Raw genomic sequence first — 144,179 nt, 5'->3', positions numbered from 1 at the left:
ATTCGGCGTGCGGTATGAACTTCCATTAAAACAACACTTCCAGCAGTTCATAGTTGCATCCAATATCTCGTTTGTCACGGAGGGCTAACATGAAATTTTCGTGAATGAAAGTGAAAGTGCCAAACCGCAGTTAAACTCGACAAATTAAAAATGAAACACCCGAAATTACATGAAACTCCGGAGGAAATGCGGATAGCGCGGTGACGCAATGACGTCAATTATGTGCTGTAACATGTAAAACGGGATCATGAAAAGAACATTCAAAAAGCAACTCATGTAAACACCTTAGTCTTAATATTCTCTTAATTAAAGCAAATAATTCAATTTCTGATGTCCATGTAAATGTAGTAGACTTTTAATCAGAGTATTGTCTTAATCGTATTAAAATCAGATTATTGGTGTAAACGTAATCCACAAAATAAAACTTTACAAATCACTGGAACACAAGGGTGATTCCATGATAGCATTATATTCATTTTTGAGTGAAATTTCCCTTTATGAATATTTCAAGTTCTGTGTTACAGTAACCGTCCCACAAAGCTGCATGTTTACACAGGAGATTTGCTTATGTAACACATAAAAACACGCTGACATTTACCGAGGACCAGGACTTGCCTTCATTTTGATGAGACTAGAGATAGTGGTTAGGAACATTTGCCTGTTGTGTTAATGCATGCATGCAAAACACGCGAGAGGCAGGAGGCCGTGATGTCTGCACTGGAAAACCAGAGGACTTTCATTGATGTGTCTAATGAAGCCACAGGTCCTGTTGGAAAGAGGCTGCTCTTTAAATCCACAAACCCCCTGTGATTGACCCTGTGATGTGACAGTGAACCAGATGTTCCTGTTCATGTATTTATCACATGAGAAGCTGTGACCCTTTAATCAGACCTTATAAATAGCAGAAATGTTTTTCCACTGTCTTTGTCCAAGTTGTCTCCTCGCCAGGCTCAAAATATCACACGGTCAGATCAAAAGAGCCGAGCATGAATAGTAGAGTTATGATGTATTATTTGCTTGGTATTTCAGAACCCCAGTGATGCTATATGAGTAAAGGTCTTTTATGAACTTCAATCTCTTTTAGAGGTAAGATTTATGTACAGGGTGTAGATAACACAGCTATCTGAACTTGACAATCTATTGTCTAAATCTATATGAACTCAATCTGTTTACTTTTAAAGACATTTTTAACCCAAAAATATAAATGACCTCTCATTTACTATGCCTCATTTGGTTTGAAACCTTTGAGTTTCGTTCGTCTTACTAAAGAAGATATTTTGAAGAATGCTTGTTGCTGAATTCTTTATTGAGATATGTTAGTTGTTTTGCAGTCAAACAGCATCTTTATATGAGTCCATATGACTCTGACGCAAGTCTAGATGAGTCTATCAAGTCAAAAACAAGTCTAATTTGAGAGTTGTTCTGTCATTAATATGTTTAAGGAGGGGGCAGTGGCTAAAGGTGAGACAAATCCAGACAAAACATGTAAAAGTGGTAGATAGGAGAAAGAACCTGTCCAGCCACTGACCACACACATTTATCAAAAAAAGAGTTTCCTTGGCCTGAAAGTGTCATTCAAAGACCAAGTTTTTTGAGTTATTTGAGTTACTTTTGCCTTTCTTTCAGCTCAAACCAGTCTGGCCATTCTCCTTTGACCTCTGGCATCAACAACCTCTGGCATTTGCACCCACAGAAACGCCGCTCACTGAATATTTCCTCTTTTTCTGACCATTCTCTGTAAAGCCTAGAGATGGTGATGCATGAAAATCCCAGAAGATGAGCAGTTTCTGAAATACTCAGACCTGCCCATCTGGCACTAATAACTATGCCACGTTACTTAAATCACCTTTCTTCCTCATTCTTATGCTCTGTTTGAACTGCAGCAGATCGTCTTGACCATGTCTACATGCCTAAATGCATTAAGTTGATGCCATGTGATTGGCTGTTTCGGAATTTGCGTTAATGAGCAGTTGAACAGGTGTACCTAATAAAGTGTAATATATAATATAAATATTATATATATATATTATCGAATTATATAGATTATCAAATTTTTTATTTTCTTGGTAGTTACCAACCAGCTACCAACATTTTTCTGAAGTTTTACCAACACGGTTTCTTACTTTGTGTTCATTAGAAGGGAGAAACTCAAATAGGGTTTTAAACAAATGAAGGCTCAGTAAATGGTGACAGAATTGTAATTTTTGAGTGAATTATCCCTTTAATGAAGACAGAGTTTTCCTTATCAAGCTTGTGAAATAACTGGCATATCAGCAAACATGCAGTCATGATTGGCTATATTTTGTTATCTAACGTCAGGTTTTAAGTAATCAGAACAATTTCCCATTAATAACATGACGTTTTACCCTTCTGAAAAGCAAAATGAAAGCAAAATAGGCTGTGAATGCAGTACATGTGGAAAAAAGTGTTTATGAACACCATGTTAATAACACACCCTTTGTTGTAATAAAGTATTGTAATAAAAATAAAGTATCATCACTAATTCTATTTGAATAAAATGTACTCAATAAATAGTTCTTAATATCAGTGTTAAATGTTATTATCTTATTGTCAATCTTAATCTCAATGTTCTTTACATGCTGCTTAATAGTTTCTGGAAACACATTATCCATTTTTTTTACAATCATTCAGTCAAAAAAAAAAAAAAACAGCATTTATTTGAAACAGAAAATATTTTATGATTGTCTTACCTGCCTTTGTAGTTCAATTTAAGGTTACCCATGCAAACTAACTAACCAACTAACAAACCAACTAACTAACTAAATAAATAAATGAATGTATGAATAAATGTATGAATGTATTCAAAAATACTGTGGATAAAATTCTCAGTCTCAGTGTTAGACAAAATGTCAAGCATTTTATAACATTTCCAATGTATCTGGAATAGATATAGTTGGCAATAAATAAACAGTTACTCTCTCAATTTTTCATAACTATATTCATTCATTCCACTTATTCATGTATTAGTAAACTGAGGCCATGTTTAACTAATTAGTTTCCCCGGTTGAACTGAACTACACAGACATAATAAATGTGGGAACAAATTGCTCCGTGGCCACTATATACTATATACTATATTTACCTCCAGTTTGCCACATGCAAGGCCCTGTATGGCTGCCACTTCTCACCAGTCCAAGACAGGCTGACGACAGCCCTGTCCAGACTGAGCATCAATGGATTAATAATCTGGATTTACTGAGAGCCAAGGCCAATAGCAATCATTCCACAGCATTCGACAGTACTGCTGCTGCTGTTTACATTTATAAGGTCTGGCTCAATGTTTTTTTATTTTTTATGGCTTGCACATTATATACAGGGTCCTCCATCGGGTATGTCACCTGAGGACATCCTACAATCCTAAAGAGAGAAACTCATTTTGATGCAAAGCAAAAATCTATGGGCAAGCATGACCTTTTAGGGAAGTTGTTGCAATCGGGCGTCTGTGAGATCATTTTCTAAACATGGTCAAAGCAAGTTTTGTCAGCCTTCTGCAAATGTTTGAAAATCCCTCACACCTGCTTTAAAGCGTAAGTGTGGGAGTGTTTGCAGAGCAGGACGGCAGCGAAAGTTCGTCGGGGGTGATTCTGCAGGATCATCCCACCACAACCACGCGAAGATCGCCATGCAAGTTTTATTTAGAGTACTGAGGATTTGTGGGAACAAAGGAAGTTTATTCTGGGAGACCCTCATTGGCAATGTACAACAGGCAGTCTAAGAAAATCCCTAGCAAGCCATGTGACCCATGGCTCCTTGGGTCATTCTGTAATTGCAGGTGCATTATATCTTTGATTTTTTAAAAGTCATTCATTCATTCATTCATTTTCCTTTGGCTTATTATCTATTATATCTATTATCTATTTATCCAATTTCTGTTTCAAGAGTTCCCACTTAGATATGCTTGGCGTATAAAGCAGGTTTGGCATGCTGTCCCGAGAGAGAACCCTGAGCTCGGAGATATTTGAGCCCAGGGCTCCCGCCCGGTCGAAAAGCATATCAGGAGATCCGAGATCAGGTAGGTCTTGAGAGCTCCCCCTTTAGAAAAGGGAGGAAAAGGAGGAGATGGGGTGGAAGGGGGGATTCTTCCAAACGAAGATAGAGCAGTAGGGAGAAAATTATCCATTTATAGTAAACTAGGATCACTCTGATTGGATTATTACTGATTACAGATGAGTGGCCAGACGTGCTCAATCATATCATGTGCTCCTCTCGAAATTAGTTTATGAAACTTCACTTAGCGGAGAGAAGGTTTCTTCAACACATTTCTAAACATAATAGTTTTAATAACTCATTTCTAATAACTGATTTATTTTATCTTTGCCATGATGACAGTAAATATTATTTGACGAGATATTTATCAAAACACTTCTATACAGCTTAAAGTGACATATTTAAAGGCTTAACTAGGTTAATTAGGTTAACTAGGCAGGTTAGAGTAATTATGCAAGTTATTGTATAAGGATGGTTTGTTCTGTAGACTATCGGGGAAAAAAAATCTCAAGGGGCTAATCATTTTGACCTTAAAGTAGCTCATAAAAATTTAAAAACTGCTTTTATTCTAGCCGAAATAAAACAAATAAGATTTTCTCCAGAAGAAAAAAATATTATCAAGCATACTGGGAAAATTTCCTTGCTCTGTTAAACATCATTTGGGAAATATTTACAAAAGGAAAAAAAACAAAAAAAAACAAAGGAGGGCTAATAATTCTGACTTCAACTATATATATATATATATATATATATATATATATATATATATATATATATATATATATATATATATATATATATATATATATATATATATATATATATATATATATATATATATATATATATATATATATATATTCCTACTTCAACAACAATAAATTGCTGAAAAATAACTTATCACATTAGTGTGTCTATAAACCTTGTCAATTCTGTTACCATACCAAACTTTGACTTTAATTTTGATAGCATTATCTCTTGTAACTATATGTAAGATACAGGAAATGATGTCACTGTGTCTCACTGATAAGATCTGAAGCACTGAAAGGTAAGTGTGCTCTTTTCGAGAATTTATTGTTTTAAGAAGCTTTTTTATATTTTGTACAGCAAAGCCAACAGCAATATCAAAAATACCAAAGATTTTATCAGTGATCACAGAGTAAGTTGTTTAATATATTTTAAACACAATTTCATTAGTGCCATGAACTCTTAGCATTAAAGCTAGCAAGTGGACTTACAGGCAAAAAAAAAGTTAAAGTTCTTCTATATTACAGTTTCAGCTCAAAATACCCATCAGATTATTTATTACACAATGCAGAATCTGGGTGATGTAGTGACGCAGTGGTTAGTGCTGTCTCCTCACAGCAAGAAGGTTACTGGTTCGAGCCTTGGCTTGGTCAGTTGGCATTTCTGTGTGGAGTTTGCATGTTCTCCCCGTGTTCACATGGGTTTCTCTGGGTGCTCTTCACTATCATGGGATTTTTAACGACCACAGAGAGTCAGGACTTCGGTTTAACATCTTATCTGAAAGACGGTGCTCACTGACAGTATAGTGTCCCCTTTACTATACTGGGGCATTAGGACCCACACAGACTGCAGGTTGAGCACCCCCTGCTGGCCTCACTAACACCACTTCCGGCAGCAACCTTGCTTTCTCATGTGGTCTCCCATCCAGGTACTGACTGGACGCAGCCATGCTTAGCTTCAGTGGGCGACCATGTGAGAGTTGCAGAGAGGTTGCTGCCGGTGTGGTGCTTCTTGAGGTGTAGTTGATCATAGAGAGATGGAACCCCCTTTTAATCCCAGTTTCTTTGCAAATCCTTTGGATATGCTTATACGCCTTACTATGAAGAAATGTTAAAACGCTTTTGTCAATCAATTCAGTGGGTGGGGAAAACCACACTCCCACATCACGTTGTGGCGGGCCTCAAAATCGCTAGGATTTGGATCCCATTTTAACGTTAAGAAATAAAAAAAAAAGAGACTTGTTGTGTATATATATAACTCCAACATGACTGTAGACACACTATAACTACAGACAGTTCTGTCCTAACAGCTTCCAAAAGTCAATAGTGTCTCCCAAAAGTTGATTTTGCATAATAAGTGTCCAGTAAATTATTTTTTTAATATTGTCATTGTCAAACTTTGTACCAATGCTGGCAGTATATCCACCAGAACTAACAGTAACAGGGTTGACAAATAATACTATAAATATTCATTTTGTAAATTAAGTAAAAAATTAAATTGTCATTTTAAATCAAATATGTTTTCAATAAGATACTGGAAATTATTTCTTTTCTTTTTAAAAATCTAAATGTTTCTCCAGCTACAGAATCATCCACACGTCTCACTCAAACTGATTACATGAACGCAACAAGTGAGTGAAATCTATCTTGTGTCCAGTTGATATTGTGTGTCTCAGTTGCCATATAAGGACAGATGTGAATGTGCATGTGTATAAAAATAGCCCATCTCTCCAAATCCCTCCGCAGAGCTTTTTAATTTACAGAGCTGAGGGAAGCGTCTGTCTTTAGTTGATAGGTGTGTTAATCTGTCGGCTTGTGTGCGAGAAACCTCTGCTAACAGCTCACGTACAGGAAGATATTCACTTCTGCATGTTCATCACACATCGTGCCTTATCTAATTCCTATTTCAGCCTGGATATAATAATTCATTTCTAGAGCCACAACAGGATGAAGAACTCTAAACAGCAGGAAACAACAATCCAACCAAGCATGTAATTATGTGTAGGGCTGCAAATTAAACAGGCCCTTAAAAATTTGAACATCTTTCAATGTTGATAACAAAAACTGTGTCTCTATTTTGGCTAAACTGCGCAGATACCAAAATGGAGTTTCTCTCGTTAAATCCATAAACATAACTAAAAAGATACATAAAACTGAATAGGAGTATATAGCGGCCACTTAATTAGGTACACCTTACTATTACAGATGTTGGACCCACTTTTGCCTTCAGAACTGCCTTAATCCTTCATGGCATAGATTCAACAAGGTACTGGTAAATTCCTCAGAGATTTTTGTTCATACTGACATGATAGCATCACGCAGTTGCTGCAGATTTGTCAGCTGCACATCCATGATGCGAATCTCCTGTTTCACCACATCCCAAAGATGCTCTATTGGATTGAGCTCTGGTGACAGTGGAGGCCATTTTAATACAGTGAACTTATTGTCATGTTCAAGAAACCAGTCTGAGATGATTCCTGCATTATGACATGGTGCGTTATCCTGCTGAAAGTAGCCATCAGTAGATGGATACACTGTGGTCATAAAGGGATGGACATGGTCAGCAAGAATACTCAGGTAGTCTGTGGCGTTTAAACGATGCTCAATTGGTACTAATGGGCACAAAGTGTGCCAAGAAAATATCCCCCACACCATTACACCACCACCAGCATGAACCTTTGATACAGGACGGGATGGATCCATGCATTCATGTTGTTGATGCCAAATTCTGACCCTACCTGAATGTCGCAGCAAAAATTGAGACTCATCAGACCAGGCAACATTTATCCAATCTTCTGATGTCCCAATTTTTGTGAGCCTGTGCGAATTGTAGCCTCAGTTTCCTGTTCCTAGCTGACAGGAGTGGCACCCGGTGTGGTCTTCTGATGCTGTAGCCCATCCGCCTCAAGGACCTCTGGCATCAACAAGGCATTTGCGCCCACAGAACTGCTGCTCACTGGATATTTTCTCTTTTTCAGACCAATCTCTGTAAACCCTAGGGATGGTTTAGCGTCCCAAAATCCCAGTAAATCAGCATTCTGATGCTCGGTTTGAACTGCAGCAGATCGCCTTGACCATGTCTATATGCCTTGAGGTGCTGCCAAGCGATTGGCTGATTAGAAATTTGCGGTAACAAGCAGTTGGACAGGTGTAACTAATAAAGTGGTCAGTGAGTGAGTATACAGTATATGAAATCTAGTTTGTTTTTAATTATAAAGAGTTTTACAAATATTTGAGTTATTACATGCCAGTAGAAATCGTATTTGAAATATTAAAACCCTAATTAAATCCTGTTTGGCCAATGTTATGTTTATAATTAGAATTTTCTAGATCAATGCAATTTCTGGCTGTTTTAATACATTTTAACCCATTAATGGTTTTAAAACTCTTTTGAGTAAAATAATATGGTAGAAAAGTAGGTCCAGAAATAAATGTAGAATGGTACAATAATTGAACAAATGGTAAAATAATTATTAACATAATAATGAACAAAATTATATTATATATTACCATTCAAATATTGAGGATTAGATCATTTATTGTTTTCATACATTTTTAGCAGTGTTCACTTTGCTTTGATTTGATCTAACAACAGTAAACATGGTAATATTCTAAAATATTATTTCAATAAAAATGACCTGTTTTCTGTTTTAAAAATATTATCTACTCCTGTGAAAAAAAGCTACAATTTCATCATTATTACTCCTGTTTTCAGTGTCACATGATCTGTCAGAAATTATTCTAATATTATGACTTGATGCTCAAAAAAACAGGCGACATGGTGGCTCAGTGGTTAGCCTGTTGCCTCACAGCAAGAAGGTCACTGTTTAAAGACATTTCTGTGTGGAGTGTGCCTGTTTGCATGGGTTTCCTTCATGTGCTCTGGTTTCCCCCACAGTCCAAATACAAATGCTATAAGTGAATTGAATAAGCTAAATTGGCCATAGTGTATGTGTGAGCATGTGAAAGTGCATGGATGTTTCCCAGCACTGGGTTTCAGCTAGAAGGGCATCCGCTGTGTAAAACATATGATGGATAAGTTGGCGGTTCATTCCACTGTGGCGACCCCTGACGAATAAAGGAACTAAGCCAAAGGAAAGTTATTGAATGAATGATCAAGAAACAATATTATTATTATTCTCACTAATGTTATTATTAAAATGATAAGAAATTAATTATGACGCAGCAATATTTATAATATTTTTGTTATAACCATTAAAGGGCTATTTTATTTTCCAATATGGCACCTTATTTCTTTTATTAGAATTTTAAAAGATGAATCCAGACCAAAGCTGTGAATCCCTGTTCAAACAGCCTGACTAAATACACAGAACTTAATCATTTGGCCTCTACTTTTCACCTTTACAGAATGCCATTGCTACGTGTCAGCCACACAGGCCCCATTTCTTATCCTGTGGAAAAGCTGCACCTTTGCTGACCTGACATTTCATCTCAGAGCCATTCATCTATCCATCCATCCGCCCTAACCATGAGCTGCTGACAGCGCTGGATGATTGGTCTTCTCTCCTCTGCATCTTCACTGTCACCTGGCATAATCTTCCTCTCTGCAAAAAAGCTAAAACAAACAACAAATGAACTAACAACTGATCTCTCGTGCATCCTCAGCTGTATTTGCTTCTCATACAGTGTTTAGTCTTTCCTAAATCAAGTATAATTCCAAAAATGCTGCTCATTGCATTGTTTTACCTTGAAATTGTTGTCATTTTGTGCTTGGTAACAGGTTTAGCATTGGTAAGCATATGCATATGGTGGCATATGGTTTTGCCCGTCCACTGTTGTCAACAGTGCTTGTTTGTTCAATAAGTATTTATTCTCAATCTTTCCAAAAAGTCTACTCCCACTACTCCCACATAAGCACTGCAAATGACGTGATCAAGTCTGTCTCCCTATGCTTTTAATATAAATATGTGTAATGCAATACATATGTCACGATCACCAGCGATCGTAACTTCCTAGATCGCTGGATCTCACTCACATTCACTTCATTCACATTCACTACATTTTCATACATGCACTCCGTTCCACAAACACACATGCTTCCTCATTTTCACTGATTACACTTGCACCAGCTGAGGATTGTCAGAGACTGATTACACACACTATTTAAACCACACACACTCTCACTTCCATTGCCGAGTCTTGTTAGCTGTATAGTGACATTACAGCGCGTTTTTCCAGGTCTTGTTTCTCCGTGTTTTGATCTTTGCTTTGTTTTCTTTTCTCATTGTCTGCCGCCTGCCTTCTGACCTCTCGCCTGTTACATTTGACCACGATTCTGGATTGCCTTTATACATCTGTTTGCACCTGTGTTGACCATTGATTCCCTGACTTCGAATAAACCTGCACGTGGATCCTAAACTTCAGTTGTCTCTGTCACTCCCCGTGTTACAACATAAAGCAGTTATATTGTTTTACAACACTCAAATACAGTCCTGTGCCTTTGTCTTTCTGTCAGATTTTTTAACTTCTTTGCTTGAGATAAAAATTTGTAATGCTAATTTCCTTGTAGCTCTTTGGTTTGGTAAATAATAGTTTTTAATACTTTTATGATGACTTTTTAAAAATCCCTATGAGAAAATATGAATCAGTGTTGCTGCAAAGGTGTTTGATTTAAGCTTTTTTCCTTGTTTATTCCTGTTTGATGACTTGTTTACTTATCAGGCAAGATTTATTCTGCCATATTGTGTGATGTAATTTCTCCCATTTAAAGAAATGCAAGTGGACCACCTTTATAATTATAAAGTATTTGGTTCTGTTATAGCTAAATGCTTAGCAACATCAAGCCAATTACATGCCAAATATTCACATACTGTACTTTGGACAGCCGCATATGGTTTCATTCTACATGGTTTTAGCATTTGAGATTAAAATATTATAATAATGATGTTCAATGATGAATGAAAAATCACAGTTAGACAGAAGAGACAGCATTTTCATAGGCTCATTCTGAAAACGTATTCCAATATACATATATTCAGATCGTGAATTATGTAGCCAGAGGAATGTATGGCTGCATTTTGTGTTTAAAACAAATTCTATGGGGCGGTATGGCTGTGAGACCATTCTTTTTCACACTTACCAGCTGACCGCTTACCTCCATGTAGATTACCTTTATGCTGTTACCAGTTTGTCCAATGGCTCGCTGCAAGTCAGAGGATTTGAGACACAGAGCAGAGTTGACCATGTTGATGAGGTTTGAGTCCAGCGAAGAACGATTCCAGAAAGCGGGTAAGACAAAAGGCAAAAAATAAAACCAACAAGTAAATAACAGGGTGAGAATGGGGTCAAATCTGAAAACGTGGTAAAAATCAGGCTGCCGCGAGGGCTTTTCTTTTTCTGGATTGCTTTTCAAAACACTGTCGGTTGGGTTAAGGGAAGGAGGAGGGAAGGGATCGGTCGGTCGGTCAGTCAGTCGCCAGCGGCCTCTAGTGGATTTATGTGAGAAGAGCAGGCGCGAATGGCACTCACGAGAGAAATTTGAGATCTTAAAAAGCATACACAGCAGCCTCTAATGAATTCAGGAAAACAAAAACAGCAAAAAACATAGCTCCAGGGACGTATTTGTCGCTCTCCAGAAATCTATATAGGGGTACGTAATCAGAATGAGCCTGGGTTGGCTTTTTCAATCTTACCTTTATAGTCCATGCAGGAGAAACACTTTAAAGCAGTCTGTGATATATTGTTTGAGGATAAGCCATATGTAAACAGGTCACATGTGGCATTCATCCAAACAATGACCCTGAAACTACAAACAAGCTATTCTGTAAAATGTAAAACAGTCATTGTGGTTTTGATGTGACAAAAAGTAATTCAATCTCAGGCCCTTACAAAGGTCATTCATTATAGAGCACCTTTTGAAATGGATGATTTTATATATAAATGTGTGTGATGTGAAAAATGATTTTGTTGTCTACAGATTTTGAGCCAGTAGGGTAATAATTGTGCTTCTGTTTAAAATGGTTTAAGTTAAAATATTTTACCATGTTCACAACTTGACTTAAGATGTCTAATAGCCAAGTTAACTTGAGCAATTTTATTACAGGGACTTTTAAAAGAAAAGGTAATTCAACAAGAGATATTTTGTCAAGACAACAACAATAGAAAATAATATTAATTAGGCAGTAACAAAAGACTTTTAAGTTGACTCGACAAACAAATTTTTACAGTGTAGGGTGACTGAATAAAGGTTTTTATAGTGCATCACGCAGGACAGGATAAAAGCAATCCTCATCCAGAGATGAATTCATCCCTCAGTGATGACATATTGCTCTGTCACCTTCTCCCTTATTGCTGTACTTTCATTGTGAAGCGGTGGTGTGCTACCAGGGCTTATGCTGTGGAATTGCACACTTGTGTCCGGCAGTTCTGTGGGACAGCAGGACACATGGAGGAATGCCAAAGCCAGCAAAGTCAAATCCAGGGAAAACACAAGCAGCAAGCATTCCTGTATGCATCGTTGGCTGTATGATAAGAGCAGTGCGCTTTACCAGAGTTTATCCCGTGCTTGATTTAGGTTTTCTAAAGCCTGCAAAGCTCTTTTAACACTAAGAAGTCTCCGCAGGGTCTTTTTCTTAGCATCAACACGACTGTTTGCTTCAGATCTGAAACAACAACACTGTGCAACAATGAAAGTTGTAAATAAAAAAGATTAGAGCATGTTCTACAAGAAAATACAATTTTAGTGTTAGCTCTTTAAAAAACATTTTAAAACGTTTTATTTCAGATTGTTACTTGTTGCTTTTATATAATTATTTGTAAAAATAACTACACTTTTCAGATGTAATGAATTTATCTGAATATAAACTACACTGTAAAAAATTTAAGTTTCCACACAGTTCATTTGTTGTCCCAACCCAAATCGATAATTTTAACTTGATTGTTTTTACAAATTTAAGTTGAGTGCACGTAAAAAAAATTACGTTTTCCCAATACAAAATCTCAAGAATGTTCCCCGCTGGTGGAATGATCTTTCCATTCAAACACAGACTGCGGATTCACTGCTGTCCTTCAAACAACAACTAAAAACCCATCTCTTCCGCAAACACCTGAACCCTCAATGAATAATACCAAAGCCAGCTATAGAAGCCCTTTCTCTCCCTCTCCCTCTCTCTTAAAAAAACTCTTACTCTAGCACTAAATTCTCTTAGCACAAAATTACTTAATAATTACTTAATTAACAAAATTACTTAATAAATAGCACTTCTTGAGTGTATTGCCTCTTGTTGTTGAACCGCTGAATGAATCCTCCTCAATTGTAAGTCGCTTTGGACAAAAAGCATCTGCTAAATGACTAAATGTAAATATACACTGTAAAAAATAAATCCGTTAAATTTACGGTAAAAAACTGGCAGCTGTGGTTGCCAGTACTTTACCGTTAAAATATGGTACAAACCGTAAAATTAATTTCTCATTTTTACAGTAAACTACTGTATTTTATTAAGTTATAGAGGTAATATGTCTGTATTTTGAATTACCAACATCTACACATCTTTTGTTACACAATTAGACACGTTAGCACACCCATATGCAGGTGGTGATGAGGAATACTCCATATGCAGATGGTGATGACCAATGACCACTGTTCATCTCAATCAACTTTTCCCACAAGCAGAAAAGTGCATCAGTGTATGGAAGGTGCTCAGTGTCATTCACAAAGCTACTAAACACCAGTATGGTTACACGCATAAAATTAAAGTCATGAAATAAACATTGTTTATCAACATTAGATGTAACATAAACCTATAATTTACATAACTGATGGGGAAACAACTAAAAAGATCCATAGTAATGTCAACAAAAAGCATAAAAAGTGATGTGTCATGCAGGGAATTATGGGAAAGTCAATTTACGGTTATTCGCCGTACATATTAAGGAGACCGTTAACAAAGTTACGGATTTGTACTGTAACATTTTTACAGTTTTTTTACCGTTGAAATCACAGCCATTTTTTACAGTGTAATGTAAATGTAAGAACTGTGTTGTTTTAGCTCATTTTAAATAAGCAGCAAAAGAAAATTTCTTGAGTGTAATAAACTGAATGACATTTATAAACTAAACAAGGTTGTTGATTTGTATAATTAATTACTGACAATTTTGGGATGTTTGGTTTTTATTAGTAGTAATATTTGACTTTTTTTAAGGTTTGATTAATTTGTTAGTTTAAAATGTATTCTTTACTTAAATCATTTACAATTTATATTATCTATTATTTTAAAATCCCAAATAATTGAATAAATAAACGTAAAATGGCTTATTAAATTAATACAATAATTAAAACAACTTGTGTTTGTTACTTTGGCTGGATAAACAAACAAATAAACAATATGACTATGCTCTTGACAATACATTTGTCACAATCACCAGCAATCCAGTCCTGGCAGATCGTTGGTGACCTACACAGGTCATCTTTACAAACTACAAATCCCATCATGCCATTTCACACACACCAGTTGGCGATCACCACTGATGATCGCTGATCATTTGGACTATTTATACACCACACACACACTAGTTCTCTATTGGGTCTTTGCTTGCTGAGTGTTTCTAGTTCTTTTCCATCACCTGTACTGACCTTACGCCTGTTTTATGACTACGATATGGATGACCTGTATGTTCCTGTATTGACCATTGCCTGCCTGTACGACTAATCCTATTAAACTGCACTTGGATCCTTACTTTTGTTGTCCACAACTCGTTCCCTCACGTGGCAACATTAGACAGACATAGTTGTACACTTAAAAATAACTATTCAAACTACTTATTAAATGAGCTGAAACAACACAGTTTATTTAGGACACCTTAATTGTTTTATGTTCAGTCCACTTAAATAAGTCAAGACCAATAAAATTAATCGATTAATGTTGGGCACTGTCGCCTCACAGCAAGAAGGTCGCTGGTTCGAGTCCCAGCTGGGTCAGTTGGCATTTCTGTGTGGAGTCTGCATGTTCTCCCCGTGTTTGTGTGGGTTTCCTCCGGGTGCTCCGGTTTCCCCCACAGTCCAAAGACATGCGCTATAGGTGAATTGAATAAACTAAATTGGCTGTAGTGTACGTGTGTGAATGACTGTGTATGGGTGTTTCCCAGTACTGGGTTGCAGCTGGAAGGGCATCCGCTGTGTAAAACGTATGCTGGATAAGTCGGGGGTTCATTCCGCTGTGGCGACCCCTGATAAATAAGCTGAAGGAAAATGAATGAATGAATGATTTATGTTGGAACAACATTTGTGTGCAACCCTGCATTTTTGTTACAGCGTAACTTCAATGACAGCCTAAACATGACTTTTGTTTTCAGTCTGAAAACTCTATTATCTAAAGTCTATTATATTACATATTTTTTCACTGCAAACTCTAACAATCCTGCTCCGTCAGTCTTCTCTGTTTACTATAAATGAAAGTTTGGATCAATAATGACCACGCGTTGACTTCCTTCATCAGTTGTGTGTCATCACAACAAACACTGCCCAGAGGAGCGGATAAAAAACAGCCCCGTCCTGTGCTCTCCTCACATCCACCGCCCTCCTGTGTGTTTTCCACACCCCTTTCAATCCCTCCTATAAACTTTGCAGCATGTCCCGAGAGCCCGTGTGTCTACAATTCCTGCTGCTTCACGATCATCCTAACATTTGAGAGGACTGTTTCTTTCTTTGGCTGACATTCGACGGGTAAGAAAAAGACTTTCGGTTAACTAAATCCTCATTTAACAGCCTTTGAACTGAACGACAGCTACTTTACTAAAACAATGTTAAAGTGTGAGCTTTAATATCACATTTCTGCTATTGCATGTAGTTTACATCAGAAAATAGAGATTTGAGAAACAAACTGAGGCTGAAGGGCTGAGGCTGAAGGGCATTTGGACATTTGCATGCTGTACTGAAATGCCACTTTCATCAAATTTGTTTCCATGCAAATTAGTGAACAGAAAAGAGTCGGTCAAAGTCCAAACATTAACATAGGTTTATAAAAATATAATAGGAGCACTGATGATTTGTTTGTTATACTGCACAGCCACACAGTAACATCTTTTAAAACAGAATGAAAGACAAATCTAGTTTCCGTTTCGTTCAGAGCACCCTGATCACAGATGCTAGTGTTTACTTTACAGTATAACAGCCACTGGATTACAGGACTGGAATGCAGTGCTCCCCAGATAAACACTGGCTTTTGGAGCATTTAAAATAACATGTGTTGACGTACGACCCATTATCCTTTATTTTTGTCATCAAGTTGTTGTGCTTATCCAAAGCAGCAGCCCACATAGAGAAAAGTATAGGTCAAATGTTGAGCTTTAGGGCATTAAAAAAATCCAGGATTTCTTACAACTATATGCTTCACTGAAATTCCCCATCTGAAAAGCTCGGTAACTGAGGCTGGATAAGCATGGCAGAGAGGCAGATAGAGAGAAGCCAATTAAATTTAATGGTCAATTAACTTTGTTAATAGGGACATTGTTCCTTGAAGATAATTCAGATAGATACTTGGAATTCATGGCGTATGTTGTCGAAATACTCCATTCTGATTGGCTGGAAGGTGTGCATTCTAGTTCAAGTCAGTGTTATTCAATGCAATCTTATAGAAGTTCATAACTACTTCACATGTTAATGGATTTGTTGCTTATATTACTTTTTACAATCTCATGATACATTTTTGTGCGATCTGCCCATCCACTTGTCACGGTTATATTTTCATTCATTTTTGTATGATGAATGAGATATTTGAGAGCATAGACATTTGTTCTTAATGAAGATGTTTACATGAACACCAATAATCCGATTTTATACGATTAAGACAATACTCTGATTAAGAGTCTAACATGTAAACAGTGATTTTTGATTATTTAATATGAATAAAGTCATAATCAAACTAAACGATGATGATTTTAGTCACATTATTATTATTATGTAAACACCGCAATCAAACTATTACCGTCATGCAGGATTTTGCGACAGGGTAATCTATACACACACAGCTGTTTGACATTATTCTCTGAACCTACCAAGTCAGCGAATGACCACAGACACCTGCATCACCAAATGTAGTTTTTTTTCTCCCATTCGGCGTGCGGTATCAAATTGCATTAAAACAACACTCTTCCAGCAGTTCATACTCACATCCAATATCTCAGTTTATCACAGTAATAATTCGATTACTGATGTCCATGTAAACGTAGTCAATGACATAATGTGATGTTTATTAGTGAAATAATGTTGCTACTGAATCTATATTACAATAAAAAAGTACATTATTTATCCATTTCATAGCATCTCACCTCTTGGACAGCTATTTCATTTAAATGTTTCGCATCTCTAAAAAGCGAAACATTCAAATCTACAAAGCTTTCCACTAGGCCTGCATGATATTGGAAAAAACTGACCTTGTGACATTTTGTACCGTGATATGATTATAATTTCTAACTTCTAAAAACTGTTTGGTAAGAATTCATAATTTTACTTTGATTTTGTAGGAGAGTGCATCTAATATCAAATGTAGCATAAAGCATAAAATATCCTGTACAAAAATTTGGGTGTTGGTTTGCAGCTGAATAGGCATCTGCTGCGTAAAACATATGCTGGAATAGTTCATTCCGCTGTGGCGACCCATGATATATAAGGAACTAAGCCGGGGAAAATGAATGAATAAATAATCTTTGTTAAAGCGCCAAACTTTAGAATTTCGTGTTCCTAAACAGTTTCAATTTGCTTTCAAGAGTTCACACTTAGATATGCTTGCGTTAATAGCAGGTTTGGCATGCTGTCCCGGGAGAAAACCCTGAGCTCGGAGACAATTGAGCCCAAGGCTCCCGCCTGGTCACTAAGCATATAAAGGGGGTCCGAGATCAGGTAGGTCTCAAGAGCTCCCCTAAGAAAAGGGAGGAATAGGAGGAGATGGGGTGGAAGGAGGGATTTTTCCAAAATGAAGATAAGGCATCGGGTAAAGATAAGAAATCGGGTAAAATCGGTCCTAGATCAGCTTGAATCAATCTGATTGGATTATTACTGATTACAGATGAGAAACCAGCCGTGCTTAACCATATCACATGCTCCACTCGAAATTAGTTTGTGAAACTTCACTTAAATTATAGTTGCAAGCCTTAAAAACAGATCCAAGTAAAAATCTTACACACTATTAGATTATGGTTAAAATTCACAATAACTCCGCAATTCATGGGTACTGAACTGTGTTTTTTGGTTAATTATAATCCAAACACCCATAAAAAACCCATAAAAAACCCTGGGTTCCACACAATCGATTTGTTTTGGGACAACAAGGAATCAAATTTAAGTGGATTGAACATAAAACAATTAAGTTGTCCAAAAACTTCCAAATTTGTGTTGTTTAAGCTCATATTAAATAAGTTTGAACAAATAGCAAAGATAATTTTTTGACATTGCAGATCCAGCAATGTGACTATAGCAGATGCACACATTGCGATATCGATGCTGAAATGATATATTGTGCAGCCCTACTTTCCACTAAGCAATATTTATTTTCATATTCGAAAGTACAAATAAAATCTGACAACAACAGTGTTATAAATGATGTTTTTTAACATGATAACTACTGACCTGATAAGCTATAACTGACAAATAGTAACATCATAATTAACTTTTATAGTCAAATATTGCTCTGACATCACAAATTAGAGTTTCAGATTATCACTGCTGAGCTGACAACTGACCGCGGTATAACCAGGATAATCCATGGCTCTATGTGCATTACATGATTTTCATAACTTTCGTAGAGGAAACTGTCTTGTCTAGTAAAGTGGAATGAAACACTGACAAAAATGTACCAATGATTGACTGTGATGTAATTTACAGAAGTGTTGACGTTTAGAGTGACTCAGTTGACTGTGTGGGAACTTTTGGCACAGTCTGTGCACTCATCTGGAGACAGTGATAAGAGTAAAATGTTTGCTGCTAGACAAGTGTCTGTCTCTCTCAAATGCATGTCATTCACAGATTTCAACAAGTGCCCTGAAGAGGGTAAGAGTGTGACAGTAAATACTCTTTGAACTTTGAGAACTGCTACAGACTGTTCATGCTAATCAGATCACTTTAGCAAACGGTGAAAATGCAAGACAAATGCATGCTGGGAATACATAAAAATCACACAATCTGATTGAGGAATTCTTGCTTTTATTATTTTTAACCATATATTGAAACTACATTTGTATTTTGTCTGTCGTATTAAAATATGCTTTTATTTATTTATTATATTTTATGCAGATGCATTGCATAGAAAAAGACTTGATCTCAGTGAATCTAAATGAATGAAATATTTCCAAATAGAGCTTTTTAAATCATCAGGTGAAATTATAGTCATATCGCAATATATTTCACAGCAAAACAAAATATCGCAATGTCAGATTTTTTCCACTATCACGCAGCCCTAACCACCAGTAACACTGCAGGTTTTTTCCAGTGATCGACCTATAAAGGGTTAAAGCTAACTACGTGACTAGGCATAGGTCGGTATAAGTTTCTGACGGTATGATAACCTTGTAAAAAAATAACAAATTTTCACGCTATTACAGTATTGTGTTTACTGCTGTAAAATATATATTTTTAAACGTCTTAGTAAAAAACAAGAACCTTTTCCCCATTTAACACAATATATTACATTTTAGAAAACATTTATAATATTTTGGAACAGTAAACATGTCAGGCTACATAATTAAGACAAATCGTTGACTTCAACTATCTTCATTGGCTTCAAAAACACTGATTTCCTCACAACATACTACAAAAACACATACTACATATACCTTAGGAACTGTATAACAAAACATTTTTGCGGTTTTAATGCCTTGACTTTTCCAAACTGTAGTAAACCTTGAAACCGGTTATCGCCTATATGGGATATATTTCCATGTTCCAGCGTTTTTAAAAATTTGTCCTTCATACACTACATAATTACAATAACTTATGATACATTAAAAATTATATAAGGAGGGAAAAGAAAATGTAAAAAATGTATTTATGTTTCAATTTTGAATGCATTCTATCAAATTAATATATAACTTTTAAATAAATAGATCAGTAATCATTTCAATAGTTTTTAAGATACAGTGCTCAGCATAATTGAGTACACCCTATTTTGAAAATGAGTATTTTTATCCATTTCTCAGTGAATATAGGCAATGTATTTTGGTGCATTTAAACAAAACAGATTTAATAAACAGATATATTTATTTAAATAATATTTTAGTCACAGAACATCTTTAAAAACTGAAATAAAGTACATTTAAACTCAAGCGGAATATTGCAAAAAATAATTACAAACTACAACTTTTCAACAATTTTTTTGTTTCTCTTGATTTTTCCTCTTTTAAATTTTTTTATTTAATACTGTATATTTCCATAAATCAGGGGCAAAGCCGTAGAAAAATGATAAATGAATGAATATTTCCATAACTTATCAAATTTGGACCGTTTTTATAAGTTATTTTGTTAGATTAGCTCCAGATTTGGCTTCAATACTGATTAAACTAATTTATATGCACAAATATACTACAGTAAAGCATCCAATAGAAACGATTAATTAAAAAAAGATTTTTCAGGGGTGTACTTATATATGCTAAGCATAAAAAAATCTATTTTATATATAATATATAAGTATATAATGTTTAGGTTAACGAAATAGAAATGAAATAAATATAGTATACTTTTAAATCTACAATACTAAATATAAATATATATGTTCTCTTCCCAGTATTTTCTTCTTTTCTAAATTAACAGCATACACAACTTTTATAATTCTTATGCAACTATCCGCTTTATCTCCCTCAATGATGTATTTCTAAATTTAAATGACACATATCTCTATAGTACAACAAAAACCATGCACAAAAGGGTTAAATAAAGCTTAATCCGCCCTCATCATAACACAGCCCTATAATACTCATCACCTGTTATATCTTTATTTCTAAAGCTTATTATCATCCTAAAATAGACTGATGTCTCTGTTTCCCCATAAAGCATCACTGGACCAGCACCAGCACCATCATCTCCACTGCTCTCACTGCCGCTAGTCTGCAGTTTTAGCTGTCAGGATGGAGCGGGTGCAGCACATGACGCGCTCGGCGATCCGGAGAGCATCCAATATCGAGGTGAACCCGCAGACTAAACGCAACCTACAGGATCTCATCATCAACTTCTCCCTCATCCTCATCTGCCTGCTGCTCATCTACATCATCGTCTTGCTCATGTGACACCGAAAACAAGGCCACAAACCACGAGACGCGCTCAAGATCCTGGACGATTTTTGGGGGAATTGAAAACGATGCGACACATTTCAGTTTGCTGAAATGATTTGATTTTTTTTTTTTGCTCCATTTGTGTTTGTTTTGCATTATTCTTACTGTGATAAGTTTATGTTTGAACCATAGAATGGCACTGAGTACAAGTCTGCTTTTGTTCTCTGAATCATGTGTTTTTTATTTGTAATGATTCATAGGAATATTGTCACTTTGGAATTAAGGTTTTATCCAAGAGGATTAGGGATAATGATATTTAAAAGCATAGGTCACAATAAAATAACCTAAAAAATCTAATCTTGAGTTTTTTCCCCCTCTTGAACACAAAACAAGTTGTTTTGAACAATGTTTGAATCCGGCAACCTTTTGTGTGCTAACAGCCCCCCCCCCCCACCCCCACCCCCACAAAAAAAACTTAAACAGGTTTTTGCAACCCAGGCTCATTATTGATACGTACCCCTGTATACACTTCTGGAGAGCACGACATATCCATCAGAGGCCGCTGTCTATGTTTTTTCAGATCTCAAATTTTTCTTGCGAGTGCCATTCGCGCCTGCTGTTCTCACGTAAAGCCGCTGTTGACTGACTGACAACCCCCACCCTCCCCCTTCCTTAAAGTCAAGTGTTTTCAAAAGCACCGATTGACCTGCACACAGACTCCCCTAAACCCAACCAATAGTGTTTTCAAAACCAATCCAGAAAAAGCCCTCGCGACCACCTGATTTTTACGTTTTCAGCTCTTACCTCATTCTCACCCTGTTATTTACTTGTTTATTTTATTTTTTGCCTTCTGTTTTTGTTTTACCTGCTTTCTGGAATCGTTCTTCACCAGACTCGAACCCCGTTGTCACGGTCAACTCCTCTCTGCATCTCAAGTCTGCCGACATAAGCGGCGAGCCACTGGGCAAACTGATAACAGTGGAAAAGCCATCCACACTGAGGTAAGCGGTCTGCTGGTAGTGCAAAAAGAAACAAAAGTTGTTGGCGGCATCATACCAAACTATATTGTTCGTTTTAGAAACAAAATGCAGGCATACATTTCTCTGGCTACATAATTCGCACTCTCCAGAAATGTATACGGGGTATGTTTTCACAATGTGCCTGTTGGGTTTTTGAAAAGTAGAGGACAGTAATGATGACAGAAATGTCCGTTTAGTGGATCTCTTTAGTTGATCTCTTTAAGTTTTGTCCATTCCATTTACCAAAAACAGCATAGGGAACAAGTAATATTCGTTGATGAAAATAAAAGAAATTTTAAATGTAAATGTTAAAAAAATGTTTAATACTCTCCAATTTATAAATGGGGATTTTTGTAACAGGTCGAATGCAGATAGAACCGTCTAATTCTAATCAAATAAAATCACTTTCCATTTGAAATAAGCTTCTATCAGTGTATTTATATCAAAGAGCACCTATTTTGCATTAAAAAAGGTCATGTTTTGGTTTTAGGGGTCTCCAACAACAGGCTAGTATGCGTGCAAGGTCTTTCATTGTATTATAATATGCATTTATTTTTTTACCTAATTATCCCAGCGACTCCCATTTGAATCGTTCAGTGATTTATTTGTTCCCAAACCGCTCCTTAGCGCTAAACTAATCTGCGGTGGTTGGTCCGTTGACCCAGTCTGTTGTGATTGGTCGACTGCGTTCAGCACAAGACAGAGAGAAAAGCCCACCACGGCTATGAAATAGCAGCCATAGAGTGTATGAGAGCCCAATGCAGGAATGCATTAAATACAGACCAGCATATTGCTCGACTCTTAAATCTAACCCCAAATAACTACAACGACACACATTCAGAATTAATCCACACAGTGGCAAAAGTTCAACTATTTTGAAAATTGACCGTGCCGCATGTGTGAGGAACAGCTGATGGAGGCCATAACAAAGGCAAACAGCAGAGGATCGCCAGTTCAGAAACGCATTTAAATCAGTAAAGGAAGAAGAGCGAGTCACGTTTTTAACGTAGTTTTGGACACGATATGTGAACAGCCCCATACAGATTTAACCAGAAAGATATAGCACAAGCACTACAATAGAAAAGCTGTCCAGGGCGATTACAATTAATAACACACAATTAAACACATATTTTACAAACTACACAAAACAAGGCAACAATTTTAATGACACTTACATGTTATAATCGGGATGAAGAAGAAACGGGTCCATATGAACTGTAAAAGTTACTGACAAAGTCCCATAGTCTCTGCTGCTCCTTCAATAGCAAAAGGAAAGCGAATCCCGCGTTGCATCGTAGGTTATTGTACCAAAAATCTGAAAAATGACAGGAACAAACACAGCACTAGGTTGGCTATACTGTGGTGTTGTTGTGAAAATTAACTTTAACCCTTTATTCCCCGCAGCCGAATCTCCATCTGTCAGTGATTGTCATCTTCGCATCATGATCAGTCCTGCGATCCCCCGCTTCTCCTCTAGTGTGTGGAGGGAAAACGTGTGCGCATTTTACGGGAACTGGAAATACAGAACATATTTGGTGATGTACCGTATCGACGTCGATGCGATCAAACAAAAGATCCGAACCCAACTCGATTAGTTTACTCCACTCTGAGTCAACTATTTTGCTAAGGTATCAATAGTTTTAAACATGCTGCACTTTTAGATTTAAACCTCAGCTGGATGTTTTCATTCAGTTAGAGCTGTGTTACACACTGCATGGAAGGTCATTTTAAAAAACCCATAATAGGGGCTCTTAAAAATACTGTAAACACTACATATATTTGGTTTAAAACATAAACTTAGAATTGTAACACTTTATTAACATGAACATTTACATGTAATGCTGATTTATTTATATATTTTTAGGACGAACATTATTGCAGGAATTGTTGGTAAATTTTTCTTTGGTTACACAAAGACCCAATCAATTGAAATGTTAGATATTTAACTTTTAAAGTTTAAAGAGATAGTACATCCAAACTTGAACATTTACACACTATTTACTCATTATTTTGTTCTATCCAAAGCTCAATTTCTTTATTATTTTGAACACAAAAGAAGATATTTTGAAGAAAGTTGAAAGCCAGTAACCATTGACTTTCATGGAAAAAATGAATACTATGAAAGTCAATAGTTACAGTTTTCCAACATTCTTCAAAATAGCTTTTTTTGTTGTTCAACAGAAGAGAGAAACTCAGAGATGCTTTGAACAAGTGGAGGATGAAAACATTTTATCCCACTTTACATCATAAAATGCCTCTAAATCATCACTTTGACAGAATCAAATGTGAGATGAGCTCTGGTTCTTTGTCCAAACTCGGTCCTGGAGGGCCAATGTCCTGCTTATTTTAGCTCTAGCCCAAATTAAACACCTGAATCAGCTAATCAAGCTCTTTCAAGGTATACTAGAAACTTCCAGGCAGGTGTGTTGAAGAAGTTGGAGCTAAACTATGCAGGACATCGGGCCTCCGGGACTGCTAGGCCTACATTTAAACTCATCCAAAAAACTGTTAGATAAAATGTAATAAATCTAAGGTGACGATTTATATTGTAAAACAAATACATTTTGTATATAAATGTAGACCTAAAAAAAAGAAACCTTTCATGATATTATTAAAAAACGAAAATAATTTGTTTTATAATAGGTTATATATTATACAGTGAAGGAAATTATAGGTCTACTTTAGTTTGGAAAATTCATATCTACAAATATTATTTTAAAACATGCACACATTCATTCTGTTTGCCTTATGTCGAAACGTTTCTGTCAAGTTAGGAATTGGATGATTCATGTAAATCTTCAGTTTGGATTTTTAAGGAATGAAGCAAAGTTTTTTGTATTAATGAATTATAACAATGGTCATGTAAAACTTGTAAGACAAAACAAATACTAAATATTCATACCTGTCAACATTGAGATGTGAAAATGACTAAATATGTTTATCTGGCTGTTTCGTTGTAAATAAACAGTTGAAATGGTCAGTAATGTTTATAATAATATTATTATTATTATTATTTACAAAGAAAAGAATAAATAGTATACACTACAAAAATCTAATAAATTAACAAACAGTTTAGCCTATTCAAATTAACAGCTATTATAAAGAAATAGAAACAAGTTATCAAATCGCATTAACCTTTTCTTCACTGTATATAATTTAAACATTCTGATTAAAGAGCAGCGAATGAATCTCTCTTTGTGATTTTCGTCTGATTACATTAAATAACAGAGGTGTCACTTTTAAAATGCACACGTCTAAAATGAAAGCGTTCAATTGCTTTCCTAACTTTTTATGCTCACTTAAGACAAAATTTATCCACCAAGACCGACATTTTTAAATGTTATTAATATTATATTATTTTTATGTCTGTTCAAACACGTACCCAACACCCAGTGTCCACTTTCAAACCGCTTCAAATCTTTTAGGAAAAAGCTTCTCTCGTCTCAGTCTTGTTTTGAGGATTGTAGGAGGGGCAACGGTGCCTGTAATGAAAAGGAAGGGAATCCTTCCGTTTTTATATTTCTTTCAAGGGCTGTTTCTTAATATGCGTTCTTCAGTGGTATTGCGTCCTCGTGTAACGCCATCATCAGTTGCCAAAGTTCAGTTCCAATACTCAAGACCACAAGAACGGAGGAAGCGTGAAATTTCCCGGATGTGTTCTTGATAACGAGGACGCACCGAGGCAGACTTGAGCACCGATCTCGCTCTATAAGTCCCAGAAGTCATTGCGACTGGAGGTGGGAAGCGCAGCATTTTATTTAGATTTATTATTAAAGTTCAGAGATATCACTTATTTACCTCAGGAGTTTACCTAAGTGAAACGCTAAAAGTAAATATTACCATGGACATCTTAATAAAGGAATAAACACATCAGATGTGTTTGTTTGCTGAAATTCATATTAAAATCTGTTTTATTTATATTGTGCAACGTACATTTATGTTTTTATCCATAGTGTATATTTTGAAAGGGGATAAACAATAAATCGTTGTAATGTTTAAATAAATTTTTCTTAAAAAAAAACGCGTGAAGGTCACGTGACCATCAGGAAGAACCATAGACTGTAAAATATAGAACACAGCATCTCAATTCTCAAAAGGACTGTTCTCCTGATCTCCCGAGTTCGTTCTTCCGAAGACACTTGGCTAGACCAGTCTCCACAAGAACTTAAGTTCGTTCTCTGCATTCTTGGAATTGAGAAACAGCCAAGGTGTTTTCATGTCTACATAAAACGAAAGCACAAAACAGACACATTTAAGAGCAAGGGGGGACCCCTGGTGGTTCGGTGGTATGGGTTGAGTATAGGGAGGATCAGCTTAACGTTTAATGTTTATTGCCATCCTTCACAGGAAGATTAAAATAGGGGAAACATACGGGAAAACACCTTTACTGGACGATAGATAAACGGGAGGGTTGACAGGTATTAATATTTGAGGCTACTTCATTCTTACCTTGCTCTTTTTCAATGTGGTGAAGCAACCAAGCTTTCTCTTCCTGATGAAATAGGGTGTATGCCGAGCTAGTGTTGTTTCCATACTGATAAACTTCCGGTGAACGGTTAATGTGACTTTTTTCTAGTTTATACAGTTCCTTTTGCAGCATCGATGTTGTAATGTAATTAAAATACAATCAGTAAATAGACTTTGGCATTCATTCAGTTGCTCAAGGGTAAAACGAGAAGCGGCAGGCTAGCGCAGAAGATGCATTGAATATACTGGGGTAAAATAAATGCTCATATTATAAAGACATGGTGGGGGAAAATGTAATTTAATGCAGTGCTTCTTGTACAATCTGAGCCCTACTTTATATCAGATATCACTCAGCCAGTGGAGATTGCTGATTTTTAAAGAAAACTGACCTTAAACGCGCCGATTTTGCATTGGCATACACTTCACCAGAAGTGCTTAACCCAGCTTACTGGCAAATTAAAAGTCCTGTTAGCATGCATATACCCTATTCGCTTGAGTGGTTTCTCCAATAAGATCCGCCCACTTTAATTTGATTGGCCATAATTCGGAAATTGATTGACAAGAGTTAAAATTTCATTTCTGATCATAGCTGTTTATCTTATAGGTCTGTGCCTAAAATCCTATATTATTTACCGCAGAAACCTATGCTATAAACTATAAGGAAAACTATGCTTGTACACTTAATGTCTGTTTACACTTCATTGTGAACATGATATGAGAGAGAAAGCTAAAACCGGTAATTTAAGGATGGTTTTAAATCTGGACAACCAATAAAAGAATGTTTGTTTTAAATGTTCTTACCGACTGAATTATTTAAACAAGGTGCAGAGATATAGGCCATGTGCAGATCCTGTTCAAGTCACTGAAAGTGCAGCGGAAACCATAAAAGCACCGTAGAAAAAAATGCATGTAAAGGGTATAGTTCACCTACAAAAAGTATAACATTTCCGTTTTAAATGACTTTATTTACTCTCTCTTTCGTACCTTTTTTGTGTAATAAACAAAAATATTTGTCTATACCCCATAAGTTTTCTGATTTTAGAAGTGGAATTTATTGCAATTGCCATGTATTTTATCCTTTTGACAGGTTTTAGTCAATGTAAACATGTTTTCATGCATAGCATAAAACAACACAAGGGTGAATAAATAATTTGATTTTGATTTTTGGGGTAAACTATATTTTAAAACTATATTTTACCAGGCTTGCAAAGTAGTTTCCTTAATTAATCCATTTTTCTCCCATAATGAATTATAATTGGTAAGAAGATGGCATCGTACAGATATATATGTAAGTGTCTGTGCAATTTATTTCAAAACTGGCAAGACATTGGTATTTCAACAGGTTTAGTCCATCCAGAAAATACATTTATGAATAGTATATGAAATGAGTGTGCATCTCATTTTAAATCAAGTAAATGCCCATATCAAAAAGAGAAAATAACAAACTCACAGTGAGATATCAAGAACAGACGAATGGACTATTGAAAACTGCAGTTTCACATGCTCTTGAGTTGAGTGTCTTGAAAAATTTAAAAGGAGAAGTACTGTGAAAATAGCTCTTGTGGTTGCTGTTCTTTTTGTGCTACAGTTGGATCCCCAGTCTTACGAGGGCTGCATGAAACACAGAAGTCAAACACAACCAGTTACATCAGAGGAGTGAATTTTAACATCCTAATCAAACATTCACATTGAGATGCTAATTCGCTGCATGGCCATACTATCTAATAATAGCTATACTTTTGTGTAGTGGCCTCAAAAAGTATGTGGACACTTAAGCTGCACTTTGAATGTCATTGCAGTAGATTAAAATTGGCCTTCGAATGAAATAAAGACAATGCAAGTACAAATTTCACAAAATTTTGACAAAGCAGGGTTTAAATAATAAAGCATACTGTTTAAGATTCAGACTTTAGATCACTTTTTTGTGCTCTGTGGGAAGGAGAAGCTTCTTGAAGGCTTATTTCAAATGAAAGTGAACTGAATGGACCTTTCCACAAGAATCTGAAAATATTCTTTACTTATCTACATAAGGCACCACCAAAGATGAATAAAAGATGCAATACTCCAAGAGGTCGTTATTTTGTTTATTGGAGTTTACTAGACAATAATGGTTGAACGTTTTCATGTTCAAAAACACATTTCTTTCTTCAATAGCTATGTTTCCATCCAAAAATGTGAATTAAATTTCTGTGCAAAACAATTATCCGGATTATTGCATAAAAGACGTGCGAATAAAGCCGTGTTTCCATCCAACGAGTCAAAACTAACAAAACTGTCACTTTCTGATTATCTGGCGCCAAATATCAACAGTAAAGACTGAATTTGCTGCGGTAGGAGAAGCTGTGTCAATCTTTTCCTTATTCAATCAATTATTTGCACCTCAGAAGATACTATGCACTCATGCACTATGTACTTACACACTCAATAGCATAGTATATGTGTGTAGTGTCATCCCAAATGGAACACTAATGTTTTTTTACTAAACAGAAATTCAAACCGTTTCCCTGATGACGTTTGACGGTTGCCAAATCAGTGAAATAAATCACCAAACTATCAAATAATACCTGCCATGAGTTTAACCGCATTCACCAACGGGAGGCGCTATAATCACTCTCGTAGGAGAATTTTGCTTTCACCATCCAAAATAAATAAAGTTATCCAACAAGCACGGTCCGATAGCTCCGCAAATTCCGCTACGTGGGCAAAGCTGCGGTCGTTCAGTGTGTGAAGTGTCCATCATTACACACTTCATTTTACTGGCTGAATGAGTGCATCTTCCGGGTAATTAAAGTGCACGTATTATTTTTAGAGTTTTCAGTGTGAACGCACAACTTACACTATTTTTACTACAAAATGGCGTAGAATAGTGCATTAGTATGCGATTTGGGACGCACATATTGTTTTTCGAATTCTATGAATCTGGACACACTACTCAGCTTGCATACTGTGTTCAGCATACTATAGTATGGAAGTATGCGATTTCGGACGCAGCTCAAGTGTTGAAAACTCAACCCTAATTACCTGTTTCACCAAGGCTTTTAATGCAATTGTGAACATCTTTTTTTTAACAAATCAATACTTTGCTTTTTTTTTAAATCACCTTAACATTTTCTGTAAGTATTAGTATACACATACACCTTTTAACATACAAGATATTTTGACATTTACATTTGACATTTTGAATCCCAGACAGAGTTGCACATGCAATTCATATGTGTCTAAATACTTTTTGTGGCCACTGTATGTTATTTCTCTATGCTAGTCATTACTACAGTACATCAAGTCAACAGACATCCTAAAAATTGACATGTGCATCTACTGCAGTGTCTCTTGACCAATAGGCAGCTACTCTCCTTGTTCAAGCACCAAATGAATCCCAGGCCCCATGCGGAACTATTTCCTTTTAAATTATAAATAAAATATGCCGCTCTTCCAGAAAGCGTCTAATATTATCTCCCATCTCAGAACTGTGCATCTTGGAACTTAGAAGAAAGAAATACCAGGAATAGCACTCGTCTTTTGAATAAAGCCACAAAACAATAAATGCATGAAATGTGAAAGGGCGGAGTCTGGTTAATGGGCGGAGCCAAACTCGTGACTGATGACATGTGATGCATGCTCGCGTTGGCATTCCAATGCCATTGTGTAATCACACAGTTTGCGTGAACCTTCAGTCCAATTTGTGATTGTATTCTTGTTAGACTCTACACAATAAAGACACTGGTACAGTACGTACAGTTTGTCATGCATATTAAAGTAGCATGAAATACAAACAGTATTATGTGTGGCGTTCACCTGCAAGATGCATTCAAGTGCGAGACGAGCATACCCACAATTCATTCTGGACACACATGGTCGTGTTCTTGAATAAAACGTCCAATCAACAGACAGACTGACTGCTTTTCAACCAGGACTGAGACGGTGTGATCCGACCAATGGCAAGACAGTTCTGTGGTTTAAGCATGTCTCAGGATGTCTTGGACAATCTCACCTCCGGGTGGAGTCGGCCTGAGGCGGAGGGGTTTGCGGGGACGGAGGTTTGTTAGACCTGAGCTGATGGTGGTGAATGGGGGAGTTGGGGACAGACTCTAGGCAAGCAGGCGGAATGGAGCTGCCCGACATCCCTTCGGCCGCAACAACGCTTAGGTTCGGAGAGCTGGCGAAACTTTTCGCAGGCTTTCTACTCTTATGCTACATTAAAAGGACACACACAGAAAGGGATTGTGGGAAGGGGATGGCGAACTGCAGCTTTAAGCTAAACGATGACAAGGTAATAATGGACATAATGTGGACAGGAAAACAGAAATGGCAGATTGTAGCTCTGTTACAAAATCTAGTGCATGTTTCCATCTGGTATTAAAATGTGTTTGAAGGTCTGTGACGTCTTTTGAAATGAGCAGTTTTATTCGATGTCTGACGTAATCTCAACCAAAATAGGAAGACAGGGTGGGGTGGCTCCTCCCCCTTTTTAATAACAGCCAATAGTGTTTTGTTTATATCACTAGTCTGCCAGTCAGAGCTGTTAAACTAAAGCTACGGTCACACCGGGCTTTGTGTGTGCGAAATTCTGTCGTGCAGGGCTGCGAAAAGGGGCGGGATTAAACAAGATGATTAGACATTATTAAAGCGAGCGATTGCTCAATGTTTTTATTTTCTGTCCAGAGAGGTCCTGTTTTGATCCTCGATTGGTCTCACACAGTCAAGGTGCGGTCACACTTGACTTTTCCTCCCATAGACTTCCATTCATACGCACGCGAATGCGTCAGACCGGAAACGCGGGGTCATGCGTCGAGTTTCGCAGGTTGCTGCCGTGCAAAGTTCAAGCTTGGTGAACTCTGACCTGCGAAATCGCATCACTTGGCTGCGTGAGACCAATTGAGGATTAAAACACGACCTCTCTGGACAGAAATTTTAAATATTGAGCAATCGCTCGCTTTTTTTAAATGTCTAATTATCTTGTTTAATCCCGCCCCTTTTCGCAGCGCCGTACGACAGAATTTCGCACACACAAAGCCCGGTGTGACCGTAGCTTCAAGTGGCGAGATTTCGCAGGTCAGAGTTCACCAAGCTTGAACTTTGCACTGCTGCAACCTGCGAAATTTAACGCATGACCCCGCGTTTCCGGTCTGATGCATTCGCGTGCGTTTGAATGGAAGTCTATGGGAGGAAAAGTCAAGTGTGACCGCACCTTTAAGCATACCAGACTCAGGACAGCCACAGCCAATTGATATTTTTCATGTGTCGTCACACCGTTAGGGGAATGATAGCATAATTGACCTATAACAATCCATGGTACTTGTAAATGTCAGTGAATCTGTATGCTTTTTATACAGTTTCTATTCTAATTTGAAGATCAAGCGCAGTTAAAGTAAAATAAACCGATACCAAATATAAAAGCAGACACTTACATGCTATAACACCGGGCCAACACTAATTATTAAATCGCTGAGGAATATACAAAAGATAAATGTTAGATGTAAGAATTGGAGCTCTGACAGGGACATGACAATTCTAAATAACTGAAAACTGGTTGCGGGTGCAGTATATGGATTGTAAATGTTCACAATTTATAGTTTGTAATCATATCTCGGTTTTGTTCTGTTGATATGTGATCCAAATATTTGTAGCTTGAAACAGATGGAAATATGACCGGTTTGTGCTGCTTTTTTATGGAGATCTCAGTGTAGCTGCCATTAAGACCATAAGACATTATTTTTTTGCCCACCAGGTCTCCGCACAGGTCATGTGACTGAAAACATCAGTAGTAGTGTAATTATGTAACTATAGTATTACAATAGTTTTTAGAATAGTAATGCAGAGTCTGACTCACCAAGTTTCTCTAATTTTAAATACAATATTCTGTTTGTTCAGTCAAGTTCAGTTCAAATGGGTCAGATAAATTTTTTGGTCTGTGCTGTCCAGCGCAGGTGCTGCACAGCAAATCAAAATATAATATTTTAATTTTAAATTAAATATCTTACACATAGTATTTAATCTTACACAATTACTTATTTGGTGAACAGTGCTATATAGAGATAGAGACAATGTAAATATGATTTCCTTTTGGGTGAATAAAGTCCGCTTTGGTGTTAATGTCAGGTGAATTACCACATTGCACAGGTATAGCCTGCTTCAGCCCAGACAGACGCAGTGCAGACATGACTGATTATGGAAACTTCAGAATGCACTTCAACTGTTGGACTTCCACACTAGCAACGCTAAGATCAATTTTGATTAGCTAGAAAACACACAAAATGTGTAAAATTAAATAAAAAATAAATAAAAGATTGTGCATTCAGTGAAAGAAATGTTTAGAAAAAGCACTGATAATAAAAATAGTCCAGTTTATTCATTCCTTCATTTTCTTTTCAGGTTAGTCCTTTTATTAATCTGGGATCGCCACAGTAGAATGAACCGCCAACTTATCCATCATATGTTTTACGCAACTGATACCCTTCCAGCTGCAACCCATCACTGGGAAACATCCATACACACTCATTCACACTCATACACTACGGACAATTTAGCCTACCCAATTCACCATTAGTGCATGTCTTTGGACTTGTGGGGGAAACCGGAGCCCCTGGAGGTGACCCAAGTGAACACGGGGAGAACATGCAAACTCCACACAGAAATGCCAACTGGCCCAGCTGAGGCTCGAACAAGTGACCTTCTTGCTGTGAGGTGATTGTGCTACCCACTATGCCATCGTGACGCATAGTCTAGTTTGTTTAAAAATTTTAAATGACTATCTATATATATTATTAGGCAGCACAACTGATCTCAAATTTGATCATAGCAATAATAATGCATTTCAAGCTGAAATTTGAAGAATTTGAATGAAAGTTTATTCTTGGTTAGGATGGACGCAGCACATTAGGTTTTGCAACAGAACTTATGACTTGGAAAGCAAGGTAGAAATGGATGTTTGAACATGAATATAAGACACAGACAATGAAAACCGCACAAACACAACTTACGCAACACAAAGCAAAACTCAGACCAAATAAAGAACAGTAGAAGACTATAAATAACATCCCATTCCAGTGGTACCTCTGTAAAACACACTTCCCATAAGGCATAACCTTTGAAGTGTTCTTTTATTATATATTCATGGATTCCATGAAACTGTACAGATGAAGCGCTTTTACAAAGGTTTATAGTTTTCACTATCAGATCAATCCAATTTACGTGGACTTCAGAGGTACTCTTTGATCAGTGTGGCTGTGTCTCTCTAACCTTTATAAGGGGGTTTATGACCCCGACATTGGGATTGGTGTTGAACACCTTGTTGAAGCCAGGTTCTCGATTCACCAGCTCCAGTTGATAAAACTTCTTGTCATCCTGGAACAAAGGAGGCACAGTCAGACCGAAAGGCCCTGTGCAGAAAAATCAATGAACTGATATTGACTTTTGTCTAAAAATGTGTAATGCTTTGGGGCAAAATAAAAAAAATATATGTATATGTAGAATTACAATAGTACACGCAAACTTTAAGAGGGTGCTGCACCTCTATGGCCCATTGCTGTGCATACTTACCACAAGCTTCTTGACCAAGGTTTCTCTCTCTGACACCATTTCTCTGAGATCTGCAATCACCTGGAGGTCCTCTGGCCGGCTTTCTCTATTCCTGAACTTCTCCTCCGTACCTTCCAACCTACTCACCACCCACACATAGACATCAACCATTATACTGCAGTAAAAGCAATAGCTCAGTCACAAACCCAAGCAAGCTGCCAACATGTTTAGGTAGTGTGTTATTTACAGCTTTTATCTGACAACACATTATTTTGATGGTCTCCTGTAGACATTGTTAACTATTTGTAGCTGAAACTACATGGCAACTAGCAGTCAATAAAGTCACTGACCGAAAAAGTGATGGTTAATTTGTGCTTTTACAATGGTGCAGTTGAACTTTTACAAAGTTATTTTGTGCACACAATGTGGGTAAACTACAGCAGATTAATGTCAGCTGTGTGTCCGCTAGGGCTTGGTTGACAATGTCAGTGTCTCGATTTTAACTGAAAGGATACTGAATCAAGATTTGCTGTTAATGCATGGACAAAATACAAGTACTATTATAAGCTGAGCTTTTAACATTTAACATTTTTTGTCAATTCACTATGAAATATACACTCACCGGCCATGTTATTAGGTACACCTGTCCAACTACTTGTTAATGCAAATTTCTAATCAGCCAATCACATGGCAGCAACTCAATGCATTTAGACATGTAGACATGGTCAAGACGATCTGCTGCAGTTCAGACCAAGCATCAGAATGGGGAAGAAAGGTGATTTAGGTGACTTTGAAGGTGGCATGGTTGTTGGTGCCAGACGAGCTGGCCTGAGAATTTCAGAACTGCTGATCTACTGGGATTTTCACGCACACCCATCTATAGGATTTACAGAGAATGGTCAGAAAAAGAGAAAATATACAGTGAGCGGCAGTTCTGTGGGCGCAAATGCCTTGTTAATGCCAGAGGTCAGAGGAGAATAGTTCGAGCTGATAGAAAGGCAACAGTAACTCAAATAACCAATCGTTACATCCGAAATATGCAGAAGAGCATGAACGCACAACACGTTCAACCTTGAGGCGGATGGGCTACAGCAGCAGAAGACCACACCGGATGCCACTCCTGTCAGCCAAGAACAGGAAACTGAGGCTACAATTCACACAGGCTCACCAAAATTGGACAACAGAAGATTAGAAAAACGTTGCCTGGTCTGATGAGTCTCGATTTCTGCTGCGACATTCAGGTAGGGTCAGAATTTGGAATCAACAACATAAAAGCATGGATCCATCCTGTCTTGCATCAACAGGTTAGGCTGATGTTGGTGGTGTAATGGTGTGGGGGATATTTTCTTTGCACAATTTAGGCCAGTTAGTACCAATTAAGCATTGTCAATGCCACAGCCTACCTGAGTATTGTTGCTGACCATGTCCTTCCCTTTGACTACAGTGTATCTTCTGATGACTACTTCCACCAGAATAATATCCAATGTCATAAAGTGTAAATCATCTCAGACTGGTTTCTTCAAATGGCCTCCACAGTCACCAGCTCTCAATCCAATAGAGCACCTTTGGGATGTGGTGGAACAGGAAACTCGCATCATGCATAGGCAGCAAACAAGTCTGCAGCAACTGCGTGATGCTATCATGTCAATATGGACCAAAATCTCGGAGGAATATTTCCAGTACCTTGTAGAATCTATGCCACGAAGGATTAAGGCAGTTCTGAAGACAAACCCAGTATTAGTATGGTGTACCTAATAAAGTGGCCGGTAAGCATATATATTTTTATTAAGAAATCGAGTCATCACTTAATAAAACTAACGTCATTTCCCAATTGTAATTTCTGCTCAGAGGATGTCACAGGTAGATACAAACATATGTTTTAGGAATGGCCTGAAGTAAATAACTTGGGAAAATGCGTCACTGACCTTATACTGGAATCAGACATACCATGTTGTCCTAAACTTTTTCTTTCAAATGATGATTCTTCCTTTGACTTTTCTTTACTTCAGAAAAAAACATTACATTCTGCTCTAACAGCAGCTTTACGTTTGCAGCCTCCACACTCCCTGGACCGAAAACGTTGGATGTATATCTCTAGACATTGCAAATATGGAACTGTCTGTGGCAAGGATGCATGGCGCTTCTATAAAAACTATTACCTCATGGATATGTGCAATAACTAAGATAAAAGATGTGCTATTGTGATTTTTTTTTCATTTTATTTAATCTATGTCTCTAATGTATCTACATTTTTATCTACCAATTTATTTACTTTAGTTACTTATTTATATGTATTGTAACTTTTTTCATTCATTATTTTTTTTCTCTCTCTCTCATTGCTTTTGGCTCTGATTTGTTTTCTTTTTTGTTTAATTATTTATCATGTTCGCCAGGGGTGGGTGGGCTGGAGTATTAATAGGAAATGCAGTCGGTTGCTATCCTCATCTATAACAATGTATGCTAGATTATTTCCAACTGTTTAATAAAAAATTTGATCCCAAAAAAAGAAATGTTCATTGAATGTTTCTGGAAATAAATGCTTTAAATTATCTTTCTTTTCAGACATTTTTATAACATACAGTTGTATATAATAATCCAAAAAAGCTGTGTTTTTAGTCTTTATATTTTTGACATGCTAACATTTTGCATTAAACATTTTTTTCTAAATTGTTTGCTGCTAAGATAAGTGGCTCAATAATAAACATCAAAAAATGCTTTGAACTTCATGTATGGAGTGATCTCAGGAGAAGCAATTATGTTTGGTGTACCATTTTAGCCTCCGAAAACCAATGCATACTTATACTGTAGCAGACAGAAAGGCAGCTCACATGGTTTCACAACTGAGCTAATGTGATTAATCAAGCTGATTTTCCTTCTGAAATATTCACAAGGATATTACATTAAAACGATGTGTCTTGATACTCAATTCAATGGGATTTTCAATCTGTAACCGAGATAAAGGCACTCACAGAATCTGCAGAGCTGAGATCTTGTCTTTTAGCAGCTCCTGAGCTTTGTTAAAATCTGACAGCATGATCTGGGTCTCTCTGTTATGTGAAGCGTTCAGCTCGTCAATCTCCCTCTCGAGGCGCTTGGAAAGATCCTGTTCACGAGCCCTATGTGAAAATAAAACCCTTTAGCATGTGCAAAACAGTTTGTTTCTGGATTGACTGCTTATTAGAATCTATGGGGAAAGGTAATTGCTATTATGCTAGTTTAACATCCTTTGAAAGTGCATGAAACATGAATTTGGTTTGTGTTTTGGTTTCTGCTAAACAAGCTTCAGTTAAAGCCAAAGCATTGTGGGCAGTCACTGAAAATCATTTACATTATGCAAATGTTTGAGGCATATGTAGGCCTCTTTTTCTAGCCGTGCATACAACATATAAACAGCTCACACATGTGCTCTGAGTCCTCATTACAGTACTCAATTTGGTGGTAGCGCTGAACTAGGTGGTTATTTCACAGATCACAACTAAATCTATGTATGTTTTTGACAAATGTAAAATTGTAATTACTTGCCTAATTACCATAACTTGCCTAGTTAACCTAATTAACCTAGTTATGCTAGCTAGATTAAAGTTATCAAAATGAATTTACGATGTAGAGATATAACCAGTGGCAAGATTTACAAAGAATGTACAATGGGTTATACACTAAATGACAAAAGCTTTGTTGCCTATACATGTTTTAGGAGCAACAAATAATAACTTGACTTCTAGTTGATCGTTTGGTATCAGAACTGGCTTTTGTGAAAGGCAAAGGCCTCAAGATTACGCTTACAGTATATTACCAAAATAAAATATTATCATTCCTTGATTTTTAATGAGGACCGTAAGGTCTGACTTTGCTTAGACAAAAGTCTTGTCACTTAACAGAAATAATGTTTAGTATAGAATATAAAGTCATGGTGCAGTGGAAAAAGAATAATATTGTGTATGACTCCCATGAGCTTGGAGGACTGCATCCATACATCTCAGCAATGACTCAGATAACTTATTAATAAAGTCATCTGGAATGGCAAAGAAAGCGTTCTTACACGACTCCCAGAGTTCATCAAAATTCTTTGGATTTATCTTGAATACCTCCACCATCCTCCCAATCATGCTCAGTAATGTTTATGTATGGTAACTGGGCTGGCGAATCCTGGAGCACCTTGATATTCTTTGCTTCCAGGAACTTTGATGTGGAGGCTGAAGTATGAGAAGGAGTGCTGTCCTGCTGAAGAATTTGCCCTCTCCTGTGGTTTGTGATGTAATGGGTAGCACAAATGTCTTAATACCTCAGGCTGTTGATGTTGCCACCCACTCTGAATGTAACCTCAAACCATGATTTTTCCTTCACCAAACTTGACTAATTTCTGTGAGAATCTTGGATCCATGCAGGTTCCAATAGGTGTTATGCAGTATCTGTGATGATTAAGAAGCAGTTCAGCAGATGATTCATCGGAAAAATCTACCTTCTGCCACTTTTACAAATGATCAGCTAAAAGTTGTTGCTCTTACTATTGAGATAGATGACAAGACTTTTTTATCATGTAGTGTAACCCAAATGTACTACAAATGCAAGTCATAAACAATAGTAGCAAATAGCTTAACTAAGTATCTACCAAATAAATAAATCCAAGACTTTTTAAGGGCAAAATAATAATGAAATTATTGTAATCCCAATAAATAAAGAAATAAGTAAATAAATCAATAGATAGATGGAGGTAAGGAGAAGAAAAAGAAGGAAAAAAAGTGAAATATCATACCACCTATAACAGGGTGCCCAAACTCAGTCCTGGAGGGTCGGTGACCTGCAAGGTTTAATTCCAACCCCAATCAGACACCTGGGCATGCTAATCAAGCTCTTTTTAGGCTTTCTAAAAACATCCTTGCAGGTGTGTTGAGGCAAGTTGGATTTAAAATCTGCAGGACACCGGCCCTCCAGGACCGAGTTTGGACACCCCTGACCTAAAATAACTAATATTAGTGACTGAATAGTCACAAAGCCTCTGAAAAGGCACATAAAAAAATATATATATATATTTTTCAGATCACGGCACAATCCTAATGCCATTTAAAAAAACTAATTCTTAAAATGTTGCCTTACCTAATGTTGTTTTTTTTATATTGGTTCTGGCACTGTTTGGGCACCAGTATGACTGTAATAGTTTTGAATTAGTATTTTAAAAACAATTCCTAGCCAATTGCCAAATAACTTTGAAGATATTTAACCTTCACAAACAGCAAAAGGTAATATCCAAAACATCTAATGGTGCACTTCTTAAATTCTTTTTAAGAGCAGTCCATTAAAAGATCCCGATAATGTAACTGTGAAAACCACCATTTGTAACTTTTTGTTAAAGACTGTAGTGTCAACAAATAGAGCAAATACTGAGAACAGAAATAAATCCAAGGAACACAAACTCCATTATTTATTAGAACAAATCCCCTCAGTTCCCCAAAGAGCATGATCTATTTTCGTGAGCCAGAAATTAGCTTCTCATTTGAATGAAACCAAAGGAAATTTGTTTGTGCATCTCTGCTAGACACCTCTACTGACCTTGTAGCATTTATATATTGCTGGAACAGAGAAAAATGGCTGAGATGAGCTCTGCCTGTAGGCGATGGGCTCCTGCGTGGGAAACAGCTCTGTCTGCTTTCTTCTCATATTAAATTAGCTTCTAGATCAGCTAGACTGACCTTTAGGAATTTATAATTTAGAAGCTCATAAAAAGACTCTGCACACCCCCAAGATGTCTGTTGCACATTTTTTTGCATAAAATGAGGCTATCAAAAACTTGGATCATAGTAATGTTCACAGTTTATACTCTAACCTTAACATGAAAGCATTACCATGAGCGCTGCAATTTCCTGTTTCTTTATGGCATTTTATTTGAGAGAGATACAAGAGGTGATAGTGAAAAAAAGGGTGATATGAGGTTAGGCCTCGATTAACAATAAGAAAAAAGAAAAAGGAAATTCGAGAACAGTCAAATGTGCTGAATACTGCCTAAAATGATGCCATAAATACAAAAATAATATAATGTAATGTGTATTTATATAGCGCATATACCATACACCCAAACGCTTCACAATCATGAGGGGGGGGTCTCTCTTCACCACCACCAGTGTGCAGCATCCACTTGGATGAAGCGACGGCAGCCACAGGACATTGCACTCACCACACACCAGCTATAGATGGCGATGAGAGACAATAATAGAGCCAACTCTGTGGATGGGGAGGCCATGATGGGTAAGAGCCGATGGAAGGAATTTGGCCAGGACACAGAGGTTACACCCCTACTCTGATGACCACAGAGAGTCAGGACCTCGGTTTATCATCCCATCCAAAAGATGGCGTTCACTGACAGTATAGTGTCCTCTTCACTATATTGGGGCATTAGGACTCACACAGACCACAGGTTGAGCGCCTCCTGCTGGTCTCACTAACAGCGCTTCCAAAAATAGAAAGGTCCCGGTATTACTTGTTTTAATAGAGTTGGTAATGAGTAAAACTTTTAATATTATATTGTAAAATTATTATAGTGTGTATTAATAGTTTGAATTATGTTTTATTTTAACGTACATTTTTCTTTATTTGTTTTTGTCATTTTCAGTAGATGTTTTCGATATATCTATATAGTCACTCTTGTATTTGATCTTAATTATTTTTAATATTTAATCATGAGTAATTTAAGTAGCACATTAAACTGCAGTATACCTTACCAGCTTTTACGAAGTCTGAATTTATAATAAATTCTCACTTTTCATTCAATTAATTTAATAATTTTTTTTTTTACTGTTCATTTTTTAAACATTTTTATGTATCTATATTTACCTGTATCTATATTCTGAAGTTTTGTGAATCTTTGCTGTATACTGCCTAAAATTACGCTGTAATTGTAAAACAAAAAGTCTCAATTTGACTTATTTTATTGAATATTTAATCATAACTTATTTTAGTAACACAGTACGTACATTAATTAATAAACTGCAATATACTAACTTTTATTAATAATCTGAAGTTATTGTAAATTTTTCACTTTTAATTTTAACTTTAGTTATGTTTTTGTCATTTTCAGTAGTTTTCACCATAGTTTTTAAGAATGTTTGCTTTCTAAGGAGTTTGTAAAGATATTCTTAGATTAATATTCTTCATGTAATAATTTGAAAAAGTTAAAACAGCCTCCGAATTGTTAATAGAGATGCACAGATTGACAAGGACAAGAATCAGATGTTTTTTTTACATGATCGGTGTGACCGGTGACTGGCTGGTCCATATTGTTAGCAGCTGGCGCCGCAGGCAATGATGTGATAGAGATGTTTTATGTTTATTCATTCATTCATTCATTTTCTTTTCGGCTTAGTCCCTTTATTCATCAGGGTTTGCCACAGCAAAATGAACCACCAACTTATCTAGCATATGTTTTACACAGCGGATGCCATTCTAGCTGCAACCCATCACTGGGAAACTCCCATACACTCCAATTCACACACATACACTACGGCCAAATTAGCTTATCCAATTCACCTATAGTGCATGGGAAACCGGAGCACACAGAAATACAAACTGACAACACACGGGGACCTACTGTATCTTAAGACTCTAGGGAATTTAGCATTTTACTGTAAGTTTGTAAATTTTCATTTCTAACCTATATATTAATGACACTGATTTTGTAAAAATGTGAATATTGTCATCTTTTGTTTATATGTTTATGCTACATATGTTGTGTGTATATATATATTTGGTAACTGAGACGATCCCTCTATTTTTTTATTTAAATTTTTTTTGGGGGGTGGGGGGTTAATGTTAATTATTCTGTACTATTTTTTTCTTCTTTTTATTGGTATTGTACTGTTTTTGTTAAATATCTTATATATGTTAAATAAAAAAATATATAACAAAAAAACAGAAATGCCATCTAACCCAGTCGAGGCTCAAACCAGTGACCTTCTTGCTGTGAGGCGTCAGTGATACCCATTGTGCCATGGCTCCGCACCTACTCTATGTTTACTTTCATAATATATTTTTTAATTTTATAATTTTCAAACTAAATCAGTTTTTTTTAAATAAATCTCTTATAAATTACTGTTCTATTATTATGGAAAACAATTATAAATGTGCACTTGTGTTTGTACATTATGTCAATTACAGTTCTTAGAAAAAAAACAGAATCAGCAAAAATCGGCAGGTCATAAATCAGAGAATATATCAGAAATCAGATAACTGAAATCAGCGCATTTCTAACGGTCAATACAGTTCAATTCAGAATTATTAGCTGTCCTGAATTATTAGCCCCCCCGTATATTTTACCCCCAATTTCTGTTTAGGTAAAGAAAAAATATTTTTTCAACACATTTCTAAACATAATAGTTTTAATAACTCATTTCTAATACCTAATTTCTTTTATCTTTGTCATGATGACAGTAAATAATATTTTACTAGATATTTTTTTAAGATACTAGTATTCAGCTTAAAGTGCAATTTAAAGATTTAACTAGGTTAATTAGGTAGGTTTTGGTAATTAGGCATTGCATAACAATGGTTTGTTCTGTAGACATTTGAAAACACATTTTTCTTAAGGTGTCTAATAATATTAACCTTAAAACGGTTTAAAAAACTAAAACTGCTTTTATTCTAGACGAATTAAAACAAAGTAGACGTTCTTCAGAAGAAAAAATATTATAGGAAATACTGTGAAAAATTCCTTGCTCTGTTAAACATCATTTGGGAAATATTTAAAAAAGACAAAAATGTAGAGGAGGGCTAATTATTTTGAATTCAATTGTATATCCTCACAAGACATTGATTAGTCATTACCTGATCTGCAGGTTGGCCTCACTGCGCACCCGCAGAACTTCTTTCCCTTTGAGCTCCAGCTCCTTGGTCAGTGTGTTGATGGTCTCATTGAGCGAGTGGATTTCATGGTCCAGATCGGCGATGCGGTTCTTCCTGCAGCTCACCTCTTGCCTCAGGTCAGAGATACGACCCAAAAGATCCTGCTCCTGCACATGGCAAACCAGCAAAATATTAGAAATATCAACTCAAACAGATGGATGACTGTGTGCATAAACAACATATATTCATCGCCTTGGAATGATTCGCTTAAAAAAGCATTAGAAGATTTTGTGCCAAGGGCTTTCAAAATATGCATATAGGTCACATTAAAAGAGATTCAATTGTGCTGAAGTATTAACTGAAGTGAAACGAACATGAGAGAGTGAGACCGCCAGTGTGTATTAGCCCAGACAGACAGAGAGGGAGATTATAAATCAAATATGAAAAATGGGAAAGGGGTGTAAGTCACGGTAAGAGCTCTCCCATAATTCACAATTCACTACCTCATACTTTATTCATTGAGGTTATTCTTCAAATTTCTCTAAAGTGCAGCTTAGCTTGGAGACATTTTTATATTGGCCTGACACTTCGCTTCACCTCCCATTCAGACTCAAGTCTCTCTATTGTGACTAAACCATAACTTTGGGCAAAAAATTGGCATCTGCTTTTATTCAGACAGCAAGCAAATTCCTGGCCCTCAGCATAAATAGATGTACATCAAAGTGAGGGACTCTGGGTATCTATTAGTGGTCATATTTATGGAAAATGTCATATTCCTATTGTCACATTTAGAGGTCCTATTTTCCTACATTTAGTTGGAGGATAAAAAGATCTGTTTTTCAGTGTTGTAAAAGCACCGCCCTCTTGTTGAATGGGGGAGGGGATCAGCAGCTCATTTGTGTTTAAAGAGACACACACAAAAAAGGGCATTCACATCATGGTGGGATAAATGATTTATGAGTTTTTTGAGCTGAAACTTTATAGCATCCATGAAACACCTGAAAAATTATATTAAATCTTGTAACAAAAAAAAAGCATAATATGACCAATTTTAAGGTTACTGTCATACTGTCAAGATTACTGTCATCATTTATTCTCATTTATGTCACTCCAAAAATGTTTGACCAGTGTAGGGCAGTAGCGTCGCTACTAAGTAGAGACGCTACTAGCTTAACTACATTTCTTAGTAGCGTGGCAGTAGCATCGCTACTTTCTAAATCAAATAACTTTTCAGTAGCGAAGCTATTATTTTAGTCAAGTAGCGCAGTAGCGTCCACACAAGCGATATTTACGGATTGTGGATCGATAAGAGATGGCACCGACATTCACAGAGCTGTAAGGCCAGTGTCTAGCTAATGAAAGTAAATCCATATAATAGTGAGAATGACGATTTCTTCTTCTTCCTGTTTTACGGTGGTCCAAAACAAACTTTTTGGTGCGTTATGACCACCTCTCGCTCTGGTGGCTTGGCCAACCAATTAGGCTAACAAAAGAAATTTGCTTGATGGAAAGATGAGTGAGTGAAAGGAGTTATTTCTGAAGCAGGATTTGTCGTGACCATACCTCGAGAAGTACATGTTAAGATGCAAACACGTTTATTCTGATGCTGTGCTCAAAAAATACTTTAGTAATTTATAGTAAATACCATATATATAGTTTACTGTAGTAAAGGCTAAAGTATACTATGGTAATTACTATTGGTTCATGATAGTTACTAATGACACTACATTATGTAGTGTAATTTATTAATGAAGAGTTGTAAATATATATACAATATAATGTTTATTCTTAAATATTTCCCTTTACTGTAAATTACTATAGTATTTTAAATGTGTAATACCTGGTTTTATTAATACTAAAATTTGTTTCTGTTTGGTACAGCATATTATTTGCAGTAAATAACTGAACTGAACAATTATGCCTCATACTGTGTGTTCCATTGACAGTTTTATTGATCACTAAGATATGATTAACTTGGATTTAGGTTGCTTCGATTTAAAAATGAAAATTGCAAAAATAGCATAGATGTAGTTAAGCTACTTTTGCCAAGTTGCTTTTAGCTTAGCTTGCTACATTTCCCAGAGGTTAGCTTTTAGTGTAGTTAAGCTACATTTTAAGTAGAGTAGCTAATAGCTTAGCTCATTACATTTTTTTAAACTAGCTTGCCCAACACTGCGTATGACTTTCCTTCCTCTTCGAACATATGAAGAATATATTTTACATTGTTCCAAATAATGATGGACCCAAATGTTGACAATATGATGACTTAAATTTAGATTAGATTTAAACAGATTTGTAATGACAGTAGGTGAATTCAGAAATCAGAATAAAAACAAGTGCTATTTTAGTATTTTTTCAATATTATCACAATTTTTAAAATTACTTTAATTGTAGTTTTTAGTTTTACTATTTTTTTTTTTTTTTTTAACATCAGTTTTAGTAATATTAATTTAGGACTTTTAACTTTTGCTTATATTTGTTGCCAGATTTGCGACATTGCTAGTTTTTTTATGTAAAATTTGTATTTATTTCAGACTTCAAGAGTTCACACTTAGCCGATGATTGATAAATAAAGTGTGTTTGGCATGCTGTCCTGGGAGAGAGCCCTGAGCTCAGAAGATCTTCAGGAGAGAGGGGAGTCTGAACTCAGGTAGGTCTCGAGAGCTCCCCTGAATTCGTTCATTCGTTCACTTTCCTTTTAGCTTATTCCTTTGATTATCAGGGGTTGCCAGAACGGAATGAACCGCCAACTAATCCAGCGTATGTTTTACGCAGCAGATGCCCTTCCATCCATAATCCAATACTTGTAAACACCCATACGCTCTCACACTAGTATACTACGGCCAATTTAGTTTATTCAATTCACCTATAGCACATGTCTTTGGACTTTAGGGGAAACCGGAGCACCCGGAGGAAACCCACTGGAGCACGGGGAGAACATGTAAACTCCACACAGAAACGGCAACTTGCCGAGCCGGGACTCAAACCAGTGACCATCTTCCTGTGTGGCAACAGTGCTAACCACTGAGCCAAAATGCTGCCCTACCCTAAATTATGCTAGGAATGAAGGGGAGGAGACGGGGTGGGTGGGGGGGGGGGGTAAGGAAAGGTAAGGAAATCCAGTTATTTATGTGCATTTTGGATTCATCTGATTGGTAAATCATGAGATAGCTACAGTGGGACCAGTAAGGATCATTCATAAGCATGTGATTCTCTTGAAATTCGTTTATAAATAGACCACTTATTTTTAAGGATGCAATGATATATTACATTTTCTCAAAACGTCTGCTGTAAAAACAAATGCAAAAAGATATTTTATATTTTCCATTTGTGCTACAAAACTGCAAAGTTTCAGTTGTTCAAATGAAAAAATAAAAATGCTCTGTGGCTGAAACTTCAAGATAACAGTGATGTATATCATGTTTTGTTTAGGATTAAATAAATGTCCTTATCTGAAAAGCTTCTTACTAAATGCAAAGAGAAAAATTTGAGGCATCGCCAGTAACCAGATGCATATGAAAGCCAGAGCAAAACTGATTCAAATCTCTCTCTCTCTCTCTCTCTCTCTCTCTCTTTCTCTCTCTCTCTCTCTCTCTCTCTCTCTCTCTCTTTCTCTTTCAAACTTAATCAATAGACTACATTCATCACCAGGTTTGTATAGTGAAAACGAAAGTCTCACATGTTCTTTACAGCGATCAATGGTGTCATCCAGCTCTCGTTTGGCAGCATTGTTCTCCTTCAAGTGGACTTGTCTGAGGTGTTCAATGGCAGTGGCGTGGAGATGATTGAGCTCCGACCGCAGAGAAGCTGCAAACAAACAAAACAGTACAAATTAATATTTATGTCTTAATTTGATCATTAATCAGAAACTCATCAAGCTTTTATTTTGACAGGCAATTAAAAATAGATGTTATTGGTTTTAAAGTCAAGCTTGTTTTCAGGATATTAAATGCGAATCTATTTGATTAAAATCCATCCTTTGCAATGTAACAATAATATTTAAATATCCTGCAATAACAACCAGTCATAGTACAAACCAAATACTTCAACACACTTACTTTCTTGCATTAAAGTGATAGTTCACCCAAAAAATTAAAATAATTTACTCACGTTTACTCACTCACTCTTGCTCAAATTGTTCCAAACTTTTATTGTTTTTTTCTTCTTCTGTTGAACACCATACAAGATATAATGAAGAATAATGCAGTGTTTCCCAACCCTGTTCCTGAAGGCACACCAACAGTACACATTTTCAACCCTTTCCTTATAAAACACACCGAAATCAACTCATTAGAAATTTAAAAGAAACTCCAAAACCTAAAATTAATGGATCAGATAAGAGAGACATCCAAATACTGTCAGTGTGCCTCCAGGAACAGGGTTGGGAAACCCTGGAATAATGGAATACAGCAGCAATTGACATCCAAAGTAAGACATCCAAAGAAAATGCTGTGGAATTCAATTGTTTTTTTCCAACATTCTTCAAAGTATCTTTTTTGTATGTTCAAAGGAAGAAAAAATCTCAGGCTATGTCTGCACTAATCTGTATAAATTTAAAAACAGTGTTTTCGTCTAAAAACCGCTCCATTTCCACACTATCATTTTCAATTCTTTCTGTCATCTACACTAAAAACGGCTGAAAATGCTTTCGTTCAGTACTGCACATGCGCACAGATGCAAGATGCTTTTACCTGCATCCTATCTGGCAGCCATTTATTTACTTTCCGTCTCTTTGAAACGTTGTGGCAAAATGTCGAAGAAACAATAGCTCACATTCTGTGTCCTTTGAAGAGAGGGAATGTGGAGCATGTACAAACTGACATTAATCTTTAATAAAGCTTTCAAAATAGACAGCATCCAAAACATCTGCTTTACAATGGTGTCCACCTTGTTAGCTGAACTGGTCACATGATTGCGTCACATGACTAAAATATGTCATCGTTTTTGAAAAACACTTGTATCACTTGTACCCCAATGTCATGGAGAATCAATCGAGTTTCCTAAGTGTTCACGAGTTTCTATGACATGTTCTTGCCATGTTCATGTGGGTTTCCTCCGGGTGCTCCAGTTTCCCCCACAGTCCAAAGACATGCACTGCAGGTGAATTGAATAAACTAAATTGGCAATAGTGTATGTGTGTGAATATGTGTGTGTGGTTGCAGCTGGAAGTGCATCCACTGTGTAAAACATATGCTGGATAAGTTGGTGGTTCATTCCACTGTGGTGACTCCTGATGAATAAAGGGATTAAGCTGAAGAAAAACGAATGAATGAATAAATTAACTATGAATATAAAACACTAAAGTGCATGTGACATTAACTATACCATCCATTCAAGCACAGGATTAAACACAGTGACAGAACCACTCATTTTAACTGCATATTAGAGTGACATCACAGTGAAACATCATGTGTTGTATTGTATTAAAAATCAATTCCTATTATGACTATATTGTGATCGTGAAATATGGAAATTAGCCTGTAAATTTAAAAAAAAAGTTTATATTTATGCCATTTTGAATTAGAAAAATGGCATTTTTATTTATTTAATACATGGAAAAAGTACTTCAGCACAGAAAGTGCTTTTTACTACAGTAAACAAGTGTGTTGAGCCTATTTGGCTCATTCAGAACTCAAATGGCTGAAAAATGTATTATTAGGCTAACGCCAAACTGCATCTTGGGCCCTGTTTACCCCAATATGTTTTAGTTTTAAAATGTATATGTTTTGCTATGGTTACACCTTCTGTCCACACTACCCCGAGCCCTGAAAATGGACCGTTTTGGAAACGCTGAAGAGGCCGTTTTGGTTTTAAAATGCTGCTGCTCTGTGTCAGTGTGGATGGGGAAAACCGAGACATTTGAAAACAGAGCCTTGGCTAAAGACATATTGATTGGGGCTTTTTCCTCAATATTAAGTGCACAAAGTTCTGTCTTGCACTCTTTCCTTAAGTTCAGACTTCGCAAGTTGATATGGAAAACAAACTCCCAAGGACACGTCGGGTAAAAACAGTGTACTTTATAATGTTATTCGCATCATACTGGCTACGTATACCCTAATAATAAAATTAAAACATGATATAAGGAACTGTCTATTTTCATTTTGATAATAACATAACAGGCACTAAAAATCTCGAGGCATCGTGTAGCTACATGTTTATATGACCGTCATCTTCACTGTATGAATATTTATAACAAAAAGGAGCCTATAACATTACTGCCTCCTTTCATTTTCATTAAAAAATATGAAACATACCCTGTCTTTTTTGAATATCAGTTTTAATAATCAATAATGGCCATTTTAAAAGTATAACGTACAATAAGTTTATACATTAAAGGAATTAAAGGCAAGAAATCAGTCAATATGCAGAATCAGTGTACGTGGTTACATAAATGAATATAGCCTGGAACTTATCTTTGAGCTTAGTCAAAACACGTTACCTTAAGAGCAAGTAATAGATTCAAAAGACTATTAGATATACACAAGATGAATTAAATATAACGTTTAACAATTATAGTGAGATGAAATCCAGCAGAAGATCCTTGATGAACTGTCCAACGTGCGCTGCTCTCACCCGGGGAGGTGAGCTCAAAGTACCCGCTGACTGCCTGGAGCTCAGACATGCGCATACGCTGCAGATTTTCGTTTTTAGTGGTGTAGTGTGGACTGAGATCTGTTCAGAAACGCCATTTTAAAACTTGTTAGTGTAAACAGGGCCTGAGTATGGATGGACGGCCTAAACAGAGAGAAAAAGATGTGTTTTTAAACAGAAGCGTATTAGTGTGGACATGACCTCAAACAGGTTTGGACCAAGTGGAGAATGAGTACATGATGATAGAATTTACATTTCTTTGGGTGTAAACTATACCTTTAAGATCCTACTAAGCGCCTAATTAGAGTCGTAACAGCTCTAGGGTAGTGACCAAAAGGTTGTAGGTTCAAATTCCTGCAACGAGTGATCCATGAACTATTATCATCAAACCCTTCAGCAAAAAAAGATCTCCTCTGTAATAAGTGCTCGGTGAGTCGCTTTGGGATAAAAGCGGCTGTGAAAATGACTGTTTACTTTCGTGATAACAGTGCATATGAATACACTACAAGACTTTAATGACCACATAAAGGCTGTAATCTCGTAGGCCGGAGTTAATGTGAGCGAATGACTCACCCAGCATGGCTTTGCCTTCATCTTCCAGCTCAAAGCGCAGTGTCTGCAGCTCTTGGTCCGACTGCTGCTGGAGGATATCCAGAGTCTGTCTGTGGGCTTCTCTCAAAGCGTGCAACTCTTCCCTCTGTTCCTGTTTCAGACGATCCTCCAGCTCCTACATGCACACGCACAGAAAGAAAATAAAGAAATCCACATACACAATCACATGCATAAAACAAAAGAGCGTATTTGCATCTGAATAGAGCAGGATGCGGTGGGAACAAAAGGTGTCATTGAGAAAAGTAGACTCACATTTATTTAAGGAAATAACAGAGCTTGCGAAGCAGTGAAATAACCAGTGTTTGAGTTTTAGTTAAGAAAAGGTGTTTCAAATGGTGTTTTGCTACTGTCATCACACCAAGAGCACATTTTATTGTGAATATTAGAAAAAAGATATAATATATACATACAGTGGGGGAAATTAGTATTGAAAAGGTCATAATTTTTCTCAGAAAACATATTTCCAAAGGTGTCGTTGACTTAAAATTTTCACCAGATGTTGATAACAACCAAAGAAATCCACAAATGCAAAGAAAACAAACTAATTAGTTTACAAATGAAGTTATGTGTGATAAAAATGAAACGACACAGGGAAAAGGTAATGAACACATGAAGAAAGGAAGGTGTAGAAAGGCAGTGAAAGCCCAGACAGCAGCTGAAATCTCTCAGTAGTTATTCAGCAAACCTCTGCCCTTCCTCATTGTAGATGAATGCTGCTTCAGTCCAACATCTACATTATCAGGATGATGAAGATGAAACCGGGGTGCACATTTCAGCAAAACAATGATCCAAAACACAGCCAAGGAAACTCCCAAATGTTTTCAGAGAAAGAAAATCAAGCTGTAGAATGGCCCAGCCAATCACCCGACTTGAATCCAATAGAAAATACCAATTAAAGATCAGATTTGATAGACGAGTCCCACAGAACCATCAAGATTTTTACACTCTGTTGAAGTCTGTGAAAAACTCACACCTGAGCAGTTCATGTGATTTCATTCTCCATATGGGAGGCATCTTTAAGCTGCCATCCCCAAAGAAGCCTTTTATATAAAGTATTAAATACGTTTCAGTAGTTCAGCACTTCCTCCTTGTGTCATTCCATTGCACATAACTCATTTTTCAAATTTTTTGTTTTGTTTTATTTTTATGTTTGTATTGTTTGAGGGTTTTAACCAAAATCTAGTTCATGTCAACAGCTCCTTTGGAAATATTATTCCCAGGAAAAAACACGTTCAATACTTATATCCCCGCTGTACATGCGTGATTCTAGAATTGCAGGTACATTCGCATCTCTAAGATAAACCTTCAATTATGTTTCAAACACTTTTTCAAATTAAATAATTTTGAATTCAATAAAATAAAATGATAAAATAAATCGTCTTTCATTCAAAAATCAATCAATTATGAATCATAATCGAGTTTTCTCTAAAACATGATGTTTATTTGTGTATATAGGGACATTTTGTCTTTAAAATATTAATACTTATTTTTGGCTGTTTCTGAATCGTACATTCAGCTTTAATTATCATGAATTAATTAAGTATAATGTTCATCCTTTTTGGGTGTTTATTCTGCTAATGCCGAGTTCAGAGTGCACGACTTTCAAAGTAGTGGCGTCACAGATGTTTTCACACTGTATGACCATCTGGGGTAGCGTTCTGTTGGTGCTGTGTTTACACTACAAGATGGATCGATAACAGGGGGTTTTCATTGCATGACTTTAGAATAGGAAGAATTGGCAACAACTTTGTCTCGGTCTGCAAACTGCGTCTCACAACCAAACACACACGAATAGTGACATGAAAACAAAGTGAGGTCATGTAGTATATCTTTTGTTATTAACTATATAATGAGAAAGAAGCCTTTAGTGGGGTAGAAAATTTACTTATTTTGCTCTCCTGGCCTTTGAAGGGAATTAGCCATTTCTCTTCAACTTTCGTGTCATCTTCAAGACGTCACGTCAAATAGGCACAGGAGTTCCTACCAAATTTACACTTGTTTTTCCTCCATTTCTTGGGTCCAAATAGACCAAAAGAAAGCCCTATTAACTTCTCCCCCAACCTGCCGCCGGCCTGCAGATACCCATTCAAGTGGATGCTGCTCTCTTGTTGGCTGTAGGTAATCGCCGATGTTATTTTCAATAAGAACACATTTCGAACGGCATGATTTGAATCGCAGACAGCTCCAGATATTTAGCATGACAAATATCTCACGGGTGTCAGTGACTCATCAGCGATTCTCTCAGATCGCGTCTTCGATAGCTCACACTGTGTGATTGTCACTCACGTGAACGAGCACTGATTTGCCTATGACTTTACGCATTTGTCTAAGATTTCTCAAAACCAGTCAGCGAGTCAAAATCTGGGCTAAAATCATGCAGTCTGAACTCAGCATAAGTTGAATAAACATTTGCTTGAAACCTCTACTCTGTATTATTTGTATTATTCTGTATTATTACTATTTTCTGTTCAACTATTGGTTACATTGGTTAGAAATATGTAAAGCTATTATAGAAAAAGCATGTGACTTGTTTCAAGTGATGTCACTTTCTCTGGTGGGAAACTCTAGAAGGCATTGAGGCATCTCACTATTCTTCTCTCATTAATTTGTACAAAACATATATGATAAACTAATAGTAGATTAATTATGTCACCTATGCTATTCTGATATTTCAGTGAATTTCTCATGAACTTAAAAAAACAACAACAACAATTTGATGAAAATGCATTAAATTCTGTTTTAGAAACTGAAACCATGTGGTTTGAGGTTAGCATCTTGAGCTAAAGCACAAAAATGGTGGAACATGTCAACTCTGTTATTGTCAACTCTGTTAATGGTTTAAAAAGCTTAACAGTGGGTTAAATAACAAATAACACAATAAAATGCTCCAATTTAAGCAGTTTTTAAATACTTTATATTAATAATAGAGTCAGATTATTGTAAATTACACATTTGTTGTACTGTATATCATTCTAGTTCATACACACACACAAAAACACAATCATTCAAACCCTAAATATTGTAGCCAATATACAGTATAACCAGTATAGATACATATTTATACTATCCAGTATAGATTATATTTTAGGAAGGGAATCATCACATTAGCATTAGCGCCGCCTTCACATCAAACAGCTGCGTTAAGCCACTTTCGGCGGAATTAACCAAAGAAATGTGGGAAGAAGAAAAGGAATTAAGAGGATTTTCAAAACAGCAGGTTAGTAAGTAATTAGACGATGGTGTACAGTATCACCTAATTACGAAATCATCCTGTTTCAGTGTCAACACTCCGCCATTTTATGAATCATTTATCCATGCCATCCCACATCTGGGAGGAATGAGAGGACATTTACACAGTCCACCCACAAAGGCACTCCAACATGCAGCGCCAACAACCACATTCAAGGGCTGACATAAGAGAACGGAGATGAAAGCGACTATTAATGTATTTTTCATTACTTGGTAATCCGAAATGTGGCCAAATCAGCTTAAAGAAGCTTCTTTCTTGGCCGCAGCACCAGGGAGGCTGCATGAGCGAGAAAAGCCTTTTAGACTGAGCATGGTCTGTCTTCTTCTGTCTGGGCTTGCGATCTTAAAATATTCTTAGTCCTGAAATGAAACAGCTGCAGTTTCCTGGAGGAGAATTGTGTTTTTTTTCATTCATGCAAAATGTGTTTTAGGAGTAGATGACAGACAAGGGAGGACAAAAGAAGGGTAATTTACCATATGGATGTCATGCACAGTGGAGATTCTCAGTGTGAGGTGATAATGCAGGGGTGACAAATCCAGAGAGTAAAGCAAACAGACATGAACTATGAAGGGGGAAGAGGAGACAATGAAGGTGATCGTCAGTACAGGACGACAAATCATGCAAACAACAGTTCAAAAGTTTGAGCTCAGTAAGATTTTAGATGCATTAAAATGATCCATTATATATATATATATGAGCAATTCCAACGTTATGGATGTGACATTTGCAGTAAAATCTCAAAACATAAATTCATAGAGAAAGCATATGGTAACATTATATTGAAACATCTGTTTATATTTTCCAAAACCACTAACCACAGAGTTATAGGAGCAGAAAAATATCAATCTGTAAATTAAAATCAATCTATTTTTTAGATTTTAAATGAGAAAATTAAACATGCGTTATGGATGTGACAAAACAAATTCAGGGAGTTTACAGTATACAAATACTTTGTTGAAATTCTCTGAATTAAAATGGCACAACCCAAAAGAAACAATGATTTTTATTTGACATGTGTTGCATTTATGAGTAAAAAGCTTCGTCATGGATGTGACATGTCTCAGTTATGGATGTGACGGATGTGAAATTGGCATTTGTGTGATTTTGGTAAATCAATTATAATTGTTTGAAAACATTAACAGAGACATATTTGAGTATTTTTAAAGCACTGTTAAATACTTGCTTGCACAATATATATATATATATATATATATATATATATATGTGTATATGTATATGTGGGTGTCAAATAATCTTCATCATGTTTTAGAATAGTACAAAATATTTTTAGTTCAAAAATGTGTACATTATAGAATGATTACTGTAAGATCATGTGACACTGAAGACTAGAGTAATGATTCTGACAAATTCAGCTCTGCATCATTTTAATAAATAAACATTTCTATTAAATTAGAAAACTGTTATTATTAAATAGTAATTCGCTCATTTTTCTTTGGCTTAGTCACTGATTATCAGGTGTCACCACAGTGCAATGAACTGCCAACAATTCCAGCTTATGTTTTATGCAGCGGCTGCCCTTCCAGCCGCAACCCAGCACTAGGAAACACCCATACACACTCATTCAACACACACTCATACACTACGGTCAATTTAGTTTATTCAATTCACCTATAGCGCATGTTTTTTGGACTGTGGGGAAACCAGAGCACCCGGATGAAACCCACGCGAACACGGGGAGAACATGCAAATGCAAATACAGAAATACAGAATTACAGAATTGGCCCAACCGGGACTCGAATCAGTGACCTTCTTGCTGTGAGGTGACACTGCTAACCACTGAGCCACTGTGCCGTCATTTAAATAGTAATATTGTTTCATAATCCTAATGTTTTACAGTATTTTCAGTAAATAAATGCAGCCATGGTGAGTATATAAGGCTTCTTGCAAAACCTACTGGCCTCAAACTTTCATTTCATTTACTTTTCAAATAATCTTTCAAGGAGCGGTTCTAGACACTTTTTACGACCCCAAAAACAATCCAAACTAAACTATTCAAAAACATTATTGGAAAGAATGTCGATAAGAAAACCTGTAAACCAAGTTTTATTTTATTTATTTATTTTTTTGCTATTCTGGTTGTGCATGGTAATTTAGGTGTGATTGTTCTTCTGCTGGAGGTGGAAGATGATGTGATGTGAAATTCACCCAAATAAACATCTTTCCTAGGTTATTAGTGTCTTAAAACTTTTATAAATGACAAAAAAAAAAAACGATTGAATAGTCGCAGAAGTACTGAGATAACAGTTTATAGCTTAGATATAAACACTGATGTTTATGCTTCAAAATAGGGCTGGGTGATAAAGGAAAAAAAATTGTGGTATAATTTTACATATCCTCTGGTATCAATAACTACTGAATATTATTTAACAATCCATTTATAAATGAAATCCAGTAAAAAAATAACCACTTTATTTTAATTTACCAACATTACTAAGACCAACATTACTAAGACCAACATTACTCAGAATGTTACTAACATTACTAAGTTTTACTAGATAAAAACCAAAAATGTACATAAAAATATCTTGTCTCTTATATCTTATAATAAAATAAACAAGTGTTAAAGAGACTCTTAAATGTAATAAATAAAATGCTACAAAGTGTGTGCAATGGTAGAGTGTGAACGCTGAACAATCAAAGCAAACTTTGAAGTAGATCAACAAGCTGTAAGACATCAATAATAACGATACACAGTAAACCTCAAACTCTGTAAACAAAACAAATTATGATCATCAAGTAGAGGAACCAACGTTCATCGTTCTTCACATATATATTGCAACATTACAAGTTGGTTGACTCTCTCTGGTTTTTTTGCTGGTTTTAAAGTACATGTGACTACATTTCCCCCTATGCTGTATGTTTACAATCTCCTCACTGCTGCCAGGCAGTGTGCTTATTTTAACGTGTGTTATGCTGACCTGAGCTGGAAATGGCGCAACCCAACCCAAGAGCAATGCAGCGTGGCTGCGTGAGCTTATTGGCTGTTTGCTTGTCACTCGTAGCATGCTCATTCATAGAAACATCTGATAGGATGTTGACACTCAGGCAAGTTGCGCACTCAGCCAGTTGCATTTTAATAAACTATTGTGCTTGATACAGAACGTAACATCGTTATTGACAATGGTGCATCGTCAATAAATACTGATATTGTTTTATGGCCCAGCACTACTGGCAATACGAGCAAATTGACGCTCCACATGAAGCTTGTCGTAATTATGTTTTAACCAATAGGTGGCGACAACTAACCATCAAACATGTATGTCACTGAATAATTCTTCAAAAAGGAACCATCTAATACGTTAATTAAGTTTTCATTATGTTTTTTAGAGCGAGTTATTGAATTATTAACTGAAAATGGGATTTAAAGAAGTGTCATCTTTCATGCCTTTGGAAAAAAATGCATTTAGTTTGAAAAAGCGTCAAGATTTATTTGTCAAACACAGGGGCAGCTTTATTTCTTACTTGGGTATAACAGGACAGAATGCTTAAATATCACCTTCAATGTTTTTTTTTTTGTTTGTTTGTTTGTTTGTTTAATTTTATTCATGGTTTACTTGTGGCACTATGGGGCATGTATAGGAAAGTGTAATTGGTGACCATAGATCTACTGTACTTTGTTTGTATGTTGTATTTAACAATTGATTTCTGAAATCTAATAAACAATGTACAAAAACAAGATTTAAATAAATAAACAATGTATTTGTATTTTTGTTTACAAGATTATTACATTTATACGTTTAGCATTACCAACAACATGAGCGAGGATGAAATCCTAGAACCGCCCCTGAACTTTAGTATAGATTGTGAACACTGTCAAGTGAACAAGTATGCTGAAAAGTGTCAAAAGTATTCAATCTGCCCCTGACTGTACCTCCAGGCGCTCATGTGATTGTGTGTGGGTCTGTATGTAATGCGCAGGTACCGAGAGCTCCATCTGCTGTGCGTCCTCCATGTCCTGCATGGCACAGCAGTGTGCATCCTGCAGACGGTGCTCTCTGTGCTGCTGCTCCAGCGCCACCTCCTGCAGCTGCTGCGCCAGGTGTTCGCGCTCCTGACTGAACTGCGCCTGTAGCTGCTGCAGCGCGCTCTTCGATTGCGACATCTGCAGCTCCAGACTCTGTTTCAGCAGCGAGATCTGACAACACACAGACACAGTAGTTTCGTTTTTGCCCACATCCGATAAGACAATATTCAATATCTATTTTGCTTGTATGCTGTGCTATAGTTTCTGACCATTAAGGCTATGGCAATTTTTTTTTTGGTGAATTCTAAAAGTTTTGCATACAAAGCTCTGATTACAAAGAGAAATGAGAAAACTGGCACTATGACTTCATGTCATTTGTGTTTTTTACTTTCGTTTAACTAGTTTAAAGGGCACCTGTGAAGAAAATCATCTTTTGTAAGCCGTTTGGACAGAACTGTGTGTAGGCATAGTGTGTCCACAGTCATATTGGAGTGATATAAAGGCAGTAAGGCTCTTTTTTTTATTTCCTGATGTTAAAATAGTATCCAAATCCCTCCCATTTTGAGGCCCACCGCAATGTGACATAGGAATGAGGTTTCCCGACCCACGGAATTGATTGACAGCCACGTATTAACATGTCTCTGTAGTGACTCATATAATCATATTAACAAGACAGGACGTGTGCAAAGCAACTGGGATTAAAAGATCTGTTCAGCTCTCTGTGATCATCATCCATCATCAGATGTTATCAAGAATGAGTTTTACAAGTTTAAAACGTTTTTAAAACAAAGCATGTTTGTAATGGATTACAGCGATTTTACCATCTTTATCGCCACAGCCGCGTGTCAGTACAATTATAAAAGAAGACGCTTCAATCCTGGTTTATGGATGTTAAATCAGGTTTATTTTGTACATTAACATAACGGATGTCCATACAGCAGTGGATATTAATGTGTATCCTGTCACATTTGCCGTGCAAAAACAGTGCAAAGTTAAATGCACGCGTTGTGTGCACAGCGATGTGTGTGTGGGTCCGCTATGTATGTGCATGAACTTTGTAATGACATTGTGTGTGACTCATCTCAGAAAGGCTTGAATTAACTCCACAACAAATACATCAAATAATCATTGGGAAACTTCTTACTGTAGTATTTCTCACAAACTTTACGTGAGATCTGCTTCCTTTATGTCTGTCACTGCACAATAAACTGAAATTAAATCGAAATCATGATCTGCAATTTTTCATGCACATCTTGTCAGGGAAGTACAGTTCAATGATCTATAGTAAAACTCAGCTGAAGAGAAAAGACCCAGAGCAGAATAGTTTTTTCCTTAAAACTTGTAAAATAATGTGTCAATAAGCAAAATTATTTTTCTTACCCCATTGGCAGATTATTTTGATTGTTTTACAAAAATAAAATCATCTAATTTTGGCATATTAGTTCATAAAACAAGACAATATAGTTTGCATGTCTAGAAAATGCTTCTTGATTTAAGAATTTTTTGAAATTTGGACTAGAAACATGACAAAAATCTAAGTAAAAAAGCTTTTTTGCACTGTACAGGTTTAAAGTGAAAACGTTATTAAATATGGCACTTTCACTTTACTTTCTGGCTTGAACGACTGGGGGGAAATGAATTTAATTAACTTGAAATCATCTCACTTTCCATCTTCAAAACATTGGATAAACTAACTTATTTCCTACTACACCCCTAAAAAATACTGTTCAGTGTCCGAGGATCACCAAGGACTTTTGAAAAACAAATAGAACCTTTTCTAGTGTATCTACCTTCGGTTTCTAAGTTGCATGCTTAAAGTTGTTCATGATTGTACTATATGATTTGTTTAGCAAATATTTGAAAAGAAAACTAGGGCAGCACGGTGGCTCAGTGGGTAGCACTGTTGCCTCACAGCAAGAAGGTTTGAGTCCCGATTGGGCCAGTTGGCGTTTCTGTGTGGAGTTTGCAAGTTCTCCTTGTGTTCGCGTGGGTTTCCTCTGTGTGCTCCGGTTTCCCCCACAGTATAAAGACAAGCACTATAAGTGATTTGGAGGAACTAAATTGGACATAGTGTATGAATGTGAGTGTGAATCTGAGAATGTAAGGGTGTTTCCTGGTACTGGGTTGCGGCTGGAAGGGCATACGCTGTGTAAAACATATGCCTGAATAGTTGGCGTTTCATTCAGCTGTGGCGACCCCTGATAACTAAGCTGAACGAAACAAAAAAAAAACTGGAAAAATATATAGCATTTTCACATGCTTTCATATGTAGCAGTAACAGTCATTAAGCACTGAAAGCAATGCAAACAGCTATCAAATCACAGAATGATTTCAGAATCATACTGATTAAAGTGTCTGCAATTTTGCACACATTCTTGTCAGTGAACTATGGCTCTGTGTAATAAATGCTGCTCCATCTGAAAGCAGGTGCTGGAGATTTACTGTTGATTACAGAATTGGCTTTACTGACAAAATGCGCATGACTAATAATGCAGCCCTACCGCTGATGCACTATACGAGCAAAGAAGTAAGTAACTGTAGGCTCATAATCAACACATCATCTTTTTGGCAAGGCATATTGGCATACATTTTCACATCGAGCCTAAGCGGATGTTTACATTTATGAGCTGATTTATTGAACATTCTGATGACATTGTGCACAGTTCAACCAGCACTCATCTGAAGGCTGAACCCTCAGAGAGATAGAAATTATGCATGACGTAAATGAACCGGTGAAGCAGAGGCAGACAACAGGCTGTAAACTATACAAAAGTAGCTGATATTTTAGAGGCAATTGAAAAAAAATGAAGCATTTGGGATTTGGATTCAAAGTCAATGTCACAGCAAGAACAAGAACACTGACTTGAAATAATTTACTGTTGCATCAGTCAGTACGGGACATGAGTCATTATGCTGAGAATGAAAAATTACAATGCCAGGAGCAATCAGTAATATAATCCTTTCAGAAATGGTCATGTATTACAAATGAGATATGACATCAGATGAATGCAACATGCTATTAAAACAATTTTGGCTGATGCAGGGACATTATATTTCAATTATATACAGAGCTCAACGTAAATGAGTGCACCCTCTTATTTAAAAAACGAATATTTTATCCATTTTTAGTGAATATAGACAATACATTTTGGTGCATTTAAACAAAACCGTTTTGTTAATCTCTTATATTAATTAAAATAAGAGTTTGGTCAGAATATCGTTTGGAATGGAAAGATAAAAGACTACTATAATAGATTTTGCTATATTATATTAATTTGGGTGTACTATTTTTGGACCGTGATCTTAGGTTGTTTTGTTAAAATAGCTCTGGTTTTGGCTTTGTTACTGACTTATCCAACCCAGGCTCATTCTGAAAACGTACCGCTATATACATTTCTGGAGAAAGCAAAATACGCCCCAGAAGCTAAGCTTTTTTGCAGTTTTTGTTTTCACAAATCCACCAGAGTCGGCTGTGTAGGCTTTTTCAGATCTCAAATTTCTCTCGCAAGTGCAATTTGAGCCTGCTGTTCTCACGTAAATCCACTAGAGGCCGCTGTCTACTGACAGAATGACTGTTTGACTGACCAATCCCCCACCTCCCCCCGCCCTCTTCCCTAAAGAATCCAGAATCCACTTTTGCTATTTTAAGGACGGAAAAATCCGCTTTGTGTTGTGGCGCATGGTCTAACAGGGTTGAGCTTATTCTCTTAATGAGTTATTGGTGTGTTCTGAGAATAAACCAATCAGAGTCTCATCTCCCATTCTCTTTAAGAGTGCTATTTACATGGCGGACTTTGTAAGTGGAAAAACTGAGCACTTCACTGAAGAAGTCATGAAAGTAGGGGTTTTTATATTTATGTAGAAAATAAAAATTTTTGTAATATTTTATTCCTTTTATTCTTTTTCATTTGTAAAGATATTTGCGTATTGCTGTACATCCTGTGTGTATTAAGCAATGTTTAAGCGAGGCACACAACTAACGTGCTTTGTGCTGGACTTTAGACCTGCTCTCAGCTGGTCTATTGTGCAGTCTATTTTAGTTCCTCAAAATAGCAGCGCGCCAGCAATGCGCCTTAACACACCTCCTTTTTTTGACCAGAACGCTTATGGGCGCACATATAAGCGCATTTGCTATATAAACAGCTTGGCGCAAAACGTCAAACGGACACTTGTGTTGAGCTGAAACTAGCAAATAACATTTGCATCGCACCTTGAGCCGCATTGTGCCGGGTGTATGATAGGGCCCATAAAGTTGAACATTACTAAATTTAATTTTGTTTGTTTAAATTCAACAAATATAAATTGTTTGCAACAATTTTGCAGAAATTATTTTTTCAGTGTATATACACAAATATATCATTATAAATCATCCTATAGAAAATGTAAATTTAAAAGAAAGATCTGTGAGTGGTGCACTCATTTAAGCTATAAACACTGCACTGTTTAAGCTATAAACATAATAAACAAACAAACAAAGTACAAAATAAACTAATAATATCTAAAATGTAGTAAATAATGAATCAATCATTAAAAATACATAAAATTAAATGAATTAATAAATACAAACGACAAGAACACACAAATTTTTAAAACTGAAAGTAAAAAATAAATACTAATTCTAAAAACTATAAACAATTCTGCAGCTATATTATTATAGTAATACTAAAACCAAAACTTGAAATCTTATTTGAAATAAACTAAATTGAATATAGTATCTAAAATACTGCATATACAGTATACATTACCAAATATCTTTATGATTTTTATGCTTGTTAAATATATACGAATATATTTGCAGTGCAGTGTTCCCTGAATTACATCAGAGGAGAGTATAAGATGAGCAATCTAATCTAAATGTCTACTAAAGGAATCTCAATCTTGATAAATTCAAACAAATAAAAATGAGACAAAGAGGCCTAAGACAAAGAAACGATAAAGACAGTCTTTTGTTAATCTCCCAGACAGAGAATAAACAGGAGATTGTGAGCGCATCTCCACATGCACCAAATGGAAGGCTGAAAATAGACACTGAGGCAATAAAAATGAGAGTTTGAATCCTCAGTGCCTGGAATACTCTGCATTTCAGTTCACACACAGACTGATCTCAACACACTGGCGAGGGACTTAAAAGACACAGGATTGTCTGAGATTGAAGAAGCACAATGAAGCAAACTGTAACATCCCTACAGAGCGTCTGTTTTTATGGACCATGAAGGCAACAGTCCTGTATTTTTAAAGATTTATTTCTTCGGGATGCCTCTGTGCAAATAAGGCCAATTACAAAGCCTAAATGACAACAATTTTACAGCTCACTTTTTATTTAAATAGTAACAATAAAAATAGAAACAACTTAAGTTAAGGCTGTCGAGGCTGATTATAATAAAAAATTATGAATAAATAAATGAATGAATGTATGTGCTATATACACTTAATAAACACAATTATGTTGCACATTTATTATGGCCTCGTGTATATAAATAAATGTTATTAAATTCATTTATCAGATTTATCATAATTAAATGATCCCCAAAGACATTTACAAGACATGCATATATTAGAGAATCAAATAAACGTTACAAAAAGCTATTTAGATGTCAAGTAAGTGCATGTCATTTAATTAATTATTCAGATCAATCATAAATGAAATTTTCACAACAATACCACAGTATAGCCAACCGTGTGCTGTGTTTGTTTTTATAATTTTTCTGATGATTGATACAATAACCTAAACTGCAGCATGGTTCACCGGCCATTTGTTTTTAATATAAGGATAAGTAAAGACTACTAATGTATGGGACTTTGTCAGAAACTATTACTCAGTTTATATGAACCAGTTTCTTCTTCCTCCAGATCCTGTAAGTGTTTCTCCATCCTACAGAACATGTAAGTGTGATTAAAATAGTTGCCTCATTTTCTGTAGTTTGCAAAATATGAATTTAATTGTGTGTTGTAACTTGTAATCGTTCCGTGCGGCTTATTATCATGTATCTATTATAGATCAGTGTTGGAAATGTATCTCTCGGGTTAAGAATAAATGCATATAATAAGACAATGAAAGTGTTTCTTGACCTTGCATGCATATCAGCCTGTTGTTTAAGACCCCCAAAACCAAAATATGACCCTTTAAAATGTATAATATGGGCTCTTCTTTTCATTATTTTGTAATTTATAGTTATTTTGTTAAAATACGTTTGGTTTTAGCTTTGGTACGGACTTACCTAATGTATATACACAAATATAATTATTTATTTATTATACAATTATTCAAATAAATTATAAATGAATCAAATTAATTAATTGTTTTTTAGGAAAATGTAGAAATAAAAAAGTATAACTAAAAACATCACCTAATGGCGTCATATAGTTGAATAAATGCAATTCATTAATCAAATATCAGTAATCAATTATAAATTGCATGATTAATTGCTAAATGCCCCAAATAAAAACAATAGGACATTATTAATGATGGCATCATTAATGCCCTCAATATTCGCATGTATTTTAGGTCACATTCTACGTCATCTGGATCTGATGAGCAGCCACATCATCATAAACCAAAAAAAAGAGGAAGAGGGAGAGAGAATTGATTCAGAGCAGAGCTCATTAATATTCATGACCATTCCAAATATGGTCAATATTTTCTGATTCTAGGCGTATTTTATGGAGTAATAAAGCATTTAAAACTGTTTCTGGAATTTTTTTAAACTTACCAGAGGTCATACCTGTCAACCCTCCCGTTTTTCCCGGGATTCTCCAATATTTCACAGTTCTGTCACACTATCATCCCGTAAAGATTTCTTCTAGTATTTCTCCCGTATTTTCAATCTTTCTATGAAGGGTGGCAATAATATACGAAAACCATACCGCCGAACAACCAGGTGATGCCTCTTGCTCTTAAATTTGAGTCTGTTCTGTGCTATCTTTTTATTTAGGTATGAAAACACTTTGAAATAAATATAAAAACGGCAGGATTCCCTTCCTTTTCATTACAGGTGCCGTCGCTCCTCCTGTGCGATCCTCAAAACAGTCATATAGCGGTGTGTGACTGTCAGCTGACGCGCTCCATTGTGATAGATAGACGCTGTTTCCCAAAACGGATTCTGTACACACAATTTGAAGCGGAGCGAACGTCTGGGTTTTGGGTGCGTGTTTGAACAGACATCTACAAATAATTAATAATGATAACATCTAAAAATGTCAATCTTGGTGGGTTTATTTTTTTTCAAACATAGCTAATTTTGTCCTAAGTGAGCTCCGAAGGGTTAATATCCCTTATTTTCACATCCCAATGTTGACAGGTATGCCTAAGGTACATACCTACTATATAGATATCAGAGAACAATTTAACTTATTGAATCAATGCAGTATATGCCACCTTTAATATAAATAATTCTACCAAACGATGTTAGGTTACTTCAACAAAACAAAAATGCAACTACTGGCTTATATGGATATAACGTCACTGACAAACTGTACAGATCCCTGAATTTACAGGAGATCAAGGGCAATGACCTGAGGAAGCACTATAAAAATAGACAAACATCAAGAGATGTTGGCAGACGCCTGACACAGCAGCTTCTGGAGGACCTTGACAAGAGCGACAGTGAAGCGAGTCTCTAGAGCGGCAGACAGACAGACTGTCACATTACAGAGTGCCAAACACACACCGCATCATGGGAGATCAGGATTCACACACATTCTGCTCAAGGCAAGACATTTCAGGTGAAAAAATGGGGTAGAATGAATAAAATAGTTATCACCATACATCCCCGGTTGATTGGACACTGAATTTATTTTTTGTTGGATAAAATGAATATGAATATATGCCTCTTTAAAAACCTTGATAATGCAGATATGAATAAAGTTTGGTGTATTCACTGTAAGTGCTGCTGAATTATAGATTTATGGCTCAGTGCGAGAGAAAATAAGTTAGAGAAAACTGGGTTTAAATATATTGTATTTGAAATCCACAGATGCACTTTGATGAAGAGCAATAAAACAAACATTCAAAAAGTGCATTTTGGATATTTTCTTTGCATTAGACTGATTAAACACTTAAAGAGCCCCTATTATACATTAAAAAAGCTCATATTTTGGTTTTGGGGTCACCAACAACAGGCTGACATGCATGTAAGGTCAAAAACACTTACATTGTCTTTAATATGCATTTCTTCTTACATAATTATCTCAACGACTTCCATATGATTTGTTCAGCGATTGATTTATTCTCAAACCCCCTCCTTAACACGATGCTAATCTGCACTGATTGGTTCGATGACCCAGTCTGTTGCGATTGGTCAACTGCATTCAGCACGAGACAGAGAGAATTGCCCACTACGGCTTATCAACAATTTTGTATTCAGAGCACAGAGAGTATGTGTGAACCCAAGCAGGAGTGCATTTAAGCAATTCAGTTTAACACCAGCATATTACTCTACTCTTAACCATGACACAAATGCAGTATTAATCCACACAGTGGCAATTATTTTGAAACCTGACCACCGCACGTGTGCAGGAACAGCTGACGGTGGCCGTAGCTACGACAAACGGCAGAGGACCGCGACCTTACAAGCGCATTTCAATCCATAAACAAAGCGTCACATGTCACGTTTTCAACGTGATTTTAGATACGATGTAAGAATACAAAGAGTTAACCAGATACAGCAAAGTAGCAAAACACAAATAAATACACATTTTGCGAGCTAGAGAAAACAAGGAGGCAACCATTTTAATCGCACTTAAATTACTTACACTTGTGAAATGGAGGAAGAAACTGGTACATGATCTTAAGTTCCTGTCAAGCTCTGACAAAGCCCCTTACATCAATAGTCTTTTCTGATCCTTCCTTTAACAAACGACTGACGAATCCCCGTTGTAAGTGGGTATATTCCTGAAGCACTCGTCAGAAAAATGTCAGGAATAAAGCACAAGGCTGGGCTATAATGCTGAAGTATTTTTGCAAAAATAAACCTCAACCTCTGACTCTTCACAGCCTCATCTTTGGTTAGGAATTTCCCTCACACTCCAGAGCACAGCGTCTTTGTGACATGATTCAACTGGCATCTGCTACAGTGTTTGTCTTCTTCTTTTTCTTTCTACAGTGTTTGTGGTTAAATTTTCGTGGATCTGTGCGTGCAACAAATGGGCGGGGCTTGAGTTCCGTATTGACGTCACACCGACACGGCTAAAGATTTGTTAGCACAGCGATTCATTTGAACCACTCTAAGTCGACACTTTCAAAGACAAATCAATAGTTTTAAACACTGAGCACTTTCAGATTTAAGCTGGTTGATTTCGCTTCACATATAGAGCTGTGTTACACACTGCATGGAAGGTCAATTTCAAAAACCCATAATAGGGGCTCTTTAATGAAAATGCCAAAAAGCTCAAATGTTCTTGTCTGCATTGGTTAACCTTACAGTTGGCATGAAACAGAAGCTAAGAATCTCTTTTTTTTCCCCTCTATCCTGATGTACAAACGATTGAAACAGTTTCTGAAATAAGAAAAAAATGGTGCTTGATTTTGTCCTCTGGGAAGCAGATGGATCATAGGAAGATGGGCAGTACAGACAAGTTTGCACTGTCCACCACAATCACCGTCAGAATGTTTTCAGATGCCCTATGATAACAAGAACAAGGAGCTGTTTTTTTACAGACAAAATCATATCCTAATTATTCGAAAGAAATGAGACCTGCACTGATAGCCCCACCCTAAATGATCGATAGCCCCGCCCTTAAGGCACTCCATGCGACGTGGAAGGAAAGGTAATGGTTTTTTATTAAAGATTATGAGGGCAACTGAATTTCTATCAAACAATGAAGTGCACAGATACATCGTTTATACATTAATTAATTTTTTCTTCGGCTTAGTCTCTTTATTCATCAGTGGTCGCCACAGCGGAATGAACGCCAACTTATCCAGCATATGTTTTACACAGCAGATGCCCTTCCAGCTGCAACCCAGTACTTGGAATCATCCATACACACTCATCCACACACCTACACTACAGCTAATTTAGTTTACCATCGTTTATAACAAGCAAAATATGAGACAAATACAAAGAGAAAATTTTTGTTTCATGTCGACTTTAAAGAAGACATATTTACATTTACATTTAGTCATTTATTAGATGCGTTTGCCTAAAGCAACTTACAAAAAAGGCATTAACTGTTAGCCAGCGCTCACTTTTGGGGATTTACACCTACCTAACTTTAAACAGTAACAGTTCTTAACCCCAGTGAGCTACAAACAAAAAGTAGGTATCATTGGAAAGAAGACACTTTGAGTTTAACTATGGTCTATCTGTTGTTCCATATACAAACATAGAAAAACAATGTAATGACCTGGAAAAAGTGACTCATGAGTTTATATTTCAAATTTAATTAAGATAGCATGCAAAATTAGATTTCGGCAAAAAGTTTTCCGAGACTATATCGATGTCCTTCTCTCCCTCACCGTCAGAGGCATTTTCTCAAAAATTACCTTCCCAAACTAAAACAGTAACAGTTGCTGAATTATTTGATCTACATTCACAGTTCATGTATCTTTGGAAAGAAGACACATTGGGCTTTGCGATCCATACATTTTAAAAAGTTATAGATGCTTAAGTGATGTAAAAAAAACATTGCAACGCAAAAAACATTATATTATTTCATAAAACAACATATGAAATTAGTCCAGGAGCAATACAGAGAAGTAATAGGTCAAAAGCCAGAGTATATATTTTGAGTATATGTGTATCTCCTGAGTACATGTTTTAAATTTGATGGCAATATCATTCAAAATGATATTTCTGGAATTATTTTTCCAAGAAAATGTGTTGTGATTTTCTCACTCTCTTTGTTTGATTCAGTATGAAGAGGCAATACAAACAAGAATTGCTGCTTATGCAAGGGAAATGATAGTGTTAAGAGAATTAAGAGCTAGAGCAGGAGATTTTTAGGGTTTTTTTGTTAAGTGCTCAAGTGTTTGTAGAAGAGATGTGTTTTCAGTTGTTTTTTGAATGTTACCAATGAATCAGCAGTCTGCATGGGAATGGGAAGATCACTCCACCAGCGACGAACATTTGTTTAAGTGATATAATCAGATGATGAGTGCATATTCCAACCCAAAAACATGAAAAAGGACAACCCATCAGTGGTGTAAAGTAAGGAATTGTACAATTCAGATGCAAAACCTCTAATTTCCATTTGAATTGTTCTTTTACAATGAGAATGTTTTGTTACGACCTATGTTCAGTTATTTTACTTAAAAGGTAATGAAAAGAATTGTTTTTTTACACTATAAAGGTAAAATTACTGAGCCTCCATACAGGAGTCAAAGAAAAATTTTAATATTAGAAGAAAATATGAAATGGCTTTTAGAGATTTTTGCATCTAAACTCTTCATGTGTACTTTTACCTAAGTAATTTTTTTTTGTGTCGTACAGTTTTTGTACTTTTACTGCACTATTTTCCTTCAACCTGCAGTCACTACTTTATATGTTTATTTTTTCTTATCTATGGTGATTGTGATCAGTTCCGTGATTCCCATCCAATCAAATCACGCATAGAAAAATCCCACCAGACAGACCAACCTCAAGACACGAATGCTTTATAAATGCAGCAAAGATACAGTGTGAAAGCATTAAAAGTGTTAATGAAGATGCAAAATCATTAGACGGAATGACAGAGACTGATATTGTGAACTGAATTTTAAGCTGAAACTTTACAGACACGGATCTGTAGAGATGTATTTTACACCTTGTGAAAAGAGGCATAATATATGCATGTCTCCTTTAAATATCTCTGCAATCTTGGGTAGGATTTACAGGTTTGCGTGGTATTGCAAGACAAGAACAGAAAAGCCTTGACGGCATCAGAATATCAAAGTGAACATCACTTCAGTCTGAGCTAAATGACTGATGAAAGTGGATGACAGTTACTCAAATAAGAATCACAGCTATGGGACTTTGTTCAGACTCAGAAGTCACACAGCTTTAAATTAACATATCCATGAAGACATATGATGGAAAACAGGTACGTCCTTTTGCTCTTTTAAAATGGTAAGCTGATACTGTGTGTACAGTAGATAAAACTCATATTCAAAATGCAAGAAAGATTTAATCTAAGCTCAAACTACGCTGCAAAGACATTTCATTCAGAAATCTTCATAGTATTGGTGTCAGAAACTATAGGGCATTAACATATGATTAATGACATATGCATTTAGACGAATATTGTCCCATGAATAATGTATTTTACTCTGAAGTTAACAGAGGACTTTTAATATATTTAATATAATATATATATTACAGTTTTGTTTGATTGTAAATGATATTGTTTATATGAAAAATTATGATACGAGAAACACAAAAGTGTGAAAATCATTTGCTTTGATTTATATTGTTGGTCTTTTTTCTCCGTGATTTTTGTTTTATTTTAGTGTAAAATACAAAACATTTTTGTTTTTACATTTACTTTTACAAACATTTTAGTAGATTTTTTAATATTTTTCAAAAAACTTTGATAAATTCAGGAGGGCTAATAATTCTGACTTCAACTGTACTTCTTGGACATAAAGAAATACAAAACTGTAGAATAAATGTTAAATATGAACATGAGTATAAATAACAAACACTCCCCTCCATGTCCTCCTCTTACCTGCTCCAGAAGATCCTCCACCTTCCTCTGCCAGCTCTCTCTGGCCGCCATCATCTCCAGGTCTCTCTGCTGGGAAAGTTGTGTCAGCGCCACCTGTTTCTCAGCCTGATGTTCAGCCGTAAGCTCCTCCCGAAGACCCTTTAGCTCAGCCCTGAGACCAAATGTAGAAAGAAAGGACTGACAGGGTGAAACACATACAAGGATGCATTACTTAAACAGTGTTGAAGTGAAAGTGAGATGATAAGATGTTAAGACATTTCAGCTCACTGTATACCATGTGCCATTGTGCAGAATAAACGTTAACCTCTTACTCTTGTAATTAGCATATTTTAATCCAAACTCAGGCCTGCGTAAGAGGATTTGTCACAGGCTTCGATGCAAGACAGACTGCTTTTTTATTGTGGTTTTAGATTTGATTTGCCGTCTGCACCAAACCAAACAATTTATACAGTCACAGGTTATTCAATTTAAGAGAGACCCTCTTAGGTTTAGTTTTGAGATTTTGGGCTTTTCATGAAGTGCGTTTTCAGTGTAATGGAAAGACAACATCCAAAATGCACTTTTAAGTGTTTCTTTTATCATACTTTTTCATCAATATGTGTACTATCAATATATTACAATACATATTTTAAGGCTGTTCACTTTTTTTCTACACAAATCTACTTCAGCAGCACTTGCTGTACATATATCAAACTTCAGCTTCATTCATAAATGTTTTTAAGGTTTACAGAGGGGTTTGTTCAAACATAATTTGCCTGATTGCATACACTTTATTCTTCGCATTTATATTTAATGGCTGTTTAAAATATTTCCTGAATTATAGGAAACTGGCAAAAAAGAAACAAGAATTATGAACCTGACTTTATCCAATGGTTATATTTTTGAGCTAGAAATCTACAGTTGAAGTCAGAATTATTAGCCCCCCCTTTGAATTTTTTTTCTTTATTTAAATATTTCCCAAATGATGTTTAACAGAGCGAGGAATTTTTCACAGTATGTCTGATATTATTTTTTTTCTTCTGGAGAAAATCTTATTTGTTTTATTTCGGCTAGAATAAAATCAGTTTTAAATTTTTTAAAAGCCATTTTCAGGTCAAAATTATTAGCCCCTTTAAGCTATATATTTTTTTGACTGTCTACAGAACAAACCATCGTTATACAATAACTTGCCTAATTACCCTATCCTGCCTAGTTAACCTAATTAACCTAGTTAAGCCTTTAAAAGTCACTTTAAGCTGTATAGAAGTGTCTTGAAAATTATCTAGTCAAATATTATTTACTGTCATCATGACAAAGATAAAATAAATAAGTTATTAGAGATGAGTTATTAAAACTATCATGTTTAGAAATGTGTTGAAGAAGTCTTCTCTCCGTTAAACAGAAATTGGCGGGGGGTGATAAACCGAGAGACAAATAAACAGTAGACAAATATGTACATATTAAATCAAATTGTTCCAGCTAAGTACATTGTATTTTTTTAATATTGAACAATGGTGAAATGGAACTGATTTCTTATCAAGAGTTTTTAGAGATTGTTTATACAAGGATTCAAGTGCCTTGAGAGTAGTAAGACTAGCTTGGGACCAAGTGGTAAAACAATAAGTGATTTAAGAAATATTCATAGAGTGAAAATACATTAGGGTGGCCTCAGACGATATATAACAACGTACAAATCTAAAATATTATCATTAAAATGAAGTGTTATGAAAACTATTTTTTAAAACTCTAATCACCAGCAGTGTCTTTCTGTAATGTACTGTCCACAGACCAGTGTTGCTGTTTTTAGCTGTGCCACATACAGTAATGCGTGACTCAAATGTTTCGTGCATCACCTCAGAGCGTCGGTCCACTTGAGATCCAGCTCCTCTGTGATTTTGTCCATTTTTTGCTTCTCCTCTGTTTTGATAGCGATGGCTCTGGCTTCATGCTGCTGTTTCTGGGTCTCGATCTCCTCCTGTGAGTGGATAATGATTCATCAAAGAACAAGCAATTTCCAGTAGAGCCGATTTACACAAATGGCGTCTTTAGACGAGCAGGCTCTTCCTGCACTTCTCAGACTTCAACACAGAACAAAAGGGGCTGTTTTTTGGGGCGTCTTAAAAATTGAATGAGGCTTAATTTTTCTTTAAACATCTCCGCCACGCTCCATTATCCGTCTCCTATTGCACTGATTGCCAGGCTGAATTCCTGCTTCTCTTTCTAAACGGTGATATGCGTCAGTGGTTTTCATGCTTCTAAAAGCATGAAAAAACTTGAACATTTTATATCAGCATCTCTAAACACTGGAGGCCAGATTACTAACAGCTTGCACCAGTGCAAACTGTCTTTTTGGCGGTAAAACAACACTGTTGGTATTTACTAAAGACACGCAGCAAAAAAATAGTGCTGAAAGCGGCTTGGACACAGCCGGTTTTGCACCTGACCTTAATGAAAATGCATTTGTAAGTATTCCGGTCAGAAATAAAATTTATGACAGGGAAGTATTTAAAATCAATCACAGAATACGATTTACTTACTTTTGCGGTCCTCAAATCACAAGGATTTGCATTAAATGCTAATAAAAATGTCTTACATGTTGATCTTAAAAAGTCTGCAGTTGTTTGCTGGAGGAGGTGCTATTTATGTGAATGGCCAAAGGAACACATCACCTAAACATATTATTTTTTATTTGCTTCACAAATTAAAAGACAACTTGGGTCAATCAACTAGGGTGAGTCACTTAATACCAGCATGATCTTAGTTCCCTCAGACAGAGTATGATCTCTTCTTCTTGCATAAATACAGTTAGATATGGCTAACTGTAAGGGTGTTCTCACACTAGGCTACCCGAACCATGCACGGTGCGTTTGACCCCCATTTCCTAGTTTGTTTGATAAGTGTGAGTGCTCTGAAACATGCCAGGGCGTGGTTCGGTTGGCAGGCCCAGGCGCAGTTGGAAGAGGTGGTCTGGAGCGTGGTTCAGTTGGGCGTGTGTGAGCGTGAAACTGAAGATGTGATGACACTTTTAAGGCACTGTTTCATATGGATTTATTAATCATTCTTAATTTTCTATGAACGCAAACTGTCATAGTTTATCAAAGATGCAAACCCCATACCTGTCAACCCTCCTGTTTTTCCAGGGATTATCCCCTATTTTACAATTCTATCCCACTATCATCCCATAAAGGTATTTTTCCATAATTATCCTGCATTTTCAATATTTCTATGAAGGGTGGCGATTCAAGATTAAAGGGCAGATCCTCCCTATTCGCAAACCATACTGCCGAACCACCAGGGGAAATAATAGATTTGCCGAACCACCCTTGCTCTTAAATGTGAATCTGTTCTGTGCTTTCGCTTTATTTAGGCATGAAAACACCTTGAAATAAATACAAAAATGGCAGGATTCCCTCCCCTTCCGTTACAGGCACCATCACCCCTCCTATACAATCCTCAAAAACAGTCAGTTCATGTAGCGGTGTGTGACTGTCGGACACGCTGCATAGTGATAAATAGATGCTGTTTCCCAAACGGATTCTGTACACGTGATTTGAATCAGAGCAAAAGTGGACACTCTGAGTTTTGGGCGCTGTTTAAACAGCACATGAGTGCTTTTTGTGTCAGGATTCTGCCACTCCAGTCCTGTTAATTCTTGTTTTAATCCAGACACTAGTCATGTCATGTGTTATATGTTGTGCTCGGCTCGAGTTTTCTCGGGTCGCGTACTCATCTTTCTTGTCATTGTGGGTCCTTGTCATTGTATGAGCGGCGTTGCGCTCGGATCGTGTGCGCTCCCGCTTGATGTGGGCGCGCGAGGTGCGGACGTGGTCTGGGTGCGCGCTCTTGTCCTGGTGTCTGTGTTTGTTTTGTCTCCGGTGTGAAGTTCATTCTCAGCATCTGAGTCTAGTTGGTTTCAGTTTCGAATGGCGCTGAAATGGAACATTCACGTCGCATATGTGAGCGCACAGTAAAAGTATCTTTATTTATCGTGTGCTCGTGTCTTGCGTTCTGTTATATTTGTGTTGTGTATCACGTGGTTTCATGTTTACATTGTAACTATGTGCTTTCGTGCCTTGTTTCATGTAAGCACACAGTCAATGAGCTCTCTCATTGGCTGCGTGTTCTAGTCCTGTTTGTATGTGAGCTCATGGCTTGTGTTGTGTTTTTGTTCTATGTGTTCTTTTGTCTAGTGTCTTGTCCAACCCACCTTGTAATCCTGTTTGTAATTATTAATTTCACCTGTCTGTACATTGTTTTGTCTTCCCTATTTATTCTCCGAGTGTGCTCTGTCCTGTGCTGGTCCGTCGTCGTAGATTTTGTGTCTGTCTAGTCAAGTCATGTCAAGTCAAACCGAGTCAAGTCAGTTTGTTGCTGTGTTTTTCCCTAAAGTGGGTTGTCTTAGTTGCTTTTCTTTTAATAAAAATATTTTTCTTGGTTATTTGCATTTGGGTCCTCGCCTCATCCTTCCCAACCACAAACCCTGACATTTTGTCATTGTCTTTTCACTAATATTAAGCTTGTCTTTTTTGTGAATGTGCCTATTCTTTGGCCACTACACAAATAATTTATTAGGCCTAAATAAAATAAAAATAGACTTTGGCATCATATATTTTCATTATTTTCTAAGCACCCCACACATTTGACTAGCTCACTGTTACCCCATTAGAAAAATCTTGTTCTTTGCCTAGTCATAGTAGATCACCCACACCTTATGAGCATTGGCTTTGCTTATTTGCCACTATGCTAATTTGTGCAGCAATTATTGCGTTGGTCGATATGTAAATGAGATGTTACGTCTTCGTTTTTTAATTTGCACATTGTCTATAAATCATCCACAGAAATTGTGCAGTTTGTCATGATTGGTAAATCTGGCCCTAAATCTATTATTTCAGTCAGAATGCAAGACTCACTCAAAAGGTAAATGACTCAAAATGAATATAATCTTTTAAAAAGGAGCTAAAACAGTGTTTTACTTGTAGATCTGTGAGCAGATTGCTTGTCTCCCTCACTCTCGCCCTGGTGACGTCCAGTTCGATGAGAAGCTTCTCTTGGCTGTCTTTAAGACAGGAGATGTGGCTCTCAGCAGCATCCAGATTTTCTTCACTCTCCTTCACAAGATTCTTCAAATGAGACACCTGAGGGAAGACACAGTAAAAATGCATGCATTAAATTACAAAATATGGGTCATTCTTACTGCAGTGCATTCTCCTGCATAGAGTATGCATTACAATACTCAATAGAACATCTTTACTTTATGCATATTACTGTAATACTTTGTTTATTTCATAAGTATTTTATATCTATATATATGTCAAGTCACTTTTATTTCGAAAGTGCTTTCTATAGTGCCATTTTATGCAGATGATCAGGAAAATAAAACATAAACAGTACTGCACTATGGGACATTTTTAGCATGTCAGGTAGGTAGAATGCTGGTGCAGTTCTAGTTAGATTAAGACTCAGTTCAGTTTTATTTTAATGTCTCGCTGATGGACAAATCACTGAAAATTTATCCTTTATGATAAATATTATGATGACAATCATATTTTACTGTGTTTTTTTTTTTTTTTTTGCTAATATGTTGAATTAGACTCTTTTTTTTGGTTTATATTTTACCTAAATTATAGGAAATATTTCAGTACTTTTGCTATGTTTTTGAAAAAAAAAAAAATGTATTAAATAAAAAAAAATATATATATATATATATATATATATATATATATTCACTCACTGGTCACTTTATTAGGTACACCTTACTAGTACAGAGTTAGATCTCATTTTGCCCTCACAACTGCCTTAATCCTTCGTGACATAGATTCAACAAGGTACTGTAAATATTCCTGAGAGATTTTGGTCCATATTGACGTGATAGCATCACACAGTGCACATCCATGATAAGAATCTCCCGTTCCCCCACATCCCAAAGGTGCTCTATTGGATTGAGCTTTGGTGAATGTGGAGGCTATTTGAGTACAGTGAAACCAGCCTGAGATGATTCGCGCTTTATGACATAGCGCGTTATCCTGCTGGAAATATCCTTCAGAAGATGGGTACACTGTGGTCATAAGGGATGAACATGGTCAGCAACAATACTCAGGTAGGCTGTGGCGTTGACACAATGCTCAATTGGTACTACTAATGTGCCCAAAGTGTGCCAAGGTAATAACCCCCAACCATTACACCACCACCACCAGCCTGAACCATTGATACCAGGCAGGATGAATCCATGTTTTCATGTTGTTAACACCAAATCCCGACCCTAAAATCACCTTTCTTCCCCATTCTTATGCTCGGTTTGAATTGCAGCAGATCGTCTTGACCATGTCTACATGCCTAAATGCATTAAGTTGCTGACATGTGATTGGCTGATTAGAAATTTGCATTAACTAGCAGTTGGACAGGTGTGCCTAATAAAGTGGCGGTGAGTGTGTATATAAATATATATAGTTTAAGTTTAAGTGGTTCCAAACCTTTATGAGTGTTTTTTAAAACCTGTATTTATTGACTTCCATAGCAGGAAATATGAATGGAAGTCAATAATAAAATATCTTCTTTTGAGTTCAACACATGAAAAAAAACTCATAAAGAGTTCGCAACAAGCAAAAGTTGAGTAAATGATCACAGAATAACATTTTTGGGTGAACTACCCCTAATTTAAAACCAGACCGATCGTTTAAAAATCCAGCTGATCAACCATCTAAACCAGCTTGAAACTGGCAGAGCAAACATCAAATCTCCAACTCTCTAAAACATAAGCAGCTGTTAAATGTGAACCTCTTGGTTGGCCATGTTGAGTTTGGTGGTGAGCTCCTCTCGTATGGTCTCCAGCTGCTGCTGTAAATGGTTTCTCTGCTCCTCCAGTGACAGACGGCGGATATCAAACTGTTGTCTCATCTCCTGGGAAAACAAAAATGAAAAGAAAATATTAGAAAAGCCAAAGCAGGGCACAGAAGTGAGAGGTGAATCCAAACAGTAGGACGGTCTGCTGCTGACAGATGGAGTTGTTTTCGATTTAATTACACATAAGAGCTTTCAGAGATGCTTTCAAAAGTAAAGTGACGCGATTGTCATGACATGACAAGAAGATTAGTGGCAATATTTGTCATGATTGAGAGCTGTTTTATGGTGCGCCGGAAAAAAACTAAACAAAAAACAGTGGAAATAATATCACTGTCATCACTGCAATGAGAAACGGCTGTTTGCATAATCAACACCCCACTCATCGAGGAGCCGAAAATGTAATCGGCGCAGCTCTCAGGGTTTGAATAGATGATTGGGGAATTGTGATAATCCACCGGTCTTGTTTAACAGGACTGAATATTCATATGTTTAATTTGTTTGGCATTTGGACGATGCGGTTTATTTTTATTAAACAGAACATGGTGAATAAGAAAAAAAAACAAAAGAGAGCACAAGGGAGCGAATATCTTTAGCCAAAATGCTAATAAATCAAAACTCACAAACAAACAATGCACACGCTTAAAGGGTCAATCAGTTAAAGTATTCTGAAAAGATACAATCTCTTTATAGGATGGACATACTTAAATTGGGCTCTTATTAAATCGGGGAATCGGGGAATGATATTTGCAATTTGATACAGAAGCTCAATCATGATTGCTTGAAGTGTGAGAACCAATGAGGATCCTTTTTGCATGTCACGTGGCGTGTTTGAGTTTCTAGAAAAACTATGAGGTTGGTTTTTAAATATCCTTTTGTAGTTCTGTTAATATTCGCTGATCAATTTAGATAAAATACAAAACTAAATCTGTTCCTCATATAAAGTCAATGCTTTTCTTGAAAAGATTTGGATTTACCTGTTTGATCTGTAGTTTTTGATCTGATTATGAATATTTTAAAGCATTCAATATTTAGCACTTTAAAAGGAGAGACCGATAACTCTCAAATTTGATTGAAAATTTTTTTTTTTGTTTTGAAGATAACAAAACTTGTAACAAAATTTGAAGATAAAAATATTTGTATGGGTTTGGAACAACAGGACGGTCAATAAATGATGTATTTCTATATGTATTCTATTTGTGGTAAAATAGAGGTTTCACAGTTGTGCACATGCAGTAGTTAAAACATATAAATAATGCACCAATTATTATAAATATGTGAAGTTTATTTATAAACTAATTTTGAGAGGATCACGTGCTTATGATTGCTTGCAGCCGGCCCCGCATTATTCAATTTATGATTCACTAATCAGACGATTCCTAAGCTACTATAAATACCCTAAGTTCCATATCGCAACCATCTCTGTTTTGAAGAATCCCCCCTTCCACCCCTACTTCTCCTCCTGTCGTAGATGGGTGGCACGGTGGCCCAATGGTTAGCACTGTTGCCTCACAGCAAGAATGTCACTGGTTCTAGTCCTTACTAAGCCAGCCAACTTTTCTGTGTGAAGTGTACACATTCTCCCCATGCTCACGTGGGTTTCCCCCAGGTTCCCCGGTTTCCTCCCACCGTCCAAAAACATGCAACTTAAGTTATTTGACTAATCCGAATTGGCACCATAGACATGCTCCTAATAAGTAGTTATCTCTGAAGAGCAAGTTCTTTAGCTACAACAGCAGGGGAGTTCTCGAGATCTACCTGAGCTCAAACTCCCCTATCGCCTTGCAAACGGGAGCCCCGGGCTTAAGAATCTTATAAACTCAGGGCTCTCTCCCGGGACAGCATGCCAAACAAGCTTTGAAATCAATCATCAGCTAAGTGTGAACTCTTGAAATATGCATAAAAACATTTCAAATATATTTATATAATATAATAACTAATATAATATAATATAATATAATATAATATAATATAATATAATATAATATAATATAATATAATATAATATAATATAATATAATATAATATAATATAATATAAACTAATATAATATAAACTAATATAATATAAACTAATATAATATAATTTAATATATTATAATATAATATAATATAATATAATATAATATAATATAATATAATATAATATAATATAATATAATATAATATAATATAATATAATATAATATAATATAATATAATATAATATAATACAGTGTTTCCTCAAGGATTTTTACGAGCTGTGGTGGCAGTCCTTTTACACAGATCTTCCATCAATCAATGGCGCTATTTTAATGACAAATGTCGTGAGCGCAGTATTACAAGTCGAGATTGCATTCATGTAATACGAGCATGCGAATACATATACATATTTTTAACAGAATTTATGCATTTATATTTTGATTGACGTTTAACCCAAATTAATTAACCCAACTTTTCTAGTTAACATAATTAACCTAGTTAAGATTTTAGACTGCACTTTAAGCTGAAAATCTTAATACTAAGCACTGTCTTAACTGCAAATACAAAAAATTGAGTTATTCGAAATAAGTTATTATGTTTAAGAATGTGTTGAAAAAAATCTTCTCACAGTTAAAATGAGAAAAATCTTAAGTTAAAGCACTTGTACTTTTAAAAGAATTCAAATTTCCCAGGAGCGTTAATAACGTTGCCCTCATTTGTATATGAACATGACACAAATATAAATCAGATATATGTTCTTACACTGAGCAGCTGGTTCTTCTCTCTCTCTGCAGCATTGCGAACACTTTCCTGCTGGACTCGGTGTTTCTCCTTGAGCTCTTCTATGGATTCAGCCTGGCTTTCTTTCAGACAGGACGTTTCCTCCTCGTATTTGGCCCTGATTCGCGCCAGCTCCATCTCATAGTTCTGCTTTTCCTCACGGAGCGACTGCCAAAACAGCACAGCTTCATTTACACATTGTCAAGCCCCTATATTTTGTATTGAATCCAATGATAATTGTTTCCTGTTGGCAGTGACTGATTTCAGACTGCTGTTTAGAAACAGTTGGTTTTTTGGCTTGTATGATTGTTTAGACCCAGTCCCGGAGATTTAACCATTAGCGGGACTTAATATGACAATCAAATGGTTTGTCAATGGAAAATGCATAATGGTCAAGCAATAATATAAAGGAATAACAACAATTTGGTCACACTTTACAGTAAGGTTTCATTAGTTGATGTTAATATAATTAATAACATGAACTAAGAATGAACAATACTTGTACAGCATTTAATAAACACAGTTCAACATTTATTAATACATTATTAAAATTAAAATTCCAATTTGTTAACATTAGTTAATGGATTGTGAGTGCACAAACTAACAATAAACAACTTTATTTTCATTAACTAATGTTAACAAACATGACTAAATACTGTAATGAATGTATTGCTCATTGTTTGTTCTTATTAGTAAATACATTAGAACTAACATTAACTAATACAACCTTATAGTAAAGTGTTACCATGAATACTAATCAGTGTAGCTTTATTAGTAAAATATTAAAAGGTGAAATACAGTACCATTCATTTCATTTTAATTATTTTAATATAATTAGTAACTATTGTAGTTTTTATTCATGGTTTGACAATTTTTTATTCTGTTATTTATATATTAAATAAATTTAATTTTAAGCTTTATTCGGTTGTGTGTTTTGTCAGTTTTATATTTTGTAAATGTCTACATACAGTTATTTTTTTTAAGATTATAATATTACATGTAAAAATGCATTAAATTAAAAACCCTGTGATTTTATTTTGTCTTTTAAAATTTTTTAAAGTAAATTTTACAGCTTGATGTTTTACATTTCATTTTTTACTTGATATCACTAATCAAACCATGATAACTCTTGAATTATTTTAACAAACAGAAAGTAAAAAAAAACATTTGAAATGGAACCCTTTTGTTTTATTAGAAGTGTCTTGTCACTTTTGTTCAATTGAAAATAATAATCGATGGTTTATTATTATTATTATTATTATTATTATTATTATTATTTAATAAATTTTTTATATTTATAATGTATTTTGTTATATTTATAATGATTTGTCATGTATTATTATTATTATTGTTATTTGTTTATTTTTATAATTTATTTATATTATTATTTAGAATTATTTATAATGTATTATTATTATTTTTATGTATTATTATTATTATTATTATTATTATTTATTTTTGTTTGTGTAATTGATGTTAAGTGTTGGTATTTATTGTGTGTATTTATACGGTATTTATTATTGTTGTATTTATTGTATAATGGCCCGTTTCCACTGAGTGGCTTTTACGGCTTTTTATGGCTTTTACGTTTCACTTTTTGGGTACCCTTTGCAAAGGATACCTAGCACAACAAAAGGATACCAAAAGGCTAAGGTAGACGTGCAGCTGAACGCTATTAGTTAACAGTGATACGTCACTCGCTCATGCAACAAGCCAGGAGAATGAACAAAGGAAGCAACATTTTTAAATACACAGCCGAGACATTACGTCATCATACTATATACATATAATATACATACATATATACATATATAATATACATACATAATATATACATAATTCTTTCAGCAACCTAATATATGAACAAACTGCCATGTTTAACTATTAACATCACCTTTTGAACTATTAAAGATGCAGATGAGAGGTTTGCACTGACTGTAGGCCATGTTGTGTGTTGTTTTTGAACGCAAATAAGGACTAAATGTATGTTGTGTGTAGTTCTTCTGTAGTTGGTAACATATCAGAGACTGTAAGGGTCTGTATGAGTTCATATATGTTGCACTTATTTTTTGATTTTATATAACTGCAGATGTTACAGTAGGCTATTTCGCAATGTCATTGATCTGCAGTTATAATCAAATCATGTTCATAGAAAGGTTAGTCATGAACATTCATACACAAGTATTTGTGTGTAAAGCATCTGTTTTGTGAAAAGTACTTCTTATATGATATGTAAACGATACAGCTTTACTTTGAGCGAGATTTCCTTGAGTGAGAATGACGCCAAGTGAAACTTTCTGTTGTACACCAAGCCCACCAAAAGGGTACCATTGGTACCGTACTGTACCACTCAGTGGAAACAGGCCATAAGTGTGTTACAGAATGAATTGCCCCAAGGGGATTAATAAAGCTTTATACTAAACTATAATCTTGCAAAATAATAATAATAATAATAATAATAATAATAATAATAATAATAATAATAATAATAATAATAAATAAATACCCCCCCCCCCCCCCCCAAAAAAAAAAAAAAAACACAACAATTTTAACCTAAACCTTTGAACAGTAGCATATGAAATGTGTGCAAAACTTCATTTCTTCCAAAAAGGTTTCAGTTCTGCTACCCATCTGCCATTATAAAGCAAAAGCCTCACCTTCTCCAGGTTGAGGATCTTCTGGTGCTGCTGCTCTTCCAGCGTCTGCATCTGTTTCTGCAGCCTCTCTCTCTCCTCCTCCAGCTGCAGGATCTTCTCCTTCAGCCGGTTCTGCTCAGATCCCAAATCCCTGATCGTGGCCTCGTGGCTCATTTGGGTGGCTTGAAGCGATCCAATCTGACCTGATAATGAAATGCATGGGGAGTTTCATTAGATTAACGCTCCCTAAATGACATATTATTTGTGGACAGGAACACATTGCAAGCAAATACAAAAATGGAGCTAAATCCATCCCTGCCAAGCCGTCACGAAGCAGCAACCACTCTGAAAAAACCCTCTCACATTTCTGCTTGAGTGATTCAGTCGTATGCTGAAGAAAAAAGATGCAATTTGGTCATGACATTATTCTCACTGGCTTTGTGAAGGATTTCATTGGCCTGCTGCTGAACTCGATCTCTGCTTCCCTCCAGCTCATATTCAGTATCTTTCAGCTGCATCACCCAAATCTCTCCATCCTGTATGGCCTCTTCCAGCTGCTTGTGTAACTCCTGGTGATGGAGAAAAAACTCAAATCAATGTTTTGAAATGCATTATTATTTTGTGAATGTTATTTCTTTTTTGTAAAATATTTTGGGACATGCTAGCTACTGGATTCTAAACCCACTTTTGTTCTCCTTTATTTCATTTGACCAAGAAGTTCAATATGTATCCATGCGTTTTTCAAGGGGTTTTCTGAAGCGTCATGAACGTTTTAGCAAATATTAAATTTTGACAGGATAACCTGAAATTATGCAGTGTATGAATAACCACAGCATTCTGGAATATTATGTTCTAAAAAAAATTCATTCATTAATTTATTTTCCCTCAGCTTAGTCCCTTATTTATCAGAGGTCGCCACAGTGGAACAGACAAAATTATTTCAGCATGTTTTATGCAGTGGATGCTCTTTCAGCTACAACCCAGTACTGGGAAACACCCAAACACTCTCACATTCACACACACACACACTCATACACTACGGCTAATTTTGTTTCCTCAATTTACATATACCATATGTCTTTGGACTGTGAGAGAAACTGGAGCAGCCAGAGGAAACCCACGCAAACTCCACACAGAAATACCAACTGGCCCAGCCAGGACTCGAACCAGTGGCCTTCTTGCTGTGAGGCGACAGTGCTAACGACTGAGCCACCATGCCACCCTACATTCTAAGATATACAAATATATATATATATATTTGTATAAATCTTTAACAAAATCTTCAACAAAAGCAACTATATGTAAAATTTAATTATTATAACTCTAAGAGACAACTTTAATAAAAATCAGAATCAGAATCGGTTTTATTGTCAAGTGTGCTTCACACACACAAGGAATTAGTTTTGGCAACAATATAACAGAAATAAAAACCTCTGACAGCCTTTAAAGAGTTAGTTCACCCAAAAATGAAAATTGACTCACACTCAACTGGTTCCAAACCTTCATGAGTTTCTTCTGCTGAACACTAAAGAAGATATTTTGAAGAAAGCTGAAAACCAGCAACCACTGACTTCCATAGTAGAAAAAAACATACTATGGAAGTCTACGGTTACAGGTTGGTTTTCAACATTCTTCAAAATATCTTACAGAAGAAAGAAACCCATAAAGGTTATAAACCACTTGAGAGTAAATAGTGAGTCAATTTTCATTTTTGGGAAAACTATCCACTGTAAAAAAAAATCTATAAATTAGCAGTTTTCCCTATTTTGTGATTCATGTTTTTTTGAATTGCATTATGGGACCTTGATCTTTCTTCCAACAACTTTTAACCTTTAAAAGTTCAAAAGGTGACTTTTATTAACATTTATAATAGTTTAAAGTGATATATTGTCTGAATTGGTGTTGTATATCACGGTACAAAAACCTTGTAATGAACTGCCAATACATTCATTCATTTTCTTTTTTCGGCTTAGTTAATTTGGGGTCGCCACAGCGGAATGAACCGCCAACTTATCCAGCACATGTTTTACACAGTGGATGCCATTTCTAGCTGCAACCCATCTCTGGGAAGCATCCATACCCACTCATTCACACACATACACTATGGACAACTTAGCCTACCCAATTCACCTGTACCGCATGTCTTTGGACTGTAAGGGAAACCGGATAACCCGGAGGAAACCCATGCAAACGCATGGAGAACATGCAAACTCCACACAGAAATGCCAACTGACCCAGCCGAGGCTCGAACCAACGACCTTCTTGCTGTGAGGCGACAGCGTCTGCGTCGCCCCCTGTCAATACATATTCTGCTATTTTACAGACTTATTACTGTCTTTATTATTTCTTATCCTGTACATTATATTGTTTCAAACTGCTAAAATGTCAATAAAAGTTCCTTTGTTAAACTGTAGAGTTGAATTTTCAACATCAAAAGTCCACAGAGCAGAGATCAGCATGCCATAATGCAATTCACAACCGTAAATAAACAGAAAACACTTATGAATCACTAAAAACTCTTAATTAAAAGACATTTCATACAGTGTCGCTTTAATAAAAGAGGCAAGACTTGAAGAAATGGCCTTCAGTGAATCTCCATCCCTGATCAAAAGCTATAAACTCATTACCTTAATTGTGACTTCAGCATTATTGAGCGAGGCCTGCAGCCGGTTGGTCTTGTCTCTGCTCTCTCTGGCCTCCTCTTGAGCTCTGTGCAGTTCAGATCGCAGTTTACACAGAGTCCTCTGCAGCGCCGCCTCCTGCACCTGAAAGTCCTTCCTCAGCTCCACCTCCGTCCTCTTCCAGGCTAGCAGGTTTTCGGTGGTAAGCTGCTGCGTGCGCCTCATGGCCTCCAGCTCGCGTTCGTAAAACCCTTGCGCTTTACTCAGCTTGGCTTCATATTCCTCGGCGAGCCGCACTTTATCCTGCATCAGCTCCTCCACGCGCTCCATCAGAGACTCCAGCTCTGTGCGGTGAAGTTCGGCCAATTTCTCCTGCTCCAGGCTGGAGGATGCACTCTGGTTCTGCTGGCTCTCCAACAGATCTTCAACTTCTTGGCGATGGGCCGATTTGAGGTCATCTAACGCCCGCCGTTTCTCCTGCTCAAACTGAGCTTGGACCTGGCTGAAAGTGCGCAGCTTCTCTTCAAATTCGTGTCGCATTTCCTCGACTTCCCGTGACATGGAGACCACGCGTTGAGTGTGCTGGGCTTCGGTGCACAGCTGTGTGTCCTCCATGCGCTGGCGGTACATCTCGAACTCGGCCAGAGCTTGGCGTTTCATGTGTTCGTGGAGCTCCACTGACTCCTCCAGGGACTGCAGACGCCGCTTCATGTCGGCCTCGTCTCCGATCTTGCTCTTGTAGTGCAGGATCTTCTCCCGAGTCTCTGTGAGGATGTGCTGCACCTCCTCATCGTGGGCCTCTTTGAGAGACTGGATGGCGTCTTCGTGCTCGTCGTTTTTGGTGTTGAGGGCGTAAATCACCTGTGTGAAACAAGTGTGGGGAAGAATCAGCTTTTATTCCTACACTGTTAAATAATGCTGGGTTCCACAAAAATCCTTCATGCTGTCCCAACACAAATTGATTAAGTTCACTTAATCGTTTTTTTACAAATTTAAGTGGATTGAACATAAAACAAATTAAGCTGTCCAGCCCAAAACTCAAGAATTGTGTTGGTTCAGCTCATTTTAAATGAGTAGTATTTAAACAAGCAGCATTTTTTTTTCATTTCTCTGTCTGCATCAAACTCCATTTATAGAAGTGTTTTAATGATTCAAATAATGTTTATTAAAACTAAACATCAAAATACAGGTGGAACTGTAATTCAGAATGACAGAAATGTATACATAAGTATACATCAAGCAACATATTTGGGTAAAGTATAAAGGTTTAAAATTTAAAAATGAATTATTATTTTAGGGCTGCAATGTGATCCTCGTCGTGGGCCTCCTTTAGAGACTGGATGTATCTTCGTGCTAATAGTTTTTGGTGTTGAGGCTGTAAATAGCCTGTGAGAAACAAGCGTGGGGAGAATCAGCTTTTACAGTAATCCTAACTCATTAGTCTTTTAGCAAGGTAGCAATGTTAGCCAGCGTAATGTTGTCTGCTGGAGCAGTGTCAATTCCAGTCTTTTTCCTTAGCTGTTTAAGATTAGTGGACTCTTTTTTAACGATCTAGGTAAGTCTAAAAGCGCAGGGCACATTAAGTCATTAAGGGCATGTCAGAATCCACTTGTGCTATTTAAAGGACGGGAAAATACACTATGCGCCACGGTCTAACAGGGTTGTACTTATTCTCTTAATGAGTTATGGGTGTGTTTTGAGAATAAACCAATCAGAGTCTCATCTCCCATTCCCTTTAGGAGTCAGGATAAGGAGTTTGCATCATGCCATGGCGCATTTGCTATTTACATGGCTGACTTTGTAAGTAGAAAAAATGCTTCACTAGCGAGAAAACATTGAGAGTTAAGCAGACTACCTGCAGCGTGAGGATCAAGAATGAGCCTCCTCAAATCGGCCTTTACTTTCACTTTCTTTTTTCTCTTTTGTGGATAAGGAAACGGTGTTGTACGCACAGACATCCGTTAGCAAACATAATTAATTTTGTTTGTTAAGCACAAAGATTTGTTTCAAAACTATTTCTAAATTCAGTTCTAATTTCTAGCAATGAACAATAATATTGAATAATATTGAGTTATATCCAAACACACATGCTACACCCCATACGGTCCAAAACCTGACGTGAGCAAATCTAAGCTTGCTATCAATAAAACAAATATAAATGTGCATTTAATAAATAATACTACTACTAATAATAACATTATACAAAAGCTAATTGTCGTGAATAAACTGAAAAAGCCCCCCGAGATGAAGGCATGGAGGTAGTTGTTTTTATATTTATGTAGAAAGAAATAATTTTTGTAATATTTTATTCCTTTAACTCTTATTCATTTGTAAAGATACTTGTGTATTGCTGTACATCCTGCGTGTTTTAAGCAATGTGTAAGTGAGGCGCACAACTAATGCGCTCTGCTAGTTTCAGCTGGTTCCTCAAAATAGCAATGCGTCAACAATGCACCTTAACACACCTCTTTTCTCGACCAGAACACCCATGAGTCCACAAAGTAGCACAAAAGGATTTGCTATTTAAATAATCTGGCGGAAAACTGGAAAATTAGGGTTGCGTTGGTCTGCGTTGGTCTGATAGCAACATGTCGGGGCAAACATATCTAGCGCCTTATTGTGCCGGGTGTATGATAGGGCCCTTAAATTTGACAGTTCAAATTTGAATTACTTTGGGATTCTAGAGAAAAAGTAATATTTTAAAGATGTAGCTGTTAGAGATAGAGACTTTGCTGCCTTCACATGATAACCGGATCCGGAAGTCCTCCAGAATCAGTTTTTATTCCTACACTAAAAAATGCTGGGTTACACACAAAATATTTGTGTCCCAACACAAATTGATTAACTTTTTTACAAATTTAAGTGAAATAAAAGTTGTCCCCGTAAAACTCAAGAATTGTGTTGATTCGGCTCATTTTAAATGAGTAGTTTGAACAAGTAATTTTTTGAGTGTAGGTTTTTAAACACGTGATTTCATAAGCAGTCTTCATATTTGAAAAAGAAAAACAGCAGCTGTAATAAAATGACTGTATTTCAGCATTTATGATAAATAAAGTTCACTTCAATACGAATTGGGTTTTTTGTGAGAGTCATCAAGAGATCATTTTGCTGTCTGCGTCAAATTACATTTTTAGAAGTGTTTTAATGACTCAAATATCGTTTGTTAAAACCAAACATCAAAATACAGGTGAAACTGTAATTCAGAATAACAGATATGTTTAAGTATGCATAAAGCAACATACTTGTTGAAAAGTATAAGAGTTTAAAATGACAATGAATTGTTATTTTAGGGCTGCATTGTAATCCTTAAAGGATTAGTTCACCTAAAAATAAATATTCTGTTATTAATTACTTACCCTCATGTTGTTTACATCCCCTGAGACCTCTGTTCATCTTCAGATAACAAACCAAGTTATTTTAGATTAAATCCCAGAGCTTTCTTATCCTCAATAGAAAACAATGCTCCCTGGATGCAGTTCAGAAAAGGAAAAATATTGTCTATTCATTGCATGTGACTTCAGTGGTTCAACTGTAATCATACGAACACTTCTGTACCAAAAAAAAAGTAAAAATAAATTTGTTTTCAAATCAGGGTGAACATTTACCACAAACTATTCAATGCTTGTGGGTTGCGCTGCTAATTCTAGAGGCAATACGTTGTACTGCCCATAGTAAAAGCACACCGTCATGACCTGATGATGAAGAGAAGATTTGGAGCACAAAATCTTCTTTAAGCTTTGTATGATTACAGTTGAACCACAGAAGTTACAAACTTTTTGACAGTGTTGTTGGTTCCTTTTCTAAACTTTGAACATTTTGAGACTGGTGCTGTATCTGGAGGATGAGAGAGCTCTCGGATTTCATGTAAAATATCTTAATTTGTTTTATAAAGAAGAACAAAGGTCTCAGGAGATTGGAACAACACAAGGGGGAGTAAATAATTACAGAATTTACATTATTGGGTGAACTAACCCTTTAAATAGTCTTTTAATATATCTATATTAATATATATGTTTTCTCTGCTTTACAAAATGTATTGGTATACACTGTAAAAATTCTGGGTTACACACAATTGATTTGTGTTGGGACAACATGAAGGAATCAAGTTTACAAATTTAAGTGGATTGAACATGAAACAAGTTGTCCCCCCCAAAAATAGAGTTGTTTCAGCTCATTTTAAATTAGTTTGAACAAACAGTAGACATCATTTTTTGAGTGTATGATCTATTGCACAGATGTCAAATCCAATTCTTGGAGGGCCGCAGCTCTGCACAGTTTAGTTGCAACCCTGCTCCAACACACTTACCTGTAGGTTTTAAACAAGCCTGAATGACTCAATTAATTTGATCAGGAGTGTTTAATTAGGGGTTAAAGCTAAACTGTGCAGAGCTGCGGCCCTCCAGGAACTGGATTTGACACCTGTGATCTACTGTGACATCGAATGACATTTTACTGAATGTGTCTTATTTAAATCATAGTAAACATGTACAAAAGTCAGTATTTTTGCTCTTTATTTTACCTCTTTTGACAATATACATACATTGAAAGTTTATTACTGTTGGTCTAATGTTGTTTTGGACCCTACTGACTTATATTGTATGGACTAAAACAGTTAAAACACTCATCGAAATATCTTCTTTTTTGTGCTACAGAGAAGACACAAAGCAAAACACTTTAGGGTGAGTAAATAACAGAACGTTGCTAAATTAATAATTGTTGGATTTTGAATTGTAGACACAGAACTAACCTGAACCGAATCAATGCTGATTTGAACTAATTTGAGATGAACAATGAAACTATTGTCTACTGGAGAGCTGCTTTCAGCTGAATTAAACTCAGCGGATGAAACAAACTGAACCAAACAATGACACTTTTCTATTTTGTAATGCCTAATTGGATTTAATGTCGTATTTAATGAGGTTTGCATTGGCTTCTGTTCATAAACTGATTTGTAAACTGTTTAAAGTGACAGTCCACCCAGAAGTAAAAATGTACTCATTATTTACTCAACCTTAAGTGTTTTTTTTCTGTTGAAAACAAAAGATATGGTGAAGAATGTTGGTTTCTGGACTTCCACAGTAGGAAATACAAATAATATTAAAGTCAATGGATAGCAGCTCTAACATTTTTCAAAATATCTTCTATTGTGTTCAGCAGCAAAACAAAAACAATCTCAAACAAGTATGTGACCAGCGAAGGTTAAGTAAATGAGTACAAAATTTAAATTTTGGGGTGAACTATCCCTTTAAGGCAAATTCCTTTTCAACCCACACTGAAAGATACGTCCACCTGTCTGGTTTGGTTCGACCACTGCATCAAAAAGAGGACAACTGCAGTCCAACCAGCTAAACTGACAAAAAAGGAGGAAAAATCATTACAGACCCAGAAAACAACCTCTTCTGACCTCTGGCAAGCACTAGAGAGAACTACAAACCAAAATAGATTCTTTCCACTGGCTAGTTTACAGCGCAATATTAGGCAATAAGGATGCACATAAATTTATGTTTATATCATTTTAATGCACTCTACATCCCTGTACACATATTTACAAGTGTATTTTTAGTGGAGTTTTCTTTTATGTATCTTCCTGAATGCCTAATATACAGCTGAAGTCAGAATTATTGACCCTCCTGAATTATTAGCCCCCCTGTATATTTTTTCCCCAATTTCTGTTTAACAGAGAAAAGATTTTTTTTCAACATATTTCTAAACATAATAGTTTTAATAACTCATTTCTAATAAATAATTTCTTTTATCTGTCATGATCACTACATAATACACTCACTGGCCACTTTACTGGGTACGCCTGTCCAACTGCTTGTGAACGCAAATTTCTAATCAGCCAATCAAATGGCAACAACTCAATGCACTTAGGTATGTAGACATGGTCAGGACGATCTGCGATCTGCAAAACAAACCGAGCATCAGAATGGGGAAGAAATGTGATTTAAGGGATTTTAAACGTGGCATGGTTGTTGGTGCCAGACAGGCTGGTCTGAGTATTTCAGAACTGCTGATCTACTGAGATTTTTCCTGCACAACCATCTCTAGTGTTTACAGAGAATGGTCTGAAAAAGAGAAAATATCCAGTGAGCGGCAGTTCTGTGGGCACAAATGCCTTGTTGATGCCAGAGGTCAGAGGAGAATGGCCAGACTGGTTCAAGCTGACAGAAAGGCAACAGTAACTCAAATAATCACTTGTTACAACTGAGGTATGCAGAAGAGCATCACACACAACACATCAAACCTTGAGGTGGATGGGCTACAGCAGCAGAAGATCACACCAGGTGCCACTCCTAAGAACAGGTGTCAGCTAAGAACAGGAAACCGAGGCTACAATTCACACAGGCTCACCAAAATTTGACAATAGAAGATTGGAAAAACGTTGCCTGGTCTGATGAGTCTCGGTTTCTGCTGCGATATTCAGATGGTAGGGTCAGAATTTGGCGTCAACACCATGAAAGCATGGATCCATCCTGCCTTGTATCAATGGTTCAGGGTGCTGCTGGTGGTGTAATAGTGTGGGGGATATTTTTCTAACACACTTTGGACCTTCTACTTATTGTATAACAGTGGTTTGTTCTGCAGACAACTGAAAAAAATTGCTTAAGGGGGCTAATAATTTTGGCCTTAAAATTATTTTTTAAAAATTAAGAACTGCTTTAGCTGAAATAAAAGAAATAAGGCTTTCTTCAGCAGCAAAGATATTATAGGAAATACTGTGAAAATTTTCTTGCTCTGTCAAACATAATTTGGGAAATATTTATAAAAAGAAATGAAAAAAAAAATCACTGGAGGGCTATACTCAAAAATGCACAGAGCTCTAGTACACTAACTCCTTGTATTCCTATGAAACTCTTTCTGAGTTGGACCAAACTGTTAATTTAATAAACAAGCTTCTGTGTTAAAAATCACCTTACGCAGCCAACAGTTTTATTTTTCCAGCCAAGCATTTCATAATCATGACTCTCTTTCCTTGTGCTGAAGAGTTGCACATCAAAGCAAGCCGCCTTCGCTCGCTGCACTCGCACTGCTGCTCTCCTTTTCATCTTTAATTGATTCCTTTCTGTCGCATCCATGTTATTAACATACTGTAAGGACGGCCAATTCTGCAGAACTGTAGTTGTGCAAAGAAGCCCTACCTAGTCTAATTAGTGCATTAACAGACTCCCTGCCAGTTTCATAGCATTAAAATTCAGGAGTTTTCTGAACAAAGCTGTTGAATTAGATTGCCTACATTACCATATTAATGATATAGATTAGATGTGAATTTAAATTATTGGTTTGGTTGGTTTAACTAATTTTAGTAGTTGAAAAATAGGCATGACATTTTATAATCATCTTTATACTTTATAGACATGCTTATATTTCTACGTCTTTACATGCTTGTGTACATAGTCCATCTTATTTTTTATGTATTTTATTTGTGCAAACTCAAAACAGATAAGGCATTGCTGGTACAAATAATACCAGTCACATTTCTGTCAAATGCATGTGGAATTTATTTATTTTTTACTTGAAACTTATTTGCCAAAATAATTATTCGTCTATTATTAAGTCATTTATTGCAATAAGTAGTTTTTTATCTATCCTGTTCACATTTTTGAGCAAAAAAAGATTAATTATTAGGTTTGTCACAATAATTAATATTTGGATTTATCGCACAACATGTGGACATGCCCCCAATACTTTTTGGTAATGCAATATATATCGCCCATACATAAAAAAAAAACAACCTCTAACAACATTTTAGCTGATTGCACAGCCTCTCTATCTCTATTGGAGGTATCAGTGTTTAAAGTAAGGTTAAAAAGACCACTAATATTTACTATAAATTACTATAGTATGTTTTATGTGGATGCCTGATGACTGAAAATAGATCTGTTACTTTTTTCTAGTTCTTTTTTACCTTGGACATTTTTGTTAACATTTATTATTACTATTTATTTCTTTAGGGAATCCATTTTGACATTCTGATTTCGATGCCTGATTATTAAATTGTTAAAATGACTGAAATTAAGTTAAATATTCTTAAGAATAAAATATGATGTGTTCTTTGGAAGAGTGTACTTGCATTATAATGCTATTATAGTGTCAAAATGGTCTTAAAATGACAATAATATCATTTATCACAATAAATTTCCGTGCCACATAAAACAGATATCGTGACAGGCCTAATGATTATCATGTATTTTTGTCATTGATTTACAGAACACCCCTATTAAAGTCTTATAAATGGCATCTAGCATAGCAAATCTCTGTTAAAAATCAGTTTGGGAATATTTCGACCAAGAATAATTTGTTGAAATTTTAAAAAACTCATTTTAAGCATCTCGATATAGCACCAAAATATTAATTAATTGTCATTTTCAATCTTTATACTTTGCTGCTTAACTTCAAAATGAGAGCCTAGATGATACCCATTTGTTTAAATCATTTAAAATATAATAAATTGTTTCATTGTTATATATTGAAGTCAGAATTATTAGCCCCCTTTGAATTTTTTTCTTTTTTATATAATTCCTAAATCAAATCATGTTTAACAGAGTAAGGAAATTTTTACTGTATCTGAAAATGTGTGTTTTTAAAAAACATTTTAGGGTCAAAATTATTAGCCCCTTTAAGCTATATATTTTTTCGATAGTCTACAGAGCAAACCACCGTTATACAATAACTTGCCTAAGTTATTTAAATGTCACATTAAGCTATGTAGAAGTGTCTTGAAAATTATCTAGTCAAATATTATTTACTGTCATCATGGCAAAGATAAAATAAATAAAAAATGAGGTATTAAAACTATTATGTTTAGAAATGGGTTGAAAAAATCTCTCCGTTAAACAGAAATTGAGGGAAAAAAATTAACAGGAGGGCTAATAATTCTGACTTCAATTGTATATATAACATATTTTTAATAAAATATATATATATATATATTTTAACAAAAGTTGAAACCTTGAAGTTCACATTTTGCCCTCATTTAATCTGCTTGATATTGCTTACATTGGATAAAAGAATCACTTTTATATATTTAATGCGGACACCAAAATAGGACATCTGTCTTTGACCCATATACTGTATGAAATGACATCATAATATCCAATATCCATTCATTAAATAATATTTCAAGTTCAAAAACGCTTTACATGTTTGAGGACTCATGAGTAAATATTTTTTTCCCTTTTTATTTAATTTTTTACATTGCGTAATAAAAATAAACAGACCTCACAGTCATTAGTCACGTTTCAGTGAAAAGCATACATTTAACTTTTGATCAAATAAGTAACATTGGTCTGTTTGTTTTTGTTTACATTAAATGAAAAGAAGCTGACAGGTTAGTTTTTGGTATTGTTTCCATATACAGAACAAAACTGAGTACTGAGACCCAAAATATTAAGGCAAAACATGCAAGGAATTGAACGCAAAGATTGCTCAATCAAACACAGCATGAACGCAAATGCTAATAAACAGCCTGCGTTAAAGACTCATTATGTAAGACGCGTTGATTTGATTTTTTGGTAGAAATTAATCATAGATTAAACGCTTGCACATCTTGGGTGGGATTATAAAGGGATTTTTGCAGCAAAAAAAAAAAAAACACTGCGGTGCAAAAATTGCAATATGTAGGGCATCATCTCTATGGGGGATAAAGGATTAAATATCATGCAGGATATCCAGCTTACAGTATATCCATATCAAAGTTATTAAAATGCATACTATTTCCCTGAAATATGAGCAACGTGAGGATGACACCCACCTTAGTGAGTTGTGCTATTTTTTTGCTCATCTTTAGGTGCAGATCTTGAGTGTACTCCATGGTCAGGGCAGATTCGTAGAGTAAATGGCTGGACGTGGAGGATGGACTGCTGCCCGATCCAGAAGCTGAAGAAGCGGCGGCGGCGGCGGGAGGACTGATGCCCGGAGCAGCGCTGTACGGCGGCTGCCAGCCCGTGCCCGTCGCCATCTTCACGTCCTGTCACGATCAAAAAAGCCCTCGCAAACAGGTTAAAGACGGTCCTGCGCCATCAGTACACTTGTCATCCATATGAACTCATGTAAACCCATCATGCTGTTTCTCTTTCAGCGACTGTTCACGTGAATCGCCAGTATTTCCAGCGTCTGATTTCAGCGGGTTTTATTGCTCCACATCAGTCAGTCAGTCAGTTAATTATCAATGGCGGGAAACGAACGACAAAGAACGAAATAAATAACATTCGAAGCATCATCAACATCACCATCACAAGCGCGCACTGAGACTGATGATGATGATGCGGCGCGGGGAGAGAGAGAGTTGTAAATGACGTCAGAGCAGCACGGTTACCTCACTCAACGCTTTTCTGCTGCAGATACGTGATGGCAATACAGAAGGGCTTATGGATGTGGATTGTCTATAAAACAAAGAATTACACGACGGAAGACGCACAAACAAGTGTGGTTTTACACTAAAAATTTTCTGTACAGTTTACAGTATTACACTGGTAGTTTTGGTAGAAAGTAATACTGTAAAATTGACGAGTGCACTGTTAATCAACAATTACAATTGTGCTATAGTTTTACAGAACAGTTGTGGTTGTTAATTTACAACACGCTAGTAAATTTAGCCAGTAATGCTGTAAAAATTGCCAGTAATACTGTAAAACTACAGCACAACTGTAATTGTTAATTTACAGTGCACTTGTAAAGTTTACTGCAATTTATACAGGGTTAATTAAAACAGGTTAATATAATATAATATAATATAATATAATATAATATAATATAATATAATATAATATAATATAATATAATTCAATCTTTTTATTGGTCTTTTGTCTGACAATACCAATTAAATATTGAGAGAGGTAAGCAGTAATATATTGTCCATTGTTAATCCTATCCCCTAACCTCTCATTAAAATTGCTGTACAGTTTACAGTATTACACTGGTAATTTTGGTTGCCTGTAATACTGTGAAATGGACAAGTGCACTGTAAATGAACAATTACAATTATGCTATAGTTTTAAAGAACAGTTGTAGTTGTAGATACTGACAGTAATACTGAAAAACTACAGCGCAACTGTAATTGTTCATTTACAGTGCACTTGTAAATTTTGTAGCAATTTTTTACAGGGTATATAATTTGCTCGTTTCAGGGTGATGAATTGAAAAAGGTAAATATAATATAATAAAATATAATATAATATAATATAATATAATATAATATAATATAATATAATATAATATAATATAATATAATCTTTTTATTAGTTTTGTTGACAATACAAATGAAATATTGAGAGAGGTAAGCAGTAATATATTGTCCATTGTTAATCCCATCCCCTAACCTCTCATTCATTAACTCAATTAACAAAACAAAACAAAACAAAATAAATACATAAATACCAAATTAATACAATAAATACAAAAGAACATAACATCAGAGAATAACTGAATACAGATGGGGGAAAATAATAATAATTAAAATAATAATAATAATAAATCCTAATAAAATGGTAACGCTTGGCAGCACCAGGTGTAATAGTCAGGCACTTGATAGTCAAGAAAGGAATCCCAAGTCTTATAAAAGGTATTAATATAATATAATATAATATAATATAATATAATATAATATAATATAATATAATATAATATAATATAATATATTATAATTTAATTTAATATAATATAATATAATATAATATAATATAATATAATATAATTTAATTTAATATAATAAAATATAATATAATATAATATAATATAATATAATATAATATAATATAATATTCTGTTTTACGGTATGGAAAGTATATTATGTTTATTAAATTTTCATATAGTTCTGGTATAAAAGTAATACTGTAGGTAATTAAATTATATTCCAATTAGCTCATTTCAAGAGTGATTAATTCATATAAAATAATATAAATGACAATATAATTTAAATATATATATATATATATATGTAATATAGCATTAGATCTTTTATAATATTGAGTTTGTATACATAGGCAATGAAATAATATGCAATATCCTATTATTATACTACACACACACATCTTCTACCTCCTCTTATACTTGTCATTTAGGGTTAGTTACTAAAAAACATATCTACTAGCACTATATACATTTTGTATGCTTAATAACTGGTCAGAATATGAGTATGTTGTTTAATTTTTACATAGTTCATCTGTTATACACTGAAGTACCCTGCAACACTATTTCACTGCTATTTTATTTGATGCTTGATTTTACTATGCTTTCCAAGTAACAAATCAGTTTTGTTAATTTAATTAAACTTAGACACCATAATATCTTTGACATATATCCCTTTTCCAAGAAATGGTTAATAAATTCTTGACACTGATTTATCAATGAAATCTCAAGCCAGTTTAGTGCTTTATTGAGTAATTGCTGCCACCTACTGGAGGCTGGCTGATTTACTAATGTTTACAAAGCTTTTTCACCAAGTAAAACGTTTTTTCTTTCAGTTTCTGGGCTCTCATTAGTTGTGTGACTTCTAGAAAATGAGTCAAGACATTGCAAAAGCTTTATCTAAAAGGTGTGGTGTGGGTCAACATTGTGCTTTCGGTTATACACACCAAAGTCAACTGCTAGTGCACACCTATAAAACTCCCCACAGATATAAATTTTGAACTCAACATTCTTGTTTGTCTTTACAAGATGCCCTCCAAAACAGCGAAGCAGACACACATCTCTCATCTCCCCTGTGAAAGCTCACACAGACCCAAGAAACAGGAAACCAGAAGCTTTATCATCAGAAGAAAAATATATCAGATATAATCTTGTCCTCTTCCTTCTTGATGTTGATAATCTTCTGCTTCCTCTTGGTTTGTCACTTACTTTACACATTATTACACAGCAAAAAAAAAAAGCATGTTTGAACTTGAATTAGGTGTGTCTTCTGATTGCATACATCTTAGAGGGTTAGTTCACCCAAAAATGAAAACTCATCATTTACTCATCCTCCATTTGTCCCAAAGCTGTTTGAGTTTATTCCTTCTGTTAAACACAAAAGAAGATATTGTGATATATGTTTTTCCTACTGTGGATGTCAATGGCTATTCTTCATCATATGTTCTTCTGTGTTCTTGAAAATAAATACACAAAACAAACACTTGTGGGTGAGTAATTTTTCTTTTTTGGGTGAACTACACCTTTACGGCAACACTTGAAAAAAAAATGAAAAAAATCAAAGATATTTATCACTTATGAATTTAATATAGCTAATTTCCACCACATGATTGTTTATTTTATTCATATTAATTTAGGATATATATATATATATATATATATATATATATATATTAATCTAGATCAGGGGCGTAGCAACCGGGGGGACGGGGGGGATACGTCCCCCTCACTTTTAGAGACAGACCATTTAGAAACAGGTCATTAATAATTATATGAATGTATGATATCATACAGCCATCCCCCCACTCTTTAAATTTTCGCTACGCCCCTGATCTAGATTAATCTCACTGTAATCTTTGAATTAATCTAGATTGAAATGGCTCATTTGAATTCATCCGAAGGCATTCAAAATATGTGTGCTACCCAAATAATGATTAAAAGTAAGTCTTTGAGAACGGGTTTCTCAAGCCAGGTGGCGCTTTTTTTTGTCAGACGTCTCACCGGCCAGTTGAAGTCAGAATTATTAGCCCCCCTGTTAATTTTTTTTCCCCAATTTCTACACATTTCTAAACATAATAGTTTTAATAACTCATTTCTAATAACTGATTTATTTTATCTTTGCCATGATGACAGTAAATAATATTTGACTAGATATTTTTCAAGACACTTCTATACATCTTAAAGTGACATTAAAATGTTTAACTAGGTTAATTAGGTTAACTAGGCAGGTTAGGGTAATTAGGCAAGTTATTGTATAACGATGGTTTGTTCTGTAGACTATCGAAAAAAATATATAGCTTAAATGGGCTAATAATTTTGACCTTAAAATGGTTTTTAAAAATTAAAACTGCTTTTATTCTAGCCGAAATAAAGCAAATAAGACTTTCTCCAGAAGAAAAAATATTATCAGACAAACTATGAAAATTACCTTGCTCTGTTAAACCTCATTTGGGAAATATTTAAAAAAGAAAAAAAAATCAAAGGGGGGATAATAATTCTGACTTCAACTATATATATATTAAATTTTAATAATTAAAATAAAAAAAAATTAAATATTATTTTATAAATCTGTTATGCTGAATGGTGATAAAACATTATTTCTCCCATATTTTGATATTTTATTTTCACATTAAAGTATACTTTACTTATAATTCTTATGCTTTCAATATATATATAAATATAAATTATTTTAAGTATGTATTAGTCAGTAAGTAATTAAGTAAATAATGTGTATTTATATAGCGGACATACACCCAAAGCACTTCACAATCACAAGGGGGGTCTCTCCACACCACCACCAGTGTGCAGCATCCACTTCGATGATGCAATAGCAGCCAAAGGGGGTTGATTGGGAGGCCATGATGGGTAAAGGCCGATTTTTGGCCAGAACACTGAGGTTACACCCCAACTCTTTACGAGAAGTGTCATCGGATTTTTAATGACCACAGAGTGCCAGGACCTCGGTTCAACGTCTCATCTGAAAGACGACGCTCACTGACAGTATAGTGTCCCCTTCACTATACTGGGGTATTAGGACTCACACAGACCACAGGTTGTGGTATTGTATATCAATAAAAAATATATTACAAACTATTTTATTAAATATTATTATTTTTATTATAATATCAAGTTGCTATTAAAAATATAATTAAAGATCAATTTTCACCTCTATTTTTGGTCTGCCGACATGAAAAAACACTATAGTATTTTATAGTGAATACTACAGTGTTTTTGACCCATAGTACTATTGTAAGACGTTAATATGTTGTGGTGATTCTATAGTTGCTATGGTAACATAAAAATTAGAGTAACATAAACCCAATACTGTAGTCAAAATCCCTTTAAGGAATAATTCTTTATTTTTTGTTGTAATTTTTCTACAAATATAGGGTAAATTATAGCTACCACACTACACCACAGTTCAATGTATTAAAAACTAAAGTATACTACAGTATTTCTTGGTTTACTAGTTAACAATTGTTTAAACTACAGATTACTTGAGCATTCAATGTTGTAAATAGCCTACTATAATACAGGCCTAGCTTGTATACGATATACTACATTTTACTGTAGTACAGTCAAAAACACTACATTACTTGCTATAAATTACTATGGTATTTTTTCATGTTGGTGGTTTAGGGACACACTAAAAAAGTAAAGTAGACTTTACTTATAATTTGTATTATTTCAATATAAATAATTTTTGATTCTTAAAGTATATATTCATTAATTTTTCACCTCTGTATTTGATCTGCCGACATGAAAAAACACTAGTCAGGGACGTAGTGGACATTTTAAAAGCAGGGGGGACGGCTGTATGAGATCATGCATTTATATAATAATTAATCACCTGTTTCTAAATTGTCTGTCTCTAAAAGTGAGGGGAACGTATCCCCCTCGTCCCCCCCGGTTGCTACGCCCCTGACTATAGTATTTTATAGTAAATACTACAGAGTTTTTGAACATAGTACTATTGTAAAGCAATTGCTATACTAACAAAACAAACACAGTAAAATAAACAGATTATTCTAATACTGTAATCAAAGTCCTTTTAAGCCATAAATCTATATTCTTTGCTGTCTTTTTTTTACAACTATAGGGTATATTATAGCTACCACACTACACCACAGTTTACTGTGGTAAAAACTAAAGTACATTACAGTATTTATTAGTTTATCTGTTCACTAGTTATTACTACAGTTTACTTGAGTGTTCATTCATTCATTCATTTTCTTTTTGGCTTATTTCCTTATTTCCTTAGACCCTAGCATCTGGGGTCGCCACAGTGGAAGGAACCACCAACTTATCCAGCATATGTTTTATGCAGCGGATGTCATTCCAGCTATAACCCATCACTGGGAAACATCCATACACACCCAATCACACACATACACTACGGTCAATTTAGCTTACCCAATTCACCTATAGCACACGACTTGTGGGGGAAACCGGAGAACCCGGAGGAAACCCATGTGAACATGCAAACTCCACACAGAAATGTCAACTGACCCAGCTGAGGCTCATATCAGTGACCTTCTTGCTGTGAGGCGATTGTGCTACCCACTGCGCCACCGTGTTGCCCTTGAGCATTCAAAGTGTTGCAAATAATATGCTAGAGGCCTATATACAGTATAACATACAACACTTTCCTGTAGTATGGTTAAAAACACTGTAGTATTTACTATAATTTACTATGGTATTTTTTCATGTAGGTGGTTTAGGGACACATTACACCACAGTTTACTCCAGTAAAAACTAAAGCACACAACAGTATTTATTAGTTTATCTGTTCACTAGTTAATACAGTTTTTAGCATTTATTAACAAAGTGTTGTAAATAAATACTATGATCCACTTTACTGTATGGTAAAAACACTGTAGTGCTTACTATAAATTACTATGGTATGTTTTCAGGTGGGTTGTTTAGGGGCACACTACACCACATTTTGCTCTAGTAAAAAGTAAAGCACACTACAGTATTCAAATTTGATCTGTTCACTAAGTTGATACCACAGTTTTGAGCATTCATTAACAACGTGTTGTGAATAATATGAGCCACTTTACTGTAGTATGGTAAAAAACACTATAGTATTTACTACAAATTACTACGGTATTTTATGTGGGTGGTTTAGGTATCTAGGTCACTTCTGAAGGACACAGGTAGGTAAACAGTAACTCTCCTCCTCAAACTGAATGTTGGTATATGACGTCACCGCGCACCGTGTGAAAGTGAATGACTGACACCGCGTTAAAAGTGCTGAAGCTCTCTCGCTCCAGCAGTCGAAAACAGTTGTTCACCCCAGGGAGACAGGGAAAGTCGAGTTTACCTGCGCTAACACAGATTCACGACGACTCAAACTGGATTGTTGAGATTTCCGATTTGAGGAAAGCGCGGTGGTTTGCAGCTTACCTTGGGGAAACGTGCTCGTTTGTTTTTATTGAGCAGAATGAAACCATCCAAAAGTACCCTGGGACTGCTCGACTTGAGTTTTCTGTCTGCCGAGGAAGAAGCGGCCATCCGTCAGGTGCTGCTGAGAGATGAAGACTTAAAACGACTAGAGAGCGGACGAGTCAGGTAGGAAATGATTGTACTACACGATATTTCGCGAGGATAAAGTAGTACGCATGGTCATAAATGATGCTGTATTTTTCTTCATATAAAAGTATAAAGTTACAGTCTGTTATTTATTAATATCATTATTTGTTTATTTATTTATGTCATTATGTATGTAATATATTATTTTTGAATTACATAAAAAAATAACATTTATATTTTAAAAAATATTTAATTATAAGATGTAATGTTTTTATTTAATTTTGTTTAATATTAATAATAGGCCTACTTAACATTAATAATACTTATATAATTTACATTTTAATTTTGTGTGTGTGTGTGTATATATATATGTATATATATATATATATGTATGTATGAAGAGTTTAGATGCAAAAACCTCTAAAAGCCATTTGATATTTTCTTCTAAAATTAGCATTTTCCTCCGACTCCTGTGTTTAGGCTCAGTGTTTTTACTTTTATTGTGAAAAATTAGTTCTTTTCATTGGCTTTCAAGTAAAATAACTGAACATAGGAGGCTGATTAAAAATGCTCATTTTAGGTGAATTTCCAACAGCATTTAGAGGTTTTTGCATCTGGACTCTTCGTATGTATGTATCTGTGTGTGTATATATATATATATATATATATATATATATATATATATATATATATATATATATATATATATATATATATATATACATACATACATATACATATATATATATATACATACATATACATACACACACACACACACACACACGTATACACACTCACAGGCCACTTTATTAGGTACACCTTAGCAGTTTTTCCAATCTTCCATTGTCCAATTTTGGTGAGCCTGTGCGAATTGTAGCCTTAGTTTTTTGTTCTTAGCTGACAGGAGTGGCACCTGGTGTGGTCTTCTGCTGCTGTAGCCCATCCGCCTCAAGGTTTGACGTGTTGTATGTTCAGAGATGCTCTTCAGCATACCTCGGTTGTAACTAGTGGTTATTTGAGCTAATGTTGCCTTTCTATCAGCTCGAACCAGTCTGGCCATTCTCCTCTGACATCAGCAAGGCATTTGCGCCCACAAAACCGCCGCTCACTGGATAGTTTCTCTTTTTCGGACCATTCTCTGTAAACCCTAGAGATGGTATGCGTTAACCCCAGTAAATCAGCAGTTCTGAAATACTCAGACTAGCCTGTCTGGCACCAACAACCATGCTATGCTCAAAACCACTTAAATCACCTTTCCTCCTCATTCTGATGCTCGGTTTGAACTGCAGCAGATCGTCTTGATCATGTCTATAAGTCTAAATGCATTAAGCTGCTGCCATGTGATTGGCTGCTTAAAAATTTGCATTAACGAGCAGTTGGACAGGTGTACCTAATAAAGTGGCCGGTGAGTGTATATAGCTTTTCTAGAATACGCTAGCATCTTCAGATATTCTGATCTTAAATTGATCATTCACCCACAAATAATTTAATTTAATTCATCCTCCACTTCCAAACGTTTTTTGAATTTCTTTCTGTTGAATGCAAAAGAGGATAATTTGAAGAATGTTCCAAACTGGTAGCCACTGATTTTGCTTTGATAGTATTTTTTTTCCTACTATGGATCCCAATGGCTGTAGGTTTTCAACATCCTTTAAAGGCTTTTTTATGCTTGAAACCATTTCAAGGTGAGTAAATTTAAAGATTAATTTGTCTGCTCTGTTAAACAAGAACTCTCTTTGTGTTTTTCTGTCACACCAGGAAACTGAGGCAGTCTGTTCCTGACCTTCAGCAGCTGAAGAATTTGACAGGCGAGTGGTTTGAGGAGCTCAGGATCAAGCGATACGGCCAGCAGACAGATGTCACAGCGGTGGTGAGGACCTCTATGAGATGGAAGAAAACAGCAGGTGTGTTGGACTTCATGCCTTCCTTATTGAAGCAACGCTGTTAAGAAGAATATTACCTTTGAGTACACACACCACACCTGTCTCCTCATTTCATACATTTTACACTCAGACTGAGTCATGCGAGTCAACATACTGTGGCCAGTGTTGCCCTCTATTGTACTTCACTACTTCAATGGTTTCATTAACGAATAGTTCAGCCAAAATTTTAAATTCTGGCATTATTTCTATGCATTCAAGTTCAAATCTGTTTGAGTTTCTTTTTTGTTTAACACAAAAGATATTTTGGTAACCATATAGTATCTGTTGACTACCAAAGTGAATATCTGAGGAATGTTTTCAGCCAGATTACCATGTGAAAATGTCTGTTTGAAAATAAATAGCATTTAGATAGCAACAGATAGCATTTAGTGCTTGAATTGTAAATACAACAGTCTGAATATTCTAAATGTTTGAAGTGCAAACAAAAACGATATCATGTGTTCATTATCACAATATATTGTTTTATTGAATATTGGCACATGTCTACTTTTAAATTTGGGCTTTAAATCATGTGCTTATTGTGTGTCAGAACTGATTATATTTGTTTCTCCTTGTTTCTGTTTTTTTTTTAACTCAGTTCATAAACCCAACCCTTTCCTGAATGATAAAGTGGACGAGAACAAAGAGCATGAAAAGGATGAGCACAGCACTCGTCCAAAGTAATGGCCTTTATTTTACAAAACTTCATACATTTTCAATATATAGATTCAACCAGGACATATTATATTTTATTATATTATATTATATTATATTATATTATATTATATTATATTATATTATATTATATTATGGTCTAAAAACTGTAATAAAATTAGTAATATTATGTTTTTCTGTCTGCTGTAGTCCATCAGCTGACCCTAGATTAATTCATCCAGCCCTGAGTAAAGAGGTTTGTCATGTCTATTATAGTTTGTTTTTCTGTAAATATACATTATATCAGAACTGAATCTGAATTTAGTGTTGTTTTATTTTTTTGATTTATAGACTTATCATCAATACGCTCATGAAGACTTTGTTGATGATGTTGGTGAGTATGAATAACATATTTTATAATATTTTAATGCAATATTAATGGAGTAAATTAGGCATTGTATAATTGTCATTTGAAGGGAATTTTACATTTTTAATTTGTAAATGGTTCTTATGTTCACCAAGGCTGCACAAACAGTAAAACAGAATTATTATTACAATACCTGATATGTATTTTAATATTATTAGAATAATATATTAATAATAATATTAGAAATGGCTGGCACGGTAGCACTGTCGCCTCACAACAAAAAGGTCGCTGGTTCGAGTCCCAGCTGGCATTTCTGTGTGGAGTTTGCATGTTCTCCTCATGTTCACATGGATTTCCTCCGGGTGCTACAGTTTCCAAAGACATGCGCTATAAGTGAATTGGATGAACTATATTGGCCGTAGTGTATGAGAGTGTGTGTGTGTATGGGTGTTTCCCAGTACTGGGTTGTGGCTGAAAGGGCATTCGCTGCATAAAACATATGCTGGAATAGTTGGCCATTCATTTCACTGTGGCAACCCCTGATAAATAAGGGACTAAGCCAAAGGAAAATGAATGAATGAATGAATGAATATTAGAAATGTATTTTGTGTCACATAATTGTCACATAATCTTTCAGATATTATTTAAATATAGTGATTTGATGTTTTAAAAACATTTCAAATTACTATCAATATTGAAAACTGTCACAATCACCAGTGATCCAATCCTTGCAGATCACTGGTATACATGCAAATCATTGGAGAACTACACACACTCCACACTAAAGAACTACATATCCAGTCATGCACCGCTCACATGCACCTGTTTCGGGTTCCACTGATTATACACGCACAAACACAGCCGAAAGATCTTTATGGACTAATTACATAGACTTTAAATACAGTGCGTGCACACACACACACCCCATGCTGAGTCTTGTTTAACTGTTTGGGACATTGCGACACATTTCCTTTGCCTTGCCTTTCCGTGTTTGACCCTTGCTTTTTGTTTGTTTTACGCTGTTTGCCGCCCGAATCGACCACTTACCTGTTATTTGACCACTCTTCTGAATTTGCCTGCATGTTCCTGTTCGACCCTGTTGACCATTTCTTGCCTGACCATTGTTGTTGATTAAACCTGCATTTGGATCAGCACCTCCATTGTCAGCATCCCATCACACTACAGAAACAGATAGACAAATATTTTATGTGGGAACAGTGATGCTCTTTAAAAATTATTTGATGCGTAAACTGTTTAATACAGCATAATTTTTTCGAAATATTTTAAAAGAATTTCATATTCTCTACTGTCACTTTTGAGCACTTTTGAACTTTTTGTCATACTTTTCAGTACAAATAATCTGTATTTACAGAGACTCTCTCTACTCCAAGTGTGTCTAACAAAAAAGAAAAACTACGAGCAGAAATTGATGCCAACCCTTTCCTCAATGGCACAGACCCAGGACGCAAGTCAACAAAAACACAACCTAAAGAGCTCTCTGGTGGCCAGACAACAACTGTTTTCCCCTTCTCAAGTCCAGTTCAAGACACTAAACCAGAAAGAAGCATCACAAAAAATCCAGAGCCACGGCGAAAAGTTTCCCTCCCTCCGGCACTACAGAGAGACCAATCATTTGAAGAGAACTGGGTGAAGATCTCCCTGGAACCAGACACTGTAAAGCCTGTACATGATGAAAACAAAAGCTCTGGAACTAAACTAAAAGAGGTAAAACCACACATTGAGAACATTCAGGATACATCAAGTCCAGAAACATCTCACACTGAGCCTAAAAATGTTTTACTAAAAAGAGTTTCGCCAACAAAAGAGTTTCACTGTCAACCACAGACTTCCTTAGTCTTCACTAGTCATGGGGCAGAATTAACTACACACTCCGCTCACGATGATTCAAAGGAAGTTAACAAATTTACCAATGTCTTCCAAAATAGCACAAGCACAGATCAGCAGTGTTTATCTGAATTGACGTTCAGAGAGTCTGAGAGTGATAAAGCAGGTCCTTTAGACTCTGCTAATGTGCGTGATAAGGGAAGTTTGGCCTCCAGAGATATTGTTAATGATGAGGCAAGTTCAGACAGGAAGGGAGGTGAAGGGAAAAATGTAAGCATTGGTTTTCTTGTTGAGACCGATATGGATCAAGCAGTTAAGCATTTGACTGGTGAGGATGAAATCAATAAGCATTTCTTTGCTGAAGAAGAGTCCCAGAGTCAGTCATTAAAATGGGGGATTGAAATGGATTCTCATGAATTTCCACAGGGAAAAGATGCTTCCAGTGATTTTGGTGATGACGTCCAGGTCCAGATTGGAAAGAAGAATGAAAATGAGCTGCATTATTTGACAGCTGGTGTGAAATTAAGTGACAAAACTGTACAAAAAGATCTTGATTCCCATGCAGATAATGAAAAATTGAAGTCATCTAATAATCGGACATTATCAGAAATAAGCCAAGACATTTTTTCAATGACAGATGATGGAAAATTAGTGCACATTGGAGAAGCTAAGCTTATGGAAAAATCTGTCCCTGAACCAATTAAATCAGCACATCCTAGTGACGATGTTGCTGGTTTTGGTCAAGATTCTTCAGAAATTAAAGTTGATGTGGACAGTGCTGAAACCGAGCAGAAAACAAAGTCAGATATTCTACTAAATGTTCTTGCAAGAGCTGAAAAAACAAGACCACCTGTCCTGCAGAACAACACCAATCAGGAGTCAAACCTGGGGGGCACAGATGATATGGTTCCCAGTATAGTCATTGTGCCATCTGAATCTCCAGATCCAGCAGAAATGAAAGGTAAGTGGTTATGAGAGCTATACTACAGACTTAACCAATTATCTGTCACCTCACTTTTTGAGTTCACCCCTGAAAATATTTTTTAGTAATTGTGAACTGTGCAGCATGGTGGCTCAGTGGTTAGCACTGTCGCCTCACAGCAAGAAGATTGCTGGTTCGAGTCCCAGCTGGGTCAGTTGGCATTTCTGTGTGGAGTTTGCATGTTCTCCCCGTGTTCGTGTGGGTTTCCTCCAGGTGCTCCAGTTTCCCCCATAGTCCAAAGACATGCGCTATAGGTGGATTGGATTAACTACATTGGCCGTAGCGTATAAGTGTATGTGTGTGAATGTGAGAGTGTATAGGTGTTTCCCAGAAACGGATTGTGGCTGGAAGGGCATTCGCAGCGTAAAACATATGCTGGATAAGTTGGCAGTTCATTCCACTGTGGCGACCTCTGACTAATAAAGAACTAAGTTGAAGGAAAATGTATGAATAAATGAATGAATGAATAAGTGTGTACTGAAAATGATGACCGTTATGTGGTTAAGGTTTAGTTCACTCCAGAATTAATATTCTGTCATCATTAATTCATGTTGTTCTAATCTAAAGTCATAAGAAAGTTGTTCATCTTTGGGACACAAATTAAGATATTTTTCATGAAAGCTAAGAGATTTCTGTCCCTGCATTGATAGTCTGTTCACACTTTAGATCATTATAAAAATATAAATCTACTGATCGGTTAAATATAAAGAGATTTAAGTGCTTCATATGATGAACTGATTTAATTAAAGGAGTAGCTCACATACCAAAAAATGAAAATTCTGTCATCGCTGATTCGTCCTGTTCCAAGCTAATAAAGGTTTAGAACAACTTGAGTCCAGGGTTGGGTGAACTATATAGTATTGGTGTAACGGATCACAAATCTCATGGTACGGATCACATAATGGTTTTTTTTAGTTACGGATCGGACCATTTTTTGAATCAGCCAAAAAGAGGAGGGGACAAATGTAATTTCCTTTCCATTTATTACAGAAACAGTACTGCAAGAAACTTTATGTTTTAACAAACAGAACTTAGAACCTGTAACTTTATTAAAAAAAAAAAATAGAAATAATCAGCTGAATAAAAATAAATCATGTGAAAAATTCACTGTTCCTACTGCTGTTGCTGATAACACTAAATGTAAAAAAATCTAACATTATAATTTGTACAACACATATTTATTTTTATTCTCATTTTCAATAAATGATTCAGTTATTCACTTCATGTTTCATTGCTAAATGGATCATATTTGAAGAATTATTCAGTGGCATATTTTTGATGGCTGATTGTACTATTAATGCAGGCTAAACAAGTAGTGACAGAAAACACCTTTAATGAAACCCGCCACATCCCAAATAACCCACCACAACTTCTTCAGTCATCATTATATTTTACAGAAAAGCCTAAATGCTTTCATACATGTGATTTGAATGATGAGAGAGGCGATCTCTCTGTGATGGTTACAAATTTAGGATTAATCTACCAGTAAAAAAGTATTAATCCATACGAAACATGGATCAACCGTGATCCGTTACACCCCTACTATACAGTACCTTTTAGGTTTTAGCAAGAAACAGTGAGGTTTGTTTTGTTGTGTTGTGTCAAGTATGTTGTGTCTCCTCAGAGGCCTGTTGCAAAAAGCCGCTTTCGGTAAGTTCAGATTTAGTTTGAGCAAACTCTGAGTTCTTGGGGTCAAGAAGGTGGGTTGATTTTGTCACCATTGTAACTTGCGCTACATGGTCAACTTGCCCCAGAGAAGGTTTTGTTCTGTCTTTTGTTTCTAATAATTATATGAATTAGAATTATTTGTACTTAATGTTATTGAATTGTCTTTAATATTAATTATGGCTTTAAATAAAAAAAATATTTTAATATTGACATATGTAAAGCTTTTAAAATGACTATTTGTGAATCTACATTATTAAAAACAGTTGATTGATTTTCATTGATATAGTCATATTTTCTTTACGTTCTCGCATCTTTGCTGAGTCAGGAGTGTTTAATTTTGCTTTGTAAACGTGTTCAATCTTCAGTAGAGAAGTGAATTGCACTGCACTGAGAAATTAATCAAACTGATGTGTCAACTGATGTGTCTCTCATGTGTCGTGTGATTGGCTGTGTGCTGCACGTCACAATTTCAGGTGCATGCGATCCAGAGTTAATCACAATCTCTGGGTTAAACTCTGAGTTAACAGAAAGTTTATATCAAGCAATATATCAAGTAAAACCATTTAACCGGATTTTAACCAGGTTGGATTTGTCAACCTTAAACTTACTCTGCAACCCAGAGTTTGTTCAACTGGTTTTGTGCATCTGAAGACTTGAATTCAACCTCTTGAAATCTCTCAGATTTTATTAAAACATTCATTTGTGGTCTTAAGGTGAACAGATGACTTAAGAGTTTCAAGAGCCATTATGAGAAGCAGGGGTGCCCAAACTTGGTCCTGGAGGGCCGATGTCCTACATATTTTAGTTCCAATTGCAGTTAAATACACCTAAACCACCCAATCAAGCTCTTTCTAGGTATACTAGAAAGTTCCAGGCAGGTGTGGTGAACCAAGTTGAAGCTAAACTCTGCAGGATAGCGGCCCTCCAGGACCGAGTTTGGACACCCCTGGTATAGAGTAAATGGTGACCGAACATTCATTTTGAAGTGAACTAACCACCCCTAGGCCTGTTATAGTTCTCGTTCTTGGTGTGAGTGTGCCTTTATTCAGCATATTAATATGTTTGTGTAAAATGTTATGTCTGATTTCTGAAATGTCCTTAAGGGCTGATATTTGAGAACTACACACCCTGTATTGTGTGAATGTTCACTTAAGCTCAGGTTTAACCTGTTCGATTTCTCTCTAATGAATCTATATCTGAGTTGAGCTCCATTCTTTTGATTTCTTTAGGAAATAAACGTGGGGCATTAGTTCTGGAGGCTTTACTTGAGAGTTCTACTGCGAAAAATCCCTCATACACTGCCGATGCTTGGGAGGTGAGCTGCTGTTTGTTTTACAAGTGTAATTCATGCTGTTGCAGCACTTGAAATATCATTTCATCATTCTTTTTATAAGCCGCTGCAGTGTGAAATGTTGATCAGAGAAAGTTGATGGTTATGTTCAAAAGTTATGTTTGGCTTTGGCTCTTTTGTTTATGTTGCAGGATGAAGGAGTCAATTCAGATGATGATGATACATCACTGTCCAGCTATGGGTCAGATCTGTCTAGCAGAAAAGGCTTTTCAGCTAGCGCTCTGTCTCTTACTGATGTAAGCTGGACCTTTTGCATTTCTGCTTTCTATATTTAACAGTGTTTAAAGGGCAGTTTGCCATTGCTTGGCCAAATTTGACAGTTACCAGGTAAACAGTTTATTGTGAGTAGTTCTGGCCTAAACTCACGAAAAATATTTAAGCAAAGTTGACTTTATGGTAAGTGCCATAGAGTAACATGGCCTCATTTTGTAAAGTGTGTACACGCTCAGATTTGAGCTTAGAGTGTGTGTATGCTTAAATACACAGCAATGTTCATATTTATAAAAACAATGTCATTCATTTATTCATTTTCTTTTTGGCTTAGTTCCTTTATTAATCCGGGGTCGCCACAACGGAATGAACCCGCATGTCTTTGGACTGTGGGGGAAACCGGAGCACCCGAAGGAAACCCACACAAACGCAGGGAGAACATGCAAACTCCACACAGAAACGCCAACTGACCCAGCCGAGGCTCGAACCAGCAACCTTCTTGCTGTGAGGCGACAGCACTACCTACTGCGCCACTGCGTCGCCTAAAAACAATCTTTAACGTGTAAAAGTACTTATCGACGTGTCAAGCATATCTACACGCATTATTATTATTTTTTTAAAGATTTGTTTTTGGCCTTTATGCCTTTATTAGATAGGACAGTATTGAGACAGGAAGCAAAGTTGGAGAGAGAGAGAGGGAGGTAGGGTAGGGAAATGTCCTCGAGCCGGCATTCGAACTCAGGACGCCCTGATGTGCTATACTGTATAGTATAACCACTATACAATAACCACTAGGCTATTACACCGACTACACAAATGTTTTAAGGTAATGTTGTAGTACAGCAGCTATTTTAATCAAATGAAATGAAATTCGATCTAATAAAATCAAGTGTATGGCACTGAAATATGGCATCCTTTTTTATATACTTTATTTTTATTTCTCTTTTAAGGAAGAAAAGGGAAAAGAGAAAAAAAAATACAAATAATAATAATAATAAAAATACAATAACACTTAAATGAACAATACAATACAATAACGGAACTTAAATGAACAGTTGACTGATCACATATTTCCTTACAGGTCACATTAACAAATACATATAAAGATAAGTTTACACTGTAAAGTACAATCTATTTCTACCAATATTGCAGGTATTTGTCCATTTGTAGTTTTAAAGAAAAAGTCATCCTCTCCACATTTTGAACGTTAGATACATACGATATCCAGCCATTAAGATTTTGTAGGGGGTTCGAGTTGTAGCCACTTTCGAGTTTTAATAAATACTTGTCTTTTACCATTAAGTTGGCTGCAATATTTCCCAGGTAAATTGTTGCAAAAGATTTCATCACCAAAAAAATTCATATTACTTGCATTACATCCTGCCAGTATGACTGAATGGCTGGGCAACTGCAAAATATGTCAAAATGTTTAGTCTATGTCTAATAAATAAAAGTCTAAGTTAGTCTAATGCTAAGTCTTCCCCAAATTTCGTCCAGCACTGTCCCCACTCTTTAAAGTGAGTTTTTGCAAGATTAAAGTAATTAAACTAAGCATTCTCAACATAAGGATATTAAATTAATCACATGTTGTAGGCTACACGGTTTGTTTCTAGAGAATTTGCAACGTGTTGATTTACTAATGCGTAAAATCCACAATAAATAAATAAAATCTGAATAAATCTAAAATTAAAAATAAATATCTGCAGCTTCTGTGAAAATTAATAGAGCTTTAAACTTTGTCATTTACATCAGTTATATTTGTAAAAAATATATTCTAGGGTCAAGCGGCAAACAATCAGAAAACAGTCCAAAAATCAAAACAAGAAACACAAGTGAAGTCCACGACACAAAACAATAATCAACAATGAAGGTGCGTGAGTGTGGTGCTTAAATAGTGCATGTAATGTGCTGCTTCTATGTCAGTGTAAACAGTTTTCAAATAGGGTATATGCACACAGACGTTTAATTTCAGCCAGCCAGCCTCAGCGCTTCCGGTGATCTGTCTTTCCATTATAAAATTGCCACGTTTAAGGTTTGATTTCTTTAAACATCGGTGATCTTCACTGCCTGATAGATATATGATATGAAGTGGGTTTCAATCCAGACAAGCAACACTGCATTTAATCAAATGGTCCACTGCCACGTCTTTAAAATATGACAGTTTATTTTACCCTAGTATTTTCAATGGAGTTTCAGCTCAGGCTTCTGGATCGAACAAAATTAGCAGTTTGCAGTTGCGCCCAGTGGACACAATTGGAACAGCAGTTTCTTTTATTGAAAACTTGCAGCTCATTTTTATACTTTACAGAATCCTCTCGCGGGCCACATTAAACCCATTTGCAGGCCTGATCCGGCCCACGGACTGTACGTTTGACACCCCTGCTCTACATCCACTAGCAGGGCCTCAATTTCAGACTCGGGAAAGTTTTGTTTTGCGCTCGTCATTCTGAAGTGTAGAAATTCGGATCTTAGCGTGAGCTCCTTTATATGGTAATGATATTAATTAAGGGGCGTTTACAAGGTGGAGATCTGACAACAGTCAGTTGCACACTATTTAAATTTAGTTATTTATAAATGTCTTTGTAAATATCTGGAAGAGAGGCGTATGCATGGGTTTTGTGCACACATTTGTTTTCTTTGCATCACACTTATGAACTTTTGCGAAATGATCTTATTATGAAATTTAGCGCAACATTTTATAAACAAAGCCCACAATGAAAGGGGAGAGTTGCAGATGTTTCTACATATTAGACATAAAAATATATAGTGATATATGAAATATCTAAATTGCATAATGTCATTGAATATTGTCATGTTTTTCTGTGTGGTGCATGTGTTTATGTTTAAGTAGGTCGCAGGTTCAAGTACAGACTGCGTCATTTCCCAGTCCGTATTCCCTGCTCTCTTCCACCCTTTCCTGTCATCATTCATTTTTCTTTCTAAAGCATTAAAAGTCCAAAAAAAGAAAAGAGATGGTCTTCCAGAGATTTACGCCTGCTGTTTTTGTCCCCCGTCAGCGCACTGGGAGTTTGCTGAGTGTGTACAGTGACGCTGGGGATTTTGGGACTGTGGAGGTGCAGGGTTCTGTGGAGTTCGCAGTGATGTACAGCCCTGTTGGAGAGCTCATCATCATGATTGAACAGTGTCAGGATCTCGCTATTGCTAATTCTCGTAAACAACGTACTGACCCGTGAGTGAGAACTATTTAAAAGAACAAGTGTAATACAGCTTTAAATTAGCTTTTCCCCCATGAATTATTATACTATATCATTAGATATTTTTTCTGTGCAAAAAGAATGTCTCGCATTATTTTTAGCATGATTTTTCCATTTAAAATGTAATTCAGTGTAACATTTATATTAAGCAAAAGTTTGGTTATTCCTCATTGTATGAAATACCAATTTTAGCATTTTATTTCTACAAGTTTACAAGGTATTTATTATTAAGGAGATGCTGACAATCTGTGTGATGAATGATGCTGCTATTTATATGAATCATTAAACTATTACTTAAATTTAATAGCAGGCTATCAACCAGTAATCTATATTAAATAGTGAGCTTTACCAGTAAAGTTATTCACGTTTATTCTGCTTATAAATAACTATAAAAGTGTTTTTCTGCATGATGTGAATGATGTGTTTTATCACACTATCCAATCATTTGTTTGAAAACATGATTTCAGATTGACTTGATCCTGTTTCACTTAATGACCTCTAAAAAACCAGCATATTTAAGACAAGAGTCAAGTGGATAAAACAATACAAACAATAAAATGCATATGAAGTGTTGTTTTTTTTTAAATATAAAACAGCCAACACTTAATTGTACTTGCCAAGAAAACAAATATATACTGTATGTTTCATATAAACCTAATCAAAGTTTTGCAATTGGAAACATTATTTCACCCATATTTGACTTTTTCCACAAGTTAACTAAACATTACTAGACATTTTACGTCCATTAATATGTTTTTTTGTTGGTCTATCTTTATTAAAATATGAATTCCAAACTTTCCTTCGCAGTTATGTCAAGACATATCTCTACCCAGACAAGTCTCGCCGCAGCAAAAGGAAAACCTCCATTAAAAAACGGACCGTGAATCCTGTTTTTGTGGAATCTCTGAGGGTGCGTTTCTCTGTGAAAATTAAGGAACAATAGAAATATAAATTTTATGTTTCTTTTATTCTTGTTTATGTAGAGCACTTTTTTATTACCATTAAAAATTATCATTGTGTGTGAAATGTGCTACAGTATATAATAAACTTGCCTTGCCTAATATATATATATATATTATGCATAGCCTCTAAACTTATCTGTAAACCTTTCTTTAAACCAGTACAAAGTGAAGCGTGAAGAGTTGCCAGAAAAGGCTCTGAACCTCTCTGTGTGGCACAATGACTCCAGGGGACGAAATGTGTTTCTTGGTCAGGTTGAGCTCAGTTTTAGGACTTGGGACTGGGGACATGAAGCCCTCACCTGGTACAACCTACAGCCAAAGGTACACTGCTTAAATACATTCATTCATTCATTCACTTTCTTTTTGGCTTAGTCCCTTTATTAATCAGGAGTCGCCACAGCGGAATGAACCGCCAACTTCTCCGGCATATGTTTTACACCCATACACTCATTCACACACATACACTACGACCAATTTAGCTATTTCAATTCACCTATACTGCATTTTTTTGGACTGGGGGGGAAACCGGAGCACCCGGGGGAAAACAGACGTGCACACTGGGAGAACATGCAAACTCCACACAGAAACGCCATATAGTATGTCTTAGTAAACCTGAATATCTGAATTTAAAGTAAACTGAATCCATTGTCAATGTAAAATAATGCAACATGCTTAAATGTGTCAGGGCAAATATGATTGTTACTAATTGTTGTTTAACATTGTCAAAGTCCACGTGAAATCAATTTACAATATTTATTTTGCTAGCTCACATTGTTATTCTTAAAGTGAATAATAAATTAATCCGTACCACTGAAAGTTAATACTCTGGAAAAAAAATATGTTTGTTTTGGTAATCTTCAATTAAATTCTGACCATTTGCTTCCATCTGTTGATGTCAACCTGAGGGCTTCCATAGCAACTGCATATTAATTTCCTCTCTCACCGTTAGTTTGCTATGAGGGAATGATGCATAAAAGAAAGCCTGCGCCCTATTTAATATTCCATTTCAGTTGGACATTTACACCATTTTGTGATTTAGCTCAAGATGCTAACCTCAAACCAGATACCACACGACGTGTGTAAAAGTAAATATAATTTAATAATGAATGAAAATTATATTGAATTATTTAATGATGATTGAAGCTGATTGTATGATTCAGGAGTAAGAAAGTCAAAACTGTGGGAGTCTTTCAAAACATTTTATAAATATCCCTAAAAAATACTCATACAAAACGTAATATTCAAAAAGAACAAGATTTTTTTCCAGGAGTAGCAAAATGTACCTGCAATTCTAGAATCTTTCATATAGATATGTTTTGTGTCCAACTGTGAAGTTTAGTTTCAAATAACCATGTAATAAGTAGGATAATGTACATCCAGCCAGTTGTTACCACAGAATAAAGCCCCTCAGTTTTATACATAGTACTCTATGTACTTTATCCCTTACTTAAAGGGAACCTATTATGCACATTGTGTAATTATTTAAACACTGTTGCGTGGCGACTGTGTGTGAATATTGCTAGCCTCCAATAGTAAAATTTTAATAATTCTATATTTATAATCACACTTGATTAAAACAGTTTTATTGACATTTTCCCTTTGTACATGTCATCAGAGGGGTAAAGTACCACCCATTAGTGACATCTCCCCCTCATTTGCATAGACAGCCCTGAGTGAGAAGCAGCCATCCGCCATTAGAGTTTACACGCGGTGTGAGCATCAACGCTTGACTGAGCGTGTGTCTGAAGTTTGGGCTGACTTGATCATCATAGCAGCATCAGCCAATGAAATTAAACTGCAATCGGCAACTGTCTGAGCTAGGCTATTTGCATAAAGCGATATGATTGGCTGATGCCTCAGGTGGTGCTTGAAAAGTTGAAAAATTTCCGAACTTCTTCAGCAAGCATTTCAGTTCGGCTACGCTTAACGTCAGTCATTCAAAATGATGGTGCCTCATGTGAATTAGGCATAAGAGGCATTATAAATGTTTTAGGATGCACAAATGAACACCGTAGTCTCCATAGACTGCCTTTTTATGAGCCATAGACTGAGCCAAAAAATTCTGAGCTATAGACTGCTTTTTCTGAGACATTTTCAGTTTTTTACTAAAGTAACATTACTTCAACAATCTCATTTAAATTTAAAGTGAAAGTCAACAAATGGCACAATTTAGATCAAAGCCTAAAAGAGGCAGTTTCAAAGAGTTATAAACCATTATTTGTGGGGTATTTTGAGCTGAAACTTCACATACAGTACACACTTTAGGGACATCAGTGACTTATTTTACATCTTGTAAAAAGAGGCATGATAAGTCCCCTTTAAATGACTTTGTTTAGGAACAGAGTCTGTATGTTCTTCTATATGAAAGTGATCTCTCAGTTCATCCCATTTTCCTGATCTAACAGAATATTATGTTTTCTTTTGATCACAGACATCGGACAATGCAGAATCGCAGGAGTCTAATGGATTGTTGTCAGTTTCACTAAAATATGTTCCATCAGCATCCACTGGTACAGTTTGAATGAATGTCTTTTATGTGAATTTCATGTGATTTTGTATATCTAGAAATACTGTTTATAAAAAAAATTAGCTGTATTTGCTTCAAAATGCACTATTTGATTTCAGGTGGGTCGAAGAGCAGCACCGGGGAGATTCATGTTTGGCTGCGCGAGGCAAAAGAATTGCGTCGCTTGAAGCCTCAGGGAGTCGATTCCTTTGTTAAATGGTGAGGGTGTGTTTGTTGTCTTCTGTTACGGACCTGACTTTAAAGCAGGCTAAAGCCATTGTTCCGTCTCCAACTCTCTCTCACGCTTCCTCTGTGTCATGTTTGAAGTGTCATGTTTGTGTTTCGTTTCTTTTTGTCGTCGATCAAATTGAGGTCAATAGAAAGGGAAATAACTCCGATGACTATTTTGTTTGGTTTGGAGGATGAACGTTAATACAGAATTATTGTCTGAACGTAATAATTTTACACGCATTCAGACCAAATCAGGCCCATGGCCAGCCTGGTGAAAGAAATGGTTCTTTTTTATCAAAAAGTGGACCTTTTTGCAGTTATTCACCTCATTTGTGAAATTTAAATACTGCATTTTAGTAAGCACTATTTTCAGGTGATCAGATGTCAGACCATCATTATAACAACACTTTTTAATGTTGTAATATGACTGAAAAAACTCTGAAATTGTACTTTGCTGTTGCTCGCTACTAGATTGAGTGTCACTGGCAATACTTTCAGCTGACTTTTTAGCAAGACACTCATACGTATAGCCGCCTGTGGTGCTTTTTTAGGTGCTGGTTGTTGTATTTCCTCGTGCTGTGGCAACAATTCTGCGACAGCTCTTACAAATGACCTGTTTTTGTTCGGTGTCTGTGACTGAAACCAAAATATTCCCATATTACCGATGTTCTGTTTTATATTTTGTTCTGTTTTAGATAGATATTTCCTAAAGATTTAGAATAAAGAAATATGAATTAAGTACACATTTTTAAAATACAAATTTATAATATCTTATATCATTAGAAAAAAATAGCAATCTGTTAAAGTTTTAAATAAAACACTGTAGCCTATTGTCAAATATTATATTATGTCAAATAAGTTTGTAAGTTTGACGTTCTCACTTCTGGCTACAGTTATCAGTCTCACGCTATTTTTTTCCTTTTTCTGAAAGTCATGATAACATCATTGTGGAGTTTTTATTTTAATTTTTCAGCAAACAGGATTGTAAAAAATAGTTTTGTTGTACTGTCCTATTTACTGCGCTCTAAGTTTACTCGACTATGAGGACTTCTGCTGCTGAAAAACCCGGAAATGTGAAAAGGGTCCTGTGCTTCAAAATTCTAAAAACATTCTCTGTTGGAGACAAGTCGGGACTACAATTTACCTGATTACTAGCCCTAAATTGCTTCTGTCCCAACTTTTTTTTAAATGTGTTCCAAGAACCAAAACATGTTTATTTGAAAACAATAAAAATTTTATTCAAAACAATAAAAATCACGAGGAACACATTAAATAATGTTTGTTTTATTGTCTGCAATGAAATACTTAACTAGGTTAATTAGGTTAACTAGGCAGGTTAGGGTAATTTGGCAAGTTATTGTGTAACGATGGTTTGTTCTGTAGACTATTGAATAAAAATATAGCTTAAAGGGGCTAATAATTTTGACCTTAAAATGGCTTTTAAAAAATTAAAAACTGCTTTTATTCTAGCGGAAATAAGACTTTCTCCAGAAGAAAAAAAATATTATCAGACATACTGTGAAAATTTCCTTGCTCTGTTAAACATAATTTGGGAAATATTTAAAAAAGAAAAAATTCAAAGGGGAGCTAATAATTCTGACTTCAACTGTGTATATATATATATATATATATATATATATATATATATATATATATATATATATATATATATATATATATATATATATATATATATAGGATGTCCTCTGAACAGTGCAACAGGACTTGACAGAGTAGCTCAAAAATTCAAAGAAAATTCATGAAGACACAATGTCCACTACAGAGGACACAAGTCAATGGGCGGAGTCTCAGGAGGATATATAGTAATGAGACATAACTTGGACATACACTCAACAAGAGACACTGTAAAAAAAGTAATAACAAAAAGTCAAGACTACAAATATTTTATGTTGTTTTAACTTTATTTTAGTTAATCAGGTTTCAACTAAGGTTTACAATTTTTTTAACTTGATATTTTTTATGTCTGTTTGATTGATGTAAGTTGAGATGACTAGAAAAGTTAATTTGATTCAACTAAAAAATTTAAGGCAGCAAGAATTTTTTACAATGTCGATTTACTAATACATTTTTTGGTCCTTAGCTACATTCTACCTGACACTAGAAAGAAGAGCCGCCAGAAGACTCGTGTTGTGAAAAAGACCCAGGACCCGGTGTATAACCATGCCATGGTGTACGATGGCTTCAAAACTGGAGAAGTCAGTGAAGCTTGCTGTGAATTGACTGTTTGGGATCACAACACACTCGCCAATCAGTTTCTGGGAGGTGTGCGCCTCAGTCTCGGAACGGGTAACAAAACCTTTTCTTCTAGTGAAAAAAATCTTTTGTGATAACAATAATTAAACCTAGAATTAGGCCTGTAATGCATCAACAAATATGACACTAAAACCACCAGTCTACTGTTTTTCATTTTGTGCCAGTATGTTTTATGTAGCACAATTTCACTAAGTCAGATTTTTACTTTATATTATTAAATTAAGCAACCAATTTTAAATCACCAACTCCGCAAGATAAAGTATGTCCTTTGTGTGGATCAAGATTAAAGTGCTGTTGTTGCTTCTAATTTGAAATCACTGCACACTCAGCCTGTGATTAATCAAAAAAACATCTTTTCTCATACTTATTTATTTCTGCATTGTAAAAAAAAAAGTGTTGGGATGACATGAAGGAATTAAGTTAACTTATTATTTGCCAACTTATTATTATTATTATTATTATTATTATTATTATGATACCAATTTAAGTATATTAAACAAAAAACAATTAAGTTGTCCAAAAACAAACTCAAGAATTGGGTTGTTTCAGCTCATTTTAATTAAGTAGTCTGAACAAACAACAAACAGCATTTTTTTGTGAAAAAAAAATCTGCTAATTTTCTATTAAAACAATTTATTTGGCTATGGGAAATCGTGATTGGTGCATCACTACTTATAAGAATCAAAAACCCACAAAGGAATATTTTTGCTGTCATAACTTGAACTAAAAGTTCATTGTAAGTTTATTCTAACAGGCTTCATTATGTAGTGAATGCTTATGGACTCTCAGGATGTGTTTTTTGCAAAAGGAGCGACCTTCTCTATACTGTTAACTCACACCTTAAAAATATTACAATATTAACTTGGGCTGTGCAATTTAATCGAAATCGAATGGCAATCACGATTTGAAATGTTATGATTAGTTAAATCGCAAGAGGCTGCCATATGGAAGATATATGTATTACTAATCCCCGCCCAGAGCTAATGCGTGACTGCCATCTGTGTGTGACAGTCTTACTAGCCAATTGAGTGAGCACACTTTCGTTCTGCCCAATCAGAATTGTGCTGAACTGAACTATGCAGAACGCCCACAATAAAAAACAGAAAAGTGTGGACGAGAGGGATGATGGCATTTGCCGCTTCAGAAGCATTAATAGATTAATTCATATTAGAGAAAAACACAACATCGGTAATATGGGAATATTTTAGTTTCAGTCACAGACACCGAACAAAAACAGGTCATTTGTAAGAGCTGTCGCAGAATTATTGCCACAACATGAGGAAATACAACAACCAGCACCTAAAAAAGCACCACAGGCGGCTATACGTATGAGTGTCTTGCTAAAAAGTCAGCTGAAAGTATTGCCAGTGACACTCAATCTAGTAGCGAGCAACAGCAAAGTACAATTTCAGAGTTGTTTCAGTCATATTAGGTTGCTTAGTGTTTTTATAATTATTATTTTTTGTTTTTATAATAAGCTACACTACCTCCCTAATTTGAGTTCAACTTGTTTACAGAAAGGTAAGGTCATTTTATTTATGTTTACCGTTTGCTCTAGAGAAAAATTTGTGTTTCATTTCTAAATATTTAAAAATTCATTTGAATAAATGTTGTAGTAAGTTAATATCTTTTCCTTTTTTTTAACGAACACTCACTGCGTTTTAGCAGTAAGAAGCTAGAAGATACAGATTATTGAGTTGAAGCTTTATTCCGATAACGATGATAAGCTCTGGACATTTTTACTCGATATTGATCTAAGAGCCAATCACACAGCAGCAATATGCAACAAGTTTGACAACAATCAATCAGCATGCACGTCGAAGTCAAAAGACCATTTCCTACCACACTTTGCTAACAAACTCGACAAGACGACAAAAATAAATAAATAATGACTGGAAGCAGTGAAGAAAGTGAAACTAACCTTGAGTTATTATCCAAAGATGATGAATTTATCCACAAAAAAGGCAATACGAATTCTGTTATATGGAAGTGGTTTAGCTATCTGAAGTGTGACAAGGAGCGGATTAAAACGATCTGTATGTCAAAGTCTGGCAACACAACCAACCTATTCCATCACCCAAAAGAAGTATCACCCAAAAAAACACCCTGAAAATTTTACAATTTGTGTGGACTTGCTGGAATTTGTACTATATATATATATATATATATATATATATATATTTTTTTTTTTTTTAATGTTTTGCACATTTAATTCACCTCGTAATGCCAGACCTTAAACAGATTAGTCTTTTTAAAAGTATTTTACTATTTGTAAATCTGTTTTTGTTAATAAATGATATTTTAAATTGTAATTTATTGAACCCTCTAATATTTGTCGCATCAGTCATTTTTGGGATAATAACTTTTAAAGCTGCAAGTAGTACTTGAATCGAAAATTTAGCGTTATTGTTCAATATGGAAAAAAATGATCAAGTTTGCAGTTTTGTCATATTGCCAGCCCTATTAACATATATTGCATACTGTCTTCCTTCACTTCACATGTATTTTGTATTCATCTAGAATCCTACAATGCCGGCAGGTTTCTTGAAGCCTTTCCATCAAACATTGTGTCTCTGTTTACTTGCAGGGCAGAGCTATGGCAAGAAAGTGGACTGGATGGACTCTGTGGATGAGGAAGTTCAGATATGGAAAAGAATGTTGGCCAGTCCGAACAGCTGGGTTGAGGGAGAGCTTCCCCTGAGGTCTGCTATGGCCCCCAGGAAATCAACCTCCTGAAGTTCATCTGTGGTCTTCAATGTTTAGTTGCGAGAGAAAAACACACACGGGTGGTTTTCCAGAACAAACCAAGCTCTTTTTTCTATTACCAATCCAGTTTCTTCATTTCAATTCTTCAGTTTCAACAGAAAAAAAAAACAAATGCTGCAAGATACAGTATAAATGTGATGAGGATTTAGAGAGATTATGTAATTCTTAATCAAATTACTTTATCTTATGATTTGATATGTGAGTATTTAATGTGACTATCGTGATTTGTTCCAAATAAAAAATGTACACGTTTGCATTTCTAAATGTATTTCTAGATGTGTTTAAGGGAAAAAAAAAAGTTGTTTATTTTATTACTTTTCAATTGGGTCACACTTTATTTTGATGGTCCATTTGTTGAATTTAAGTTACATTGCATCTACATGACAACTAATTCTCATTAGATTATAAGTAGACTTTTAGGTTAGAGGTAGTGTAAGTTTAAAAGTACTTGCAAAGTTTCTTATAGTCAGTTAAATGTCTGTTGAAGGAGCAGTAAATATTAAGCAGAAAGTCTACTAATACTCAAATAGACCATCAAAATAAAGTGTTTTAATGTTGTATGTCAAGACAGTCGTCAAGTACTAGTATCTATTTAATATGTACACATGTAGTTAATAAATAAGTTTAATAAATAATAATTTATGATAATAAAATTTTATAATGAATAATAAATTATATAATAAATTATGATAATACAAGTAATATCTAATAAATAAATATTAGTGTGTTATGAAGAAAAACAAGCATTTATTTAATAGGTACAGGTAACTGATCAATATGTAAATATTAAGTATGGTCACACTTTATTTTGATGGTCTGTTTGTTGAATTTAAGTTACATTGCATCTACATGCTAAGTAATTCTCATTAGATTATAAGTAGACTGTTAGGTTGAGGTTAGGGTTAGTGTAAGTTGACATGTACTTGCAAAATTTCTTAGTTAAATGTCTGTTGAAGGAGCAGTATCAACAGATATTAAGCAGACAGTTTACTTATACTCAAATGGGCCATCAAAATAATGTGTTACAGTGTATGACTATGTACTAGTAGTAGCAACAGTTGGATCCTACCCACCAAAACCGAATAGCTGATATCTGATTAACAGCCTCAAATAATCTCCAGCTTGAGTTTGTTACAAACAATATAACAGTTACTAGTCATAATGAAATAAACAATAGTATTTAATGAATAAGTAATAAGTTTCTAATATATAACAAATTAGGGGAGAGCGGGCACAAAAGTAACGTGGCACAAAAGTAACAGTGATTTCAGTTTAAAAGTAAATCAGGTTTAAATCGCAAGAGTTCCTGTTGGGAAAAAAGTAACGCTGTTATTTATGTCCCACTGCCATTAGACAAACCTTAGTTTTCACTTCCACATTAGAGTTTGCAGTGTTTTGATTCAAATGCTTAATAAAATTAATGCATATAGCCAATAATAACAAAACAAAATTCAAACGTTTTTGAAAATTGTAACATTTTGCATTGTTGGATTGCTTTTGAAACATTTGATGGAGCTGAGATTTAAAATGAAAATGCCATTTAATATTTTTAGCAAAAATAAAGGACAAACTATGTTTGGAGTTAGCATTAACAAGGTCGTAACCAGATATATTTAAAATAAAAAGATTTAGCCAGTAAATCTATTGTTGCATTACTTTCAACCCACCTGTGTGTTCATTTTGTCCCTACTGACAGAGTCAAATGTAACAATGGGCAATCTATGTTTAAATAAAATTAATTTGAAGTTGTTCCACATTTTTTCAAGATAACATTCGATATTGATAGATCACATTTATGAGTTAGTAAGACAGCAAAAAATATATTTCAGTCTAAAACATTTTCTTTTTAAAAATATTTATGAAAAATTGCATAATTTTTGCCCCCACTCTCTCCATACTAGCTAATATTGGCCAAGTTTTACAAACAGGTTAGTTCTAGCCAGGACTAGACTTGGTTAGATTATGATATTTAAGCATCTTTTATACATGTAAATATGCTTTAGAAAGGCACATTACTGATGACAAATAAGTAATCTTTAGCTTTAGTTAAGATAGCTACTAAGTACTTAATGGGAAATATTCTAGTATCAAAAAAGCACTAGTAGCATGAAAATGAATACTGGTAACATGCATGCATACATGCATACATACATACATACATACATACATACATACATACATACATACATACATACATGAACAGTAATTTAAAAATTGTTTGGCGAAAGCGCCTCAATTTGAAGGCTTGTTGAGTATGGCTTGCTGTTGATTCTACACAAGATGGCGCTATTTCCCACTTTCCCCACACTCGCTTATTCCAGGACATTTCCTCCCAAAAAATATAACGGAGATGGAGAAGTTTTGGATGTCCAGAAGTTTGAGTCAGCTGACGTTTAACTTTCCCTTCCTGACTCAGTTCCTCCGACGGCAGAGATGAGGCAGCTTTCGAAGGAAAACCTAACTTACACAAGTCAAACGGCTTGTTAATTATTAGGAAACGTAACGTTACCGAAATGCGTTTCAGATTGTCATCGTAACTGTGACGAAGTTTGGCGTTTTAAACGACTTTCCAGGTAAGAAATATTCTATATACAAGAGTCAGCAAGGTTTAGGGGATAAACTAAGCTTATGATGAAATGACAGACGGCATGTTTTGGGCGCCTATGCTGTGGTTTTTAAGTGAATTAGTAGATTTGTTTACCCTGGTTCTCTAAATTTTCGAAGAATATTGTTTTAAAAGTATTTTAGTAATTGTAGTTTTTAACCTCCAGGATTTTGTTTACCAAAAATTGCCTGGTTATGACTTTTAAAACTCGTAAATGTATGTCAATATTATATTATTAAATAATATATTCTCTATAAAGGGACAGTTCACCCAAACAATGAAAAAAATATTAACATTACTCAAACTTGTTTGTCTTTCTTCTGTTGAACACAAAAGAAGATGTTTTGCAGAAAGCTTGAAACCTGTAACTATTGACTTTCATAGTATTTGTATTTTTCTACAATGGAAGTCAATGATTACAGGTTTTCAACTCGTGAGGGTGAATAAATAGTGAGTAATAATTCAATTTTGGGTGACCTATCTCTTTAAGTGGGGTGTTTTAGCTATTTGTCTTTACTCTTCCTAGTTTTGTAAAGTTAAAAAGAGCAACACTTTTTGAGGTTAAGTATCTGCAGAAAAGTCAAAAAACCCCAGAGCGTTCCTTCAAAGAGGCGATTGACCCATGAACATTTCCGAAGATGAGCCAAGGACTTTAAATGTCATTGTATTTGGCAGTAAGACGAGGAGTGAAAAGACCACTCGGATGTGTTTAACAACCAGGGTTCATCTGTGTTTATAATACTCATTGAATTTACTCCCTTTGTCAGCTTGAAGGTTGGTCGTCTGCTTGAATCCAGAACATCTTTCATCATGGGTGACTGGAGCGCGCTGGGGAAACTTCTTGACAAGGTCCAGGCGTACTCCACCGCTGGAGGCAAAGTCTGGCTCTCTGTCCTCTTCATCTTCCGGATCCTGGTGTTGGGGACGGCGGTGGAGTCCGCCTGGGGAGATGAGCAGTCGGCCTTCAAATGCAACACGCTGCAACCTGGATGTGAGAACGTGTGCTACGATAAGTCGTTCCCAATCTCCCACGTGCGCTTCTGGGTGCTGCAGATCATATTTGTGTCCATGCCGACCCTCCTATATCTCAGCCACGTGGTGTTCCTCATGAACAAAGAGGAGAAATTGAATAAAAAAGAGGAGAAATTAAGAGACATCCAAAACACAGGTGGAGATGTGGACGTGCTCCTGCGCAAAATCGAAACTAGAAAGTTCAAGTACGGATTGGAGGATCACGGGAAGATCAAGATGAGGGGAGGGATATTTTACACATATATAGTGAGCATCGTGTTGAAGTCCGTATTTGAAATCGTCTTCCTTTTAATACAGTGGCACCTTTACGGATTCAAGCTGTCAGCCGTTTATACGTGCGAGAAGTTCCCTTGTCCACATAAGGTGGACTGTTTTCTGTCCCGTCCCACAGAGAAGACAGTTTTCATCGTGTTCATGCTGGTTGTCTCACTGGTCTCTCTGGCCCTCAACGTCTTTGAGTTTTTTTATGTGATTTTTAAGAGGATGAAGGACCAAATTAAGGAGTCTGAGAAGAAATTTGACAGCGCCTGCAATATCAAGCCCTGTCCGAGGAATCTGTCCAGCTTTGAGTATTACAATGACTGCTCGGCCCCCGTCCCAAATCTGGGCTACAATCTAGACACTGGCGATAAATCCAACTCCTCTGATAATTACGACAAGCAGGCTAACGAGCAGAACTGGACTAATTACAGCACAGAACAGAACCAGTTGGGTCACAGCCAGCGCTTCCCTTACCCGGAGAAAGTGACTCTAGGGAAGGATCTTCTGCTGCTCAAAGAGCTTGAACCTCGACCCAGTAGTCGAGCGAGCAGTCGAGCCAGGCCGGATGATCTTGACATCTAGCAGAAGCCTCAAACACTGACACTTTCTGCCTTTCACAACGTTTAAAGACACTGTGAAATGGACACTGTCACTGACATCCAAAAAGTGGTGTTTAAGCAATTATATTTATTTTATTCATTTCGTGCTCTTGTAACTCATGCCAAACAGCTGTTTTTTTATGTGAACTATTTATGAACTGTAATCGTGAAATCAAATCATTTCCCAGATTTACTTCACACACTATCTGACAAAAGTCTTGTCACCTATCCAAGTTTTAGGAACAACAAATAATAACTTGACTTCTAATTGATCATTTGTATACAGAAGTGGCTTATATGAAAGGCAAAGGCCTCTAGATTACGCTTATTTTACCAAAATAAAATATGATCATGTCTTGATTTTTAATTATTTAATGAGGACAGTAAGGTCTGACTTTGCTTATACAAAAGTCTTGTCACTTAACAGAAATAATGTACAGTATAGAATATAAAGTCATGCTGCAGTGGAAAAATAATTTATATCGTATATGACTCCTATGAGTTTGGAGGACTGCATCCTCACATCTCTGCAATGACTCAAATAACTTAATAATAAAATCATCTGGAAGGTCAAAGAAAGTGTTCTTGCAGGACTCCCAGAGTTAATCAAGATTTAATGGATTCATCTTTAATGCCTCCTCCTTCATCTTACCCCAGACATGCCCAATAATGTTCATGTTTGGTGACTGGGCTGGCCAATCCTGGGGCACCTTGACCTTCTTTGCTCTCAGGAACTTTGATGTTGATGCTGAAGTATTTGAAAGAGCTGAAGAATTTGACCTCTCCTTTGGTTTATAATGTAATGGGCAGTACATTCGCCTATTACATTCGATGTTGCCATCCACTCTGCAGATCTCTTCCATGCCCCCATACTGAATGTAACCCCAGACCATGATTTTTCCTTCACCAAACTTGACTGATTTATGTGAGAATCTTGGGTTCATGCGGGTTTCAATAGGTCTTTTGCAGTATTTGTGATGATTGGGATGCAGTTCAACAGATTATTCATCAGAAAAATCTACCTTCTGCCACTTTTCCAAATGATCAGCTAGAAGTCAAGTTATTATTTGTTGCTCTTACAACTGGGATCGACGACAAGATTTTTGTCAGGATAGAGTAGTAGAAGTGGACATTTGAAGTGGACCAAAAAGTCTTTCAAAATTGTCTGCAATTCCATCCAAATGTCAACCTTGCCATTAAAAAAGTTAAGTTTTCACCAAAATAGCAAAACCCTTTCTAGCTCTTTTGCATGGGCTTGTATTTTACAGCACTGTCTCTGTCAGTGTTTTCCAACTATTATATTTGATTTACCAAAGTCACACAAGTGGCAATTTCACATCTGTCACATGCATAATAGAGAGATATCACATCCATAACGAAGCTTTTCCCTCATAAAGGCAAAAATGTCAAATAAAATAAAATCAATCATCTTTGCTTTAGTCAGCCAACACTTATTCTTTTGATTAGCATTATTTCTTTGGGGTTGTGCAGTTTAATTCACAGAATTCCTACAAAATATTTTGCATACTGCAAACTCACTAACTTTTTTAGCCACATCCATAATGCATGTTTATTTTCCTCAGTTAAAAAATGTTTTAATAATGGATAATTTTCTAATCCCTTAACTCTGTGGTTAGTTGTTTTGGAAAAATAAGCAGATGTTTCAATATAATGTTGACATATTCTTTCTCTGTGAATTTATGTTTTGAATTTCTACTGCAAATGTTACATCCATAACGCTGGAATTGGAAGACAAGACTGGTTGTTGTTCAATAGTTTTAGCAAAACTTTGATGAAAGATTTTGATCCACTTCAAATGTTGACTACTGTAGAACAATACATTAAGTATATGGGTAGTAGACGCATATGTGTCCATAAACATTTTTGTACTGTATATCAATATCAAGAGTTTAGGTTCAAAATGTATGTGAATATATAATGAAAACTGTATATCTTAAGTTCTTTAACTGGTTCCCATTTTTTTTCAGTCTTTAACTGTTTTAAGGCATAATTTTGGCTTCACTATGCAAATAGATATTTAAGGGTCCAGTGAAGTGCTTTGAAATGTGAATTTTTATTATGTTTGATATTTTATATTTATGGTTGATGTAATCTTAACTGAAAAATGTAGAGAGGGTTGGACATAGAGTAGCTCCTCCCCGCTTAAAAAAACAGTCAACAGCGTTTATAACAGCTCTGGCAGTGAGAGCGGTTGAGCTCAAGCGCATCAAATGAAAAGCATCTTAAAGGGGACGGGGCATGTCAGATTCTAGAGAGTATTTGATTGGTCAATATTTGATGGGAAAAAGTAGTATGAGTTTACGTGTAAAAAAAAATGTTGATCAATTCAGGGCATAGGTCTCAAACTCGATTCCTGAAAGGCCGCAGTTCTGCACAGTTTTGTTCCAACCCTAATCAAACACAGCTGATCCAAATATTCTAGGTGCTCAAGACTACTATAGACTATTAAGAGTTGGAGGTGGTTGGAGCTAAACTATGCAGAGCTGCGGCCCTCCAAGAATTGTGTTTGAGACCATTGATTTAGACCACGTGTCAAAGCCAGTTCCTGGAGGGCCGCAGCTCTGCACAATTTAGTTCCAATCCTAATTAAACACAGCAGATCAAACTAATTGAATCCTTGAGGCTTGTTTGATATCTTAAGATTGGTGTGTTGAAGCATGGTTGGAACTAAACTATGCAGAGCTGCGTCCCCCCAGGAATTGACTTTGACACCCCTAATTTAGGCGGAAGTGAGAAATTGCAAGCTTTACATGTTTATATCAGTTTTATATCTTCTAAACGCAAATTTTGTCACTGTTTTGTAGCACACTAGCTATTAGATATCCTTAAAACTATAAAAGACTGAAACGAACATCTAAATTATATATATTTTAATTTCAAGGGACCTTTAAAGATGCACAAATGAATATTTAAATATTTATAGCTATGCAATTCAAATTTATAGTATGTTTTAATAACATTTTTTATTTAAATACAATGTTTATTATGAAATAAATCAATTACTGTATCCCATCCAGGATTTTCTTTTCGGCTTAGTCCCTTTATTAATCTGGGATCGCCACAGCGAAATGAACCGCCAACTTATCCAGCATATGTTTTACAACCCAACCCATCACTGGGAAACACCAATACACTCCCATTCACACACATACACTAAGGACAATTTAGCTTACCCAGTTCACCTATAGCGCATGTCTTTGGACTTGTGGGGGAAACCAGAGCACCCGGAAGAAACCCACACCAACACGGGAAAAACATGCAAACTCCACACAGAAATACCAACTGACACAGCCGAGGCTCGAACCAGCGACCTTTTTGCTGTGAGGCGACATCGCTACACACTGTGCCACCGCACCGCTCACCAGGATTTATATAGTTAATTAAAATGAGTACTACATTTTGTTTTCCCAGTACTGGGTTGCAGCTGAAAGGGCATCCGCTGCGTAAAATGTATGCTGGAATAGTTGGCAGTTCATTCCGCTATAGCGACCCCTGATAATAAGGGACAGGAAGGAAAATGAATGAATGAACTACATTTTGTTACTTGATGTAAATCTTTTTATTTCAGTTAGTTGCCATGGCAACATTTCTCGAATTTATGTATCAAAATAATAACTGAATTAAAAAAAACACAACAAATTGCAGGTGCATCCCAAATTTGCATACTTGTGCACTATTCTACGCTATTTCATAGTGTAAATAGTGAAATAGTGTAAAACACTGAAATATTTGTTTTATTCTTAAACTAATAAGTGAACTTTAAATACCCGGATGATGCACTGTTCAACTGTTAAAATAAAGCGTGGAATGTTGGACACTTCACACACTCAATGGTCACAGCCTTGCTCAAGTAGAGGAAGGGGCTGAGCTTTCAGGCACTGATGTTGGATTTATTTTAGATTGTGAAAGCAAAATTCTCCTATACGAGAGTGATTATCCCCATGGTGCGAATTATACATTGATGATCGGGGGGTCAAGTTTTTCGGTTATGTTTGGTAATATGCCTCACTGAACCAAATTTATATATTTAATTCAATGACATCTAAATTATTAATCAAACTTATTATGTTTTTAGTGTTTTGGGGTTTATTGAGTGGTTCACAATGACATTTGTGGTTTTAAATAAACGGTGACAGGTTTGCTTTCCTGCACCTATTAATGGATGAACATGATAGACTGCATGTATTTTTTTATTTTACTATTTAACTCCATGTGCGAGCCACTGTATAATAAAATACACTATGCATCTTGTTTTACAGACCCCTACAAACACTTTTTTTTAAGAAACATATTTTGTGACCACTTACACTGTCTGTTGGTGCTCAAGATTTGCTGGTTTCAAACCGATGAATTATTATTTTTGGCGCAAACATGCATTCACAATGATATCAACCATAATAGGGGTGGTCAAATGTATCTATTATTTTAATTATTAATATTATTTAGGATACAGATAAGAGCAAACTATTTCTTAACTATTAATGGACAGAACCCTCCCACCCCCAATACATCTTGTTTTGATGTCCAACAGGGGGATCAAGCGTTAATTGGGGGTGGGGTCAGACCCCTGACAGACACTCCCCTGTAATTCGCACCCTGATTATGCCGCCTCCTGATGATGAATGCGGTTATACTCATGCCAGGTATTATTTGGTAGTTTGGTCATTTATTTCAGTAATATGGGACCCATCAAGCGTCATCTGGGAAACTATTCGAATTTCCGCTTAGTAAAAATCGTTAGTGTTCCATTTGGGACCACACTAAATTCATATACTATGCTTTTGAGTGTGTAAGTGCATAAGTACATAGTGCATAGTGTGCAATTTAGGATGCAGCTATAATCATACAGACATTTAAAAATAAAAAATAAATGACAAAAACAGCAAAATAGCATTGATGTCAACTACCTATATGCAATTCAGATACACTAAATATTTTCTCAGAAATCACATTTTCAGAGTGCAATCAAGTCAGATGTGTGGTGTTTTGCAGCACAAGTAGATCTATCTAGTTTACCCCTACTGGAATAAATTAAGATCATTCATTCTGCTCCAGCAGGAACTTAACTTGAGCATTCTTTTTTCCATTCTTCTTTTTTCCGACAGCGTTTTTCCACTGCGGGAAGTTGGCCAGCACACATAAATGGAGCACTGTTTTCTGGGATCTTTAGAGTTACTGTACATAGTCTTCTGCTCTGGGTCAGTAAAGATCATCGTCAAGCCACCTGACTGCTTATCGCTGTTTTCTTTAAAGTGCCGACATAAATGTGGGTTAACATATTTATATAATTCACCAGTGGCAAATTGACCACCCTCCGACTGACAAATGAAAGCATTAAAAGAGTCTGAAATTAAAACGAGTTAATTGGATTCAACTTTTTCCTCTGTTCTCAGAGTTTCCTATTTATTTGAAGGGCTAAATGAAAACACATGCTTTCACTCAAGTCTGCCAGCCACATGTGCTGAACAGAAAAGCAAAAAAAAAAAAAAAAGTAAACTGTGTATTTGCACTTTACTCTGAAACAGGCTTTAGTCAAATCTGGGATATGTGCGTATCAAGGACAAGGTGTGGTTATGTAGCATAAAAGGAATTCAGCTAAATATTTGATGTTTATTATCCTATGTAAAAAATATTGCACATTATCAAAGGCCAAATTCAAGCATTAAAATACCTTACAAGGTAAAATAGCTTGCATTTCTTGTGTTTTGCATTCACATGATCAAATGTGAGCAAATGAAATGTGCCCCTTGTAAACCTGAATGTTCTTCAGTCATGAAATGAGACTTTGAAGAGTTTTTAATAACTCAGTAAAACACAAGCTCGGTCTTCAACTAAAACTCTGCCTGCAGCTGTAGGTCAAGCTTTACACCACCGGCACACAGCATGATTACATATGATTTCACAGAGGCAAACTGAAGCGTTATCTGTCCATCTACTGAACCATTTATTCATCATTCTTTCTATCTATCTATCTATCTATCTATCTATCTATCTATCTATCTATCTATCTATCTATCTATCTATCTATCTATCTATCTATCTGTCTGTCTGTCTGTCTGTCTGTCTGTCTGTCTGTCTGTCTGTCTGTCTAGCAGTATATCTATCTATCCAACTATCTATCCATTTACCTATCATTCTATCTATCCGCATAGTTATTTATTTATCTCTGTCCATCCAATCCATCCATCCATCCATCCATCCATCCAATCCATCCATCCATCCATCCATCCATCCATCCATCTATCTATCTATCTATCTATCTATCTATCTATCTATCTATCTATCTATCTATCTATCTATCTATCTATCTATCTATCTATCTATCTATCTATCTATCTATCTATCTATCCTTTCATCCAACTATTAATTCATCCATGGGATCGTCTGTCTCTCTGTATATATATATATATCTATCTATCTATCTATCTATCTATCTATCTATCTATCTATCTATCTATCTATCTATCTGTGTGTCTGTCTGTCTGTCTGTCAATCTGTCTATCTGTCTGTCTATCTATCTATCTATCTATCTATCTATCTATCTATCTATCTATCTATCTATCTATCTATCTATCTATCTATCTATCTATCTATCTATCTATCTATCTATCTATCTATCTATCTAAATCCTCTACCTAGGATTATAGAAATCTATCATCCACCATCCATCCATTTACCCATCTATCTATCTATCTATCTATCTATCTATCTATCTATCTATCTATCTATCTATCTATCTATCTATCTATCTATCTATCTATCTATCTATCTATCTATCTATCTATCTATCTATCTATCTATCTATCTATCTATCTATCTATCTAATCATCCATCCATCCATCCATCCATCACTTTGTTAATCCTCTCTCTATCTGTCCATCATCCGTCTTTCATTCATTTATTAATCCTCTGTCATTTCGTCCATCATCCATCTATATCCACATCTTTCCCATCCATCCTTCTGTCCTTCTAGTCCTTCATCTGTCAACAGAAAACCAGCTAGAACACCCAAGCAACAAATTTAACAAATTCAAACTAATAATCTCCCATGGTAAACTTCTACAGCCGAATTGATCTTCACGTCAAGATTTTTGTCCACCGACATAGTCCTGGCAAGCCGTAAAACACACTTTTCTGTTTAAAATTCCATGTTAGGTTCAAAAAAGAAACTTCGAAAGTGCACATATAAAAGAAAAAAGCAACCAAGCTCATCTTTTTACTCTTGCTTGGCCGACTGTAAGATCTGAGGCGGCCGGACATACCTTTCAGCCTGCCAGTTTAATTGAAAACAGCAGGGTCTAGTTCTGTTAGTTCAGAACGTTCTGCCATACCGATGACATTATAGCATACCATAGTATAAATTTTGCGGCGTCTAATTGTGTGTGACTTTATGGAATTGCACATGTTTGCATATCCTACTTGCATAAATACCAGGACCACTAACTGTGTGTCTAAAAATAAACGTTTTGTTCCCTCAGTGCCGTGGGGTGCGTTTTTGATGTAGTACTTAAAGGCTTTGTAGAAACAGCTTGTCTCCATCTATTAGGTGAACTGCACATGGTATTAACATCAGTTTTTTTTGTTTATTTAATTACGTTAAATAGTCACACTACACCCAAAAAGCGCCATGGTTACATTCAGGCCTCCTCCTTGGCTTTGCATTTAGACAAACAAGGGAGTGGTTATGGGCCTTATGGTTTGTGGTGACACTGAGGTTTATTCCCAGTACAGACTAAACTCAACTCGACATTAAATGGCATCATGTGATTTCCTCCAGCTTTTAAGATTTTGAGATATTTTCTAGGGTAAATTGTTGTTTGTAATAAGAATAAACGCTAGATTGGGAAACAATGGCAAAGAGCATGCATGGCTAAAGCTTTCATAAGCCTGAGTATCATCGATCAAAATGGCAAACAAACAAAGAAAACGAATTAGGTTTCACAGCTGGCAAAGTTTTCTCACTTTTTACGTAACAAACATCGTGATGTAACTGTTTTGGGCACATGGATCCTGACAAACAACTGAATAAGTTGTTCTCCCTGTTGTCCTTAAATGAGGGAGATCAATGACGCACACATCGTAAAGATTACTTAATGAAAGAAAACTAAAATTAAATTAAGTATTTTGAACTAGAAATGAACCAGAATTGAGGTGAGACACCGCAGGAAAACCAGATTTTACGCACTTCATTAGGTTGTGTCTATACAGTAGATAGTTACAATAGATATTATTACAGTTTTTCTCAATTGCTTTGGCACACTTTTCACAACAAACTTAAATGTCTCTAAAATGTGAGTGCAAATCTCAAAACTTGTTTGCTGGAATTACAGAACTTTATTGCATGTCTGCAAAATGTAGTTACTATCCCAAAACATTTCATTCATGCATCAAAACCATAGACTGTAAAATATATGGACGTGGCATCCGTGACGTCACCCATAGGTTTCTGAACACTGCAAAAGAAGCTACAAGTAGGCGCGGCCAACCGTCGCCATTTTGTTCGCACGTCATCGCGCCCACGGCGGGATACCAAACAAGGGCAAAGAGGCGGAGAGTGGGCGGAGCTACAGACACCTGCTGGCACTTTGCTTAGACCCGGCAGACAGACTTTACTTTGGGAGAAACGCTTGATACTCTATTACCTACAACTTGTTTGTGTTCTGACCACATGTGCTTGGCTGTACACTATATCAATAAAGTGTTTAGACTTTTAAAAACACTGTAGTAATACAGTGAGCCACTAAACACTGTTCTTATGACGTTTTTCTACAGGAGGAAAACGCGAAATTCTTCCAAACACTTCAGATATAGTGTGTGTGTTAGTAAATGCAAGACTATTGATGAACTCCAGCATAACACTGTATGACAACGCTTCAGATGATTGTTCTAGAGCCTACAGCTAATCTATCTGTCACATTCTGGAGTGCTTTACGGGTCTAAAGAAAAATATTAATGATAAATTATCTTAAATAAAACAAATACATTTATAGAGATGGTATACAAGTATATAACTTTACTCACATGGGAAACGAGGCCACATGAATGGTTTGTGAGCACAATTAAGTGCACACAGCATCCCATATCATCTGATAATTGTAAGAAATAATCCCAAAAGGCAGCTGACTGTGTAAAGCCACATAAAACAAAACAAAAATACGATGAATATGCTGAGATCAGTGGCTAATCTGCCGGATTCAGCTAAGGTGAAGTGACGGCGACCAGCGAGACCTAGCTGTCACTCAAGTGGCCACGCCCTTAATTATGCAAACTTAATATAATCTAATATAAAGGAAATAGATGGGTTATAAAAAAATTCACCCCCTCACAGTTGTCATGGAGGGTAATATTAACTATATGAACCAAAATCGTTCTTTGTACCAGGCTGTAAACACCTTTTTTTCTGCTGTTAAATTGGCCATTCTAACAGTGGGCTAAATTGCAATTTGCTCTATTATGGAGCCAGGACTAGCAGAATTTTGATGAATTGCAGTTTCAGTTACTTCCGTATTGGCTTCCCGAGGGAGAGCGGGAGGTTGCCGCTTGATCAAAACCTAGTTATTGTGTCAGTAATTTGGCCAATGCCGCCAAAATATAAAGTGTATTTGTCATCGTGTGAGTCACACTGCTCAAAATGATTGGTTGCTTTTTCACCATGACAGTCAACCAAGTTAAGGTTCACAAAAATCTAATATATGTTGAGAAGGGTAAAATGCACATAGAATAAAAATTAACATTTGTATTTATACAGTACATTTATTTGTGTATGAATGTATTACATGCAAAGTGCAATTTTGCTTGTCCAATTACTGTATTGTATATTTCATATTTCTTATGTTTCCACTAACACCAAAAAAAAAAAAATAGAAAATATCATCAATAAAAAAATTATTCTTGATGGACACCCTGTCGCTCTTGTTGGCCTTGCCAGAGATTACACTTCTTGCAATTGCTCTTTCCCAAGCATGTTACAGCAGTTCAGGATTGCGAATGTAGTGATTGTGACGTGGGATATGCAGTTGAAATCAGAATTATTAAACCCCCTTTTCATTTTTTTTTCTTTGTTAAATATTTACCAAATGATGTTTAACAGAGCAAGGCAATTTTCACAGTATGTCTGATAATATTTTTTCTTCTGGAGAAAGTCCTATTTGTTTTTTAATTTCGGCTAGAATAAAGACAGTTTTTAATTTTTAAAAAAACATTTTAAGGACAAAATTATTAGCCCCTTTAAGCTATATTTTTTTTCGATAGTCTACAGAACAAACCATCATTATACAATAACTTGCCTAAATACCCTAACCTGCCTAGTTAACCTAATTAACCTAGTTAAGCCTTTAAATGTCACTTTAAGCTGTATAGAAGTGTCTTGAAAATAATATTATTTACTGTCATCATGGCAAAGAAAAAATAAATCAGTCAGAAATGAGTTATTAAAACTATTATGTTTAGAAATGTGTTGAAATAATCTACTCTCCGCAAAAGAGAAATTAGGGACAAAATAAACAGGGGGGCTAATAATTCAGGGGGTTTAATAATTCTGACTTCAACTATATATATATATATATATATATATATATATATATATATATATATATATATATATATATATATATATATGTGTGTGTGTGTGTGTGTGTGTGCGTGTGTGTGTGTGTGTGTGTGTGTGTGTGTGTGCATTTACCAATTAAGCAGACATTACAAACAATGTCAATATCAGATATTTATGGTGTAAGCATGTGTATACAAATGTTTTATAATTGAATAAACTGTTTTGAGTGTGATGGCTTACATGATGAAAAATTATTGAAAAGTTGTGAAGAGTTTGACAGTTTAAATGAGAATCATTAGTTTTGTTCAACACGCTATTTGCAATTAAATTACGTCCAAACTACAAATAATTGTACTTACTGTTTGCACACACGTTCCAAAGCAGTTGCAATTTGCTTAAACCAATAAGAAATGCCACTATGACCACAGAGATCTAAACTTATTGTTTTGAAAAAATTTCAATCGAGAACTGAGCAATTGAGAAAAACGCTAAAGGCCACTTTCTCACAACAACAACAAAAATTTTATACAGAAAAATAATAATTTAACTATAATAATTTCTGTGTGGACTTTGCATGTTCTCCCCGTTTTTGTGTGGGTTTCCTCCGGGTGCTTCCGTTTCCCCCACAGTCCAAAGATATGCGCTATAGGTGAATTGAATAAACTAAATTGGCCGTAGTGTATGAGTGTGTGTGAATGAGTGTGTATGGGTGTTTCCCAGTACTGGGATGTGGCTGGAAGGGCATCCACAGTGTAAAATATATGCTGAATACGTTGGTGGTTCATTCCGCTGTGGCATCCCCTGATGAATAAAGGGACTAAGCCGAAGAAAAAGGATTGAGTGAATAATTTATTATAAAGAATATTCAGCCTGATCACCAATGTTGAGATATGTTTTATTCAATCGTTCCGTTTCCTTTGGCTTAAAGCCTGATTTATCAGGGGTCGCCACAGTGGAATGAACTGCCACTTTTAGGCTTTTAATTGTATAAATTTGTTTGTTTTATTAAATAATGGTTATGAGCAATGTGAACTAGGTTTTCTTTCTTTTCTCTTTTACCCTTTAATTACACCTAGAGTGTCTTGACCCAAATTAAGTTGATTTCAAAAGAGTTTTATAGAGTGTACATGTCTGTCTAGAACTAACGTTAGCTATCTATCTGTTTTATTGACGTAGTGTATGGACGGCTACCTTGTCTTCCTTTTGTTTTCGTCAATTGGCAGTTGTTGTCGTACAGTATGTGAAGATTCTTCAGGATTCATTTTTTGTGTGTTCCCCTGAAAAAACAACAACAACAACAAAAAGACACGATAGTGATAAACGACAAAAACAAAGTATTAATTGAAGCTAATGTTTGTCCTTGACATATGAACTCCTTTAACTGTAAAGCGATAGTGACGTGACTTACACTTTTATAACGTCGTAAAACACCGTGAAAACGTCATGCTGTGCTATGACTGTTTCTGTAAAATGTAATAGCCTATCAGTAGAAACGGACCAAATGGCTTCATAGGAATTTCTGAGGTAAACCTTTCTACACTCACATTTATGAAACACGCGTGCCATCTAGCGGCTGGCTTTAAGAAGTGCAACTCAATCTGCACAAGACATTCATCACACGTTTATTAAACGACTGGGACATTATCTGACCGGCGAATTGTTTAGTTTAAGTAAATTTAAAGAATACTCTATGTGTTTTTATTACCATTATGATTTTTTTTTACTTTTCTTGTATTTTCAGTGTGTGTTTGTGGCAGTTTCTCAAATTCTCTAGGTAAACAGCAGGGCGGTCACGTGATATGTGTTACTTTTCTCAGCGCAGACTATGAAGTCCCGATCACAGTTTACGAACTGATTCATTGAATCGTTCTATTGAGATTGTTGGGACCATGGTGCGCATTTACAGGCATCAAATACAGTACTGTAAAACCCAGTAAGTTAAGGTAACTCAAAACATTTAAGGAAACCGATGGCAACAAACCATTTAATTTCAAAAACTAATCCTATTGAGTACGGTGAACTTAATCCATTTGAGTAAACGAAGCAACTTGAGCACAGTAAAACCCAATAAATGAAGAGAACTCAAACCAACTGAGTACGGTAAAACCCAATAAGTTATTGCAACTCAAACCGTTTGAGGAAACCGATTGCTACGAACCATTTGAGTTCAAAAACTAATCTATATGAGTACTGTGAACTTACAACACTAACAATTAAGTTGAAGTAATGACGTATTTAATTAGCTCATTACCTTCAACACTAAGTTCAAAACTTATTTCAAATGAGTACAATTAACTTTCAGTCAATTTTGAGTTAACTACACTCAGTTCATTTGATAAAGTTGACTGTTGGGTTTTACAGTGTACAGTTTATAGTGAGAGTGTGTTTACTGTATTGGACTGACTAGGAATTGTCATATTATTTACCTATTGTTGTTATTTTGTTGCTTTTACTGCTTTTGTTGTTTCTAATTGTCACCTCTGGAAAAATAAAAGTGCCTGTAAAATGATTAAATGCACATGTTCATTACTGCCTTTAAGTCCTAGACTGTAAAAAAAAGATGTTTATGTGTGTCTCTCCACTTCATCCAACTATCAAAAAGTGAAGCCAAAATGTCCCAGATATGGCTGATGTCATTTTGCATCAATGACGTAATTTTAGAGCCAGTAGTGATCAAAGTCTGTCCCAATCTCCTACAGAACCACAATCATGATGCCACAGCCAATTTCTAGAGCATCAAGTAACTTTCATTCATTTTCTTTTCGGCTTTAGTCCCTTTATTCATAAGGAATCACCACTGCGGAATGATCCACCAACTTATCCAACATATGTTTTACACAGCGGATGCCCTTCCAGCTGCAACCCAGTACTGGGAAACCAACACCAACACGGGGAGAACATGCAAACTCCACACAGAAAGGCAAAAAAACTTAAAAAAATATATATATAAATAAATAAAACTTGAACATACATTACAAAACTTTAACATTTTATAAAAACTGCTAAAAATGTCGAAAGCTATCTTTAGATAAGTGAAATTAAATGTTTTGTTTACCTCACATCTCATTTGTTTACATTGGGAAGGCGTGGTTGATGTCCCTATGCTGCAGTCGACCACCAGAGGGAGATTGCAAAGTTTTCCCTTCACTTTTCTTGCAGGCATGCGAGTGAGGCACCAGTTTGAGCCTTTATATGCTCCCCTGGAGAAAGATGTGCCCCCTGGAGAAAGACCTGCCCGATGCAGACAATACAAAATGTGGTTACATAACGTGTAATTTCCTTTTCATATGAAAGAATGTCAGTTTATTACTTTGCTGTGCAATATATGTGAAGAACATCATCTTATTCTCTAGCCATGTACAGCAGCATACATGTAACTCGAGTGAAAAACAATCCCTGAATTTCGATTAATTGCATAGCCTTGGTTAATATTATGGTGGACTACTAGTGCACTTGACTTTAAGTGACTTTTTGAAAAGTAGCTCCTTATGTCCAAGTTTTGACCAGTGAAGGAGGACTGGGAAATGTTCTTGTTTTGGTGCTTCTCTCATCCAAACATAACTACAGTACAGCTGTCAGTCACTTGACAGCAGAAAAAGATCCAGTCTCACACTGTGCTTATGTTCTTTGGGGGAGGGAGGACCCAAGAAAGGAACAAAATTTAACCCTTTCTTCACATCCAGGTTACTAAGGGTTGATGAAGCATTATGTTATATTGAAGGTGATTCAATTATTGGTAAGGACATTTTAGTAATTGGTGGATATTGGTGGGGACACGTCCCCTCCATCCATGCCATTCTACACCCTTGACTTAAATACTATTTCAGAATCTCATAACAAGAAAGCAATTAAGACTTCTAAAACATTTATTTAACTTATAATTTTTAAACAGGAAAATATATTAAAATATTATTGGGCCTGACTCAGCATGAACACTGAAAAAAAAATATTCAAAGATGATACCCTGGATTTACTCAATTTTTACGTTAAGTGGTTGCAAACAATTTATTTAGGCTGAATTTAAACAAACAAATTAAGTTGAACATTAGTCAATTTAATTTGTTTGTTAACATTCAACCCATTTAAATTGATTGCAACAGTTTTGCAGACATCATTTTATCATTTAATGCTGTTTTTAATATTCTGCATTAATTTGCACAATTTTTTCATGAACCCTATCTATCCTTTATTTATATTTATTTTATTGTCTTTTTTCTTTCTTACTCTTTCTCGCTGCCATACCATTGTAATACTTCTTTAAAATTTGTGATTCTCTTTTGTGCAAAAACTAATATTTGCATTGCTTGTATTATACTTATTCTTCTGTATTTTCATTGTAATGACCTGTTATTGCAATGAAAAAAACAAACAAACAAACACGTAACTCAAGTGTAAAAAGTGCTTAAATGTTGTGTGCATTGACCAAAACCTTTGCAAATGAAATTACAAGCTCTGAAACAAGCTCAATTTTTTTTCTATCTTTCTTCTAAAGCCAACTTGGCCAATACTGTATATACAGTACATGTTTTGTACTCCACATTTTGGATGATATCAATATGCTAATATCCTATAGGCCACTCATTTAAAACGTCACAATTGTAATTATGAACATTTTTAATATCGTTCCTCAAAACTTCCAGATCCGTTATTGGATTAGACTATAAAATTACAGTGTCACTTCTCGCCATATATTTGAGCAAATCACAGCTTCGCTAGACAAAACATTCATCCAATCAGCGCGAGCCTCCCCCCGAAGCCCCGCCTACCTGACAGTATTAATTAGTTTGGGCTTTGCATTCCGAGGACACTGTGGAGACTGAACTCTGAGACAGTACAAGTAGGACCACTGTGTTTCATCACCGCCTTTTAAACTCCCAACATGGTCGATACATTTTGTGCCACTTGGAAACTGGTTGACAGCCAGAACTTCGACGAGTACATGAAGTCACTGGGTAAGTAAATTAATACACATTTATTTGCAATTATTTGCATGTGCAAGGTGCATTAGTGCAAAGTGGTGTCTATTAATTGATTGTATGTGCAGTTATTACATTAATGATAATAGTTTTGTGACATTTTCGAATGGTTTCATACACAGGTGTTGGTTTTGCTACCAGGCAAGTAGGCAATGTTACCAAACCCACAATTGTGATCAGTCATGAGGGCGATAAGGTTGTGATAAAGACGCTGAGCACCTTTAAAAACACCGAGATTTCCTTCAAGCTGGGAGAGGAGTTTGATGAAACCACAGCAGACGACAGACATGTAAAGGTTTGTGTCTTTTCATTCATTCATTCATTCATTCATAATGCATAAAAGGTTATTTTGGAAGTCGTATCTCCATTTTAACCCTGTATTAATATTATTAAATATCATGTAATATGTATTTATATCATGCACAATGATAAAACAATGTTAAAATATATATTTTTGTCTCATTTCAGTCCACTGTATCCTTGGAAGGGGACAATCTTGTCCAAGTTCAGAGGTGGGACGGCAAGGAGACAAAGTTTGTCAGAGAAATCAAGGATGGTAAAATGGTTATGGTAAGTAGCTTTATTAATATTAATCAGTCCCTCCAGAAATCCAGTGGTTCTTGATATCAAAAAATTATGTTTTACAAGATTATGTGTCTAAAATCACAACATAATAGAAGATTTGAAGCAAATAATGGCATTAGCGTTGAGAAAAGCTGAAAGAAAGTCATTTTTTTGGCTACAAATGTGACCCACATTGAAATATGATATACAGGCAAGATATGCAAATTACATAAATGACATAAAATATGTCATTTATACAACATATATCTTAAAATATTGCAAAAAATGACCCCTTTTATTTAAATATATGTAATATTTTTTATTTTTCCCCACCATTGGAATTACAGATTTGTGCATATATGCTCAATATGTTTAAATATATTAGCTTTAGTTGTGTATATGTGTCCATATATAAGCATAACACATTTACATATAAATGTACATATAAAGTGGCAATTTTTCAAATACTCTCTCTCTCTCTCTCTCTCTATGTATATATATATATATGTATATATATATATATATATATATATATATATATATATATATATATATATATATATATATATATATATAAATTATATATTTTGTAAATATTTCAAAATGTTTGTTGTATACATATACAATATGTGAAATGCAAATACAAACTTGAATGTAATGTAATTTGCATAAATTCCATGTATCAGATTTTTATGTGGGGTCCGTGGCAAAATCCTAAAGGGACTGATTAATGTAGCAACTGATTAATGTATCATTA

General features: G+C 35.6%; 5 protein-coding genes across 9 annotated transcripts in view; 4 read left to right on the top strand and 1 right to left on the bottom strand.

The window, feature by feature from the left end:
• The first annotated feature begins 15,326 nt into the window (after nucleotides 1-15,326).
• Nucleotides 15,327-21,326, top strand: LOC130244548 (cardiac phospholamban-like). Its single transcript, XM_056477033.1, has 2 exons — nucleotides 15,327-15,435; nucleotides 20,752-21,326. The coding sequence occupies exon 2, from the start codon at nucleotides 20,826-20,828 to the stop codon at nucleotides 20,982-20,984; it is 159 nt and encodes a 52-aa protein (XP_056333008.1). The 5' UTR covers nucleotides 15,327-15,435; nucleotides 20,752-20,825; the 3' UTR covers nucleotides 20,985-21,326.
• A 6,374-nt stretch (nucleotides 21,327-27,700) lies between these two features.
• On the bottom strand, nucleotides 27,701-95,099 carry fam184aa (family with sequence similarity 184 member Aa). Of its 4 annotated transcripts, none has more exons than XM_056477457.1 (17): nucleotides 94,451-95,099; nucleotides 84,703-85,557; nucleotides 82,509-82,644; nucleotides 82,097-82,278; nucleotides 79,422-79,607; nucleotides 76,636-76,758; nucleotides 74,835-74,996; nucleotides 71,715-71,836; nucleotides 69,883-70,033; nucleotides 57,199-57,411; nucleotides 49,967-50,120; nucleotides 46,482-46,609; nucleotides 42,785-42,969; nucleotides 36,943-37,089; nucleotides 33,995-34,112; nucleotides 33,695-33,799; nucleotides 27,701-28,066 (listed from the first exon to the last, which is right to left on the bottom strand). In XM_056477457.1, the coding sequence occupies exons 1-17, from the start codon at nucleotides 94,655-94,657 to the stop codon at nucleotides 28,058-28,060; spliced, it is 3,183 nt and encodes a 1,060-aa protein (XP_056333432.1). In that variant the 5' UTR covers nucleotides 94,658-95,099; the 3' UTR covers nucleotides 27,701-28,057. The 4 variants fall into 4 exon arrangements, with proteins under 4 accessions (XP_056333432.1, XP_056333434.1, XP_056333431.1 ...); XM_056477459.1 differs by lacking the exon at nucleotides 27,701-28,066 and adding an exon at nucleotides 28,082-30,646; XM_056477456.1 differs by lacking the exon at nucleotides 27,701-28,066 and having other exon boundaries at nucleotides 32,960-33,799.
• A 6,453-nt stretch (nucleotides 95,100-101,552) lies between these two features.
• On the top strand, nucleotides 101,553-123,083 carry si:ch211-266g18.6 (synaptotagmin-like protein 2). The gene is made up of 16 exons (XM_056477210.1): nucleotides 101,553-101,898; nucleotides 103,621-103,766; nucleotides 104,383-104,464; nucleotides 104,649-104,694; nucleotides 104,790-104,832; nucleotides 106,178-106,530; nucleotides 107,077-107,611; nucleotides 110,530-110,615; nucleotides 110,783-110,887; nucleotides 113,879-114,051; nucleotides 114,884-114,986; nucleotides 115,198-115,359; nucleotides 117,470-117,548; nucleotides 117,664-117,763; nucleotides 119,877-120,082; nucleotides 122,637-123,083. The coding sequence occupies exons 1-16, from the start codon at nucleotides 101,771-101,773 to the stop codon at nucleotides 122,783-122,785; spliced, it is 2,496 nt and encodes an 831-aa protein (XP_056333185.1). The 5' UTR covers nucleotides 101,553-101,770; the 3' UTR covers nucleotides 122,786-123,083.
• Nucleotides 123,084-125,154: 2,071 nt separating this feature from the next.
• On the top strand, nucleotides 125,155-129,270 carry gja1a (gap junction protein alpha 1a). 2 transcript variants are annotated; one of them, XM_056477322.1, is made up of 2 exons: nucleotides 125,155-125,388; nucleotides 126,218-129,270. In XM_056477322.1, the coding sequence occupies exon 2, from the start codon at nucleotides 126,231-126,233 to the stop codon at nucleotides 127,293-127,295; it is 1,065 nt and encodes a 354-aa protein (XP_056333297.1). In that variant the 5' UTR covers nucleotides 125,155-125,388; nucleotides 126,218-126,230; the 3' UTR covers nucleotides 127,296-129,270. The 2 variants fall into 2 exon arrangements, with proteins under 2 accessions (XP_056333297.1, XP_056333296.1); XM_056477321.1 differs by having other exon boundaries at nucleotides 126,188-129,270.
• Nucleotides 129,271-142,690: 13,420 nt separating this feature from the next.
• The window catches only part of LOC130244380 (fatty acid-binding protein, brain-like), a 1,774-nt gene continuing 285 nt past the window's right edge, over nucleotides 142,691-144,179 (top strand). The window contains exons 1-3 of the mRNA XM_056476780.1: nucleotides 142,691-142,834; nucleotides 142,981-143,153; nucleotides 143,327-143,428. Coding sequence (XP_056332755.1) covers nucleotides 142,762-142,834; nucleotides 142,981-143,153; nucleotides 143,327-143,428 — 348 coding nt within the window. The 5' untranslated portion in view covers nucleotides 142,691-142,761. The remainder of the gene's footprint in view (nucleotides 142,835-142,980; nucleotides 143,154-143,326; nucleotides 143,429-144,179) is intronic.

This window comes from Danio aesculapii, chromosome 17 (genome assembly GCF_903798145.1).
Source record: "Danio aesculapii chromosome 17, fDanAes4.1, whole genome shotgun sequence".
Lineage (NCBI taxonomy): Eukaryota > Metazoa > Chordata > Actinopteri > Cypriniformes > Danionidae > Danio > Danio aesculapii.
Note: the sequence above shows the minus strand (reverse complement) of the source record. Positions and strands in the feature narration are given on the sequence as shown.

What these genes read in the sequence shown, in the direction of transcription:
- fam184aa (XM_056477459.1), bottom strand. Translation starts at nt 94,657, where the DNA reads ATGGCGACGGGCACGGGCTGGCAGCCGCCGTACAGCGCTGCTCCGGGC. An exon ending in TTGATCGCTGTAAAGAACAT is followed by an intron (nt 42,970 to 46,481) that starts GTGAGACTTTCG and finishes TGCCATGTGCAG; the next exon opens with GAGCAGGATCTTTTGGGTCG. An exon ending in TCATAAACCCCCTTATAAAG is followed by an intron (nt 30,647 to 33,694) that starts GTTAGAGAGACA and finishes CTTTTAATGTAG; the next exon opens with CATAAGAGTAGAAAGCCTGC.
- LOC130244548 (XM_056477033.1), top strand. Translation starts at nt 20,826, where the DNA reads ATGGAGCGGGTGCAGCACATGACGCGCTCGGCGATCCGGAGAGCATCC.
- gja1a (XM_056477322.1), top strand. Translation starts at nt 126,231, where the DNA reads ATGGGTGACTGGAGCGCGCTGGGGAAACTTCTTGACAAGGTCCAGGCG.
- si:ch211-266g18.6 (XM_056477210.1), top strand. Translation starts at nt 101,771, where the DNA reads ATGAAACCATCCAAAAGTACCCTGGGACTGCTCGACTTGAGTTTTCTG. An exon ending in GAGCACAGCACTCGTCCAAA is followed by an intron (nt 104,465 to 104,648) that starts GTAATGGCCTTT and finishes TGTCTGCTGTAG; the next exon opens with TCCATCAGCTGACCCTAGAT. An exon ending in AGATCCAGCAGAAATGAAAG is followed by an intron (nt 107,612 to 110,529) that starts GTAAGTGGTTAT and finishes TGATTTCTTTAG; the next exon opens with GAAATAAACGTGGGGCATTA.